Source organism: Rhineura floridana, chromosome 2 (genome assembly GCF_030035675.1).
Source record: "Rhineura floridana isolate rRhiFlo1 chromosome 2, rRhiFlo1.hap2, whole genome shotgun sequence".
Lineage (NCBI taxonomy): Eukaryota > Metazoa > Chordata > Lepidosauria > Squamata > Rhineuridae > Rhineura > Rhineura floridana.
In genome coordinates, this window is record NC_084481.1 from 203081849 (window position 1) to 203203744 (window position 121896).

The 121896-nt window shown below is 43.0% G+C and overlaps 1 protein-coding gene across 1 annotated transcript; it reads right to left on the minus strand.

Moving 5' to 3' along the window:
* Positions 1-16919: 16919 nt before the first annotated feature.
* KCNK10 (potassium two pore domain channel subfamily K member 10) lies at positions 16920-121247 on the minus strand. Its single transcript, XM_061613240.1, has 7 exons — positions 121196-121247; positions 75809-76146; positions 59197-59314; positions 47619-47779; positions 27499-27685; positions 19493-19635; positions 16920-18080 (listed from the first exon to the last, which is right to left on the minus strand). Exons 1-7 carry the CDS (start codon positions 121245-121247, stop codon positions 17460-17462), a joined length of 1620 nt encoding a protein of 539 aa, XP_061469224.1. The 3' UTR covers positions 16920-17459.
* Positions 121248-121896: the final 649 nt, after the last annotated feature.

Genomic DNA, 121896 nt, shown 5'->3' on the forward strand with positions numbered 1-121896 from the left:
CCTGCTCATTAACCAGCTATTCAGTTTCAGTGCAAAGAAATGGACAAACATGATAACAAATGCACAAAGAAGGCAAGCTCTTTCCACACACGTGGGTATCAGGGCATCCATCAAGCCAGAGCTTGTTAGAACTGAAGTCCCTTTCTAAAATAAGCTTTGTGGCTACAGCAGTAAACTCTTCCTACACAGCCCTGGATGATGCAGCAGCTCCAAGGCCCTGTATGTAACATGAGTTGGATCCCGAAGAACTGGTATGATGGAGTAGATAAAATGTTGGCTTTGGATTGTGGAGTCTTGGACTCAAATCCCTACTCCACCATGCTGCTCACTAGGTGGCCATGGACAAGTTGCTACCTGTGAGCTTCATGTTCCCTCGTGGGTCTATGAAATGAAGGCTGGCCTGAGTTCCCTCAGAGGAGGACTGGATGCAAAAGCGCTGTAACATGAATAAAATAGCCCCCGAACCTGCCATGTAATGTGTGAGTTGGGGTTCTGCGGAGTGCAGGACCCAGGAAATTAGGTTTCAGGGTCTGGGCAGCTGCCATCCCTAAGGGGCCATGGGTGAAGAACATGATCCAAGATAGTCAAGTATCAAGCTCCATAAACAGAGACTTCAGATAAAATTGAGAAGCAGCAAGTAGAGCAGGGATAAGGAGCCTGAGGCCCTCCAGATTCTGCTGGATGCCAACTCCCAACAACCCTATCAACCATGCTAGCTGGGCCCTCATCAGGGGGAGGAGCTATAGATTTCCCAGGCCTCAATGGGTGGGAATGAATGGAATAATCCAGCGGTCAGGAAGTTGAGTTCCAAAGGTAGCAGTTGTAGGGGAAGGGATAATATGGTTAAGATAGATGAATCGTCTCCAGTGAGGCAGATTGCGGAGACTAAGGAACAAGCTCTGATTCTGGGACTTTAAAGGGACTGGTAGACATGGATTGGTCCTTGAGGTCAGCTGACTTGAGCCATGTGGCAGGGCTGGTACTGTAGTCTGAGTGGTGTGTTCGAAGAACAGATCTCAGACTGCAAAACATAGTGGAAACTATTAGCACTGGAGCATACTGGCAGAAGCTGAACTGTGTAACAGGATCCCTGTTGAAGGAGCACACTTTACTCTGGATATAATCACACTGAGTCTGGTTTTAAGAAAACAATAAAGCTGGCATTTATTAAAGGAAATGCATACTGGATAGGAAAAATCCTTGTTCTAGCTAACTAAAGTTGGAGATGCAAAGAGTCATACTTGCTCTTTCATCTCTGTAAGAGAGAGAAACAAAAGGAAAAACTTCTCCTTTCCCAAGCTGGCACAACGAAGAGGGTAGGAGCAGGAAATGAGGTCAGCAGCCCTAAAAGTATCAGTTTAGCACCAGAAGGAAGTTCAGCACAGGTTAGGTCAGAAGAACAGTCTAGGAAGCATGGAGGTTCCCTTCGCTATCTACCCATCCCCATGCAAACCCACCAGCCTCTCAATACAAGCTGTGGTGATTCATCCCAACATGTCCAACAGAAAATGCAGCAGCAGGAGGAGACACCAGACCTGTTAGGAGCAGAGGAGAGGCAGCAGCAAACAAAAACTATCCCCTTTGCTCCCGATAAGCAACTGTTGCAGCCTAAAGAGAAACAGCTGGATTGGAGGAGTGAAGGTGAGTATGGCGTGACTGAGTGGAAACACCTGGCCTCAGTTCCCAGCAATTGTCAGCTACCTGAGTTAGGGAAGCAAGGCATGGGTCACCCCTTTGGGGAGTGCAAATGGTGGCATGGGCATGAACCGCTGGCATGTGCATGTGGCAGACAGCCTTAATGAGAGAGAACAGAGGTGGACTAGCGTGGGAGACAGGAATTGCATTTGGGTTCTGAGTGAGAGGTGGAAAGGTTCCCCAGGTGAGAGATGGGGAGGTGGTTTGGAGTGAAGGCTGGTGCTGTGTACAGGTGGCTGAATCCCTTTATGTATGTATTACATTTATTTCCCACCTTTCCTCCCAGAAGGAGCCCAGGATGGCAATAATTTACACCTTACACAGGTAGTTGCACTCCTTGCAGTCTGAGCACAGTGTGCTCCTGCTTATTGGGATAACTACCATTTTCTCTCACACTGAGAGGGATGGGAAGAACTTGCATTCTCCTGTGGTGGGATTGAGGAGCTGCCTTACCGGTGGAGGAAACCACCAATAACAAAAGCATCACGTGCCTGGGTCAGAAGAGACAAATGGAGGAAGTTCAGGAGACTTGTCCTATTGCCAGGGTCTTGGGGAGGGAGAAGTACGGGGGCTGACTCTTGATTCTGCTACCCCTGATCAGCCAACCCTCTATTTAGGGTCTGGGTAGCCGTGCTGACCTGGCTTATTTATTTGTTTATTGCATTTTGTTTTAATGTATTTTAAGGTCTTTTTATGATGTTTTAGAGTGTTTTTAGCGTTTCTGTTTGGCGCCCTGGGCTCCTGCTGGGAGGAAGGGCAGGATATAAATCGAATAATAAATAAATAAATAATTTGTATACTACCCCATAGCCGAAGCTCTCTGGGTGGTTCACAACAATTTGCCTTTCTATCTAGTGGTACTGTTACTTAATGCTAGCTCAGTCTGCAATAAAAACAACTCTCATTTGATCATGGATCCCCAACAGGGCAAGGACAGGGCCCCGCAGCTCACCCATCTAGGTTTTGGTCATGCACACTAGCTCAGCCACTGACCTAGTGCATATTACCAAGAGCTGGGTAGGCAAACCAGAGACCCCTGCCCTTACCTAGGTTTGCCCACCTGAGTATTTGGTGCAGAGCCAATTGACGTTGGAGGGGTGTCATCCATAAAGTTCCATCATTCTCACCAGAAAACCGATCCACCTGGGACCTTGATGCAAGGGTTTGCTACTTGGTGTTGGGCTGCAGAGACAGGGCAGGGATCTTCTTCGTGTACCTCCAGCTACCCAACCACATAGTTTCTCGTGTGGTGTTGAAGAACCCCAGGGCACTTCACTATCCATGTCAATTCCACCTTGTGTGGGTCAACTTAGGATATCATAGCTGCCGTGACAACCATGGGGCTGTCTCAATGCATTGTACATCTGACATACTGCAGGTCATACCCAAGATCTGGTATTTGCTGCAGAGGGGATTGTGAAAGATCTGGTGGGAGTGGGGTGATTTACCCCATTGTTATGGGTGGATCACTCCCTGGTGTGGCTGTGATTGACTCAGCAGGGATGGGGGAGTCAGTTAGGTCGGTCCACCCCCAGAGACCAGTACAATCTGATGGATTTCTGAATGCTCTGGGAGATTTTCCAGATAGCATGGCTGATGCTCTTGTGGAGGCCCTAGTTTCACTGTGGAATGGTGAAATTTATTTTATTCATTTATTTATCAAAATTTATATACTGCTTCAATGTAAAATCCTCTAAACAGTTCCCCAAAATGGAGAGGGCCATCAATACTGTCACTCCTAAGCGATATGATCAATATGATTGCCGTCTCCAGCCACAGGGCTGGAGCCTGGGAGGCTCCTTGTTTTTGCAAAGATCTCTGGGTGATGATGTGGGCTGGATGATACCTAATGCACAGGTGGTGCACATCACAGCATGAAACTAACCAAATAAAGGCACCAGCACACATCCACATCCACCATACGGTAGTGATCAGAGCTTGGAAAAGTTACTTTTTCAAGCTCTGGTAGTGATGGCGGCAAGGCCTCTATTGCATTCTCAGCAGAGCTCCTTAGAGTGGTAAATTGGCTGGTTCAGACCAGGGTCATATCATGATAAATGGTCCACTCAATAGCCTTTGGGAGAAAACTAAATAGATAGATAAACCAGGTTTTTTTGAAGAGGGTCCTTGGGCAAGATGTCTCAGTAGGTTGACCCCCCTGCCCTCATGCTGTTGCTGCTGCCCATTCACTTCCCTCTGGATGCAAAAGACATCATGTCCTAATGGGAGCAGGTGGGGGAGAGAGAGCGCATACACATGATGTATAGAGATTCTGCTTTCTGCTCTCACTGCTTCCTTGCTTGGAGAAGGCAGGTGGACAAGAGGCAACAGCATGAAGGAAGTGAGCTGCAGAGCCACCAAGCTCCAAGAGCTGGAAGTGGGCACCCCAGTAGTCATAGGCCTCAGCAGATGCCCAAAAATGCCCATCTCTGGTGCCAGCCCTAGTAGAAACACAGCCCTGATGGCAAAAGAGGCAAGGCAATGACTGGCACCCGCCTACTGAGAGCCTTGGCTTGAGGTACACACATATGGTGCTATACAATGTGAAAGAATATGAGTCACCACTGAGTAACTACAAGCAGATCCAAATCATTTCAGAGGGTTGTGACTTCAAAGAGAGCTCCTACAGCACTCTTTTTAGAAATTTTCTGTAATGTGTGTACTTAAGTGATGTGTGCACCCCTTTCATTGCAAGATTACAGTTGTATTTACATCCCACCCTTCCTACAAGATCTGGGCAACATCAATTAGTTTTCCCCAATATCTTGTGATGTAGATTAGGCTGAGGGTCAAACTACACGTGATGGACCATGGTGCACAGGAAGGGCTTAACCCTTTCTTCCCATGCTACAATCCTGACAAAGACAAAAAAAACCCTCCTTCCTATGCCAAATAGCATCTTGGTGTCAAAACCCAGGATCTGACTTCCCATCGTCAAGAGATGAGGCTGTGGATTTGGGGGAAGTATCAGACTGAAGTGTTACTGTAAACAGAACTGAGCTAGATGGACCAATAGTCCGACTCAGTATAAAGCAACTTCCTATGTTCTTTCCTATATTTCTTTAAGAGGAAATTTCCCTTGGAGCCAGCTGTAAATGTCCTCCTTTCCGGCCTGAGTAGATTCCTCTGATTCCAAAGACTTCAGCCCAGAATCCCCAGCAAAACCATATCTCCCTTGCACTCAATGACTGTTGAAGGCCACTTTAACTGGAGATGGAACTACCCATTCAGATGGAGCTGCAGTTCTGTTTAAGGTTCATTCTAGGGATTACCCATTCTGAAACAACATTTGAGTCTTGCTCCATTAGATCTCTGACTTGAGTGCTGCAGAATGCTGTCCAGGGTCCTTTCTGCATACCTGAACATGCTAAAGAAAGGACCCTGCTCTTCTTAGCCTCTCCTGACTTTGCATAACTTGATCCTGAACTCTTGCTGAAAACCCCCCTCCCCCTTGAATCTGAATGCTCACATTGCTGTGGCCATTGCTTGGAATGGGACTCTTGGTGGTGGGAGGTGATTTTAATTGAGACTGAAGACCAGGAGCAAAGGGGTTAAATCCTCCCTCCCTACATGCACCAGTCCTGATAATGGGCCCCTGCAGCTATAATCCATAGATTTTAAAAGATTCATTCAGCTACAGCGGGATGCATCTAACATGACGTACAGTTTGGCCCCGAGAGATGGTGACTGATCAGAGACTTGAACTGGAATCTCTCTGGTTTGGCATTCTCTCCACAACACTAGATCTCAAAACACATGAGGATACAGGAAAATAAATATTTAGCGACAACATGCTAAAGATGTTGATTGCACACCACATGCAAAAGATAAAAGCTCAGCTGCAAAAGATTTAAAAGAAGAAACAGGAAAAATGGTTGTAATCCTCCAGAAGGTCTTTGTTGCAGTTTTACCCATCTTCAAAAAACATTACATTATTTAAAACAAAAGAAACAGTAGCAGCATAACTTATGGTAACAAGTATATTTGGCTTGGTACCCAGCTAATCATATTGAGTAGAGAATCCTTGTGTTCTAAAAACACCATACTAAAGCACCATGAAATCATATGGAAACCAGCAAGACAAAATAGGGAGAGGAGGAATATAAAGCTTTTCTGCAAGAGGACTGAGCTGTTATAATTAACAGTTTTTAGGGGGATCTAGATTGGAAATATTCCCCACACATACACACTGCTGTGCTTTGAGGAAGCCTCACCCAACCACAGTCCTCATTTCAAATCCTGTTTCATTCAGCAAAAACAGACTTTCCATTCACAGCCTTTTGGTTTTTGAGAAATTCCAACACCTATCCAAGTCACAAACATCACACTAGCAAAATCCTTTGTTTTCAAATAAGTCCAAACCAGCTCTGAGAAAGTTTCAGCCTTGAAGCTGTTCCTCTCCACTTTTCACACTGAAATGAATGGCCCCAACCCAAGTGGAATAAGTCATGCATAATACATGGTGGCATCCAAATGTGGATGCGCATTCCCATTTGTATCAGCAGATGCATTTAGTCAATGCTGTAGGGCTTAGGTGGGCATTATGATGTCAAAGACCACTTTTCTGTCCAGATCTCTCTTGGTAGAGTGGGACAGGAATATTTTCTCTATGATCTTGGAAGTTGTTGGACATTAACCTAGAAGTTTTTAAGGCAGGGGTAGAGAACCAATGGCCCACAGGTTGTATGTGGCCCTGGGACCTCCCCATCTGGCCTGCAGCTTCCTGTCCCGTCCTCATTGCATTTAGACTTGGGGGAAAAAAAACTTCTATAGGAGAAAGGATACCCTGAAGGCTGGTAGTATGAATTGCATATCTTCTTAGGCACCATTTACTTTCTCTTAAGGTCAGAGAGAGACGGGAGCACCAGAGTTATGCTCTGGATGCAAAAATCCTATCCTATGCACACAAGGAAGTCAATGAAGGCCTGCCTGTGCTTTCCCCACAGTGTGTGTTGCCCAAATATCTTGTAAGCAACATCATTATTTCATGCCAAGAATGCTCAGATGAGACGAAGTTGCAAGCCAACATGTGGCAGCACAGAGATATAAGCAATGGGGTACAGGACTTTACAATTAGCATTACCTGCTATAGGTTCAAGCAGGGAAGGGAGGGAGGATGAAAAAAAGACTTCCACCATATTTTTAAAAAACTGCATGCAGTTCTGAGAACTTTACAAGTACAGTTCACCATCATACCATATGGTTATTGTGACTTGTTCATCACAGTGTGATCATGCAACCTCTCTCTGTTGCACTGATGACCAAATAATTGTTCATGATCTGCTGTGAATAAAAATAGTAGTTTTCACTAACATGTTTTAATGTCTACTCACAGTAACAACAGTTAGGAGAGAGAAAAAGACAAATGACTTCAACATAAACTGAACAGAGAGACACAGAGTGCTTGACCTTAACCTTGTTTATGCAAAAAAGTAAGCCCCATTAAATTCAATAGGAATTGCTCCCAAGAAAAGCTTTCAGTCTAACAGAGGAATCCAATGCATGACCACCCAGAAGTCCCACTGTGTTCAAATGAAACTTACTCCCAGGTAGGTGTGTATAGGATTAACGTCCGAGGCTGCAACCTGAAACACACTTACTAAGAAGTCATGCCTACTGGACACACATAAGAGTTACTTCCGTCTAAACATGCACTAATAGCTTACTCTTGATTTGTTTCCACATTTATTTGCATTTGTGATTATGCCATCTAATGTGAATAGCTTATGTTGTGGAATCCATCTGAAAGACTGTGGTTATTTTTGTCATTTATACAGTGGCATATCTGCAAATATCAATTAGCAATTTACTCAAAGATCCACAAAGAAATCAGATGTTGTTTGCACTGGAGAAAAGGAAATGGTAATACCTTTTTAACTACTGACAATAAATATAGATAAATGAACAGGAAATAACAAGTGAAAGAGAATTGGTGGGAAAGCATAATACAAATATTTGTAGTCCCATTGATTCAAATTCATTTTTCCCCAAACCTATGTGCACATAGCCTTTTATGTAAACGCCACCCTTCAGAGATGTTTTCAAAATAAATCTCTGTTGCTCTATCCTATGAGGCTAGCTGACCCTTAAAGCAGGGGCAGGGAACCTGTGGCCGTCCAGATATTGTTGGACTTCAACTCCCATCAGCCTCAGTCAGCATGGCCAATAACTAGGAATTATGGGAGTTGTAGTCCATCATCAGCTGGAGAGCCACAGTTTCCCCAGCACATTTGGTATACTATTACACAAAGCCTGTGGTTTATTGAAACATGGTCCAATCCTATACTTCACCATCATGCCTTTGGTTTCAGAAAAGACCGTGCGAATGATTTATTTTATAATCATGAAAGAAATTCCCAAATTCTTCTTGCCAATTTTGAGAGAATGGTTTGTGGAGGCCAAATTAGATGTGGCTCTAAAGACAGGACTGTCGCCAAAAATGGCAGACATGTATATCCCCCACCCCCACCCCTCATAATGTCTAGTAGAACTTAACTTTGTTCTGATATCACAATGTTCTGCATTACTCTGGCCTCTCCTATCAGCAACCAAATATGTGGAGAGAGAGCAGGAAGGAAAACGCAGGACATTGTGACATTACAACATAAAGAAGTTCTACTAGACATTATGGTGGAGTAGGGAAGTGCTATGTGCAGCTGCCACTTTCTGCAGCAGCTGCATGCCATTTTGAGTTTGGCTCTGAGATGGCATACATGAAGCACTTTGAAAACCTGGAATGCAGGATATAAAATGGCTAAATAGCGATTTATAACATGGGGGAAAAAGGCCAGTTCCTTCAACTAAGGCAGGGTGGGGAACCTTTTTCAGCCTGAGGGCCACATTCCTTTCTGGGCAAACGTCTGAGGGCCACAAGCCAGTGGTAAGCAGAGCCATAGACAAAAGTGGGCAGAGCAATGAATGTAAATTCTACCTTTGCACAGTTGGGTAGTTTCTAAACACACCCACCCATCCCTGAAGCAAGAGGCATTAGCAGAGTTCAAGGACACATTCCAGTCAGACAAAAACACTCAGGGTGCAAAATGGGGCCAGTGAGGCCTGGGAAAGGATTCTGAGGGCCAGATGGAGAGGGCTGCATATGGCCCTTGGTCTGAGGTTCCCTGCCCCTGAACCAAGTGCTAATATTGTGTGTATATCCTATCTCATCATCCATTGATCCCTTGGAGCTGAAACTGTAAACTGCTTCCATTGAAAAAGTTAAATAGGTATTTTGGTCAGTCGTTACGTTCAGCCACTTCCTTCATTCATGTGAGACATCAAACTGCACCGTCAGCACCATTTATAAGTGTGAAGTTGATGAATCTCATGTTCAGTGTATTTCTAAGATGTACCTTCCAGATTCTCAAACTGATTACTCCTTTTAGTGTAGAAAGGGGCCAATTGTAACGTGCAGACTGCCATGAAGAGAAGCCAGCTTGCTAGCCTCCCTAAACAAATGCTGTCTTCACCAGAGTTTCCCCTAAACAGATCTTAAAAGTTGAAATCCTATGTACCTTACTTGCCATTTGAATTCAGGAGGAGTTGCTTCTAACGAAGCATGTTGTAGACTCAGGCTTCATAGCACCTGTAAGTTCAACAGCTGTTTGCATTTCAGACAGCTTTGGGTGGGGGGTTACTTTTCATGTCAGGCCCTGGACCAAAGTAGGGTCTGAAGACACATGAGACAGCCATCTTGCTCAGGCTAAGCAGATTTAGGTCCGGTCAGTGCCTGGATGGGAGATCCCAAGAGAACCCGATGCATACTGTCTGAATTCCATCATGCAGCAAGGTGGAATATATATAGGGCTGAGCTGTAATTATTCCTATTTGTTGGCAGTGATAGGAGTGGGCATTTTTACCAATTTTCAGGAGGACCAAAATTCAGGGTGGATTGGAAACTCTGCCTGCCTCTGGCACTTCTTTGATGCCAACCATTTTTTCTCCCCCAAACCTGCAGGAGCAATGCTACATAATCATCTCGGGTCAATCCTTGGGGGCTTTGGGGAATTAAAAAATGGCAACCACCAGCTGGCAGCCACCAGTAGGATTCCCCGGGGCAAATGATGAGTTCCCCAACTCCAATATTGTCACCTTGATGCTAAATTTGACAGGGGTTCTCTTTCCCTGCCTTCCCCCCCCAAAAAAAAAACAATCTGAGGCAGAAGTTTTCATATGAGAACATTCAGCTCATCAGCACTAATGGAAATGCAATCAATAAATTTGACTCAGTGGGCCATTTTAATTTGGATTCTCATCCACAAACAAATACATGTAAACAGGTAATGGCTGTTCATTCCCTCTCCCCCTCAGAAAGAAGTGGCAGTTTCCTCTGGGAGCAGATCCATTTTATTGCCTCTCTGCTTCTAGAATGATTGGATTATCCAGTTATACCCAATGCAGAGAAGAAAAAGTATCCACCTCCCAGTGGAGGCTAAAAGATAGCAAGGCTAGAGCTAGACACATTGGACATCTCTGAAGATGGGCATTTTGGCTCACCAATTCATTCATTCATTCATTCATTCATTTCCTGCCACTTGCTAGCAGATCTCTCCCAGCAGCACTAGCACGCCCCAGTACACACTGGGAAATTCTGCCTTCAAAGAAAAAGCCAGTAGCGAAGTAACATTTAATGGTTGGCATTTACAAGTAGGGGGTTTTTTTTGTAAAACATTTTGCATATATGATATTCAAAGAATGAAAGTTTGAAGGATCAGGCCTTTAAAACATCAGATTTGTGCGAATAGAGCTCTCTCATGTCTAGCCACTATTCCCCTCACAAGGTTATCACAGAGAATGTAATTCCCAGTATCTGAACATGAAGTGAAGGGCAACTGTGTGAATTTTCACGGCTGTCTTGGTTCAACAAATCCATAGATTGCAAGGTTGGGAGTGTTGTTTTTCTGGCTCTCCCCCCCCAGTTTTTGAATTGGATCTTTATGATAAAGGTCACTCAAAGCTTTTAATCTATGCATTTATCCAGCATCAATTTTTGTCACCGAATCAATCGCATCCCAGACCAGAAGTAAATGCAGACCTGCTGATTCCAGGGCATAATTTAAGAAAATGTCAACATAAGACATAGGTAAGGAACTGGCAGCCCCTGCTCTAGCTCTGGATCCTCAAGGACTTTGCATTTCCCAAGCAACTCCTTTTGTTGCACATTTCAATCACTTTCTCCTGAAGCACAAGACCAAAGTACACATTAAATGTGTGATCACATTTAATGTATCTCTATTTTTTTATTTAAAAAATAGCCACAAGGGGAATCAGGATTGGTACTGTGGGATGCAAAAGGCTCCCCATGGTCATAGGAACATAAGAAGATCCTGCTGGATCTGGCCAGTGGCCCATCTAATCTAGTATCCTGTTCTCATAGTAGCCAACCAGATGCCAATGATTTCAATGATCCCCCCTCCCCAATCTGCTTTTTGCTGTAGGAAGGGAATCCCAATGACACCTTTTCTCCCATGGCAAATAACTTGGGGGGGGGGGTTATCAGGACCATGGCATGGTCAGGGGAGGGCTGAAAAAAAGAAGCCTTCCTATATTCCATGGTCTCAGTCTGGATTCCACCCACTTCCCAGCCGTACAGAAAAATGTTCAGCAGCAATTGAGATATTCTCAGACTTTTCTGAGATGCAGGCGGACACTACAAACATGAATCACTGAGGTTCCTATGGAGAAATGTAGGCAGAGCAGCTGTAACCATTTTAGTTACTGGCAAGTTGAGCCACTGTTGCCATTTCAGTTATCTGCTGCACCTCCAAGGAGATCAGGATGCTACACACGTGGTCATCTCATTTTATCCTCAAAAGAACCCTGCAAATTGAGGGAGAATGGCATTCCTGGGGCCATCATGGCAGAGGATGGATTTGAACCCAGAGCAACACCACCCTGGTGCTGTGGGCCAAACTGGAGAAGAGGGGGGAAAGACTTTGCTACCTGTACCATGCTGATAAGCATAAGCTGGTGGCATTGCCGGCACTTTGTGCTGCCATTCGCACTGGGAGGGCGAAGTTAAAGGGTCCACTTCTGCATCTTGAGCAAAAAGAAATCAGTGAACAGAGCCAACGAGGCTGGCTTTTAAAAACTGCTTGCTGGCTACAACAGAGACAGGGAAAGCTTTTCAGACTGAGGGCTGCATTTCATTGTGAGCAACCTTCCTGGCAGCTCCATGTCAGTGGTGGGCGGGACCAGAGGCAAAATTGGACAGAGCAACCCTTACCACTTTACAGTAGCTTATATTCTAACCACACAAAATCAAACATTTCCACACACGCACACCATCTCTCCATCCTGCATTCAGGCAAGAGGCATTAGCACAAGAACACATTGCAGCAGGCAAAAGCACTCAAGGAGGGTGCAGATCAAGGCCTGTGATGGGTGTGACGTGACCATTGGAGAGGGGTGTGTGGCCTGGGAATAGGCATGGGCTGAGGAGAGTCCTGAGGGCCAAAAAGAGAGCCCTGGGGGGCACATTTGGCCCCTCGGCCTGAGTTCCCCACCCCTGTACCAAAGGCTTGGGAGAACAGGTATCTAAATTGGTGAAGTAACAGCTATAAGGAAGGGATGGGACATCTTTGCTTCATTTTGAAGCAGCTGACTGCCACAGTGAATGAAAATGATCAGCTATACTTAAAAAGATTTTGTTCAGGCAACCCTATCCGGACACAAAGATACTGATGTCTGTTGCTGTTTAATTGCTTTTAAAATGTTAATTACTGTTTTTTAACTGTTTTATTGATTTTAATTTTTTTTGTAAACTGCTTAGAGGTTTGTTGTTTTGTTTACAATCAAGCAGTATATAACTTTTGTTAAATAAAAAAATATGAGTCTATTTCTCAACTACCTTTCTACCATCCAAGAAACATCACCACTGTTAAATTCATGTTGGGGCTAATCTGTTTTCCAGTATATTTCCCTAAAAAGAAAAGATGCCCAACTTGTTCTGACCCAAGAACCACATCTATGATATCCAGCCCTGCAAAGTGTATGGCTGTTAGGGAAGGGCCATAGCTCAGTGGCAGAGCAGAAAGTCCCAGAGTCAACACCCAGCATCTCTGGGTAGGGCTGGGAAGGAACCCTGTCTGAAACCCTGGACAACTGCTGCCAAACAGCATAGACACTGCTGAGCTAAAGGGACCAATGGTCTGGCTCTATATAAGGAAGCTTCTTACATTTCAGCCTGTTGTATACAGCCTAGCGCTAATTTTTATGGAGGGCCACACTTCCCCACCCCGAGCCAGTATTACACATTCTACCACACCTATGCATCTTAGTCTGGTGTCTCAGCTCTGACCATGCCGCCTTGGAAGAAACAAATCACCAGGAATAGACGGCATACCAATAGAGTTTTTACTAGCTACTGAGACTGAATCTGTCCAAATTTTGACAAGAATTTGTCAAGAAATATGGAAAACTAAACAATGGCCCACAGACTGGAAGCGTTCAATATATATCCCACTTCCAAAGAAAGGGGATCCCAGGGAATGCAGTAATTACCGAACTATTGCCTTAATATCCCATGCAAGTAAAGTAATGCTCAAGATTCTACAACAAAAGCTCTTACCATACATGGAACGAGAAATGCCAGACGTCCAAGCTGGATTTAGAAAGGGAAGAGGCACCAGAGATCATATCGCAAACACACGTTGGATAATGGAACAGAGCAAGGAATTTCAGAAGAAAATCACCCTGTGCTTTATAGACTACAGCAAAGCCTTTGACTGTGCAGATCATGAAAAACTATGGAATGCTTTAAAAGAAATGGGGGTGCCACAGCATCTGATTGTCCTGATGCTCAACCTATACTCTGCACAAGAGGCTACTGTAAGGACAGAATATGGAGAAACCGATTGGTTCCCCATCGGAAAGGGTGTGAGACAGGGGTGTATTTTATCACCCTATTTGTTTAATCTGTACGCAGAACATATACGGAAAGCGGGATTGGACCAAGATGAAGGAGGTGTGAAAATTGGAGGGAGAAACATCAATAATTTAAGATATGCAGACGATACCATACTACTAGCAGAAACCAGTAATGATTTGAAACGAATGCTGATGAAAGTTAAAGAGGAAAGCACAAAAGCAGGACTACAGCTGAACGTCAAGAAGACTAAAGCAATGACAACAGAAGATTTATGTAACTTTACAGTTAATGAGGACATTGAACTTGTCAAGGATTATCAATACCTCGGCACAGTCATTAACCAAAATGGAGACAATAGTCAGGAAATCAGAAGAAGGCTAGAACTGGGTAGGGCAGCTGTGAGAGAACTAGAAAAGATCCTCAAATGCAAAGATGTATCACTGAACACCAAAGTCAGGATCATTCAGACCATGGTATTCCCGATCTCTATGTATGGATAAAGTTGGATAGTGAAAAAGGCGGATAAGAGAAAAATCAACTCATTTGAAATGTGGTGCTGGAGGAGAGCTTTGCGCATACCATGGACTGCGAAAAAGACAAATAATTGGGTGTTAGATCAAATTAAACCAGAACTATCACTTGAAGCTAAAATGATGAAACTAAGGTTATCATACTTTGGACACATAATGAGAAGACATGATTCACTAGAAAAGACAATAATGCTGGGAAAAACAGAAGGGAGTGGAAAAAGAGGAAGGCCAAACAAAAGATGGATTGATTCCATAAAGGAAGCCACAGATCTGAACTTACAAGATCTGAGCAGGGTGGTTCATGACAGATGCTCTTGGAGGTCGCTGATTCATAGGGTCGCCATAAGTCGTGATCGACTTGGAGGCACATAACAACAACAAACCACACCTATATAACTAATATGTGTCGAAACCATCCTTACCACTGGGTAAGATGATACACAGATAATCAAGCAACCAGGGGGTAAGAGTTCACCCTGGGATAGTGTGGCCATCTGAATGGGTTCAGCATTTACAACTAATTTTGTGAGACACCTGTCTTACTGCCAAATGTATTTTTACGAGGAACAAGAAGCTGGAGAACCAACAAATATTGCTACATGGTGGCAGATGGCAAGAGATATTTTCATAAGCTGCCTAAAAATAGGGTGACCAGCTGATAAAAGGGGCCTCATGCTTTTATAGCTGATTACTGCATTATTATGATCACCCCTACATAATAATGCAAGAAGAGCTCTGCTGTTCTCACAGTGGCTAATCAGATGCCAATGGGAAGCCTACAAGTAGGACAGGAGCACAGCAGCACTCTCCCCACTACACCATAAGTAACCAATTTCTTACTTGCATTCTCTCTCTCAGTAAGCCAATTCCCAACGTTCTGTCACAATCCAGTGTGAAAGAAGGGGAGGGGGTTGCAGACAGGGCCGGGCTTAGTCCCTAGTGGCTACCACTGAGTTCTGCAGAACAAAGTAAACAAGCTGCAATCATGGGATATAGCTGAGAAGAGGCAAACCCTACTTTCCACTCAACACTGAAAATACTAGGAGTGGGGAACAGGTTAGCAGAAAACCCTAATGCCTTATAATTGCACATATACACATATCTTGTCCATCATAACAACAGGGATTTCCTAGTATATTACTGAATCCAGCCCCCCCCCGCCGCCGCCACTCTATGTATTTGCATGGGAATAACGATGAAAAACTACCTGGTGGCAGTAGGCAAGGGCATAGAAAGAGAAAACTGTTTGGGATACCCTTTTCTGCATCTTCCTCAGCCCCTCTCCTGTGACTCTTCCACAAGCAGAACTTTATCCAACTGTTATTTTTTGGTTACCAATCACAGGGTTTTTACTTCAGCAGCATCAGCCCTGTGGTTGGGAGGGTGCTAAAATATCTAACATGGGTTCCAACCACCAAAAACTACCTAACTACACCAGCCTTGGCTCCTCTTCCTTTTGGAGTGCTCCAGAACCCAGTTTATGGTTGGGGGTGTCCAAAAGCCCAAATCGATCACATTGCAGACTTGGGGGGGGGGGAAATGGTGTTTTCTCCAGAATTTCAAGGTGTGATTATAGAAACTATTCCTGGGTGCATTGTCTCCATAAATTATGTTCGGGTGGATTGTATGGAAGAAGGGAAATGTATAGTGTTGCAATATAGAGTTTTAAAACCATCCATAAATGGGCTACAGTCTTTAGGGACTTTAGTCTTTGAACAAGATCCAAAGGATTCTTACATGACATGTGAGCTTACACTTATAATTCCAACCAAACTTTCCTTTCGATGCATCTCCCTCTTTCTCTCATGCATGCAAACACACACAAGATCCCAGCCTTGGTTATAATCCCCATTAATTAATTTCCTCACATTCACTTCCTTTAACATTCATTTTGAAGTCTGAAGCTATTTGTGCTTTCCATATCTGCTCATCAAAGATAGGACAATAAATAGAAAACGTGTGTGGGGGGGTCTTGTCGTTTGTTGTGAAACAAAAAGATTTTGCTTAGGTTCAGAGGACAGTAGGAAGGAAAACTAAAGTGAGTGGGAAGAAACAGGAACAGTCAGCAAAGTATGTGATTAACAGTTGCACAATATGATGTTATTAATGGCACTTAAAGCTATAAGCACTTAAAAGGTTTGATCACATTTTTGATGATCTCCTTCTTCATTGTCCTCATGGAATTTTGGAAAGTTGTCTGTCTCTCTCACCTAAACCCAAACCACCAATAGGGACACAGAGCCCTGAGATTTGAAAGTTGCCCCGCCCCTTGCCCTCACATTGTATGACTCATGTCTACTTTGTTTTTGTTGTTAAATCAAATTCTGCTACAGAGAATAGCAAAATGGTTGACATCATGCAAAGGCTTTGCCTTCTGTCTTCATAGTATTACAGCATTACAACTGAAGCTCCTTCAGTGATACAAAGTGTGGATGTGAGCATTTTAAAACAAGTGGCTCACTGCTTACTGAACCAAGCACAAGGTTATGACATTTTGCCTCCCTTAAACAATGCAAATTCTGAAATGGTGATGTTTCTCCAGCATACGATTAGTTTGTAACAGGAATTTCTTCCAAGGGCAAGGAGAACCACCACCACCACCACTTTCCCCCTCTTCTAAATTTTTAATTTGTTACGAACACATTCACAGTGTGTTGCTTTTGTGCGTTTTCTGTTTGTTTCTGGAACAAAAAATATCCTGGTGTATTTTCATCAATGTTTCAGCAGTGTCCAGATGACTTCCTTGTGCATGGGCATTTATTTATTAATTTTGGATTACTGAAAGCTAATTCATCCATTTGTGTGTGTGTGTGTGTGTGTATATATATAAAATACAAAATGGGAGAACAATTGTATTTGCATCCGATGCCAAATCATAAGCACTGCCTTATTTTAAACTTGAGTGTTCACCCCATTATTTTGCCTTTTGATAAAATAAAACAAATTCAGCAGTGAGAGAAGCAATGAACTTGTGATCCACTGAAAAGATAAACAGAGGCCTTCTTTCCTCACTTCCCAAAATGGTCTGTCTTTGCTCCCACACACTCCCACCGTGGTGTTCACCTTTCCAGCTGTATCACCAAAGCACTTTGAAGTTCCCCCATGGTTAGCATATGTAGGCTGACATTGTCAATATTCCACCTTCAGATGCCATTTTCCAGTGTCATATTCACGATTTCTTTTGGCAGAGCAAACTTCCATCATTATGGCACAGTGAAATATTCTAGGATGTTATGGAATTCAGACTGAATTAGGAGTCTGTATAAGGCACATGTCTTGATACATATATCTATCTTTCTATATATATCTTGTACATATATAAAAGACAAACATTGGTTCATTAGAGTCAGTGTTTTGTTTTGTTACATTTAATTTCTGTCTTCAAGTAATGATTTGTTTTCATGTTCCCTTTCTTTGGTTTCACTGGGGATCATACCATTCTCTAGGTCCAAGTGCTGCTCAATACAATTGGTGAGGGCGGCAGTACTGGAATGCTCTGAGTGACACACTTTCTCTGAATCTTCCTCTTTCTTCTCCTCATCCAAGGAGTAGCTCCGGAAGGTCTCATATATTTTGCGTACATCTTCCGGGATGCTCTTTTTCAGGTCTTTGTTTTTCCTCTTGGTCAGCTTGGATGAAGAGCCAAACTTGTTGATGATGTTGTCCTCGGACGCCCCCTGCCCATGCTTGCTCAGCTGCTCGGACCCTTTAAGGCGCAGGTTGTTAGGCCTGTTGTTGATGCTTTCCTGAGATGAAGCCTTGAAGTGGCCACTGTCCAAGGCAGCAAAGACACAACGTTTCTCTGGAGAGAGCATATCCAGTGAGTGAGCTCTCTGGTCCAGCCCCAGGCGCCTGCGCTCCATGCTCCGAATGGTGGCTGCCCTCTGGAGCTTGTCATGGATCTCCACACTCAGCCGCCGCCGTGTTTCCCTGAACTCTGCAGTCACGTTGGCTTTCCATTCAGCTGCATGGGCTTTTATTTCACCAACCTATGGAATTGCAAAAATAAAAAAAAAGAGATGAGGAAATCAAGAGACACCCACAAATTTAGATCAAATGGGACACCCACAAATTTAGATCAAATGGGGGGGGGAGCTACACTGGATAGATTATTCACTTGATTTCCAAATGGCTCTTGCCCACTTCCTATTATATTGCATTCATACCATTTAAAGTAATGCATTTAGAGCCACATGGGAAACAACACTGGCCAAATGTCTCTTTCAAACAAGCTATTACAATTGTAAGAGCTCCCTTTGAGACCAGTTGTTGCAAAGCTATGACATGCAATTACAGCTTAATACTAAACATGCTATTTTGATGTACAGTGCCAACCTTAAATTACAAATTGAGATTCATCACAAAGAGCTGGGTTGTTTTTTGTTTTGTTTCGTTTTTTGCACGGGGTAGATTTCTTTGAAACCAGGAGATCACTGCATAGTATTAATAAATGTGCACACACCCTTCTGTTTTCCCCATGATGTTAGCTTTGATCATCAAAGTGCTTTCAGATTCAATCAGTTTATGGTTCCTTTTCTTTCATCCTATATGATCAATACAGCAGCTCTATGAAGTGCCACCAGAACGAATACTAAAAGAAAGTTAAATAGAAGTGATGGGGCAGTTCTTTTCTGTCCCCCATCTATGGCTGAGGGAAGGCTGGTTGAGACACATATGAGAGACTTCTCTGAGACCACACTGAAATTCTCTTCCCAGGGAGGCCCAGTTGGCTCCCTCTCTACTTGTCCTCCACTGTCTTGCTATTATTAAATAGACTTGCAATTTCCCTGCTGAGAAATTTGTAGTGCAGATAATCTGGTTGTTTTAATGGATTCTATCTGCTGTGATTGTTTTATTGATGCTTCTGTTAAGATATTGTGTGAGAGCCAGTGTGGTGTAGTTGATAAGGTGTTGGACTACGACCTGGGAAACCAGGGTTTGAATCCCCACACAGCCATGAAGATAACTGGATGACCTTGGGCCAGTCACTGCCTCTCAGCCTCAGAGGAAAGCAATGGTAAACCTCCTCTGAATACCTCTTCCCATGAAAACCATATTCATAGGGTTGCCATAAGTCAGAATCGACTTGAAGGCAGTCCATTTCCATTTCCATTATTGTATATATCATCACAGGGTATGGCCTGAAGGCACACAAGGCTATCACTGAGCTGATGCTAAGAAGGTCTGGATCTGGTCATTGCGTGGATGGATGACCACCCGGGAACCACAATAAAAAAATCCAGTATTTTGTTTTTAAATTTGATATGAGCTGTTCTGAGCACATTTTTGAAGAATGAAAGGCAGGATATAAATCTTCTAAAACAGATTTAACAAACAAATAAAGGCAAATCAAAGCCAATGCTAACTGAAAAAGTACCCCCTGAGGTTTGCCTGTAGTTACCTCCTCTTTAGTCTTCTTTGAAAGAACTCGTAACCAGTCTCCGATCATACTGAGGACAGCAGCAAAATATGCAAGACCCACAAGGATCCAGAACCATACTAAGGGCTTGTACCACTCCCGGTAAGGAATTTCAGCATTTCCTCCTGTGGTGAAAAAGCCAGACAAAAACAAATAGTGTTTGGCTTGCACTCAGGAATTACTTAGATGCAGAAATATCAAAGAGTACAATCATGTTTCATCACTGTTAAGTCTTCAGCCCACTTTTTTTTCAAACATTGCAGATGGCCATTTACAAAATGATAGCTCATCATAGTGTGCAGCTCACTGCTTGATAAACTTATATTCTCCTGTCAAGGTTAAAGGAGATCTTTGCCATTCTGTAGGATTGCAGACTTACAATAAGATCCGAAATACTCTTATTCAGAAATAAGCCCAATTAAGTTCTGAATCTTTTGCTTAGGATCAAAGCCTTCCATTGGCATAATCTCTCCATTTGTTATGGCAGTGGTTCCTTTTCTCAATCAATAGTATTTCTGAAAATGAGGCTTCATTTTCTTACTCATTTCCTGAAATAATTTCCTCCATGCCAATGGCATTAAAATAGCAGCACTAAATCTGTCCTTTAAAATCAGCCGATAAGAACTTCAGCCTCAGCAGCCAGCAGGAATTGAAACAGCAAATAAAGCAGGTGCAAGTTGGTAACTGAAACTGGCCCTTTAATTACTTATTTCCTCTTTTTAATTTTGTTTTTCATTAGAGCATTGTGCTGTAGCAGAAAAACAAAGTGAAAATTTGTTTTTAAAAAGAAACAAAAAGCAGAACTCCAACGAATTACAGAAGCAACCATCTTGCAGAACATATAGGAGATGATCGTGCAGGGTCCTTTTTCTTCATACCTTAACGTTCTGGAATGTAAATGTTGAATCCAAGTTCTGAGATTGAAATGTTTTTGCTATTTCCCAGAATAGATTTTAAGTGCGATTAATTCACAATGCTTACCTGAAATTTTATACATGTCCTTTCAGAAGTTCCAACTGAGGTAAATGTATATAGGACTGAACTCTAAATTTCCCTCTTTTCCATGTAGCCAAATGATTGATTGAGAAAGACCCACTCTATATTAGTGGTGCATTTAGATAATGTTAAACTCTGGACTAAATGGTCTTATGGAGCCCTCCCCACCCAAACTGGCTTAATAAGGAAATATGTATTACCTTACTTTCTTCAAAATCCTGCATTTGAGGGCCATCTTGCTCATTCTGCTGAGCAGGAGCCTGGGCTTCTGCGCTGGCTGCACCACTGTTCAAGAGCATTTATTTAGATGTGGGTGCAGAAGGAACTCAGGATCTATCTGTCTATCATCTATCGTCTGTCTGTCTGTCTGTCTTTTCCCCACACCATGCTTTAGTTCAGTCTTCCCTCTCCTACCCCCTGAGCATTTGCACTTTTACAGGCTGTTAGCAATCTGATACATTCCAATGAAGCCGTTAAAGTGCATTCTACCCAGCCTGTTCACGAGCGTGCTTACAATGATTGAAGACTCATATAAAAACCAAAGCGTACAGTTGTTGGCAGGGACCCAAATATTGTTTCTCTCTCAACATACACTACACGTTGCTCTCACTTTATGGCTTTCAGAGTAAGAAAGAAAGGACAAGTGGTTGTGCTCTCATTGCTACGATGCAGTGAGGTTATTCTGATCACACCTGTCCCAGTGGGAAAATACCATAAAGCTGATAAAGGCGATCCGAGGAACGGAGTAAGCAGGAAGCATAATGAAAGTGCTGCTACTTGCCCCCAGCCTGTGCTGTTTCCTTTGTCCATCAGCCAGTGCCACCTCAATGTATCAGCAGTACAATTATTTCCCCAGATTAATGCACAAAAAGGACTCAGTTTTGGTGTAAATCAATAAATGTTCACTGATTTATGCACCTCTGTGGTGGTGTGTCATTTGTATTTTACAAACATGTTTTTGCAAGATCAAAGGGAAACTATCATGGCAGGCTGTCAGTATCAAGCAATAGGAAGGTTCAAACAACTGACGTGTTCATGGATGGCAATTGCCATTAGCGCACAATAACTTCACCCTTTAAGGATCTTCTAAAGAAAGCTGCCAGCAGGAAGAACGTTTCGATGTGATGGCATTTATCAACATGTTATTGATTGTTAATGGCTGCTCTGGATGCATCCAATGTCCTAAGAGTCATGACTGATTCCATCCCTATTAATCCCACAATCTATTCCATTCATAAATCTCAGAGGAAGATTAAACCATAGAGACTGGCTATGTCAACCTTCTGGGAAAACACAGATAAACTCAATTCTATACAAATTTACTGGGCAGGAAGCTTCACTTGAGTTAGTGGAACCTTGCCATTTTGAGAAGTATGCTCAGGATTGCAGATTCACTTTCCCTGGTTTTCTAAACATTGTCAAGTTAATTCGAATGGCATTGAATCCAAAGAGGCATTGAATCCACTACCACTACTGTTACTACTCTTCTCCTTCCTTTAGCGTTATATAGTAACACAAGCAAAAGGCAGACCCTGACTGTAAGGACCATACAATCTAAGGATGCAATCCAGATGTATAGTAGGGGTCACCAACCTTTTTAGCTCTGTGGGCATATTTGGATTTTTGTGTGAGTGCCACAGGCACCACACCCTCTTGTCACTTTGTCCTTCCTCCCGAGAGACAGAAAGAGAAAAACTGCATGCACATACATTTAATTTTTCCGAGGGATCTGGGTAAAATAGAGCTGAAAGAGGAAGTGGGAAAGGGCATCACTATTCCAGCTTTCTCCTCCAGCTCTTCGGTTTCCAAGGGAGAAAAAACTAACCTTCTTCACCACCTCATGACCAAGGGGGCTGTGAGAAGGAGAGCTCATAAGCTTTGTGGGTACCAAGGAAAAATCGGAAGGGTGCCATTGTACCCACGGTCACCATGTTGCCAACACCTGGAATATAGGATTGCACCCTAATCTACCCAGAATTTATTGGAATTTCATAGAAAGTGAAAGTAGGGCTCTCCAACACTGGAGGCATTCAAGAGGCAGCTGGATAGCCAGCTGTAGGGTGTGCTTTAACTTGATTCCTGCATTGAGCAGGAGGTTGGACTCAATAGTCTTCCAACTCCTGTGATTCTATGAAAGGATAAATTGCCTGCATCTTTTCCCCTTCATGCAGGGCTTTATCCTCATTTGAAGACATTTGTTAACCCCTGATAATATTCATACAAGTGAGGCCTGCAATGTTGGAAGAAAACCAGATAAAAAGAGCCATTTCCCATTTATTGTTGCTGTACATCCTCTATTCATGACCATTTTGAGCACTGCTGTTTGTATACTAGCAATGACTGACAATGACTGGCGATTGTAACCAAAGACAGTAAGATCTCAAGAGGAGCTCGTCTGGAGCAGATCAAATGTTCATTTTGTCCAGTATTCTGTTGCAAATAGTGGCCAACAAAATGCCTGCAGGAAGGCCACAAATAAGGCCACAAATAAGGACAGGTAGCTGTCCTATTGTAGCCTCCCCATACCAACTGATATAAAGCACATTGTGCTTAAGACATTCTATAGTAAACCTGGATTCAAAGCATCTTTCCCTTCATCATAGCCACAGAGGAATAAAATGACCTCTATCCCAAAAGAGTACATTTGCTTATTGGTAATTGACAGGAACAGATATTTATGACTCAGTATTGTAGTGTTCTCATCCCAGCAAGGACATAACATCTGCACTACACACCTCATTAGTCTTTCACTTCTAATGTCAGGTTTCTATAATGGGATGGATTCGGCGCCAAAAATCATATTAAGGATAGAAAACCTAATTCTGCAAGCTGGCTCTTAAAAAGCTGTTGCCAATTGCTTGGAAATATATAATATATATACTATATATATATATATATATATATATATATATAGTTCTTTTGCTAATACCATAGAATGGCTTCTTGGACAGATTAATTTTTTATACTTATGGTCTTCCACTTTTGAATTCGGGTATTTCTAAAATATATCTCTTGTTTTTATTAGAAAAAATGTGTGAAATAGAAAAGCTGCATTCATTGTTAAGCATGATTTAACTGCTGTAGATTTCCAGTAGGAAATCAGATCTCTCTCTCTGTCTCTCTCTCTCTCTCTCACACAGAGCTATTTAGTAAAATAACTTGGTGAAATTGTGGTTGTTCACTCATTTCTTCAGCAGAATGTCTATTTTTTGCAAAGTTCCCTTTTCTCTCCAGATTTATTCCTCCCTTCCCCCACTAACATCTGCACCTCTTTCCCTACTCCAGGATAAAATAAACTAACCAATTAAGAAATTATTCCCTTTCCCCTCTAGGGTCCAATCAAACAGAAGGCTCACAGAGCATGCACAATCCTTTTAAAATGCTAAAATCCTACCAATCAGCTGTTTTGTAGGATAGAATGAGCATGGGGAGACTTAATCCAGTCCCTCTCCCTCCTCCTGAACAGCTAAGTGGTGGGATTTAGGCTTTCTGAAACTGGCTCTGTTTCTACAGCCCTAGCTATTGGATCAGGAAAGAGGGTTGCTGTAAGGGGCTTTGGGAGATTTGAATCAGTGGCTGGGGTAGCCACCTTGTTTTTGGTTAATGAGGTAGCTTGCAGACTAAGGAGGTTGTCCTGATGCTTTCTGTTCCCCACCACCACCTTTATAATGGCCAGAAAGGGAACTGCAGCTGATCAACTTGGCCAGACCAGGTAGCTGAGAAACCAATGGGGCCCCCTCTACATAACTATTGTTCCAGGATCGATTCCTCTGATTTTTGCACTGAGTAACAGTGCAGATGCTCTGCCTTGCAGTGTAGTTATGGTTGCCAGTTCATGACTACATTGGTCACCCAATTCAAGGTGCTCACACAAGCCCTAAATGACTTAGGTCCCAAAGATCTGAAAGAGCGCCTCCTTCACTACTGACTCTCTCGGATATGGAGATCAGCAGAGGGGGCCTTTTTGGTAGTTCCGCCACCCTTGGAAATTTGGGGAGGGGGGCTGGGGCAGGGAATCCTCTTTGGTAGTTCCTAAGGCTTTTAGAATCATAGAATCATAGAGTGGGAAGGGGCCTTGTAGGCCATCGAGTCCAACCCCCTGCTCACAGCAGGAAATCCACAGCTAGAGCATCTCCCGCAGATAGCTGTCCAGCCTCTGCTTGAAGACATCCAGTGAAGGGGATCCCACCACCTCCCTAGGCAGTCGGTTCCATTGCCGAACTGCCCTTACTGTCAAGAAGTTCCTTCTAATATCCAATCTGAATCTACGCTCCTGCAACTTAAAACCATTAGACCTAGTCCTACCCTCTGGGGCAGCAGAGAACAAATCTGTACCCTCCTCTATGTGACAGCCCTTCAGGTACTTAAAGAGTGCAATCATGTCACCCCTCAGCCTTCTCTTCACCAGACTGAACATGCCAAGTTCCTTCAACCTTTCCTCATAAGACTTAAATAAATAAATAATAAAATTTTATTTCTGAGTCGCCTATCTGGCCAAAAAACGGCCACTCTAGGTGATGTACAATCCATTAATAAAACACAATATAACAATAATTAAACACAATAATTAATAGGTTAAAACCAAGAACTATAATTAACAGCAGCAGCAAAACTAACTCGCCACAGAAATCCCATAGGCCTGCCTGAAGAGCCAGGTCTTTAAGGCCCGGCAGAAAACATTCAGGGAAGGGGCATGACGAAGATCGAACGGGAGGGAGTTCCAGAGAGTGGGGTCCGCCACCGAAAATGCCCTCTCTCTAGTCCTCACCAGCCGAGCTGATTTAGCTGATGGAACTGAGAGAAGGCCCTGTGTGGCTGATCTTGTTTGGCGGCATAATTGGTGATACTGGAGGCGGTCCTTCAGATAAGCTGGGCCGAGACCGTATAGGGATTTAAAGGTCATCACCAACACCTTGAATTGGGCCCGGTAAGCAACTGGCAGCCAGTGTAGATCTACCAACACTGGGGTGATGTGATCATAGCGATGGCTGTTCTTAATTAAACGTGCCGCCGCATTCTGTATTAGTTGCAGTTTCCGGACCGTTTTCAAGGGTAACCCCACGTAGAGCGCATTACAGTAATCCAAGCGAGAGGAGACCAAGGCATGTACCACCGATGGGAGCAGATGAACAGGAAGGTAAGGTCGCAGCCTTCGTATAAGATGTAATTGATACCAAGCTGCCCGGCTCACTGCAGAAATTTGAGCCTCCCTGGACAGCTGGGAGTCAAGAATGACCCCAAGGCTGCGAACCTGGTCTTTTAGGGGCAATCTTACCCCATTGAATACCAGGTCTATATCACCTAACCTTGCCTTGTCTCCCACCAGTAGCACCTCAGTCTTGTCAGGGTTTAGCCTCAGTCTGTTTCTTCATACCGTTGTTCTCCATACCGGCTATCATCCTCGTCGCCCTCTTCTGAACCCACTCCAACTTGTCTATATCTTTCTTAAAATGAGGTGCCCAGAACTGAACGCAGTATTCCAGATGAGGCCTGACCAATGCAGAATATAGTGGGACTATTACTTCCCTCGACCTGGAAACTATAGCTCTGTTTATGCAGCCCAAAACCGCGTTTGCCTTTTTTGCCGCAGCATCACACTGCTGGGTCATGTTCAGCTTGCGATCCACTACAATTCCAAGGTCCTTCTCACACGCACTACTGCTAAGCCGGGTATTTCCCATCCTGTACCCGTGCATTTTGTTTTTGTGGCCTAAATGCAGAATCCTGCATTTGTCTTTATTGAATGTCATTTTATTAATTTCAGCCCAATTTTCTAGTCTATCCAGGTCCCTTTGGATTTTATTCCTGTCTTCCATTGTGTTAGCTATCCCTCCCAGTTTCGTATCATCCACAAACTTCATAAGGCTTCCCTCCACCCCATCATCTAAGTCATTGATAAAAATGTTGAAGAGTATTGGCCCCAGGACAGAACCCTGTGGCACTCCACTCGAGACCTCCTTCCAGTCCGAAGCAGAGCCACCGACGACCACTCTTTGAGTACGGTTTTCCAACCAGTTGTGAATCCACCTGACAGTATTTCCATGTAGTCCACATTTGACTAGTTTGCTAATCAAAAGGTCATCTTGACATCATTTTGACATCTAAGGCATGTATTTTTAAGACGCACCCTATTTTGAAATTTTAGGTTGTTTTTATATTGTTTTTAATGTCATATTTTAAAATTGTTGTAACCTGCCCTGGGACCTTTGAGTGAAGGGAAGGAAATAAATGGTAATAATAAATACATCATTTGCCTCTGGCCCTGGATTCTTGTTTGCTTGATCCATTATCTGAACTCCCAACTCCAGCCCATGAGTACCAGAATTGGACTCCATCTGCAGCCTGTCTTGGGACTTGGCGAAGGCCTGACACCCATGTACAGCAACCATTTGCAAACACAGCTCCTCAGTCAGTTGAGGTTATGACAGTGGAAGTCTGCATTCAAGCACTTATTGCCCTTAGGTGGATGATGTTACAGTCACATTTGCAGAAATCCCCCACCCACAAATTCTGCAAAGTAGTTCTATTTCCCAGTATCATTAGTGTAGCATTTAACAGGGTAAGTCTCTCCACTTCCCCCAGGTATTATTATTATTATTTATTATATTTGTATACCGCCCCATAGCTGAAGCTCTCTGGGCGGTTTACAACAATTAAAAACATTAAAAACAAATACACAAATTTAAAAACACATTTTTTAAAAAACAGTTTTAAAACACATGCTAAAATGCCTGGGAGAAGAGGAAAGTCTTGACCTGTGCCGAAAAGATAACAGTGTTGGCGTCAGGCGCACCTCGTGAGAGAGATCATTCCATAATTTGGGGACCACCACTGAGAAGGCCCTCTCTCTTGTTGCCAGCCTCCCAGCTTCCCTCACAGTAGGCACCCGGAGGAGCGCCTTGGATGTTGAGCATAGTGTATGGGTGGGTTCGTGTTGGGAGAGGTGTTCCATCACGTATTGTGGTCCCAATTTACTTAATCAAATGTCTTACCTGCCACAAAATCGCCAAAGCCAACTGTGGTCAGAGTGACAACCACAAAGTAAAAGGAGTCCAAGGCTGACCACTCTTCAATATATTTGAAACAGACGGCAGGAATAGTGACAAAGACGACACAACCGGCCAGGATGAAGAGGATTGTGGAGATCACCCGGATCTTTGTTTGACTCACTTGCTTCTTCTGCAAAGGAAAATGATATGGAATAAACTTAATTGTGATTGATAACACACTGTTTCCTGAAACCGAAAGAAAATGAATTGTTGCTTGGAAACATCAAATGCTCAACCACCAGTCTATTTAATGGAAATGCAATCCAGGTTTGGGTCTCTTGCTGATGTATTCAAGGTGGGCAGACCATAGGGTTGCATTTAGCTAAGTCCTACTCAGGGTAAGCCCATTGAATAAACATTAGTCGGATCTATTAACTTCAATGGGTCCACCCTGAGTAGGACTAGCACCGAATACTATCCATAGATTTTGTTTGATCTTTTTGAAGCCAGAAAAACTCATTCTGGAAGAAGACTGACTGTTTTCTATTGCAGGCCAGCTTATGGTGTTGTAGATTCTGCAACCCAGTGGAATGTGGTTGTGTGTGTGTGTGTTTCAGAAAAGTGTTTTGTGAGCCTCTTAAACCCTTTATTGGCTAGACAGCAGGGTAACATCTTTCAAAATAAATGCAAATAAACTATTTTTAACTGTGTGTTACAAGCACAGAGCCAACCTGTTAAGATAGAAGAGTGGAAAGCTCTGGCCAGAGAAGTTATAGTGTAAGATGCCCTTAGTCTGGGCCAAAGTTCTCTTTCTTTCAGGACTGCTTACTATAACTGGGATTATGACACTATTTGACAATACTATAACTAGGATTTCTGGGACAAAATTTTCACTAATGTGTCCCCTACTCCTACTGCTATGATACTCCTATCTGTGGAATGCTTTCCCCATGAAGGCTTGCTTGGCACCAACCTTGAAGTCATTATGGCACCACACAAAGGCCTTTTTATTTCCCCTGGCATTTTAGTACCCACTGTACGTTGGTTGATTAGGATTATCTGTTCTGCTGAATTCTATGGTTTGTTTTTAGTCCTTGTTTCTGCTGTTTTAGTTTATCTTGTAGAAGTTTGTATATTTATTGTTTGCTTGATTTCTGTATGCTGCACTAGGAGTTTTTACTGAAGGATGACACAGAAAAATCCTAAATAAATAAATTACAGGATGGCCAGGCCGGAGTCAATGCACTGATGGTGTGTGTATGTACACACACACACACACACACACACACACACACACACACACACACACACACACTTCTACATTAGCTCTAGGCAGGTTATACTGAACTACTATAGAGTGGAAGGAAATATTACATTATACCCAATGTTAATGGAGAGATTTAGCATATATTCTCAATTTTCTCATTGAAATCAGTGGGACATCAAGATGCCTAACATTGGCTGGACTGCGGCCTGGCTCTCACTGAGGTGATAAAACAGTGCCTTGGAAATACCACTTGACTCCACAGGTGATGGATCACATAATGCATCATGATGCTCCAAAGAAATATCCTACACACAGAAAATTATCGTGTGAGGTAGAGCACTCAGCTAGACTCCTTTTCACTGATATTTTATTTTCTATGTAAAGGTATTGGGGGAGGGGGGTTGAAGGAACATTCAGCCAGGTGAGCTGATTTTCTAATGATTTGCCACAGGTTATGGTCTGAAGGCATGTGAGGCCATCGCCTTGCTGAACCTAAGCAGGTCTCAGTCTGGTCAGTGCCTGGATGGGAACTCCATGCACTGCCTTGAATTCCACAGAAGAAAGGCAGGGTATAAATGAAATGTGAAACAAAAAAACATACCACCTCAATGAGAATTATGCCAGTCCCCCTCACGTTTTCAGATTAATTTTTCAAACCAGGAATATGCTTCTATGCTGAGCCGTGATCTCATTTCAGATTAGAGGACCAAGAAAGGAAATAAGGTTGCAGAAAACTCTCTCTACCACATTCTCTATGGAAATGCCAGCTGTGAGTTGGACAGTTATCAATCCTACCAGCCAACAGACATCCCCATTGCTCCGGACTGAATAAGCTGAAACTGCATTTCCTTGGTTCTGAAAAAGGTCACCTGAATGTGAAACGTCACAGTAAATAGCCTGGCAGCAGGAGGGGAAAAATAATAATCCCATAGGTCTCAGCAACACAATTTTGCTTCTAACACTTCAAGTTATTATTCCCTCTGTAATTTTCCTGATCATACATCTACTCTGTCTCTAGCTTCAAAGAAATCATAGCAAATGAACAGGAGAAATACAACACAACAAAAAAAAAGCTGCCCATCAAATCCATGGCACAAGATACATCAGTATCTACAGTCCTCTTCAGGCTTTCCTTTAAAGTGTTAATTAACAAATGGGGGGCAGCGGGGACAAGTGCAATAATTCCACAAAATCCCCTGTCACCATTTCAGTTGTCTTTCCATTTGTGAAAGGAGGCTGCAAATCAGGCAAATCCCCAAACAAGAACCACAGCAGGCCGCTTTGGGGCTTCTCCAAGCCAAGTGGGATATTTCCAAAGCACCCCAAACCAAAGTGGTGGCCTCTGAAGTGATTTGGGGAAATTCACATTTTTTAAAAATGTGCCGACTGCAAAAATTGAAACATTCCTCCCCAAGCTTGCCATATAAGAAAAATGTCAGGGTGGGGAGAGGGAGATAGCTTCTAATCAGAGGGAATTGTTTTACCAGGGCCCTCCAATCTAACGCTTTCGGGAAGGGATTCTGAGGTAATGTATTCACTAGTTCTGTGCTACGCCCCAGGACTGCTAGTGCTGCTTGGTTGGAAAATGCTGGTCATTCCTGTCCTTCTATCTCTGTGCCACATGCCCACATATCCACTTCTGTTGAATCAGTTTCGCATTCAGTTTTAGTGCTAACTGAGCAGAAACCTGAAGCTGTTTTTGCATTCATCATAACACCCTAGTCCCTGTGCTTCAACTTAATTTCCTTGGGGCAGCTCTACAATGTATACAATTTCCATAATGTATGCCATTTGTTTCCCACAAAACCACTGGGTGAGGAGAGGGAAGGAGTGGATCCTTTTTAATTCTCCACCACCCCCAGTCAACTTTAAAGGCTCCAAGCACAAACTCCCCAGACCTATTTATCTGTAATTTGGCAGGTATATTATCTAAATGCACCTCTCTCATGTATGCTATTTTCATATAAATTGCCCATAAAACAATAGGAGAGATGACGTGAAATGTTTTTAACGATCCCAAAACTGTAAAGACTTCCCTTGTGGGAAACTCACTGTAGCTATCCTTCTGAAATTTGGTAGTAATATTCCCCTCAGGAAAAAAAAACTAAAATGGTTACAAATCCACTTCACCCACTACTGCCTAAAAAAGCAATAGATGGTTCTTTTAAAAATACATATCAACTTTTAAAGGTGTCCATTAAAAAACTCCTGGGCTTAATTGTCTGCAATTTGGCAGATGTTATTCATGCAGGAGGGGGTACTATCCCTGAAACTTTCATCTACTTCTGTTAAAAGGAAAACAAATTACAGCCTTTTAAAAAATCCCTATAATAGTAAAATGGAGAAAGCATCCTTTCCAAATTGGGATTCAGACCTGAACTGGACAGCTTCCACAGCACTTCAGGCCAAACTGCACTGAAGCACCAAGTCAGGGTCCAAATCTTATGGTTGAGGCACATCCCTAGTTTCATGCGCATTTTAGGACCTTAATTATGTGGGCTCCGAAAATGTCCAGGGAGCCTCAATGGACAGAAAAGTCTCCCTGCTTCAACTGTCACCTTGCATGAGATGGAAGGTGACTGAAATGGCAAAGGGGAGAGGCAGTGGTAGCATGATCATTCCCATTGCCCTTCCTCAAGTGTAACACTTTAAAATAACACCTGAAGAGCACTTATAGCTGCATATAAAACATCTGAGCATCTGGTCCTGGTCCTCATTTTTTCAAGTGAAATGTTACATTGCATTTTATATAACAACTCTGGACACAAAAAACTGAACATGGTTTGTTCTGAACCTCTGTTCATTTCAATGTCTTGTGCAGGGATCTTGTGTGATTAATGGAGTTTGATGTGAATCTGATAGGTGGTAGATGCCCATTTGACCTCCAATCACCAGTGAATGCTATGTAGATCCCACTCTGGGTGTTAATGCTAAAACAGCCCAGTACTGAATGATACTCTAACGCAATACAATTGCCATCCATCATCTGGCAAGCCTCTTACAATCAGGCCACACAGCCCAGCAGCTGAGAACAACAGGATTTGAGGACACTGCAGCTGCTGTTGCTTTTACTGCTATCAGCAGCAGAGCTATATAGCAGAGCCTCATCCCACGCGGCGAGTCCAGGACGCCAAGAGTTTGCAGTGTGTGCAGTAAAGGTGAACAGGATGGAAAGAGAGAGAGGAGAGGCCTTAAACACCTCCAGGCAACTACATCTGCCCCCATATCCTCCTGCTAGCCTTTTACCTGCCTGCAGTTTTATTTATTTATTTATTTATTATTTAATTTGTATCCCGCCCTTCTTCCCAGCAGGAGCCCAGGGCGGCAAACAATGCGATAAAAAGACATTAAAACACCATAAAAACAGATCTTAAAATACATTAAAACTAAACAGCGTTAAAAACATTTTTAAAAAAGCAACTTGAAAAACATATTAAGCAATTCTAACACAGGCGCAGACTGGGATAGGTCTCAACTTAAAAGGCTTGTTAAAAGAGGAAAGTCTTCAAAAGGCGCCGAAAAGATAGCAGAGATGGCGCCTGCCTAATATTCAAAGGGAGGGAATTCCACAGGGTAGGTGCTGCCACACTAAAGGTCCGTTTCCTATATTGTGCACAACGAACCTCCTGATAAGATGGTATCTGCAGGAGCCCCTCACCTGCAGAGCGCAGTGATTGACTGGGCATATAAGGGGTAAGATGGTCTTTCGGGTATCCTGGTCCCAAACCTTGAACTTGGCCTGGTAGCAAATGGGCAGCCAGTGCAGTTCTTTCAGTAGTGGACTGACATGTTGGCAATACCCTGCCCCAGTGAGCAGTCTCGCCACCACATTTTGCACCAGCTGCAGCTTCCGGACCAACCTCAAGGGCAGTCCCACATAGAGCATATTACAGTAATCCAGCCTGGAGGTTACCAGTTGCTTTCCATCATCTGGCAAGACTCTTGGCATCAGGCCACACAGCCCAGCAGCTGAGAACAGGATTTGAAGACTGTTATCAGCAGCAGAGCTATATAGCAGAGCCTTGTCCCATGCAGTGGGCCTCTAGGATCATCCCTTTGGGGTTGGAATGAGAGTGAGGGTACCACCCCATTTTTGTTTCCTGTTTTGTTTTGCTTTTTCTCCCACCTGTGGATATTTTATTCTTTTTATTGTATGTAACATGCAACTGGGGTGTGTGAGAGACTGAACTGCATGATACATAATTGGTCTTTTGCTTTTTGGGGTGCCCAATGTGAGAGACTGGCACATCCCAGAGAGTTCATAACCCCTGGGTGGGAGACAGGGGTAGAGAAATCATTCTGTTTGCCCCATGTGAGGGATGGGGTGGAATGCCTGCTTATTTGTTTTGTTCCTTTTGTTGGAGGGTGGGTATATTTAGGGTGGACCGTATTGTGGTCTAATCATGTAGTGATGTCTGCATAGCCTCGTATATTTATTTATTTTTTAAAAAAAATTCTAGCAGAGTGTTTCTAAATATATGATGTGTCTTGGAGGGAGGGGACTGTTGTGCAATCTATCTCAGTGATTGAGGGCAGGGGTAAGCATAGTAGTAGGAGACGTCGGAGGGGTGATGCTAGGTGCTTGTGCCTGATATCCCTCTCTGGGGTCTCCCCTACACTTGATACTAATGGATGCTCTACCACTGACCCCAGCAGTCTGGTTTTTCTACTGTTGAACTCCAGGTCGGTCCGTAATAAAACCATGCTGATCCACGATCTGATCATGGATGAATGGGCCAACCTGGCATGTAACATTGAGACCTGGATGGGGGACTGGGCGGCCCAGATCTGACTCAGATCTGCCCACCTGGGTACACGTTCCGACATCAGCCCAGACTTGAGGGGCAGGGGGAAGGTATTGCTGTAGTCCATAGGGGTTCACTGTCTATCATTGGGAAACTTCTCTCTCTTGGAGCAGGGCTGGAGGGCCTGCATCTGATGTTGGGGCAAAGAAACAGATTAGGGATGTTGTTGGTGTACTGCCCACCCTGCTGCTTAACAGCCTCCCTGACTGATCAGGAGTAGTGTTGGAAGAACCCAGAACAGTGGTCTACGGTGACTTCAACATCCATGCTGAGGCTGCCTCAGGTCCAGCTTGGGAGTTTATGGCCTCCATGGCAACTATGCGCCTGTCTCAAATGGTCATTGGTCGAACACATAGAGCAGGGCATATGCTCAATCTAGTCTTTGCTCCATTTGGGGAGCGTGGTGGTCTGGAAATTGGTGGGATGTCTATCACTCCATTGTCATGATCAAACCACTTCCTGGTTTTGATCTTGCAAAAGCAATTCTCCCCTGCAGGGGTGGGGGACCAGGTGGGATGGTCCACCTCCAGAGACTGATGGAATCTGATAGATTCCTGAAAACTCTGGGGGATATTCCAGTGAACAGAGCAGGCGATCCTGTTGAGGCCCTAGTCTCAGTGTGGAATGGTGAGACTCGTAGGGCCATTGACACAATCACTCCTGAGGGCCCTCTCTGATGCCATGGAGCCTGCTTTGCTCCTTGGTATACTGAGGAGCTGCAGTCGATGCAGAACAGACTTCCTGATAAGAAGGTATCTGCAGGAGGCCCTTACCTGCAGAGCGCAGTGACTGACTGGACGTATAAGGGATAAGTCTTTCAGGTATCCTGGTCCCAAGCTGTATAGGTCTTTGTACACCAAAACTAGAACCTTGAACTTGGCCTGGTAGCAAATGGGCAGCCAGTGCAATTCTTTCAGCAGTGGGGTGACGTGTTGGTGATACCCTGGCCCAGTGAGTAGTCTCACTGCCGCATTTGGCACCAGCTGCAACTTCCGGACCAACCTCAAGGGCAGCCCTACATAGAGTGCATTACAGTAATCCAACCTGGAGGTTACCAATGCGTCAACAACAGTGGTCAGGCTATCCTGGTCCAGAAACGGCTGCAGCTGTCTTACCAGCCAAATCTGGTAAAATAGGCACTCCTAGCCACAGAGATCACCTGGACCTCTACCGACAAAGATGGATCCAGGAGCACGCCCAGACTACGGACCTGCTCTTTCAGAGGGAACTCGGGAACCACCAACCTGCAGTGCCTCCGTCTTGCTAGGATTCAGACTCAGTTTATCGGCCCTCATCCAGCCCACAACTGAGTCCAGGCAGTGGTCAAGGGCTTGCACGGACTCTCCCGATTCAGATGTTATGGAGAAATAGAGCTGGGAATCATCAGCATACTTCTGACACCTCACCCCAAATCTCCTGATGACCGCTCCCAAGGGCTTCATATAGATGTTAAACAGCATAAGGGACAATATGGTACCCTGTGGCACCCCACAGCACAACTGCCAGGGGGCCAAAAGACCCAATGCTATTCTCTGAGAGCGATTTTGGAGATAGGATTGGAACGACTGTAAAAGAGTGCCTCCAATACCCATCTCACCAAGTCGGCCCAGAAGGATTCCATGGTCAATGGTATTAAAAACTGCTGAGAGATCAAATAAGAATAACAGGGTCGCATTCCCCCTGTCCTTCTCCCGATAAAGGTCATCCATCAGGGTGACCAAGGCTGATTCAGTGCCCTAACCAGGCCTGAACCCAGACTGGGATGGGTCAAGATTATCTGTTTCATCCAAGAGTACTTGCAATTGCTGTGCCTCAACCCTCTCAATCACCTTCCCTAAAAAGGGAGTATTTGCAACCGGTCAGTAGTTGTCACAAGCCAATGGTTCCAGGGTGGGCTTTTTCAGGAGTGGTCAGATCACCGCCTCTTTCAAGGCAGCTGGAACCACTCCCTCCCGCAATGATGTGTTGACCACACCCTGGATCCACTCGGTCAAACCCCCTTGGCAAGCTTTAATAGGCCAAGAAGGGGAAGGGTTGAGAGGACACATTGCTGGCTGCATCAATGCAAGCACCCTGTCTACGTCATCAGGCCACAACAACTGAAACCGTTCCCAAGGAGTTGCAGCAGACGTTGCACTGGACACCTCATTGGGGACTACAGTAGATGTGGAGGGGGCATCAAGACTGCTATGGAGGCGAGCAACTTTACCCTCAAAGTGCCTTGCAAACAATTCAGAGTGGGCCTCCAAAGGGTCTAAAATTCCATTTCCTGGAGCTGATGTCAACAGAACCCTGACAATACGGAAAAGCTCCATTGGATGACTACCTGAGGATGCAATGGAGGCATAGAAGTGGGCCTTCTTCACTGCCCTCACCGCCACACAGTAGGCACGGTTATAATGTTTTACTCGTGCCTGATCAGCCTCACAGCATGTCTTTCGCCACTTGTGCTCTAGCCGTCGTCCAGCCTGTTTCATTGCCCTTAGCTCACTGGTGTACCAAGGGCAAACAGGGCTCCACAATGCCAGAGAGGGCGCTCAGGGGCAACCATATCAAGAGCCTGACGCGCCTCGCTGTTCCATAGCATGACAAGGGCTTCAACAGGGTACCTGCTCTATCCTCTGAGAACTCCCCAGAGGCATTCAGGAATCCAGTGGATTCCATTAGTCTCTGGGGGCGGACCATCTTAATCTGTCCACCCCCCTTGCAAGGAAGGATCGGAGCCATAAGTCTAAACTTCACCAGGAAGTGGTCTGAATATGACAATCGGGTGACATCCCCCATCTCCAGACCACCCCATCCTCCATCTGGAGCAAAAACCAAGTCAAGGGTGTGCCGTGCCCTATGTGTCGAGCCAGTGACAACTTGAGACAGCCCCATGGTCATCATGGAGGCCATGAAGTCCCGAGCCGGAACACTAGAGGCAGTCTCAGCATGAACATTGAAATCACCCAGGACTATCATTCTGGGCTCCTCCAACACCACAGCCAAGATGGCCTCCGCTGGTTCGGTCAGAGAAGCTGCAGGGCAACAGGGTGGACAGTACACCAGCAGCAATCCTAGTTTACTGTCTCCTTGGCCCGACACCAGGCACAGGCCCTCACAGCCAGCTCCAAGACAGAGTGGTTTCCTGGTGACAGAGATGGAAGTTCTGTAGACCACAGCAACTCCTCTCCCCCCCCCCCAATCCCTGCAGTCTGTGCTGGTGTTGCACCAAAGCTGTGTCGGATCAACTCCTCCCAGCTCACCCACCCAGGTCTCGGTAATGCACACCAAATCGGCACCTTCATCCACAATCAAATCATGGATGAGAGTGGTCTTATTATGTACCGATCTGGTGTTAAGCAACAACACACACAGGCCAGTGGGCACAGCAGATGAGCAATGAGGAACCCATCCATGAGAGGAGTGGCAGCAAGGAGCAAGGTGCAGATAGCCTTGCCCTCATCTTCTATGGTAAGACATTCCTGGATGAGACTGATTATCTAGATCCATCACAATCTGGATTCAGACCTGGTTTTGGAAAAGAATCAGCCTTGGTCACCCTGTGGATGACTTTTATCATGAGACACATGGGGCAGTGCAACCCTGTTACTTCTTCTCGATCTCTCAGTGGCATTTGATACCATTGACCATGGTATCCTCCTGGACCAACTCAGTGGGATAGGTACTGGAGGCACTGTATTACAGCAGTGTATTACTGTATTATAGCAAAGTCGGTTCCGCTCTTACCTTCAGGGTTCCATCCAGAGAGTAACACTGGGTGAGTGATCCTCGGCCCCCTGGCAATTGTGCTATGAGGTTCCACAGGGTACTATTCTCTCCCCAGTGCTATTCAACATCTATATGACGCCATTGGGAGAAGTCATTAGGAGTTTTGGGGCAAGGTGTCATCAATATGCTGATGACAAGCAGCTCTATTTCTCCATAACATCTGAATCAGGAGAGGCTGTGAATGCTCTGGATCGATGTCTGAATGCTGTAGTGGACTGGATGAGAGCCACTAAACTGTGCTTGAATCCTGGGAAGATGCAGGCTCTTTGGGGAGGTGGTTCTTATATCCAGGAGATAGGCAGGTTACTTGTTCTGGATGGGGTTGTGCTCCCTCTGAAGGACCAGGTCCATAGCCTTGGGGTACTCCTGGATTCATCTTTGTCACTAGAGGCCCAACTATCCTCTGTGACTAGGAGTGCCTTTTATCAGCTTTGCCTGTTTCATCACCTACGTCCATTCCTGGACTGGGATAGCCTGACCTCTGTAGTCCATGTGTTGGTAACCTTGAGGCTGGTTTACTGCAGTGTGCTCTATGTGGGGTTGCTCTTGGCCCTGGTTTGGAAGCTCCAGCTGGTGCACAATGCGGTGGCCAGATTGCTGATGGGAGGATATGGCTGACAACATGTGACAACACTTTTAAGACATCTGCACTGGCTGCCCATTTACAAAGCCCTAAACAACTTAGGTCCATGGTATCTTAGGGACTGCCTGAACCCTTATATCCCAGCTCGATCACTGAGATCCTTTGCAGGAGGGGCTCTGGTTGTCCCCCAAGTTGGCAAGGATCATTTAACATCAACACGAAATCGAGGCTTCAGTGTCATCGGCCCAGGTCTCTGAAATGCTCATAATATATATATGTATGTATTATGATTGTTGTTTTAATCATGTTGTAAACTGCTTTGATATTTTTAAGAAAATAGCGGTATACAAATATTTTTATAAATAAATAAATACTTTATGTGCAAGGATAGTGTTAGAGATAGACACTGACCCCCAAAACTATGACATCTGCTTCCCATTGACTTTACCAAATTTTAATCGAGGACCAGTAAAAGCATATGTTCACTCATTCTCTATGTGCATGCTACATTGCAGGCTCATGGGTATTCTTAAAAGGCAAAAGATCATGGCCAGTCTGCTTCTTGAGGGGACATTATTCTGGAGCCCACTCAATCAAAGGTTTAATTTTCCAAGTCTATGAGATCCACACCTATGCAGCTCTTACAACTATGAGGTGCCATCTTTATTATTCAGCCTGAATTGTGTGAGAAATTTGGACACCAGATTAAATGTCTGAAGGAACATAGTGCCCCCCTTCACGTTAAAAATACAGACGTTGGTCATAAGTGCATTTGCTCAAAAAATAAACCAAACTTTCTTTTCTCAATGTATGATTTCTTAACCAGGGGTTGGCACACTTTGGGTATGTGGAATCTAGTTTGCTTCTCACTGGCACCTTGAAATGCATGAAATGCAGCCAGATGCAAAATAGCGGCTCAGGAAGGCAGATGAGGAATTGCAAAATAAGGTGCCTCAGAGCACATGCTCAACCCAGGAAATTCATTCAGTACCAGAACTGAAGCTTGCACACAAATCTCTTTACATGCAAATCTACCCGTTTCCTACTAAGTTTTCTTGAGTTCAGCAGCCTAACTCAGGAGGGGAAGCTTTTTGTTAAAACCTTGTGAGTGGGAAGCCCTGGCTAATCTACTGCAAATCACTTACCAATAGAACAACCTTCTGCCTGCCCCTCTTCTAAACAGTCCCCAAAAATCAGTTCTACATTTTGGAGGCAAGTCACTGTCTGCACAACCAACCTGATAAAAACATGAATAATAAAAAATGCAAAAAGGAGTCTCAGCTTGACAAGGAGCTTATTTCTGACAGGTATGCAACTGCTCAAGATTTATTTTGCCCCCTGCTGAGTGCTGTTGTTTCTGCTCACCTAAAGAAATGCATAATGCAGCATATGCATTAAAATATGAAGTAAATGTTATTCCATAAAATTGATCATGCTTTCAAAGTACTATGGAATACAGTTGCCAAATCCAAATATTTATGATTGATGGTTTGCATTCTCTACAAAAGTAACCTCTCAGCCCCTTTTTGTTTTTCTCCTAGAGACTCCAACACAGTATGGGATGCAAAAATCTTCTAGGGTAATGGACTGCAGCTTTTCATTTCGGTTTCTGGCACAAACAACATCAAGTGAGTCATAGACTAAATGAAACAATTACAGCATTCCAATTATTGCGCACATATATACATGCTAAAAATGGGCAGTCTCCTGCAGTTCTATATTTAGAAAAGAATAGAATACTGTAACTGCAAGACTGTATCTGTCTTGTGTTTTATAACTCTTTTTTTCACATCAAGTGAAAATCACTCAGTGCCAAACCAATAATACACACAAATACATGTTTTAAATTCCTGATGGCTGCTTCATTTAAGGAAAAGCAGCTTTGGAAAGTGGTGATTTAGAGTAGAGAACCAGCAGTGAAATGTGTGTATTGATCTTGATAAAAAACAAGCATGGTGCAAAATATAAATGAAGTCTTTCTCACTTCACATGCAATAATGTTAGCCATTTTTTTTAAAAAAAAAAATCTGGTTCTACTAGTATGCTTTTTCAGCATTCTATTGTTTCTACTCACCATTGTGATTTGTGCAAAATACAGGCAATGAAAAGGGGAATAATGATCATTGGTCCAGCTTAGACTATGATTTTGATAGCAAGTTCCTCTGTAGTCTGGAAAACATGAATTGGTCTTTACTTCTAACCTGAGAGGTAGCTTCCATTTCAAGCTGTTATTTTCACACAGAGCAGCCCAGATAACACAAGCAGTGCAGTAAACTCATAGGCATGCTTTCAGCACTTGGTTGTTTCTCAGCTCTGTGCGATGGGAATAATTGGTTTGGACTCATAGGGCCACTGCAGTGAGTGCACTGGGACTTAAAGTGGCGCGTGTAAACATCAAAGATAGTAGGGAGCCATGCAGTTAAATCCCCACGTCACACTGATTTTTTTTTTAAAAAAGCCACCTGTATGTCTTTGAAACAGCACCTCCCTACCTTTTTAAAGCTATGGTAGTCAATTCTTAAGAGCTGGAAACACAACAGCTTGCAACTTGTTCCGGCTATAGTTAATATTTTAGAAGAGCAAGCACAAAAAACTGCAGTCAAAGACATGTCCATGTTGCTAAAAATTAGTTAACCCTCAATCAGCAGGTTGTGGTTCTGACTGGCCACACTCCATACCATCACTGATTGCCAGCAGCCCGAATTCCTGACTGAAAACTGTATGTGTAATTTTACAGTTCCCAGATTTCCTGCCTCTTTTTTTGTCCTTATGTGCACTCCGTGATGTACATTAGCACTGTTTCCTTTTTTACAGAATATTAATCCACAATTTGAAATTGATTTGAAATTGGTTTAATATCCTGCCTTGTTCCAAAGCTGGTAACCATAGTTTCCCAGTTTGGATGAAACAGGAAACCATGGTTAATTAGATGCTTAATGACTTAACTGCAGTTCATGCACAGGGCTGCATGTGTGGGCAAAAGGCTTAAGGGTATCTTGGTTCAACAAGTGTGATTCATTCCTGTTTGGATGAAACAGGAAACCTATGGTTAATTAGAGGGTCACACAAAGGAAGTAGTGAAGGGTTTCCATGTTTGTTTGTGCAAACGTTTTGTGTACATCTTAGCTTAATAAACCGAAATATGATCATCAGAACCATCTTTCTGTCTCCGACCTGTACCTATCCTTTGAAATCTGAACTGATCATTTTGGTAAACAAAACTCAGGCAATTAAGAGGGAATTAACACACTCATACAGGGCAGTCAAACAAAGCACTGCTTTGAGGGCTATTTATACTCACCACATAGTAATGTCAAAATTAGCTTTACTTTGATTTTGGCCTGTAGCCAGGTTTTCTGTCAACAACAACAGTAACAAACAAAAAACCTCTGAACATTTTAACACATGAGGATTAAAGCAGCATTTGTTTCAGTTAGTTTGTAATAACACATAAAGCCTATGTCAGACAGAATTCTCATTTAAAAATACAAATACCTCTCTTCCACTTTATATTCCAGATTAACATTCCCATAAATGGAACAAAAGAGACTCAAAGATCATTTAAACTTCGTACATCAAAATGCTTGCAGTCAACAACATGAGAGCAGAATATGGCTGCATTTGCACCATACATTTATTCCACTATTATACCATTTTAAACAGTCATGGCTTCACCCAAAGAATCCTGAGAAGTGTACTTTGGAAGGATGCTGAGAGTTGTTAGGAGACTTGTTCTCCTCACACAGCTATAACTGTCAGATTGGTTCAACCATCAACCTCTCTTCGCAGGAAGCTCTTAAGAACTGTAGCTCTATGAGGGGAATAAGGGTCTCCTAACAACTCTCAGTAGGCTGGTGGTATAGCACAGTGGGGAGGACAGCCTGGCTGGGAGTCCAGAGTCTGTGAGTTCAAATCCCCGCTCAAGTCTCCTGGGTGTCAAGGGCCAGCTAAAGATCACCCCACAGTGAGTGGCTCAGGGGTTACGTGCCCTGCCACCTGTGCAGCCATGGGCAAGCTGCATAGTCCCAAGGAGCCCAGTTGCCCCCCAACTGGCAGCTGCAGACAAGGAAAGGGCTGGCTTGTTCAGCAGTGGCAAGCTGAGCAGGCCCTAGCCAGCTGGAGAGGACTAGCCTCAGAGGGAGGCAATGGTAAACCCCCTCTGAATACAGCTTACCATGAAAACCCTATTTGTAGGGTCGTCATAAGTCGGGATCGAATTGAAGGCAGTCCATTTCCATTTTCAACAACTCTCAGCACCCTCCACAGACTACACTTCACAGGATTCTTTGGGTGAAGTCATTACTGTTTAAAGTGGAATAACAGTGGAAAAAATATATGCTGTGAATGTGGTCTAAATCTGAACATCACCTGGTCATCAGAGGTTAAATTATTCTTTAAATTGTACTGAAAACTGCAAGCAAGAACTTTCTAAGGTGTTCACAAAATGTAGTGTAACCAAATTTAGCCATTTTAGGCATGCACAGGTCATGTCAGGCAGCTAAACTGGACTTGTAGTCTTATTCCTTGTGGGTGAAATTACCCTTCTTTTTCAGATATGCTCCAGAGTATCACACAGAAGACGGTAAGAGAAGAACAGTTAACAGCAGTGTTACTGCAGTGAGCAACCAACTGGCTCAAAAAAGAAATTGGTTGGGAAAAGTTCCAAATTGTGGCGCACATCCCATAGGCTTTCCAGACACACAAACACAGAGAAAGAACATCTCTTCCCACACGCACGCATCACCTCCTAGCACAGTTAGAACAAGGTTTGTGTCACTGCATAGTAATGGAAAAAGTTATAGTACATGTAAACTAGAATGCATTTTTATATTGTTGCGGGGTGTGTGTGTGTGTGAGAGAGAGAGAGAGAGAGAGACAGACAGACAGACTTTGTGCATGAGATGTGTAGCTGAGGATACTAGAATGAATGGAAGAAAAACTCTTTAGCACACAAATTTCCCTTTGGGTCAACAGAAAACATTGGAAAGAAAAGACTATAAGCCACCAGTAGCATGAAAGCAATTTCTACATACTCAGAGCTTTTAGTTAGGGGAGAATCTTCAAGTCTCAGTCAAGATCAGCTTCATGGAACCTACAGCTTTGCTCGCCTCATGGGTCCTCTATCACAAACCAGTGTTCGGTATAGTACATCCCAGTATCTGACCTGGAGAATCACTTCAGGCATAATGAACTAGTGTCCTTGGGCCAAGGGTAGGGAACAGGGCCGTGTTACCCTGGTGGAAAACTGTTAAGGGAGCGCATTCCAGCAATGGGTGGGGACAGATCCACACACAGTCATACACCCTTAATATAGATAGAGACACACACAATCACAAATACACACAAAGCTATTTCCCACAGAAACAGACATATATTTAATCCTTGCCTTCCATTTCAACTTCTATACCCTTTTTAAACAAAGTTTGTAATTTAAAAAACTCTCCAGCACTTTTTATCTGTCCTGACTGTGCAAAAGGCAAAAAGGATCCACTTGTCCGAGCAGAAGAATGTAAATAAGGCCAATTCACAGCTGAACTGCAAGACCTGCCATACAACTATTTAAAGTCCTAAAATTCAGAATGTAGTTCCATGACCCAAACTGCACATATGCAGTTCCAAAATACATAGAGTCCTTTTCGTATATTTCAACGAACACAAGTCATCTTCTGGGACAGTTCCCCCTCTGTGTTGATATTTTCACAGCAGATCTTGCAGAGGAAAGAGATGCAATGACACACTTTATAGAACACTGAAGGCCATTTCCCTCTCAGCTGCTCCAGCTGAACCAGTGATGGTCAGAAGGAAACCCAGAGGGCCAGATGATATCTGGCTGCCACATTAAGTCTGGGGGTTCCTGCCCTGCCCTTATGCCCTTGCAGTCTCAGGGAGTGTCATGTAGAGAATAGGCAGTAACAAGAGAGAGAGAGAGAGAGAGAGAGAGAAAATCCTGCCTCAACTTCACTTGACTTTCCGATTCATACAAACTCAAAAAGGTGAAGTGCTTAAACTATTCCCTGTTCCTGCTTCAGACAGTATGTTAATGGGTTGCATGACTAAATACTCCTCCAAATAAAAATCTCCCTGAACACAGAAACCAGGACTCAGAAAGAATTCTAGCCTAGCCTTTGCCCCTTACAATGCTGTTGCTATTTTGCATGTACAGGGAATATTTTTTCATGGTGAAGCACCTGCTGTCCAAATGGGTACAGGCAAGGAATATTTTTACAACCTCATCTGCTGTTTATGTGAACTAGGTCTATATCAATACATTAAAACACACATACACATACAGAGTTTAGGAAAACAACGTAACAAAGCTATTTTCCTTTTCTTTTTCTTCTTTTTTCTTTCTATATGTAAATTTCTTAGAAAAATGTCCTAACAGAAAATATGATTAATATTAATTTGCAGATGGTTCCGGAGACAGCCCTATGGCATTTGCGAGATATTCCAAAGGAAGAAGTAGGAAGTGAACTCATCTGTAGATCTCAAAGTATTGTTGTTTTTAAAAGCATTTATAAATTATCTATAGAGATAGCTGGGCAGACTGAAAAGCAGACTGCCTTGGATTTTGGCAGAGATATCTGGAAGAGGTGGACCCTGGCAGCATACTGAGGTGCTGATATCCTGTGGTCACAGATATTTTGTGAACCCTGAAAGTCAAACTTGGGTTGCATAAGAAAGATCATGCAAACTAAAGTAGTGATCACTCCTCACTAGGGATGAGCTAGAATTCTGCCCTATTTGGATTTAGTACCAAATTTCCCATTAATTTGCTTATTCTCAGTTGCTGAGAATTGGATTTTAATATAGTGAATTTCTGCTGCTATTTTTGAAAACAGACTTTTTTTAAAAAAAAAATCTGCCTCGAAAACCACGAATTATATCCTAGACAATTGAACAAACCATGGCTTGTTTCTCCAAAGTTTTGTTTCTTTCCCACTTGCTCTTGCCTCATGCCTTTGTAGCTTGGTGAGCTTCTGGGGTGGGGTGGCCAAACAACCCATCAGGGAAGGGTGCTGGGTTTTCATGTAAAGCCAAGCCATAGTTAAAGTAAACCATGGTTTGTAAGCCAACAACAATTAATTTTTTAATAAGGGGAATGATAGTATGTCATTGTTTGGGTCTTATATTTCTATCAAGAATGAATCTGTGCATGATTTTCCCTCCTTGCTTAGATTCACTATATTCAGTGCTCTACTTATATACTCACATATATGCATACATACATACCACAAGTATTAGACCTTTATATAGCTTTTACACCAAGGGATCTATTTTATAAGGGTTTTCTATCCAGTAATTTTCACAAGGCCACCAGCTCTCAGATATGACCACAATAGCTATATTCTTCCTAGTTTCAAGCACACCATAGAATAGTAGAGTTGGAAGGGGCCTACAAGGTTATCGAGTCCAACCCCCTGCTCAATGCAGGAATCCAAATCAAAGCATTCCCGACAGATGGCTGTCCAGCTGCCTCTTGAATGCCTCCAGTGTCGGAGAGCCCACTACCTCTCTAGGTAATTGGTTCCATTGTCTAACCATTGTATGGCTCTAACACAGAGCCATTCTATGGCTCTAACAGTTAGGAAGTTTTTCCTGATGTCCAGTTGAAATCTGGCTTCCTGCAACTTGAGCCCATTATTCTGTGTCCTGCACTCTGGGACAATCAAGAAGAGATCCCGGCCCTCCTCTATGTGACAACCTTTCATGTACTTGAAGAGTGCTATCATATCTCCCCTCAGTCTTCTCTTCTCCAGGCGAAACATGCCCAGTTCTTTCAGTCTCTCCTCATAGGGCTTTGTTTCCAGTCCCCTGATCATCTTTGTTGCCCTCCTCTGAACCCATTCCAGTTTGTCTGCATCTTTCTTGAAGTGCGGAGACCAGAACTGGATGTAGTATTCAAGATGAGGCCTAACCAGTGCTGAATAGAGGAGAACTAGTACTTCACGCGATTTGGAAACTATACTTCTGTTAATGCAGCCTAATATAGCATTTGCCTTTTTTGCAGCCACATCACACTGTTGGCTCATATTCACCTTGTGATCAACGACAATTCCAAGATCCTTCTCACATGTCGTACTACTGAGCCAAGTATCCCCCATCTTATAACTGTGCATTTGGTTTCTTTTTCCTAAGTGTAGAACTTTGCATTTATCCCTGTTGAATTTCATTCTGTTGTTTTCAGCCCAATGCTCCAGCCTATCAAGGTCCCTTTGAATTTTGTTTCTGTCTTCCATGGTATTACCTATGCCCCCCAATTTTGTATCATCTTCAAATTTGAGAAGCATGCTTTGTACCTCCTCATCCAAGTCGTTAATAAAAATGTTAAAGAGCACTGGGCCCAGGACTGAGCCCTGTGGTAACACACTCGTTACTTTCGCCCAGTTTGAGAAGGAACCATTGATAAGCACTCTTTGAGTATGATTCTGGAGCCAACTGTGGATCCATCTAATAGTTGTTCCATTCAGCCCACATTTAGCTTGCTAATCAGAATATCATGGGGCACTTTGTCAAAAGCTTTGCTGAAGTTGAGATATATTATGACCACAGCATTCCCACAGTCTACAAGGGAGTTTACCTGATCAAAAAATGAGATGAGATTAATTTGGCAGGATTTGTTCTTCATAAATCCATGTTGGCTCCTAGTAATCACTGCATTGCTTTCAAGGTGCTTACAGATTGACTGCTTTATAATCTGCTCCAGAATTTTTCCAGGGATTGATGTTAGGCTGACTGGTCTGTAGTTCCCCGGTTCCTCCTTCTTGCCCTTTTTGAAGATAGGGACAACACTAGCTCTCCTCCAGTCATCCAGCACTTCACCAGTCCTCCATGATTTCGCAAAGACAATAGAGAGCAGTTCTGAGAGTTCTTCAGCCAGTTCCTTCAATACTCTAGGATGCAGTTTATCGGGCCCTGCCCATTTCAACTCATTCAAAGTGATTAGGCATCCCCTGACCATTTGTCTATCAATCTCAAGGTCCAATCCTGACCCTCCTACTTCATGTTTCCTGGGAGGGTCATAGACCCTTTTTTGGGAGAAGACTGAGCCAAAGTAGGAATTGAACACTTCTGCCTTTTCTTTGTCATCTGTTATCATTTTGCCATCCTCATTGAGTAGCTGTGCCACCATTTCTTTTCTCTGTCTTTTACTATGGACATACCTGAAGAAAGCTTTTTTGTTGCTTTCAGCATCCCTCGCTAGCCTCAGCTCATTCTCAGCTTTAGCCTTCCTGACCCCATCCCTGCAATTCTGTGATACCTGCCTGTACTCTTCCTTTGTGGCCTGGCCTTCTTTCCACTTCCTGTATGTGTCCTTTTTTGTTTTCAGGTCATGTCTAAGCTTTTTGTGAAGCCACATTGGCTGCTTCTGCTGTTTCCCCCCTTTTTTCCTTGTTGGAATTGCTTGCCATTGCACTTTTAGAATTTCCTTTTTTAGAAACTCCCACCCATCTTCGACTTCTTTTCTCATTAGGGTGGCTTGCCATGGACCAATTCATCCATCTCCATTATCACTCCTATGTACACCCACAGAGGTATAAATAACACATTTTCCCACACTTTGAAGGCATATTTATGAAGTAAGAGATAATTCTAATATCACAGTGCCTTACCATGCAAAATCTTCCAGGAGTGTCTATGCCCTGCCATTAGGGTTCAAGACTAAAAACAGATTAAGCCATTTCAATCTTACTCGAAAAACCTTTTCCACTCGTGCGATGCCCTTCCCAAAGATGGTTCCGAGCTGGTCGCCAATGCCGGCAAGCAGAAAGCCAAAGAGTGGAATCCCAAAGATAGCATACAAAATACAGAAAATCTTTCCACCTTCTGTGCTTGGAGCAATGTTTCCATACCCTGTAGAGAGAGCAAAAACAAAACAAAACATCATGATCATTATCTGAAGATTTATTGAGGAAAGGAAGGAAGGACAGATGCTGAACAACAAGGAAGGTATACACAGAAAGAGGAAGAACTGCCTTCTTTTTTCTAATGCCCCAAACATCCTCAGGTCCACATAGAACATCTAGGGCTGCATCCAACCACATCACTGTATGCTTGGAACAACTTCTACATATGCAATGGAACTTCCTCTCCCTCTCTTCCACCCTCCTTTGCACCCCCAAATATGCTCTAGGGGATCACATTTGGGGGTGGTGTATGAAGTATATAGGAGGAAGAAACAAAGGCTGCATTCAGATGTGGGGCTGATTGTGCTATATTTCCTGATTACAGCGCTAGCGCTTCAGTCCTGGTTTCTAATGTTTCTCACACTACAGCATCTGTTGCATTATGGAACTGTGGTTGGTTGGTTTTTTCCATCAATATACCACTGTATCACGCTAAATTTCATTCACACCTGTGGTGCGGAGCAACACAATAGCGGATGTCATCAGACATGTCACCTCCACACATACACACACTCTCTTTATGTACATGCACACTTCTGTATGTTGGAATGCTGCCCCAAATTTCATTACATGAGCAGCAGTGGAGTGATCCCAAGAAAACTGTGAGAATAATAAAATGTCAAACTCCTGTGATTTTCCAGGTTAATGAGGTTACAAACTGATTTTTTCTGGAAGCAGTTACCACAGAAATGAGCACTAAATTTCCACTTGATTCCACTAGATTTCCAGAAGTGGCTTTTATGTCATGTGAAAGATCATATAAAACACAAACATTAACAGGTAAGGAAGCATTAGGAAAACAAGAAACAGAATAAAGTACTATCTGAATGCAGCCAAGCAGGAAGCTCTGTTGTGCTCGCAGAAGTAGTTCTGCATGTGCAGTGTTTCAATTGGATACATCCCATTGAGTTTTTAGCATCTCACTTGCTTTGTGGTCCTAGAAACAGAGAATAAGCATTACTATTACTACTGCATCATTGCTATTGTTTTGTATTCACCTTGCCTTAATTTATACAGCCTGGAAGGTCCAACTTCCATTATTACGTATATCAGATGACGTGTTCAACTTTATGTGAATCCCAATTTTTGTTGTGGTGGTGGTGGTTGAAACTTGATTGAGAAGCTTTTTCAAACATGTGAAACATGTACAATGTATGAAAATCAGATCAAAGGCTGAACAAATACAAAAGGAGTGGTGGATGAGTCCTGACTGACAAAGTAACACTGAGAAATGGAGATGAGTTCTTGGCAGACAAATACTGGCATCTGAGGTTGATGAGTCATGTGGAGATTATTCTAGCACATTAGCAACTCCCCACAATGGTTAATGCTATGGAAACACCACAGGGTGGACACAGTGCTGTTAACCCATAAGGTAAAAGTGAAATGATATTACACAGAAACAACCCCAGTAGTCCCCAAGTGCACACTCAACAGGGAGTTGCAGCTAACCTGGTTCTCAAACACAGGTTTATCATATTCACACTACACATTTTTAGTTGTACCCTTAAAAAAACCTCAGGTCTGCACCAAGATATTTAATGTGTGGAAAGTCCCTGAGACACGTTTGAGCAATGCTCACCTGCCTACTCCTCACCATGATGGCAGCTGATTGAAGAATATACAGAGTTCAACACAATTTTTTTACATGGACCAGTTGTGGGCAAATCTAGTGGCAATACCCAGAAATGATTTTCTGCAAACAGATATATGCAGCAGAACATTTGCACAGATAGAAGGAACCTTATTATGGTTCCTTTCCCTTCCTCATTGCACTGCACTTCCACTGAAGCCCTTTTAACAGACATTAGCACTTTGTCCAAAGTGCATTATCCCTACCTCAATGACACTGAAGTGTGTGGTAATCCAGCATTTTGTGATTGGTTTAACTGTCAACATCCTGAGATGCCCCTTTACTTAACCCACATCTAAAGAACGCTCTGGTTAAATGAACAGGAAAAGAACAATTACCCTAGAAGAGACTCCCAGGGTTTTTTCAGATGGCTGCTCCTCCACTCTATCAAAGAAGAAGTGGGACAACAGATACCTTTTGGAAGAGGTGACTTCTACCACAGGAGGGTGGTGCAACTAAGACCCCATCTGCACTATACATTTAAAGCAGCATCATACCACTTTATGCAGTCATGGTTTTTCCTAAAGCATCCTGGCAACTAGAGTTTGTGAAGGGTGCTGAGAGTTGTTAGGAGACCCCTTTTCTCCTCAGTGAGCTACAATTACCAGAGTTCTCTGGGGAAAGGGATTGATTGTTAAACCTATCTGGGAACTATAGCTCTGTGAAGGGAATAGGGGTCTCTCAACAACTCTCAGCACCCCTAACAAACTACAGAGCAGAGGGGGCCTAAGGCTGGCTTTGCATGATGGTTGCTTAGATCTTTCCAGTTCATTTGGACAGCAAAAAGCAGCATGGTAACTGGTAGGCCTTGTACATACTGCAGGTGTTGGGCATGTGACCCTGCAGTTCTAACACTTGCAAACCGCTTTGATCTGGAAACAACCCAAGGTAATGGAGCAATACAGAGTAGGGTTGCCAGGCTCAGGGCCTGAGACTGATCCTGTATCTTTAGGAGAAGAGAAAGTCAGCCAAGTGCAGGTGTTCTTGTAACACTGTGACGGGAAAAACCACAAGGTGGAATTCTCCCTTCCCCCTGCACAACTTTTAAAGCTACAGAAGACCTCTTGGTTGCCAGGCCCGGCCTCTAGGAGGTCTTCTGTATCTTTAAAAGTTGTGCAGGGGGGGAAGGGAGAATTCCACCTTGTGGTTTTTCCCATTACAGTGTTACAAGAATACCTGCACTTGGCTGACTTTCTCTTCTCCTAAAGATACAGGATCAGCCTCAGGCCCTGAACCTGGCAAACCTAATACAGAACCCTGGGCTCTATAGCTAATCCAGCCTTCGCCATATTTTTGCCCTGCATGTCACAACTTTTACATAGCAGCTGTAATCCAGGTCCATCTCAATCAACAGGAGCTTTACCACACTGATTTCAGTGGTATATGGATTGCACCTGCTGTGAAATTGGCTGAAAGTGTCTTACCCCTTATATGCCTAGTCGATCACTGTGCTCTGTAGGTGAAGGCCTTCTGGAGATACCATCTTATCAGGAGGTCCATTCTGCACAACATAGGAAGTGGACCTTTAGTGTTGTGGCATCTACCCTTTGGAATTCCCTCCCCTTAAATATTAGACAGACACCATCTCTGTTATCTTTTCCTCTCTCAACAAGCCTTTTAAGTGGAGACCTTATCCCAGTCTGCATCTGTGTTGGAATTGCTTTTTTAAAATGTTTTGTTTTTAAGATGTTTTAAGAAGTTTTTAGTGTTTTGTCTCTTGTTTGACACCCTGGGCTCCTTTTGGAAGGAAATCATCTTGGGCCTCTTTTGGGCCCATCTTTTGGCAGATAAAGCAAGTAGTGTAAAGACTTTCTGAGAGTTAGAAGGGCAAGGTTATCTCAGAGCTTGGAAGTAACTTGTTACAAATCATGAGTTACTTGTAATTTATTAATTTTTTGATTAACAAATGGGTAACTTTGTTACATTTTGCTTGTAACAGAACAAGTGGTAATTTCATTACTTTTCAGCTGCAACTGTAACATTTCCAGAGTTACTTTTATATGTTATTTGGGGGGGAATGCAGGGGAAGTCTTCTGCTGTTGTGACTGGTGGATGAAAGATATGTGCCTCATACTGGGCTTCTGCGCAGCATTGCTCTTCCCTTGTGCTCTGTGTTAGGAAGCCACGAGGGAGGAAGTGGAGAGCCAGATGGTGTGGAGTGGAGAGAGAGAGAAAAAATTGTTTCAAGAATGGACGGTGGTGGAGAAAGAAGGAGTGGAGGGCGAAAGCCTGAGGGCAAGGATGAAGGAGGAGGTGGCAGCAGCAGAATGGAGGTGAGCAGCTCTGTGTGTGTGTGTGTTAGGGTTACCAGACCTTTCTGGCTTTCAGGGGTGATCTCTGGACTCACTCCGGATGTCACTCACCCTCTCCCCACTGCCTGCCTGCGAGCACACTGGCCCTACCCCCTGCTCGCTCACTCCCTCACTCGTCCTACCACCCCACCCCTACTCTCTTGTCCCTCCTTGCTCGGCCACCCCCTCTCGCACACTCCCTCACTCGTCCTACCGCCCCCACCCTTGCTCTCTTGCCCCCTCTCACACACTCCCTCACTTGTCCTACCACCCCACCCCTGCTCTCTTGTCCTTGCTCGCTCAGCCACCCCCTCTCACACACTCCCTCACTCGTTCTACCACCCCCACTCTCTTGCCCCTGCTTGCTTGGCCACCCCTGCTTGCACACTCCCTTGCTCGTCCTCAGGCACACCCACCCCCCGCTCTCTTGCTCCTGCTCGCTCAGCCCCCCTGCTCGCTCACTCCCTCACTCATCCTAATGCCCCCACCCCCTGCTCACTTGCTCACTCCCTCACTCGTCCTAACACCCCACCCCCACAATCTTGCCCCTGCTCGCACACTCCCTCACGTCCTACCACCCCCGCCCCTGCTCTCTTGCCCCCACTTGCTTTGAAGCCATGAGAGACTATAGCTTACCACCTCATGGCTCACTCTGTATTTCAAAAGTATTCTGCAAATGTTGTAGCCTTTGAACTACAACTCCCATCAGCCCCAGCCAGCATGTTGATGGGGGTTATAATCCAGGCAGAACATCCAGAGGTCGCCAAATTGGTGAAGGATGATCTAACAATATCTGTGAGGTCACTGGTAAGAAGCATGATCATTCTCCTCTTCCAATGCCACTTGTGAACTTGTCAAAGTTTTTTTTTTAATGAGAAGCTGAGCTCTCCTCCATTGGTAAAACTCAAGCAGGGGAACACTGTTGCTGGTTTTTATTCCTTCTTTCACAAACTCATTCATTCAAATATTTACAACATGCCCTTCTGGTGCATTTGTGTTCATCAGAACAACCTACTATAATTAAAAAAAAAATAGTAAAACAAAATAAAAACCAAGTAATATATGGAAAGGCTTATTATAAACAGGTTTTTAAGGTTGTTTTTTTAATTTACTGTGAAAGAAATCGGTTCCTGTCATATTATGAAACCTCCACCTCACGGCATTGGAAATCTCTGCCATTATTTGACATTTTTTTCATCTTTCTTTAACCTGATTATCTGCCTGCATCTTACACACTCCCCTGTCTCTAGCAGCAGGTTATCCTTCTGAAAGAATACTAGCTTACTTTACATTGTCCGGGAGCAAGATAACAGGCCACCAGGGATGACCTATGCTACCAACAGTACAGCAAAAACACACAAAGTCAAGATTAATTTGGGCAGGAGGTTTTTACTTGTGAAAGTGCAATCCTATGCATGCTTACTCAGAAGTAGGGATGGGAGAGAAATTTGATTCAGTTCACATTTAAAGGTGAACCAAATTTGCAGTTTCTGAAACAATACGCACACCAAAAGCAGGACATCCTTTGAAATACACACTTCTCCAAATTTTGCAGTGCAGCTCTTCATCTACATATTATGTATAAAAACGCATGTATTTGGGGAAAGTGTGTGTACAAATACATAAATTAGCAAAAATAACATTGAAATATACATTGTGTTGGGAACAATAAAAATATTAGGGAAATATGTTTTGCAAAAATGCATATGTTCGTCTATTAGGAGAAATTTGAACTAAAATGCTTATGAATTTTTACAGTTTTTTTAAAGAAGAAGAATGGCAAATTGATGTGGAAATAAAGAGAACTGAACTCACATTGGAAAAATGAGATGCTGAGAGAAACAAAAATGGACACATTAGCCCAGCCCTACTAAAAAAAAGTAATTCCTGCTGTGCTCAGTGGGACTTATGTTCTAATAAGCAGAGCTTGGAAGGAATTAATTACAAGGAACAAATTATTTCTAATTCATTACTTTTTTGAGGAATGAGTGGGTAATTCCTTTACACTTTGATTGTAATAGAACTAGGAATAATTTTATTACTTTTGTGGAGTAATTATAATGTTTTCAGCATTACGTTTGGGCATTACTTGGCAGGGAGGAAGCAGGGGAAGTCTTCTGCTCTTCTAATTTGTGGACGAAAATCATGTGCCTCAAACTGGGCTTCTGTGTGTGTGTGTGTGTGTGTGTGTGTGTGTGTGTGTGTGTGTGTGTGTGTGTGTGTGTGTGTGTGTGTGTGTGTGTGTGTGTGTGGTGTGTGTGTGTGGTGTGTGTGTGTGGTGTGTGTGTGTGGTGTGTGTGTGTGGTGTGTGTGTGTGGTGTGTGTGTGTGGTGTGTGTGTGTGGTGTGTGTGTGTGTGTGTGTGTGTGTGTGTGTGTGTGTGTGTGTCAGTCACACAAAGTGGCCTCTGACACCCTCTCTGGCTACTGTGCTGCATTTGCAGTATTTTCACTTTTTTGCATCTCAGGGGAAAATGTTTGCTTGGGTGAGTGTCCCTTAGTTGGGGGCAGGGCAGGGTCCAGGAGGTGGTTAAGTGAGAGAGATTATGCTTGTTGGCGGGGGGGGGAGGCGTTGCACTTGGTTTGATGTACAAAGATCTGAGTAGTGGCCTCTACCTCCCTCCCCACCTCTCTTACCAGCGGAGAGACCACCACTGCTATCTTATGGATAAAAAGAATTATTCTACTACCTCTGTATGTGTGTGTTTATTTTTAATGTTGTTTTAGGCTACTTAGATGTGCAGCAGCCAAGGCCAGCACCTTGTAAGCATTTTTTTAAAAAAAGTAACTGAAATGTAATTGCATTGATTACTTTTGAGAAAAAGTCAAGTAATCAGTTACTTTCAGAGCAATTGTAATTGTAATGGTAATTACTACGTTTTTGGGCCATGTAATTGTAACTGTAACTTATTACTTTTTAAAAGGAATCTTCCGAGCTCTGGGTTATCTCTCCTTGCCACAGAATCTTCTACTGCTCTTCTGGGATATGTTGCATCTGTGTCCACAAAAGCAGCCGCAGAGCACCCAGAAGAAAACATCCTGTCCCAAACACATTCATCCTGCCCTTCTTTCCAAAGGAACCCAGACAGCAAACAACAAAACTATATGAAGATTTAAAAAACATTTGAAAGCAGCTGAGTATCTTCATGACTAAATAGCTTCAAGGTTGCCAGGAATTAGGAACATAGGAAGCTGCCTTAGACTGAGTCAGACCGCTGGTTCATCTAGCTGAGCGCCGTCGACAATGACTGGCAGCAGCTCTCTAGGGTTTCAAAGAGGATATATTCCCAGCCACAAGCAGTTTGCCAGCTGGAGCAGAGCCACTATGCTAGCTTCCTAGCAGGGGGGTTGCTGTCGCTTCCCTGCAAGGAAAGGGGGACAAAGCAACAGGAAGGTTTGCATGGTGCAAATGCACCAGCAGAGGTAAGCCAGCACTCTTCCCGGTATACCTGCACCAAGCTGACCTCCTCTCTTCCGTGCCCCTCTTCCTCTCAGTATGTAACAGCAACATACCTGTCAGGAAACTAGTGTAGTGGCTCCGCCCCACCCGATAAGCCGCTTCTGTTCCCAGCCTTAACAGAAGATGCCAGGGACTGAACAAGGGACCTTCTGCATGCAAAGCAGATGCACTGCCGCCGAGCTATGGTCCTTCTCCCATTGCTGACTAGGATGACTCCAGCCTCTAACCTCAGTGCACGGTCCTGGCACTGGCAGATCTGCTTCAGTTCCTGCCTGCCTGGGGTGGGTGGGTGTGCTCTGTTTTAAGAGGCAGGGTCCCTTTCTGCTGCTTCAAGCACAGTCATCCAGAGCTGGCAAACGTGCAAGGGTAGCATCTATCTGCCAGTGAATGTGGGTTCTGTTTCAAGCAAGAGCCTGGAGCCCTTCCAGCCAGCAATTCTGACTGGTACACAGAACAAACTTTTCCTCAATTGAGCCAAAGGTGGAGTTCTGATTGGTGGCTCCACTCAGGATCTGGTGCAATCAGATGGAACGACTGCCAGAATAGAGCCACAGGAGCAAGGTTGTGTGAACACACCTATAAATTGCACTCTTCACTATAAAAAGTACTCTTGGATAGTAGGCCACTGCCTGGTCCTCAATTTTAATGGGATTCACAGCAGCTCAGAATTTAATTACCCTTAAAACCTACATACCCCACAGTTTCCACCATTTTTTCACAGAGCTGAGTTCCTAATAAAACTTGGCATTTGATTAATCTGAAACCCTTTTTTGTCAGCATGGCAGGATACATCAGCTCTCTAAAGGAAAGCCAGAGAAAAGTCCTGCTTTTTCATGCATCTGCTGCTACTGCATGCTGACTCTGAAAATTGGTTCCTGATAGGAGGATGACTCAACAGGCTAATCTCATTTTCAGGGTGGAGTTCAGTTCTTTATCATATGTTACACCTAATGACATTTCTATGTCTTATCATTTTTCCCCACTGCCCTGTTTATGTGAATACGTAGAAAAGATTCAACTTTTTTAGCCTATCTTACAGCTCAATTTTTTAAAAAGGAGGCTTACTTTCATGCCTTATTCATGGACTTTAGCAAGTTTTTTTCCAGAAAACATCCCCTCTCTTTCAGATTAAAGCAACACCCGCATAGCTATGACAGAGACAACTGCAAGTTTTAATATCATGTACTGAACAGTTGTCTCACAGATAACTTATGGAGTTTTGCACTGATGACATAGAGAAGCATTTTATTTCTAAACTCTTGTTTAGAGTTAAGGCCAAACTATACATAATGCCATTAACACCATCAATAATTTCATGAATTGCATAAATGACTTTGTGAGCATTTTGATCGGCGGCTGGGCCTTTAATCCTCTGCATCCCACTGTAGTCCTCCTCTGGATCAGCCCACACACACACACACACACACTATTTGCAGTGAGGAGGGAACTGCATTAGATGGGTGGTGTTTTCTAATGCAAATAGCTCTCAATACTTGTAATTTACTTTTTAAAAGCCCAGGGCCTTTTCCATTGCTTCCTTTATTAGAGAGCATTATTTGACAACTAAAAGGACTTTCTTAGCAATAGTTCTCCAGCTATGGAATGCCCTCCCTAAAGAGGTTCACTTGGTGCCTATGTAACCCATGCTTCAGTTGTTGTTTCCAGTATTGTTAAAAGAGTGATAAATACAGCATGCCTGTGCTTGCTGAAATTGTAATTTCTTTACTGCTATGAAGCAATAGCAGCCATATTGTTATAGTATTAAGAGTATTATTATTTATCTGTTCTGATAATATATGAGAACTATTTTTTTCTTCAATATATATTTAATTTTGATCCTTGCTGTTGTTGTTTTTACTGCAACTATGGATGGGAATCACACTGTCAGAAAAGACTGAACCCACCCACTTCTCCCATTTAATGTAGGGATGTTTTGTGGGTTACACCTACATTGCAATCCAGAAAAATTTATTCATTGGGGAATTTTAGTTTGTTGTAAATGTTCCTTCTTAAGGATTTTAAACAACATTAAAACTTGATTGCGAGCACTTTGCAAGGGGCTTCACAAGACCTATCTTGTGTAATGCTTTACCAAGGGCTTCCCAAAACCTGAAAATCAGCTGATTGTTGCGTACTGCAAAGTGCTATATTGTGTAGCATTTTGCAAGGGCTCTGCAAGACCCGATGATCAGCTGATCATCAGGACTTGCAAAGGTCTATGCACAGCATTTTACATAGGGCTTGGAAGATGATGCTGATCAATTGATGGGTGGTGCCTGCAAACCCCCTTTCAGCTGAGCCAGGCCTTTACCCACCCCACATCTGACATCATATATGACATCAAGTGTAGGTAGGCATCAAAATGGCCTCTCTAGCCAAATGGAAAGCCTAATTAGGCTTGCGGGCCTAAGGTTTCCTGCCACGTAATACATTATAATGTTTTCTAGTTTTTTTAAACATTCTAGCTATCCATAGCTGCAGACAATTTAATCCAATGGAGAATCACTGAAATCAGTGTATTGCCACTTAGATAGACCTTATTGCTTCATTATCTGCTGTGTTGGGCTTTCCCCCCCCTTTTCACTAAACAAGTGAAAAATGAGAAGTATAGTTATCATACTGGCACCACAAAAGTTCAAATAATTTTACTGCCTACTCCATTAAAACCCATTTCATTTCAGTGGTTTGTAGCCTGGCAATAAAACTGCACTTTCACAATGGAAACATGCACCCATGCACAAAGATCAGACCAAGAGTGAATTATTCATACTGAGAAACAAAATATGTGCTCTTCAGGTTAGATCTGTCATACACACAGTATAAGTCAGATCTCTCTCTCTTACACACACACACACACACTCACACACACACTCACACACCTAAAATGGATTAGTTCTAACATTTTTCCTCAACCCTGCACATGCAAGAGTACTAGATCATGGCATAGCATCCTTCAAGAGAGGCACAGTAGGACAAAATGCCACTGGATAGACTCAGAGTGAGGAGCACTGCTGTTGCTTTCAAATGTCAGGGGAAAAAATTATTTAAAGAGAGAGAGAGAGAGTCCTCTACTACTGACTTAATATATTTAAGAATTCCATCAGCCCACTCCTGAAAATGCAGAAAGTAAATGAGGCTGCATGGGTGGGGAGGCACTTCTGGCTCTGCAGTAAAGTGCACCATTTTAAGAAGAACGGAAGGATATAAATGAAATATATAAACAGAATTGGCACTACTAGTTATGACTTAGGGCTTTGCTGAAACCACATACTGGTTTTCGTAAATATTTTCAGCAGTGCCAGAAAGTGTCCCCCACTCCAACTATTGCTCTGATTTCTTCTAAGGTGTTCTATCCAGGAAGCATGACCCTCACTCTAAACTGAATGATGTCAGCAGCCATCATGACATTATCAAATTCCCTACCTTGTTCCTGATGTTCCAAGTCTCCCCACACTTTCCTTTTAACTCTCCATGATCAGGGACTTAAAGGAACGGGGGAAACCTGAAAAAGAGTTTTCCAAGTCTCCTGTTCCCCCTTTAAGTCCCCAATATCAGAGCACGAAAAGGGAAATGCAGGGAGACTTAGAAAAGGTTTTAAGACAGGAGTGCAGGAGCTGTCTTAAAGCCTTTGCAAAAGCATCTTTAAAATAGCTTGTGTGTAAGAGCTGCTTCAAAAGTGCTTTTGCACAGGGCTTTAATCCCTGCTCAACTGATAGAGGAATTAAATCCTGCTACTTTGGCGTGCGATCTTGTTCCCTACTGGGAACAGGATTGCACAGCCAAGGCAGGATTAAACCCTGTCCTCCTGCCCATGGTGGGTGGGCGGGCATGGTTTGGAGAAAATGGCCTCACAGGCCAAAGTGGACCCTCTGGGGGGCCCTGGCCTATGCCAACACCCCAAGTCAATTTATTACAACATCCATACACTGAAACTGATATTTTCCATCTGTGCATCCACCTTAAATACTATGTAAATATATACCTATCGTCGTGATGACGGTTCCAGCAAAGAAAAAGGCACTTCCGAGGTCCCAGTGGCTGCTGCTGTTAGAAGGATCTCCAACAGGATTGACTCCTGCATTGGTAGCATTAATGAGCCGCTGTAAAGAAATTTATAGTAAAATTAGCCAGAAGAATACTTTATGGTTAAAGATAGCACAGCTGGAGACAGGCCTCAATAGAAATTTAGGAACTAGGAAGCTGTTTGTATCAGGTCAGATTTATTGTCCACCTACCGCAACACAAACTGCTTTGACTGGCAGCAGGTCTCCAGGCAGAGGTATTTCCCATTCACCTGCTACCTGATCTTTTTAACTGGGGATGCCAAGGATTCAACCTGAGACCCTCTGCATGCAAAACATGTATTCAGCCACTGAGCCACAGCCCCTCTTAACTTGCTATCCAAACAGCACTGAGAAATTGGGCAGCACAGAAATATGAACAGACACACTCGGAAAGTGCAATAATGTCTTCATCTCATTTATATGTAATCATCACCATCACCACAAACCATTTATATCACCACAAAACAGTTATATAGCATTCTGAACACTTCATACACATTATCTCAATAGCCCTTAGAAATCCCAATATAGTAAATGCATATTATTATTGCAGATGGGGAAGAAAGGGTCAAACCAAACATGGTGAAGGCCATGGGTAAAGCACCTGCCTGTGTAAGCATTCAGTGTGTGTCCTACCATGTTTTAATGTGCTTACTGTGTTGAACTTCCCATTTGCATATAGAAGGGGTAGCCCAAGTAGCTCCCTCCAGAGACTGTGGAATACAATTCCCACCATCTCTGACCGTTGACCATGCCATGAATGCAACCCAGGATCAGAGTGGGAAAGGACAGAAACCAAGGCATTTTCATCAGTTTCCAAAATGATTTAGGAATTCATTTATTCAAAAGATCTCAGTCATACAACACATTCACGCATGCTGTGCAGGGATACAGTTAGCAAAGACAGTTGCTGTGTCTAACTAGATGGCCAGTCTGGTAGCACACACAGACATATAAAGGGGGTGCTGATGGAGTCTTCATAGTGAACACAAGAGCTGCAGAGGTCTTTGCTCCAAAATTAGTCTGTCCCCAGTATTTTTATACTATCTTTTGTGCAACATTGCAATGATGTTTGTGCAATGATTGCAGACATTCTCTGGACTGCAAAACTGATGTGCTCCTCACATGCCTTCCTCAGATTGCAAGGCCTTTGCATGATCTTCAGGACCCTGTCAGGTGCCTCTAGGCTAACAGCTGCCTCTAGATAATGGGCACAACAGTCCTAAAATGGGACATTCTTTTCCCAGTGGATGTTGTTTCACCATCTCATAGTGATATTTTAAGCCCGGTTTATTTAAGATAGCCATCAGCAAACGTTCCTGTTTGGTAATCTTGTACAGAGCTTACATTCATTCAAAAAACAAAACAAAAAATCACTCATCCATCTTCATTCATACAAAATAGTAATATTACACAAATACACTCACAAAATCTTCAGATTCATTTTGCAAAATAATATCTGACTTATTATGGTATGTTACAACCATGTTAGCTGATGCTGATGGGAACTGTGGCCCACAACATCTGGAGGGTATCACATTGTCTACCCTTGCCATTAGTATGCTAGGATATTGTGGCCTGGTTAGGCACACAGCTGGCTCACCCCCCAAAAAATGGCAAGTAATTTGAATGTGAGAGATTGAGTGGAATAGTTATGTAGAAAAGCCCTTTGCCAGTTTTGATACTGAGGCTGAGAGAATGATGGCTTCCCACGAGTGAGGTGGGATGTGAATGAGGAACACAGGTCTGACCTGCTAACCCTAGTATTTATTTCTTAAAAGTACAAATACCATAAATGCTCAAGGTGGCTTGCAATCTAAGCAGCCCACTAAAGACAACAACAATAAAACACCCACATCAGTGATAAAAGTAAGAACAGGCAGCAGCTCATGCACTCCAGTTCAAGCTTCAGGAAGATGAAAGGCAACAGTCTGGCAATTGTCCCAGCACAATTGTCAGAAGATCATCAGAGAGAGAACAAGATGGGTATCCCTTGGCAGGGCCTCCCAAAGTCTAGGTACAGTGACAGAGAAGGACTTCCCCTCCATCCCACCCAAGCACAACTCTAATAGGATGAGGAGAGCCTCAAAAAAAAAGGTCTCAGTGGTCAGGGTGGCTTATATCGGGGAAGTCCAGTATCAGGGAAGGGGCGTAGCTCAGTGGTAGAGCATCTGCTTTGCATGCAGATGGTCCCAGGTTCAATCCCCCGCATCTTTGGGCAGGGCTAGGAGAAACCCTGGACATTCACTGCCAGTCAGTGTAGATGCCACTCAGTTAGGGGGACCAATGGTCTGACTCAATATAAGGCAGCTTCCTATGTTCCTAAGTATCCTGTTCCCAAATGCTAATCCTTTGGATCCTTTAATTATCTCTGAATAGTTAATTACCCTAAAATCTAAGTAATTAAACAAGAGAAAGGAAAAGATGGGAGGGAAAGAAATTAACAGGGAAGGAGAAGGTTAGATGTATATCTCCTATGTTCCCACCTGTATCGGGGGGGGGGGAATTCGTTTGTTATACAGCAAAATCTAGGAGTGCAGAGAGCATTCTATTTATTTACCCAGAAGAGCATCAATTAGCCCAATTGACAGCTAGGGGTGACAGATGGGTCATGACACGCTGTGACCTAAACTGGTGTCACTTATGCCAGAGGATCAGTTGTCCTCTCCTTTCCAGAGGCAGCATGGTGTGCTAGAACCACATCTGTGGCCACACAGCCTAACATGTTTGCCCAGCCAAAGGTGCAAAGCATCTGTAGGAATTACAGACATGCACTACAGGCAGCTTGCGGCTTCTCCCTTATGACAAATGTACCACAGTTTCTGACTGCATTTTTTCCCTTCACAAATTCAGAGCAGTTTTATTTCTGTCTCTAAGGATTAACTCAATTAAAGCATTTTTTCTTCCTCAAAAACAATGCAGATGGAAAAAGCGTGAGAGCCAGGTGGACTAAAGTGTGCTTGCTGTTAAATATGGAACCTTTCTCAACCCAAGGGCTACATTCTCTCAGATTCATCCTACTCAGATTAGTTATAAATTAATTTATTTTAATGGGGAGGTGATAAAAGGCATGATCCATATCCTTCAGCCAACCACTGCCAGAGGCTTCATCAGCACCACAAAATCCTTCAGTGTATTACAGTACAGGTACTTTGAAAAGCAGAATCTATTTGGGTTCTTTTGTAGTGGAATTCACTGGTATCATAATTTCTACGTTTTCATCCACAATCAAGAGATGAGGAGAAAGCTTCTTGATTAAATAGAAGGGAAGGGTGCTTCTGTACACAACATATGGGCCATGAATTGGGCATTATTATCCACTGCAATCTGTCCATTATGTCTTCTTCAGCAGTAGCTCTTCCGTGATTGCTAGTAAAGAGCAGTTGTCTTGAAGTTGAAGATTACCTACTTTTGTGATCTTATCCTGTTGACTATCAGCCCTTGAAAATATATGCCACTTCCCATGGATTGTAAGTAGCAAGTGACCCACAAGCCTGGGAAGTTCCTTAGTATTTGAAAATCACACCATCCCAGCTACCTTTCTTAACAAACTTTGCACTCATGGTAACGTAGGCTTACAGAGCTTGTGACCCAAGCAACCAGACATAGCCTATAAACTTCAGATACTGGCAACTTCTAGGCAGGCAGCCAAAACAAGCAGTTGATAGAGCTCTAGGAAATCATGGACTCTTTTCACTATTTCAGCTTTCTTAGTTTTCCCTGACTTTGATTCCTAGCCTTCATTCCAGTTCCTAAATGCTCCCTTACCCAATATGTGTTAGGCTCAACCTCAGCATGTTCTCTAAGATGCATTTTCTTAGGCTCGGATGTGCCTATTCTTCTGCCCAATGCAATGCCAGTTCTGCGTTTTGGAGGTCCCTGGGGCAGGAAACTCCATAAGCCCCCTTCCATCAGTGAGTCTATCTCCTCTCTGCAGCTAGTTGAGGGGGCTTTTGGAAGATGCTCAACTATGCTGACCTGTGACAATGTTCCCAGCCAGCCTAGCTACTGAATCTTAAGAGCTGATCTCACTGCCTCAGGTCTCTATCTTGGACTCTGCCTATTGTTTTGCTTCACTATGTAACTATACATTATGTGCTGTTCCAATATTCTTTTTACAAGCTTTCCTTATTTTTTTTGGTAGCCAATGAGGCTACAATCTGAAGGAGATACCAGTATGGGGGAAAGGATTTACTGGACCTTTGTGCTGCTGGTGGGGATGCTATACAGAGCCTTTTCAGTGGTAGTGTCTTGACTGTGGAACTCCCTCCTAAGGGATCTTAGCATGGACCCTTCTCTGAAGTCTTATGTGGGCAGTTAAGACTTTTTTTATATTTTGCCAGGTTTTAAGTTATTTTTAATCGTGCATTTATGCATCTATTTATATTTGTTATTATTCTGGCTTTTTAATGTCTGCATCTGTGTTGGAATTGCTTTTTCATATGTTCTTAAACTTTCTTTTTAAAATGTTTTTAATCTTAGAAGATGTTTTCATAGCTTTTTTAAAGTAACATTTTGAAGATGTTTTGTTTTAATGTGTTGTAGAGTTTGTTTTTATGATGTTTTAATGTTTTTAGTGCTTTTATTTGCCACCCTGGGCTCCTGCTGGGAGGAAGGGAGCAATATAAATCAAATAATAATATTTTTTAAAATATATTTATATCCCATCTCACCCTCCCATCATGGGACCCAATATGTGGTTCCCAAGCAGTCATCCTCCCAGGCACTGACCATACCCAGACCTGCTGAACTTCAGCAAGGTGGTGGCCTTGTGTACCTTCAGACCATGCCTTGAGACACACAATGAGGTTAGCATCATTGTAATCTGCCATGGAGACTCCTTTCAAGACTGAGTGGCAGTATATAAATATTTCCATTCTATAATAAATAGAAGGGGTGAAGTGCAGCAGCACAGATGGCTGTGGTTGGCTTTGTCTTATTGTGATGTCTGTCGCTCCATCCCTAGAAAATGATTTGTGTTGGAAGTACAACAGAAGGGATCATTCAGTTAGTAACCTAAGGGTTAATTCTGTTTACAGTTAGCTAGTTAACCAAGAGGGGGTGTTGAAGGTGTTGCCTAGCTACCAGTCAGAATGGCATGGTCTTTGCAGAGCTAACATGTGCTCTGACTGGGTGTAAAGTTCTGAGGGAAATTTCCCCTGTATGTTTAGTTTTTAAATATCTTCCTGCTAAGTAGCAGGCCTGACTTAAGAAAGACACAACTCTCTGTTTGTTTCTCCTCTAGTTATACCTATTCCTGTTCAATTTACTCAGTAATATTATCAGGGTTTTTTCTCTCTGAACTCCATATGCTTTATTCAAGTAACTCTCATAACAATTAGTTCTATTACTAGGGAGTGTTTTCTCACTATCTTGTTCTTTGCCACCCTGAAGGAGGGGCAGGATATAAACTGTAACAACAACAACAATATTACGGAAGTAGATGGTTTACTATGTTCTCACTATGGTGGGCCAGATGTAAAAGAGGACAGGATAGCTGCAGCTGTAATAGTAGAATAGAAAAGGGGGTTACTGTAGGCGTAGCACAGCCTTCACCAACTTAGTGCCCTCCAGATGCTTTGGACTATCACTTCCATCAGGGCTGATATGAGAGATCCAAAACACCTGGAGGGCACTAGCTTGGTAAATCCTGGTGTACATGTTTAGAGCCAGCAGGGGGCCAGACTGGGCACTGGCTAAGGGCCCCTGCTGCTGAGAGGGCCCCCTGCTGCTGGGGCTGGGCAGGTGTAGCTCCTGCTTTGCGATCTGCACTAGCAGCAGGTTGTGGAGCTTGCACCCTATGACCCAATGCTCCCAAGCAACAGGCCCCACAGTCAGCAGTGCAGGCTAGCCACATAACTTCCTGTGGCATTGTGTCAGCACATGCACGTGCATGCTCGCCATCATTCAGTATGGCAGGCATGTGCATGCAATGTGCTAATCTGCTGACACTTACCACTTCCTAAGACCCTACCCATTACCACACATTAGAATCTGTAGCAGGAAAAAAAACCTGACCATGCTTTTGTCAATACAGATGACCAAGCAAATCTGTGGTGGCAAAATCTTATCACTTGGTGAGATGCTTGTCAGCAATGGGCCAAAATGACCTGTACTAAAATCAGTGGTGGCTGGTGCCCATTGAGACGAGTAGTACGGAAGGCAGGGAGGCCAACAGTAGGGGGAGCTAGAAGCAGTGACTGGCAGAACAAACTAATTCTAGTTTTGTCCCAATTCTCCTTCCTGCTAAGTTCTACATGAGCAACTCAGGGCACTTCCAGACTGTCATTAGTTTTGGGTGGGACTCAATCACAACCAGCAAATTCAGGTTGCACAATTAAAGCTGATTTAGAGCCCCTGTGCAATAAACCTGCTCCCACAACATCAGATTTCTTGCAATAAGGAACATGATGGAAAGTGTGGGATAATGCTTGATACAACATCATGTAACCTCCCCACAAACAAATCAGAATGAATGCTCAACGAACAGGGCGTCTGGAAGTGACCAATGGAACTAAGGACGAGGAAGCTGCCAGCCAGTGCCAGACCCTAAACTGGTTGTAAGAAAGAAGGCAGGCAAGTGAGGGCTGGCTGAGAGCAGACTGGGTGGTGGTGGGGCAGTGCCCCATTCACCCTCCACTGACTAAATCTTTCCTGCCACACATTGGGTCTGTTCCACTGAAGCATTCATTTGTTGATTAAAAGTTATCAGATACTGCTATTGTGAGGATCATGAGCCAAGTAACCAAAAGAACACTATAAGTAAGTTTCAGCTTGATAAGCACTGTTCTTGCCTAGGTGTAGCTTTGAATGCATCTAGGGCAGCTTTGCTCAAGGCAAATGCTCTACTGGTTCCCTATTATTCTAAACACACTCCCCCCCCCCCGGCAGGTCAGCACTTGGTGCAATGCAGTAAGATGATGTGCCAGCTGTAGGGAAGCATCCTTTTTAAAAATGCACATGGAAGTATGATAGCAAGGTGCTTTTACACTTTTTGCAATACCACTCCCAAAAATGCCATTCCATCTTTTCACCCGCCACCTGCTTTTACTTACAATCAAAGCTTTGGGGGCACTTACGTTTAAGATAGGTGTATCTGTGAGATATATTTACCCATTTTTCAGCACCTACACAAAAATCAAACAGAAAATTTCCTTTACTGACAAAAATCCATTCCAATACTGTGTGCTTGCTTGGCCGTAAGCCATTTGATACGATAAGCAGCTAAACCTATTTAATTTACTTTTCAGAAACGATTCCCGTTTCAGCCAACAAAATGCCTAAGGACAAGAGTGAATTCCCCTGAGCCAAAGCTCGCTGAGAATACCTGGCTCATACAGTGAGAAAGCCTACCCATTCATTAGCTCAGTGATCATTCATTATCTCACTGAGGTTAACGGTAGGACACAAAAAGGACAAAATGCTCCATGCCAGGCAAAAGCAGAGTAACTACATCCAGCGCAGGCTGCAAAAATGTATGACAAACAGAGGAGAAAAAACAAGTTACACTCAGAAGAAAAGAGCCTTTGACATTCGTGTGAAGGGTCAGGACAATAATCTTTGGCCTTTTCAGTCTGGAACTTACCTTTCCCCCAATCTTCTTTCTATACCTGTATCTAACTTTCTCTTCCTCACTACCTTCCCTTCCTCTCTCTCTTTTTCTCTCATTTCCTCTCTTTCTCAAAAATAGTGGTGGTGCAACTGGTGTGACTCACCTTACGTTAAGGTGTCACACAGTTTTGGGTCACAACCCACCAGGTGAACATCAAGGATGAAGTGCTTGTTCACACTCTCCACTTTTGCCCTGGCTGCATTCATACATCATGGTAAACCATAGCTAACGCTTCACCACGAACCTGCAGGTGGCTATTGCTTTATTCCTCCCATAGCATAAGTGGGCCGGGGGAGGAACCCATTGATTTATTTTTATCAGATAATATACTTAGGGATGGCTGAGAAATTTGATTCAGTTTGCATTTAAAGCTGAATTTATCAAATCTGCACTTTCTGAAACAATATGAGAACCAAAACACAGCCATTCACACATCCAAATTTTGCAATGCAGTCCTCCAACCAGACAATGTTTACAAACATGCATATATTGGGGGGAGTGCAGAAAAACCAATATATTAGTGAAAATAACATACAAGAGTGAATTATATTAGGAGAAATTAATCACAGTCAAAGCTGCATATGAAAATGTGTCTATTCACAGAAATTGCCCTAAAACGCTGAAGAATTTTCATGAGGATTTTTTAAAAAAGAAATAAGTTACCGCAGAAATGTGGAGAACTGAATTTAAGTTGGAAAGATAAGAAACAGAGAATCAAAAATGACAGATCCTTCAATCCTTAAATATACTGCTCCTTTCAATTGTTCTGAAGCTGCACAGAAAGAGGGGGAAGCATAAATGGGGCAGCTTCAAGAGGCATCAGGGAGCACAGAAAAAGAGGTTGTGGCCACAGGGTGGAAAGTTGTGCACTTATGTTTTAGTCCTTTAGGAATTTGGATAAAACTTGATGGAACTGGCTTTGCTTTTATATTTTAACTAGCTATTTTGTAGTGCTAGTGGTAAGGGTAATCTGTTTTGCTTCGCCCCACACCCAGAATGAAGACTTGACAAATCAAGCATTTGCTAAAAGGTTATATTTATTAATATAACAAAGAAAAGCTTGCACAACTTGCATCAATCAAACCAAATAAGTGCAGGCAGGTATAATCTGTACAGGCAGGCAGGAAATCTCCTGTCTGCATCTGAGAGCCAAACCACCCCAGAGGAACTCTATCTCTCATGCAGGCTTGATGATAGGCAAATAGCATCGTCCCCTAAAGGGAGGTTGTGGGTGTGTGACCTGATCTATGCCAGCCATCCCAACTGTTCAGCATGCAGCAGGTGGCATACACTAGCTCCTAAGAGCACAAAACCAAGCTGCCCCAAGGCTGGTCAACAAAAGGAGGAGGTTGATGATGTACCTTTACCCACCATGCCTCGGGGGATTGACCGTGATAAAATCCACTTATGGGCCCACACTACATGCCAACAGGCAACAGCCAGATTAAACCCAACCCACCAGAAGCCAAATGAATGGAGAGCAGTGTAGAGTAGGGGGAAAAAGGATGCCCCAAAGACCAATCAGAAAGCACCCAAAGAAAATCCTACTCAGCCCCACATGGTGACTAGCAAAGGCCAAAGGTGGAAGGGTGGGATGCTGAAAAGAGATGAACAGGAAGTGCTTGGGGGGTGGGGCCTCATTTTATAGGAGATCAGCTCGCCCAAGTCTACTGGCCACAAGAGGCCACATGGGGAATACTCATCCCCTCTCTTCAAGAGGGAGACTTTTGCAAGGCTTCCTCCTCTAAGGGGAGGGGCATAAATTCACCCCCAACAAAAGGCTGGGAAAGGCATTGTTGCTGCTATGGAATGGTATTTCATATGTGCTTTTTTTAAAAGCGGGATATAAAGTATTAATTATTAATACTGTAAACCGCCCAGAGAGCTTCAGCTATGGGGCGGTATATAAATAAATAAATAAATAAATAAATAAAATATTGGTCCAGAAGCATCAGATGGTGCAAAGTGCCACCCTGGGCTATATAACAACAACAACAATAACAACAATAATAATAATGCGGCGGCAAGACTGCACACTGGGGCAGGGTATCGTCAACATGTCACTCCGCTACTGAAAGAATTGCACTGGCTGCCCATTTGCTACCAGGCCAAGATCAAGGTTCTAGTCTAGGTGTACAAAGCCCTATACAGCTTGGACCAGGATACCTGAAAGACCGTCTTATGCCTTATATACCCAGTCGATCACTGCAGTCTGCAGGTGAGGGCCTCCTGCAGATACAGTCTTATCAGGAGGTCTGTTCTGCACAACACAGGAAATGAACCTTTAGTGTGGCGGCACCTACCCCGTGGAATTCCCTACCCTTAAATATTAGATAAGTGCCATCTCTGTTATCTTTTTGGCGCCTATTGAAGACTTTCCTCTTTCAACAAGCCTTTTAAGTTGAGACCTTATCCCAGTCTGCGTCTGTGATGGAATGGTTTTTTAATATGTTTTTAAACCTTTTTTTAAAAACAACAACCATTTTTAACCTTTTTTAAAAAAGATTCTTGAAAGCTTTTTTAAAATGTTTTTAAAGTTGTTTTGTTTTAATGTATTTTAAACTCTGTTTTTATGAAGTTTTAAAACTTCATAAAACTGTTTTCAGTGCTTTTGTTTGCCGCCCTGGGCTCCTGCTAGGAGGAAGGGCAGGATGTAAATCAAATAAATAAATTAATTAAAATTAATAAATGCTATGTGGGACATGAAATTGGGGTTTCTCATGCCTACCAAAACAATGCTGAGAGAGAACCACAAGAAATATGCAACGAGATTGGAATTTGTGAATGCAGGGGGGGGGGAAGACATGTAATATAGTCCTTGGGGAAAATTCCGTTGCTTGGAAAAATAAGTATCTGACTTACCTATCACTGGAGGAATTAACCCTTGCATTGTGCACATTTCTTGCCTTGTAATACTCAGAGATCACAAAGCCACCTAACACATTTTCATGATGCATTGCACCTCATCAGGAAACCTGCACTAATGGCATGAGCTACAAATGGAAACATTTGCATTCTGAATATATCCAAGAAAACATATCAGTGAGGGAAGACTTCTAGCAGCCCAACCACCCCACATCAGCACCAGTCAACATAAGCTATGATGCAAAATCTTTGTTTCTTCACCAACGTTTGCGTAGGAGGTCAAAATCCACATATTTAAGAAAGTCTCTTGCACCATCCCAGCTGATTGTACCTACTCCTCTACTGCCATTCAATGCTCCCTTCTCAATCGCATCACTATCAGCCACTGATCTGTTCCTTCCTTTAATTATAATAGCAAAGAGCCTTGTGGCATGAGCTGCCATGCAAAAATGCCTATAATGACAAATCAATAGTACCACAAGCCTTTGTTGTTCTAGTTCCAACAAGCTATAATGTAATGGCTTCTGTACAGACTGTTACACTTGGACCAGAGCGATCTGTGTTTATGTCTCTGCTCAGCCATGAAGCTCAGAAGAACACCAGAAGAGCCTCCTGTATCAGGCCAGTTGCGCATTAGTCCAGTGTCCTATTCTCACAGCGACCAACCAGATGCCTATAGAAAGCCCGCAAGCAGGACCTGGGCACAACAGCACTCTCTCCTCCTGTGGTTTCCACAAACTGGGATTCAGAATACCACTCACTCATTGGATGACCTCACAATAATAACAATCTATCAATGTAACCTGATTCTAGTAAACAGAGTATCTCAGCTTGAGCTGCAATGACAAAGTATAGTGCAACTCAGGCACACATACAGAGGTTTCCAGAGTGATGATGCCTTGTTAACCTTCCATTCCATTCCAATCCATTCCAGAGTTTGGTAAGGGTGGGGGGGGAAATTATTCTGCTCTTTGCCAGAAGCCAGTGCTGCAAACTGCAGCAGTTCTGTCCATTCTTACTGAAAAGAGCCCATCCACTGAACGTTCATTTCTGCTTTTACTTTTGCAAAGGAGACCATTAGACTATGATGTCATTGCAAAATTGCCAACTGGCCACTTTTGTCCAGGCTTTGGAGTATTTTGGTGTGTTCATTCAGTTTAGCACTGAAGTGAACACTGACAAATATTCAAAATCCCCCCCTCCCAATTTCCTATTTCACCATTCAAAATCTGAACGTGGAATTTTACCTCTGTCTTTGAAATGTAAGCACTTTAGACACTGGAATGTCTTGATTAATATTAATCATGTACTAAACACCATCGTATGTCATATACCAAATGCTATCAGATACTAAATGCCATTATATGTAAACTGTGACATACTATTACATGCCAACTACAAGCCTCAGTTGCAATTCATTTTCTTCAAATCTATTGCACTCACAGGATATTTGATCCAGTGGCCATATCAGCATATACCTGTACGCCATAAACCATGGCTCACTGTGCATGGGTGAAGTGTGCCCTCTTCACTAATCCCAATTCTTCCCTACTAGTGCTAGGAAGAAACAAATTACAATCTGTGGGTCAGCATTAAGTCCTAACCAGAGATTATGTTTTGCTCCAAACAAACCATGATAATAAACCAGGGTTTGTTCTTTGCTTACCAAACATGGCTTGTTTCAGTAAAACAAACCATGATTTCTGGTTTGGATGAAATGCTAAGCTAGGGATCATGGTTCATGAGCTCGCAGGGAAGAGTGAACTGGACACAATTTGCTAATGCATAGTAAACCATGATTTATGGCTTTCAGTAATATGGGAATGTGGCCAGTGAATACGTGAATAGGCTTTCTTCTTTGAAATTCAACTAAAAATTCAACACTGCTTTTTAATTAACAAGCCCTTGTTTTCATCAAGCACACTATCAAGAACTGCTCTTTCATACAACTGGACTAGCCTAATGAGCGGTTGCTGCAGCCAATTCCTTGATGTTTTTGAAGCAATCTTAGAATGAATGAAAGTGCCAGATTAAAAACACCACTACCAAGTCTTTTGTTTACCCACAGAACACAAACAGCACGAACAACTACAGGGCAGCTTTCTGTACCCCCTCTTCCCCATGCACCATTGAGGCACTAACAGGAAAGAAAATCCATTAAAAGGCACAGAAGAGAATCAGGTCTGTGTATACTCTGGACCCCTGCTTAGTCTGACAAAGAAAGGCTCTGGAAATAAAGTCATCTATCAACTGGGAACTGCGGCAAGATGAAATACATTTCACGCAGGCCAGCACACAGCTGTCAAATGATAACAGTTTGTGATCACTACCCCATGTGTTGAATTCAGATTGAGATATTGAGCTGGGAACCTCCACATATTATCATCAGTTGGTCTGTGTGGACTTCTTAATCCCTATTTGAAGTCACCTTAAAGGCTGACTTCAGAGCCAAGAAACGCTTGCATTTCTGAAACTTCACGAATAAAGTTACATACAAGGTTGATGGAAAGTTCAGCTCGCTCTGAAGCTTATGTGGTAGAATTTCACTTTTGCATAGGATTTATATTAGTATTTGGCCATCCTATTAACCCATTTCCTATTCATTTTGGCTTCAAACCTGTTTGCTTGCAAGAAAGCCAGCACATACTGCCAACGGGTTTATTGGTTTTAAGTATGACTTCACAATTCATGAGTGCTACGCTTCAATCTGTATGCTTCCCATGTCTGCTATACTCTTCCTCAGCCAGGTGAATCTGGCCATTGATGCTAAGCTAATCAGCTGCTTGGCTGCTGTCTCCAACAACTTGCTCCAGCTTTCCTACCATACTGGCTTTTATGGTTAGCGCTTTTTCATTAACTGCGGGTAGTTAATTGTAATGCTGCTTTGAAAGGCGGTGATCCTGAAAAAGCCCACCCTGGAACCATTGGTTTGTGACAACAACCGACCGGTTGCAAATACCCCCTTTTTAGGGAAGGTGATTAAGAGGGTTGTGGCGCAGCAATTGCATGTACTCTTAGATGAAACAGATTATCTTGACCCATCCCAGTCTGGGTTCAGGCCTGGTTATGGGACTGAATCGGCCTTGGTCACACTGATGGATGACCTTTATCAGGAGAAGGACAGGGGGAGTGCGACCCTGTTATTCTTACTTGATCCCTCAGCAGCTTTTGATACCATTGACCATGGTATCCTTCTGGGCCGACTTGGTGAGATGGGTATTGGAGGCACTGTTTTACAGTGGTTCCGATCCTATCTCCAAGGTCGCTCTCAGAGAATAGCATTGGGTGATTGTCTTTCGGCCCCCTGGCGGTTGTGCTGCAGGATGCCGCAGGGTACCATCTTGCCCCCCGTGCTTTTTAACATCTATATGAAGCCCTTGGGAGTGGTCATCACGAGATCAGGGGTGAGGTGTCAGCAGTATCCTGATGATTTCCAGCTCTATTTCTCTGTAACATATCAATTGGGAGAGGCCGTGCAAGCCATCGACCGCTGCCTGAACTTGGTGGTGGGCTGGATGAGGGCCAATAAACTGAGCCTGAATCCTAGCAAGATGGAGGCACTGAGGGTTGGTGGTTCCCAAGTTTGTATAATTGGTAAGTTGCCTGCTTTGAATGCAGTCCATAGCTAGAGGCCCAGGTGACCTTCGTGGCTAGGAGTGCCTTTTACCAGATTCGGCAGGTAAGACAGCTGCGGCCGTTTCTGGACCAGAATAGCCTGACCACTGTTGTGCATGCGCTGGTAACCTCCAGGTTGGATTACTGTAATGTGCTCTATGTGGGGCTGCCCTTGAGGTTGGTCTGGAAGCTGCAGCTGGTGCAAAATGCGGTGGTGAGACTGCACACTGGGGCAGGGTATGGCCAACATGTCACCCGCTACTGAAAAATTGTACTGGCTGCCTATTTGCTACCAGGCCTCGTTCAAGGTTCTAGTTTTGGTGTACAAAGCCCTATACAGGACCGTCTTACCCCTTATATACCCAGTCGATCACTGCACTCTGCAGGTGAGGGCCTCCTGCAGATACCATCTTATCAAGAGGTCCGTTCCGCACAATATAAGAAATGGACCTTTAGTGTGGTGGCGCCTACCCTGTGGAATTCCCTCCCCTTAAATATTAGGCAGGAGTCATCTCTATTATCTTTTCAGCACCTTTTGAAGACTTTCCTTTTTCAACAAGCCTTTTAAGTTGAGACCTATCCCAGTCTGCGTCTGTGTTGGAATTGCTTTTTAATATTTTTTTTTAAAAAACAATGTTTTTTAACCCTTTTAAAAAGAATTTTTTAAGCTTTTTTTAGAAATGTTTTTAAAGTTGTTTTGTTTTGGTGTATTTTAGGGTCTGTTTTTGTGATGTTTTGATGTGTTTTTAGCGCTTCTGTTTACCACCCTGGGCTCTTGCTGGGAGGAAGGGCGGGATACTGTATAAATCAAATAAATAAATAAATAAATAGGCTAAGACTGTATCAATAAAAACAGAGTCAAAATTGGATGTTCTTGCGTTTCTCCTTTCCATCCCATGTGATCCTTAAACAAGATCAGGGAGCCACCGCTCTGTGCCCCAGATACAGCCCATGGGGGCCTTCCCCTCCTTGCCCCCATGTGACCTTTAGGCTTGAACATAGCCTTCTACTGATAGCACTAGAAGAGGGTTTTGAAGCTGGAGATGGAAAGGCAGAGGAGGCTGGTTCATTAAGGGGAAACTGCCCACCAACCTCATTCTGCCCTGAGCCAGCCCCCACATGCCTGCCTTCCAACTTACAACCAGTCCAGGGAGTGGCACTGCCTGTCAGCTTCTTCCTCGTCCTTCATCTCAGCGTTCCCTTTGCCAAACTCAGCCGGGAGGAGGATGGGGAGAAACCTAGTATTAGCTGGCTGGCTGTGATTGGTTCCACCTACGGTGGTTCTCCATGCCTTCCACCCCACCATTCCGCATGGCCATCCTCCACCACTGGGGAAAGGGTAATTCTGCCTCCTTGTGTGGTAGACCACCCCACCGAAAACAGCCCCCTGAGCCACAATTAGGCTTCAAACAAAGCCTTCTATGGGCATCAACACAAGGCTGTGTAAACCATAATCACTGTGTGGTGGAGGGGTGATCTTTGTGGAGGTTGCGCCTGCAAAGGGAAGGTTAAGCTGGGGGGGGAGGAGGGAGAATCTGCATTCATGTGTGTGCAAGGGAATGCATGAGTCTGCCTATGTATGTATTTACATACATGTGTACCAAAGTTAGTCACATCTCAACTTCAATAGGTCTACTCTGAGAAGGACTAGCACTAAATACCACCCAGGTGTATGTGTATTTGTATCTATGCATGTGTGCACATACGTATATGAATGTGTGCGTGTAGGCTCTGTGGGGGGGTGGCCCTGGCCACTGCCAGCTCTGGCCACACCCACTTTTGTTTTTGGCTCCACCCACCAATGGCATGCAGCTCCCAGAAAGCTGGCCACAAGGAACTGGCGCTCTCGGGCTGAAAAATAAGTTCTCTACCCCTGTCCTAAAATCTCAAGAAGCCATATATCTCTGTTGCATTACAATAGTGCAACCAGGGTTTGTGGATGGTTCATGCCAGAACTACTTTTGCCTGAACTTAGAAACATTCTGAATGGAAGCATATCTTCAGATCTTTTCTCTCCCCCCCCCCAACTTACATCTTAAGGAATGGTAGATCGGATCCAAGGGGTCCCCTTGCCACTGTAGCCCCTCAGGTCACCAAAAAAACTGCTCCCAAAGTTGAGTGAAAAGACGCTTTCAGATCATGTTGGCATGCAAAATCACACTTTGACTCATGGTTTATTGCAATTAGCCATAATTTAAACAAGCCACGGTTTTCAGACATCATACAAAACTGCACTTTGTTTAAAATCAAACGCAGTTGCTTTGCATCGCCTTCCCATGGCCAAAAAAGATAAGATGAGGGGAAGAGGAAGAACCCAAGCCTGAGGCTTGCCATGGTTTGTTCACATAGTGGGGAATCATTATTCCCCATAACCTCCGATCAGGGCTGCAGTGTCATTAGAAGCAGTTTCCTCAACGCATCCCTCATAGTTTTCTCACCTTAATCAATTCCTCCAACTCCTGTTGGGATACACATTTGTTCTCCAGAAGGAAATCTGCCTTATCATTGGCTGTTCTGTTCTTCTGCCTGCTTTCTTCGGGCTGCTCCAGGGCACGGAACACAAGTCCCCCCGTGACCAGGTAGGCCACAACCACAAAGAAGATGGCCACCACTGTTTTCCACTTCATGACCGTCTGCAAACCCTGCGATGGGGCTTCCATGCTGGCGATCACAGTTGTCCGGGGGGAGGAAATAGAGAGCCGTGGCCCTGGCTGGTGCGCCTTGTTCTTGTTGGCCTCAGGCTCACAAGGCGAGGGGACAGCTGCCGGAACAGTCACTAAAACAAAAAAACCAAATTGGCATGTTAAACCTCTGCTCTTGATTTTCTTTTACAGTTATAGTCCTTACCTTTAATAAACATGACAGATGAAAAACAGCATTTACAGACCTTGCACAGAAATGCAGGGGGCGTCCTGACCATACCACAGACTACCGAAGTTCAGCTGGCCGCGATTCAGAGGAGGGCCTTTTCTGGTGTGGTACCCATTTTGTGGAATGAGCTCCTTATGGAGATCAGGCAAGCACCAACAACTGGATCCTTGCACAGACAGTGAAAGACCTTTCTGCTTACCCAGGTGTTTCCCAACTGCTGATATTTGGCAGCATCCAGTGAAGGACTTCCACTAGCACAAGGACTTTTGGCTACGCAGTGGAATTGTCCCTCCCTCTCCTCCCCGAGTGCCTTCCATATCTGTTCTAGGTGTTCCCCCAACCCTCTGGAGCAGATTTTGGGAGAGGAGAGGGAGGGGAACTTCCATAGTGCAAGCAGAAATCCTTGCGCTAGTGGACATGCTGGATACCACCCAGTGAGATCTTGTTTTTGTTCCAGCGAATATAATTGCTGAAATTCTTTATTGATTTTAATAGCTTTTATGCAAATTGTGAACCACTTTTGTGATTTGTAAATGAAAAGCAGCGTATAAGATTTTTTTAGAATGAATGAATGAATACATAAATAAATAAATATTATAACCGGGACTGGCCCAAAATATTTAGCTGCCTGAAGTGGAGGAGCAAATGGCACCTCCCTCCCCCACAAAGTTAATATCCAAAACTATTTTGGCACCTGAGACAGAAAATCCCACAAGCACCTCTCTCCACCCCGGGAAGAAAAATATATAGTAATAATACATTATAGAACTAATAACTTGCTAAACTTTCACAACAACCAAAATCAGGTGCCTGAGGTAGCCACTTCACTTTGCCTAATGGTAGGGTCAGTCCTGGTGCCACTTCTCCATTGATTGAATGGCTGAAAGAGTCCATTTTAGTTATCTAATGTGACCGTCTCTAGTACAATGTTCCTACAGTTTTGCCCTCTAATTGCTTTGTTACAAATACAGCTTGGCAAGAATCGCATAACTTCATTAATTTAAGAAGGCTTGGCTTTTTATTTTCTTACAACACCAGATCTTGTCATCAAGCACTCCCAGACCTTTCTGTTCACCTGACACACATGCAGAGGCATACACAATCTCAGCTTTTATGGAAAAACCAAAGAACTAGCAAGTCTTGTGCATTTCCACAATAGCTCCATTTGACTCTCAGTATACACTGATAAGCATATCTTGCAAAGAAGGAATACAGGTTATGTTTTCACTGATTGTCCTTGAAAATCAAGAGCAGAGGGCACTGATGGGCAGGAAAATAGCAGCCATATCAAGAAAATGGATCTAGTTTCATGTGACAAGAATTTAACAGCCATGCTCAGTGAGACTAATGGTTTATCTAAGCCACCCTTCGCTGGATCGTCACCTTGTAGTGGTGAGTGGGCTTGCGTGTTCCAATGAACCATGTGAGCGATGCCGTCGGGAGTCATGTACTCCCAGCAGGGTCACCCATGGCAGTAAGGTCAAGGGAGAGGAACCAGACAAAGAATGATCCAAGAAAGTCCTCAATGACAGAACAGGCGGATGATAACAATGTGTACGTTACAACGGCTGTGAAGGCGGATGAAGGCTGCAGCAGATAAAAGACTTCCAATTGTCGTGGTATCCTTTGCCATTGGATCAAAGCCTTTTTCTGTCAAGATTGTGTGTTGATCACAAACAAACATAAAACAAATTCACGCACAGGCGTCTTTCAAGCAAATCCATCTGGAAACCTATGTCCTCACTGTGGGAGGCTGTGTGGATCCAGAATTGGCCTCCACAGTCACTGACGGACCCACTGTTAAAGACCTTATCTTGGAAAACAATCGTACTCGGCCATGAGTGATCGCCTCTACTTATCTAAGCCAGGCATAGGGAAGTCCAGGTGTTGCTGGACTACAACTCCCATCATCCCTCGCCACTGGTCATTGCGGTTGGAACTGATAGCAGCTGGAGTCCAACAACATGTGGAGCGTTGCAGGCCTGATCTAGTCCAGCATTCTTCTTTGAACACTGGTCAGGCAGATGCTTCTTTGAAGCCCACAAGCATGGCATCTTCTGTATCTTTAAAAGTTGTGCAGGGGGAAGGGAGAATTCCACCTTGTGGTTTTTCCCATTACAGAGTTGCAAGAACACCTGCACTTGGCTGACTTTCTCTTCTCCTAAAGATACAGGATCAGTCTCAGGCCCTGAACCTGGCAAGCCTAAACAAAACTGATGTACATCATATTATAGTAGTGTCTAGCATGGTAGCCATGTTACTCTGCTGCAGCAAAAAGAAAAAGAAAAAAAGCAACCCAAAGATTCTTGTGGCAACTTAAACACTAACACATGGATACTGTATCATGACACTGAAGTCGAACTGTCCATCTTCAGGTGATAAGGCTGAGGATTCAGAATGAGAGAGGGAATTGCCCTCAAGGCCTGCCCCAGATGTGACTACTAACCCATGAGCACTTGAACAAGGGGAGCCCATTGTGCCAGTACTTTTCTGGCCTGAGGAGGTTACATTGCCCTCCTCTGACTCCAAGGAATCCAGCTTAGAAGCACTAGTAGAACCACAGTCTCCCCCACTCTCAGGGCTGACAACTGCTAAAGCAGGCATGACCCCTTTAAACGAAGAGGCTCCTTTCACAAAAGGTGGAACTAGGTGCATAGATAGACCTGCAGCTCCTATGCAAGGCTCAGTCTGGGACTGACTGCTTCTGAAGCAACATTCTTGCTCTGCTCTCATGAGGTCTCTGCCCTTGGCTCTACATGGAGCTGCCTAGTCCTGTGCTAGAATCTAGACCCACTGTTCTTCAACCTTGGGTCCCCAGATGTTGTTCGACTACAACTCCCATCAACCCCAACCAGTTTAACCAATAGCCAAGGATGATGGGAGCTGTAGTCCAACAACATCTGGGGACCCAAGGTTGAAGAACAGTAATCTAGACTTTGCCCTACTTTACCTCACTTTGCTCTGTTTGCCCAAACCTGAACTCTTAGCTTGGGTCAGAACTGCTGAAGCTACCACTCAGAACTGAACACAATGGCATATGTTTTTGTGGACTAGGGTCCACTTCATCAGATGTTCAAAGTGTTATTCCAAGTTGGCAGATAAAGATATGCCTGTGGGGATGGGGAAAGAATAAAAGGAGCAAGCTCAGAGCATAACGAAATGGGGGGGAAATGCAGACTGTGACCATGCTGATAAAGCATAAGGCTTTGCACACCTTCTATGCACACTTACCCCATTGAACTAAATGGGACTTACTTCTGAGTAGACAAGTATAAGATTGTGTGTACAACTAGTGCAGGGATCATTTACAAAGGTGTGTTGATGATAACATAAACAGCTAAGCATTAGCAAGCTACATAGCACCTATAGAGGGATGAAATAAGGACCATTCTACAGGCAACCTTTTAAAACCAGAGAAGTGACATTCTGTGGGGGAAATGTAACCCTTTCTCCTCACACAGTTTCCACATCAAAATCCCACCCTCTAGGAAACTGCAGTCAGCCTGGCTGAGGAGGGACTGGAGGGGTAGATACCATGATTTACATTGTCTTTCACACAGATTATGAGATAATTCACTCATTAATATTTAGCAGGACAATGATGCAAAGTGTCAGCAGGATCAAATTGTTAATATCAGGGAGGAAGAGTCTGTGATCTGAGGCCAAAACTTCCTAAGCTTCTTCTGTTCCACCCCTGCAGTTTACTAGTTGAAAGAGAAAGCTGTGGACTAGCTAAGTATCTGTCATAAACTCACTTTGTGGCCTTAGACAAGTAACTAGTCTCTCAGCCCCAATCCTTGCAAACTAAAACAGAGACTATACTACTGGCCTACCTTGCAGGGTGTTATAAGAATTGCTGAGATGACTTATACAAAAGGCTTCTGCATAAATTACAATTGCTCTCGCCATCATCTCCTCTCAGTCTGTCAGTGGAGGAGCTAAACAATAGCTCATTTTAGGTGTATAAAGCTTAGTACTCTGGTAGTATCACCTATGCCTGTTGTCCTGTTTCTCAAAAAGAAAAGAGACAGCATACACAGGTGTATGTAGGGTCATGCAACAGGGATTAAGGGTGCAATACAGTTCTCCCAATGAACAGGAGTTCTGCCACTCACTTCAATGGAAGATGGACTGCATCAAGAAAGCCCACTGGTGTAATCATTCACATCAGTACGTAGGGACTGAGGAGTTATTAGTAACTGTGTGTGATAATTCACAAATGTTACAATCTCCAAATTGATCCTATCAGTTCAAGATTATGAGAGAAGTAGTGTCAGAAGTAGAAGTTTGATGTGTACATGTTGGATGATAAAAATGAACAGCATATTAGAATTCCCTGAAGTGTGACATCCCCTTTCAGAGAACCTGCCTTAGTTCCTCCCAGTAAGTGAAGGGATTATTTTTGTATTTTTGCTTCCCATCTTAAAAAAGAAGCAGTGGAGTCTGCTACTCTATTTATTTATATACAGTTCTGTCTTCTTTACAGAGCGACTCCTATTTATGTGTTTCCGTGAACTGTAGTAACAAACAATGTATGATAGATGCCCTAGCCCAGCAATAGCCAATGTGGTCCCCTCCAGATGCTGTTGGACTACAACTTCCATCAACCTCAGTCTGTTTGGTCAGGGATGATGGGAGATAGTCTAACAACATCTGGAGGGCACCACATTGGCTCCCCTGCCCAAACCTGTAACATGTCTTTCCAACCAATCACATTTTATTAATGAAACCATAAATATATCACCAACTTTCTAACCAGGAAGAGAGGTGGATCATAAATACTTTTCAATAAACAATAAACAATACAAAATACAGTCAATTCAAAATGGTCACTAAACTCTGAAATATGACTGAAAATATCAATACATTTAATAATCCATCATATAACTTGATCATGACAGCAATCTACCACATTAGCATTTAAGAATTTTAGACACAATTTAGCTACCAGCACCAGCAAATATATAAACTGAATGAATATTGGGGGAGATCATCATCAACTTTACTCCCACATACAACAGCCTTAGTCAGGTGACATGGTACATAAAATGAATGCTTGGGGAAGGGGTGTTCAGGATCACACTCACTGACCCAACCCCTGATCTCTACACGTTACCATGCAAGCACTTTCCACATGATGCATACCTTGCATTTTTGCAGGGCACAAATCATGTGCAGAGACTATAAATGTACAGCTTGCACACACAAGGATTCTTTTCAGAAGTTCTGGTGATATCTGGGGAGTTCAGGACAGAGCCAGGCAGAGCAATCCTGACCTTACTGCCACACATGTACATGCAGTGTGATGTGAGCAGGGCTAATGCCTTAGTGTATACATGTGGGTTTTCCCCCACAAATCTAGTGTCCAAGGGAAGGTCGGAGAAACCTATGGCCTTCCAGAAGTTGTTGGATTCCAACTCCCATCAGCCCCAGCCAGCAAGGCCATTGCCCATGGTAGCAGGGATGGAGAGAACCATTAAAGTCTGGCCCATGCCAGCTCTGCATGGGGAAGGGAGTATGTCTATTCTGTCCTGTTTCCATGCAGATTTTAAATATCCACACGGAAACAGAAAGGGTTTTTTAAAAGTATTTATGAGGTGGTCCTAGGGCTACAGCACTGCCTCCATTCCTCTAAAAGAGAGGTTCCCAAACATGGACCACCAGTGGTCCACGAGCTTCATTCGGGTAGTCCATGGCACTCATACTGATTTTTAATAGGATTTAATTGTATTTTATTCGATGGAATGCAAATTGAAATACAATAAAACACCACATAAGAAATAAAAGAAGCCATAAAAATCCAATTAAAAAATCAGACAGCACCTAGCACAGCACAGCACAGCTGCTAAAGCAGACAGAAAATCATTAAGTGGTCTGCCAAGACCATCAGCAATTTTCAATCAATCTGTGGGAGAAAAGGTTTGGGAACCACTATGCTAAAAGATATTTATTTTAGACTTTTAAAAATAGGCAATTCAGCCTGAAGCGACAACCGCATGAGACTCCTTCCTGCCACACAGTGTCCTGAAGGCCCACACAGCAAGTCCCCCTGGGAGTGACGAGACTCGATGAGGTCCCATCATTCTCAGGAGGAATTGTACAGGGGAAAAAAAACATGACTGCCCCCAGTGTTTACATAGGAAGCATAGGAAGTTGCCGTATACCGAGTCAGACCATTAGTCCATCTAGCAGTGTATTGTCCACACTGACTGGCAGCAGCTCTCTGGGATTTCTGGCAGGGTTCTCTCCCAGCCCTACCTGGAGATGCCAAGGATTGAACCTGGGACTTTTTGCAGGCAAAGCAGATGAGCTACGGCCTTTCCCACATCCACCGGCTGGATCCACTTCCCCACCCCTGCATTAGGCCTTCTGAAAAGGGCTCCCACAAGTAGTGCTCCTGCTTTCAAAGCATCCCAACTCTGAAAGAAACATCATCTGTCTAGACTGCGTGACTTCTTCAAAAGGCCTCTTCAGAGTCTGCTTTTCCCAGTATGACATATTTTCTTGTATCTGTTTGTTAACTTATCACAAAAGAGGTTTTCATCTCTCTCATTAAAGGCAATGACAAATCTGAGTTTATGCAACACACACATTAAATTGGCACATGCCTCATAGGGGACATGCCAGTGTTGTGACATAGTCCTTTTCCCAATGAGGCAATGCCATTGGGGAAAGGTAAGATCCTGTTTGTTTGCAGAAGGCACAGCATGGAAACACTCAGAAGGCATTAACAAGCTGCCTTAAATGTCAGCATTTGCTCCACCATAAGTTTAGCTCATTTGAGTTTGAATATTTACGAATCTGCTGTCAGCACAAAGCCATCCAAGGTGATAGATAATAAAGTATGTAAAATAATGCAGTAAAAAAAAAAATCATATTTTAAAATAAATATCACACACAGAGCCACTCAGTGGTACTAAAAGCATTGCCATTGAAACTGCAAAGCCAGCACCACTAAATTCTGGACTCAGTGAATGGTCTGAGAGCATCTTAAGTTACACCAATTTCTTTCATCTGTGTAAACTTGGAGCTTCCACAGCACAGGAGTTGAATACTTATGCAAGCAACATGTTTCAGTTTTTTATGTTTCTCACAAACATTTCCTAACATAAAACCAATGTCACCTTACAATAATTGATTTTGAGTTTCAGTGTTTCAAAATAAAGTATCATACAGAATGTACTTTTTGTAATTCAGTAATAAGACAGCATTGGTCAGGGGTCTGATTACTTTTGCAAGGCACTGTAAATGTAAAGCCATTTAATTAAGCAGGGGATGCATGGAAGGTGAACCACACCCTACATCCAAAAGGAAGGGATGTTCACATACCGAATACCAGACACTGCATTTCATATTTTCTTTTTGTATTCTCTAATACAGTACTACACCAGAACCAAAATAACTCAAAAAATAAAAAAAGAAATAAGTGTGCCCTTAACTTTCAGTTCTACCCATTGCTCCCACTAATCAATCAACTGAAACTTTAGATGATGAATCTCATGGTTTAACCAATGAAGGCTTTGTACACATGCCTGGTCCCACTGAATACTATGGAACTTACCTCTAAGCAGCAGATATGAAGAAGATTGAACAGTAAATCTCACAACCTTCCTTTCCAATATTTGTGAGTCATTTATTACTGGACAATGGGCTAAGATGATTACATAGGAATATAAAAGTTTATATTTAAATACCATGTACCTTGGACAAGTCAACAGCTATATTATTAATATTGGGTACTAAAACATAACTGGCAATGTATCATCGAGGAAAAATGCATGAGAAGTGTCATACAGTGATCCTTCTGGAACGAGACCAGATGGTCTAAATGCTCGAATTGCTCTAATTCAATTTCTGTTATCCTTTTATACAGCTAATTTAATTTGAAGGAGAAGTGAACTCCAAATCAAACCTTCTATAAGAACAGCTTCTAATCTAACACTGAATTCTTTTCCAAACGTCCTTTGTTACAAGTTTACAAGTATGCGTCAGTGCAGAACTGTTATAGTAACCCACACTCTGCCTGCTGCTTTTGTCCAACTCAGCAGATGAGACATACAAAATTTATCCATGAATACTGTTCTTTGAAATGCTCAAGTGTTGATTGAGAAGAAAAAGGTGCCTGGCTATCATAATAAACACCAAAACATACTAATCTATTGAAACCTTTACTTTCAGTCAAGGAGGACTAATTACTGACTCCTGAATGAACTGGGAGCAAGATGACAACATGCATGGCAATGCACTATTCTTGCTCAGTATGTATTATGTTGCACATTATAAAAAAAACCCTGCCTCACACTACTTGAGCAGCAGCTTCCATAAGTGTGATCTGTAGTTGCAGTATACCATTCAGCAAGTATGTTCATCATCAGCAGAACAGCCATGCAAACTGGCCATCTCCATGCCCAGAGGTAGCCAACAAGGTGCTCTCCAGATGTTGCTGGATAACAACTGTCATCAGCCTCAGCCAGTATGATCAATGGTCGGGGGGATGGCAGCTGTAGTCCAATAACACCTGGAGGGCACCACATTGGGTATCCCTGCCCTTACTCAACAGCTAGAACTACCAAGAGCCCCTGATTCTCTGCATAACTGCCCTGTGGAGTGAGCTATGAGAGGTACAGTTGGAGGAGCATCTCTCTAGACAAGGGGTGGCTAACCTGTGGCCCTGCAGATATTGTTGGACTCTAACTTCCATCAGCCCCAGCCAGCATGGCCAATGTCCACAGATTATAGGAATTGTAATCCAGCAACATCTGCAGGGTTACCCACTATGGTCTAGACCGTAAGGAGCTTCCAGGTACTGGAATGACTCTGTCCATTCAGGCTGGCCACAACTTCTAATTAAGAAGGGCTATAGAGACATCTTGTGCAAGCTGGTACTTTACCTGCAGAATCACAGGAGTTCCTGGCTGTGGCTTGGTGTGACTCTTGGCTTGCTTTCTGGCTCTGCCCCGCTAACTTGACTCTCAGCTTCTGACTCTAGCTTCACAGCTGTCTATGGCTCAGTTCTGACAGTCCAAAAATGAAAGCAGTTAACTATAAACTATAAATTTACTGTTGGCTTCTCTAGAGCCAAGAACTTCTCACAAGGAACCTAAACTTAGGGGTTGCAAAGATCAGATTAATCAATTTATCTTATTAATTCTGGAACAAGCTGGTGTGAGTTCTGTGAATGCCCACTGAAAACCCACTGGAGGACACTGCTTGCTTGAATATAGCCTATTACTTTGCAGATTTCTGGCCCAGTTTATGCTCTATGTCAGCCTTTGCTGCACCAGACATGCTGGCTGGGATCAATGGGAATTATAGTCCAAAACATCTAGAGGACCCCAAGTTGGCCAAGGCTATGCAGAGTATCCTTTATAGACCCAGGCGCAAAGAGGAAGTTAATGCTGCAACAGCCATGACCATGCTGACAGATGCTACTTTCCTGTGGAAATTCACGTGAGCCCAGCAGCACATTTATTGCCCACTGTGTACTCCTACATTTATTTTATTTATTTATTTATTAAATTTCTATACTGCCCCATAGCCGAAGCTCTCTGGGCGGTTCACAACAAGCAAGACATCAAAATACAATTAAAACCACTTATAGAACAATTTAAACACACTAAAATACAAATATACTAGCATACTAAAATGCTAAAAATAAATTGAGATGTTAAAATATTGTTAAAAATTAAAATTATTAAAATGCCTGGGAGAAAAGGAATGTTTTTACCTGGCGTCAAAAAGATAATAATGTTGGCACCAGGCGTACCTCCACAGGGAGATTGTTCCATAATTCGGGGGCCACCACTGAGAAAGCCCTTTTTTCTTGTTACCATCCTCCGGGCTTCCCTCTGAGTAGGCACCCGGAGGAGGGCCTTCGATATTGAGCGAAGTGTACGGGTAGGTTCGTATTGGGAGAGACGTTCCATCAGGTATCGTGGTCCCAGGCCGTGTAAGGCTTTATAGGTTAAAACCAGCACCTTGAATCAGGCCCGGAGACATATAGGTAGCCAGTGCAAGCGGGCCAGAATCGGTGTTATATGTTCGGACCGCCTGGTCCCAGATAACAATCTGGCCGCTGCATTTTGCACGAGCTGCAGTTTCCGAACCGTCTTCAAAGGCAGCCCCACGTAGAGCGCATTACAGTAATCTAATTTAGAGGTTACCAGAGCATGAACAACTGAAGCGAGATTGTCTCTATCCAGACAGGGACGTAGCTGGGCCACCAACCGAAGTTGGTAGAAAGCGTTCCGTGCCACCGAGGCTACCTGAGCCTCAAGTGACAAGGACGGTTCTAAAAGAACACCTAAACTACGAACCTGCTCCTTCAGGGGGAGTGCAACCCCATCCAGAACAGGATGAACATCCACCATCTGGTCGGAAGAACTACCCACTAACAGCATTTCAGTCTTGTCTGGATTGAGCCTCAGTTTGTTAGCTCTCATCCAGTCCATTGTCGCGATCAGGCACCGGTTCAGCACATTGACAGCCTCACCTGAAAAGGACGAAAAGGAGAAGTAGAGCTGCGTGTCATCAGCATACTGATGACAGCGCACTCCAAAACTCCTGATGACCACACCCAGTGGCTTCATGTAGATGTTAAAAAGCATGGGGGATAGAACTGACCCCTGCGGAACTCCATACTGGAGAGCCCAGGGTGCCGAGCAATACTCCCCATGCACTACCTTCTGGAGCCGACCCACCAAGTTGGAGCAGAACCACTGCCAAGCAGTACCTCCAACTCCCAGATCAGCGAGTCTCCCCAGAAGGATACCATGGTCGATGGTATCAAAGGCCGCAGATAAATCAAGAAGAATCAACAGAGTTACACTCCCCCTGTCTTTCTCCCGACAAAGGTCATCGTACAGGGCGACCAAGGCTGTCTCTGTGCCGAAACCGGGCCTGAAACACGATTGAAATGGATCCAGATAATCGGTCTCATCCAAGAGTGTCTGGAGCTGGTCCACAACCACTCGTTCCAGGACCTTGCCCAAGAATGGAACATTGATGTTGGAACAATAGTGCCTGCTAGAATGGAGAATCCAATAAGGTTTTAGAACATCTGAACTGGACCTTACTGTTATAAGAAGAAAAAGTAGAATGGCTCACCAAACCAGGAGAGTGGTCCACCAAAGAATTCTAGAAGTCAAAGAACTGTCATTTATTCAATTGGGAGATTAAGCTAGTGAGCCAACAGAAAATTAAAAGACTGACTAAATCAACATTTTTCCGGCCTGGGCTCCTACTGGGAAGGGTGGGATATAAATTAAATAATAAATAAATAACATTCAATCCTAGCCATCTTCACTCAAAAGTAAAATGTAAATGTACTGCCTTCAAGTTGATCCCGACTTATGGCGACTCTATGAATAGGGTTTTCATGAGGCTGAGAGGCAGTGACTGGCCCAAGGTCACCCAGTGAGCTTTATGGTAATGTGGGGATTCAAACCCTGGTCTCCCAGGTCATAGTCCAACACCTTGACCACTTGTCCTATTAAATTCAATGGGCCTTCCTCCAAGGTAAGTGGGGTTAGTTTTGCAGCCTTAGTCACTAAATCAGATGTGGGAAACCTTTGGCCCTCCAGATGTTGTTGAATTACAGCTCCCATCACAACTGTTAATAATCGTTGTGTTACAACTCTTCATAACACTAGAAAACATGGACATCTAATGAAGCTGAATGCTGGAAGATTCAGGACAGATAAAAGAAAGTACTTCTTTATGCAGCGCATAGTTAAGCTATGGAACTCACGCCCAGAGGAGATAGTGACGGCCACCAACTTGGATGGCTTTAAAATAGGATTAGACAAATTCATGGAGGATAACTGTCAAAGGCTACTAGCCACAATGGTTAGCTATCAAATGCTACTAGCGACAATACTCTGCCTCCACAAATAGAGGCAGTAAGCTTCTGAATACCAATTACTGGAAACCACAGGGGGGGAGTGCTCTTGTGTTCAGGTCCTGCTTGCAAGTTTCCTACAGTCATCTAGTTAGCCACTGTGAGAACAGGATGCTGGACTAGATGGGCCACTGGCCTGATCCAGCAAGCTCTTCTTATGTTCATCATTCTTGGCCATTGGCCATGCTTGCTGGGGCTGAGAGTAGTTCAACAACATCTGGAGAGCCAAACGTTCCCCACACCTACACCCAAAATCAATTCAGCTCTTAAATGTTTTGGCAAGTGCATAACGGCCCTGTGCCAAAGATGTTCTAATTACAGCCTCTTTCCTGTAAATTATCCCCCCTCATTCTGGATATTTAGGAGTTTTATTGGTTATTTATTGATGAGATAAAAGTACTTGATAAAGAATCAAAGACATAATTTTTATGATTACTTCACACTTATCAGGCTGAACCTTGACTACTGGAGACAGAACAAGTCCCCAGAAAAAAACTCCCGGCTTTGCATAACTACGTTGCAGACTGAGCAACAGCAAGGTGGGAGGAAGGCTTTATCTTTCACAGTGGCAAGATTGCCATTATAGTAAGTTGCACAACACTGAAGAGACTTTATAGGAGAAAATATAACAGAACAGCTGCATCTGTTTCCCTAAAGTGAGCTGCCTTAAATGCAGTGTTAGAGCTGCTGACTTCAGCAATATTTTAGCAAGCTGCAGCAAATGCTGCTGTTGGCATCAATGAATTTGGGGAGGGGGGAGGAATGGAAGCAGAGGTGAGCAGTCCAGAATAAAGGCAGCATCTACAATTAATGTCAAATGTTGCTGATCATTAATAGGGAGAAATCGTGCATTTTTGAGAGGCAACAGTGGAATTGTGTTCACTTTGAAGCAACTTCAAAAACAATCCCACCCACGCTCTAGCCTTCAGCTTTCTGGGTGCCTGCCCTACTCACACAGAGTTCCTCTTAGCTTCTGTACAACTCAAAGTGCTGATATTAACCTGTAAGGTCTTAAATCAAGGCTGGGGAGCCTTCCTGAGCTCAAGGGCCACATTTGCTCATGATCAACCTTCCGAGGGCCAAATGCCACTGGTGGACAGGGCCACAGACCAGTGTTGCATGTGACTGTTACCTCTGTTCAGTAGGATATATTCCACCCATACAAAGCCAAAGCTTTCTACATATATACCCCACATACACACATCTCTCCAACTACTATCCAAGCAAGCAGGAAGCATGATCGCAGTTCAAGGATGCATTCCTGGCATGCAAAAGCACTTGAGGTGGGCACAGAGCAGGACTGGTAAGGCATGAGACCTGGGCAGAGTCATGGGGGCCAAATAAATGTTGAGCTGCATTTGGCCCACAGACCTGACATTTCCCAGCCCTGTCTTATATAGCTTGGGACCACATAACCTGAATGGTTGCTTCCTCCCACATGTACCTATCAAGGCATTAAGGGTTAAATTCTACTCAGAGTAGACTCATGGATATTAATAAATCTGTTAGTCGTGTATAGTAATGTCAGTGGGTCTACTCTGAGTAGGGTTACCAGTTAAAAACTACATTAAGATCTTCGTATGTCCTTCTCCAGCTATCCCTGCCAAAGAAAGTGTGGTGGGTACCAAGGAGAGGACCTTTCCAGTGGTGGCATCCTATGGAAAACCCTTCCCAGAGAGATTTGATTGGGGCCTACTTTATACTCTTTTTGGTGTTAGGTGAAGATCTTTTTATTTTCTCCTATTAGAAATTGAGATGTTAAAATCAGGCTTTATGAGTGACATCCAGTTCTGTCTGTCTGCCAGCAGAACTGGCTTCTCTTTGTGCAGTGGGGCTTCCTCTTCACCGCCTCACCCTAGCAGCCCCCCTAATGTGCTGGGAGGGGGGTTTCAAGGTCCTCAGAGCAGACTGGGGGGGGGCTGCAGGCAGCAGCAAGGAAGGGGAAGTCCCGCTGGATGAGTAGAAGTCCACTTGCATAACAATGGATAGCACCCCTGGTTTTATACTTTTATTTCATACAATCATAGAATTGTAGAGTTGGAAGGGGCCTATAAGGCCATCGTGTCCAACCCATTTGTATATGTGATGGTTTTAACATTTATTTTAAGTCTCCCAGAGAGCTTTTTATCATGCAGAAAATAAATAAATAACCCAGATCCAGAATTACTGGGTGGTAGTCCATGCTAGCCCCACTCAGAGTAGACCCACTGAAGTTAGTATACATTACTAACTTAGGTTCATTAATTTCCAGTGGGTTTATTCTGAATAGGACTTAGTTGAATACAACCCATTAGATTTTCAGAAATCACAAACCAGCTCCCAGAGAGTTATGGGACTACAGCTCCCACCATCCCTTGCCATGGGCGATGATGGCTGGGGCTGATGGGAGCTGGAGTCAAACATCACCTGGCAGTCCACAGATTCATCATCCATGCTGTAGACTGAATACCAGGAACCCAAGGTGTTACGGGCTGCACCCATGTTCAATGTATGTACATTTCCCATTTAAGAGTCTTTATAATGTATGTTTTACTCATGTATAGAATATTATACATCCAGGAATGTAGACCTCCACATAGCTTTCAGTCAAGCCTTGTAAAGTTTATTTTATTTATTAATTTATTTATTATTTTATTTATATCCCGCCCTTCCTCCCAGTAGCAGCCCAGTTCAAAAGGGGAAACAATATTTTGCTCCCACCTCCTTTGTCTAGTTCTGGGCAGTCAGCCAGTGTACTGATAATGACACAGTTACCAGCTGCAGCCACCTTACATGGTTTGGACAACACCTGAATCTAGTTGAACTGACTAATTAGAAGGTTAGTACGTCCCATTTGCGGCCTCTGGCAGGCGGCATGGAGAGGCAGCAGCCGATAAGGAGATAACATCCTTATAAAAGGGAGAGGAGTTCCTGCATTCGTGAGCAGCTCTTCTGACTGGTCCAACAATTGCTGCCTAGCTCGCTGCTAGAGACTGAACTGAAGACACACTACTGCTATGCCATGCTGCTGATGCTAACGGAGGATGAATTCCTTTATGGATAAGAGATATAAATGTATTGAAATGTATTAACAGGGAAATGTAACTTGCATGATGCTGATGCCTTGCAATATAGTTTCATAAATATTGCAATGTAATTTGTATACTGTATAAATTAATAGAACCTTATACTTTAAGGTATAAACTGTATAAATTAATAGAACCTTATACTTTAAGGCATATTAACTGTATACTGCAATGTATACTGAGGTACAAGCCTAATATATAATACTGAGGTATAATATATAAGAGCTGAGAGCTCCATTATGAGCTTATAACTAGTCAGGACTTTGACTCTGACCTATGTGATTCTGGTTTACTGGCTGAAGCCAGATACATGTGTATTTGTATGTATGAAATGAATGTATAAATAATAAATATTATATGATTTATAAAGATAATCCACTGTTAAACTCCCATTATTTCTCCTGAATTATCCCTAAACCTTAGTATGGTCTTTGGTGGGACCTCCAACCATAGTTCACCTAGACAGACCTAACTGCTGGCAAAAACCATGGAAGCTCAGGTGACCACAACGTTTGTCCTATAAATTGTCTGTGTAGATATAGGGGAATATACAAGAACCCTCAACCCAGCGCATTCACGAGAAAGAGGTTGCTCAGGTGATTTCAAAGGAAACAAGGTAAGGAAGCCGCTGGTCATCATGTACTCTGTGGCTGCCTGGTCATTCCCCAAGAACCTGTAAGGCCCTACAGCTTTCGTCTCTCCCACATGGGAGATATCACCCCAGAATTACACACAGAGAGAGAATGCAGAAAAGGGCAACCAAAATGATGAGGTGGCTAGAGCAATTCTCCTTTGGGGAAAGGTTACAATGTCTGGGGCTTTTTAGTTGAGGAAGGAAAAGGCGAGTAGGAGAGGACATGACAGAAGTACAGAAAATGATGCATGGTGTGCAGAATATCAACAATAGGAGTTTTTTCCCTCTCTTTGATAATACTAGAACCAAGAATCATCCAATGAAGCTGAATGGTAGGAGATTCGGGACAAAAGAGGGTTAGACAAATCCATGGAAGATAAGGCTATCAATAACTACCGGTCATGATGACTATATGCTACTACCAGGATCAGAGACAGCATGCCTCTGAAGATTAGTTCTTGGGGAACAACAGTAGGAGAATGCTATTGCACTGGTGTCCTGCTTGTGGACTTCCCAGACTTCTCTGGGAGACTTCTTGTTGGGCTCAGGAGATGTCATGATGCCACATTCCACGTGGGAATTAAGCTTGTCATCCTAGCAGTTTTGGGGTTTTATTTACTAAAGCTATTGCATTACAATAATTCTGAAGTGGCAATTGTCATATATTACCAGCCAGTGTCTAATAACATGATTCCTGTTAGTTTTGGGGAAACTGACATTGTTCTATTTAATCAGCTATAATTGAAACCCAAGCAATTAATAGCTCTTGGACCAAAGCAACTCCTAATTAATTTGGAATTCAGTATAAAGAGTACATTTTTAAAGCCCCTAATTTTGTAGCTGCTTTGTTCATTGCTTTTGGAGAAAACAGTAGTCCAAGCAATGAAAGAAAGCAGGGAGGTCACACAACACAGTCAAACATAGGGTTGGATCACAAGTAGAAATGATTCATGATTTAGGGGCCACCTGAGCATCAAACAGCATGTTTGACATAAGAGGGTAACAGCCACTGATGTGCTTAACCTGCATCAATTTGTTTATAGTCCTTTTAGAGGGCTACCTATTGATTATCACCATATCCAATTACATCATCGTCCATGAAAGATTTATCACTGATTGATGGGCTGATCAACTCATTGGACTTGTATGCTCTACATAAAATATATAGTCACAACGTGTCATCACAACTCACTTAATAACACAGTGCTAACAATAAAATTTATTTTAAAAAATCTAGCAAGTCTTCTTATAGTCCAAAAAAAACTAGAGCATTACAGATTCCTGCAAACTCAGTTCTAGGAATACTATCAAATACCTGTCTAAAGAGAAAGTCCCTACATTTCTTTTGGAAAGATTACAGACTTAGTATTCAATAGCCAGATGGATGCATGATAGGGGGCAGCATGACTGAGAACCACAACAGAGAGCACTCATGATGCAGTCAAGCCACTTTACTGATCAGTGGCAGGATGGGAAGCCATCTGGGAACCCATGTACACCACCTTGTGTCCCATGATATATAAATGGGATATAAATGAAAGAAAATAAATAAATAGTTTTCCAAGCTGTGTGGACTTTCAGCAGGGCCTTTACTGTTGATGGCTCCCGTGCCACTGGGATAAGGGGCCTATAAAATCACCATCTAATAGTTAGTCAGTTATTTTAGATGCAAGAGAACAGTCCATATCTTACCCACTCTATGGTCTCATCTGTACTATGCACTGAAAATAGTATTATACCACTTTAAACAGCCATGACTTCCCCCAAAGAATCCTGGGAACTAATTTACTAAAGGTGTGGAGAGTTGTTATGAGACCTCTATTCCCCTCACAGAGCTATAGTTCTCAGTGGTTTACTAGCCAACTCCTTTTTTCCAAGGAAATCTGGGAATTGTAGGTCTGAGAGGGTTATCGTAACAACTCTCAGCACCCTTAACAAACTACAGTTCCCAGGAGTCTTTGGGGAAAGCCAAGACCATTTAAAGTGCCATGATAGTGCTTTAAATGTACAGTAGAGATGGGGTCTTTTTTTATAACCCTTTCCCTACCCAGATCAGTTTTCACAATGATTACAAACTGTCTCTACTGGAGTGTGTCATTAGTCAACACTGTAGTCTTTATTTTATTTATTTATTAAATTTATACAATGCCCTTCCTCCTAGAAGGAGCCCAGGGCGGCAAACAAATGCTCTTTAAAACATCTTAAAAACAAAAGCCTTTAAAACACATTAAAACCAAACATGTTTAAAAACACCTCAGGGGAGAAAGATTGATGGACTCTACACTTTCTTTAACTATGGCCGAGATAAGCCCTAACAATTGGCCATGCTGGTTGGGGCTGATGGGAGTTATAATCCAACAACATCTGAAGGCCACTAGGTTAAGGAAGGCTGGCCTAGTTGACAAGTGCCAATTTCGATGCTACGGCCTTCAGACAGCATCTGTGGTGAATAAACTGGCCCTAATATAACTCACATTAAAGTTCTTCCATGAATCAGACACAGGCACAAGTGTAAGGTTGAGCTACAAAAGACAGTCCCAGCTTTCCTTTATCCCTACTGCAGCCAAGGTCAGAGAGCTCTAGGGTGGCAATGTTACAAGTACCACCAGAATGCTCTTCAGTAATGAGAGCAGTGAAGTAGCCCCAAGGCTAACTTTACAGCACCGCACAAATTGCTGTCCAATGTCTCCAAGCTGAGATAAAATCACAGGCATGAAATGCTACTCTTTCTCCCTTCCCTTACACTGCAGCTCCTTCCTCAGCTGGCAAGTTCTCCTAGTCTGAAAAAGAAATGCAGTACCCTGGAGAGCACTCAGTGAAGGCCTAAAATGTGGTATGTGTGTTTTTTGAGAGGGGTCATTTCAACCTTGGGGAAGTGATGCTCATTAGCCTTACAAGAGGTTCTTATGCCTCTGACTTCTCTTTGCAGCACACCTCCTTCCACAAATGGCTAAGGGCCAATGATAGGTTATGTTTTATGCACTGTAACATTTAACATTGAGAGCCAGTGTGGCGTAGTAGTTAGAGTGTTGGTCTATGACCTGGGAGACCAGGGTTCAAATCCCCACACAGCCATGAAGTCACTGCCTCTCAGCCTCAGAGGAAGGCAATGGTAAGCCACCTCTGAATACTGTTTACCATGAAAAGCCATAAGTTGGGATCAACTTGAAGGCAGTCCATTTCCATTTCCCCAAGATTTAACATTAGTTTTAAATAGCAGTTGCTGCTGAGGGGGGTGAGGTCTGATCTAGATCAGGACTGCAGATCCCGATCAAGACTCCCAGCTCTGCCCTGATTTGGGGGGGGGATCTTTCTGTTCCCCCCTCTTTCTTACTCATACACACATGCCCCATATCTGCAGTCTGTTCATTTAATGCTAGTTGTAGTTTGGACCCTAATCCCGTCTGTGGTCCACTCAGCATCTATAAGCTGCTGAACAGAGTCTGGGCAAGATTGATGGGCAATTTGGATTTTTGTTTGCTTGCCTTCATACTTTGCTCCTTCCAAATCTTATTTGTTGTCATCTTTCATTATATTATTCTTAACACCATAAGGACAGCCCTGCTGGATCAAATCAAAGGTCCATCTATTCTAGCATCTTGTTTCCAGCACTAGCCAATTAGAAGCCTAGTATGGGAAACCCAAGAACAGGACATGATATCTTTAAACCATCTAAACTGTCAAAGCCAAGTCTTTCTTTGCTACTTTGAAAATAAGTTTTTCAATATTTCTGCCAGCTTCTGGAGAAACATTGGGAGTTTCCAGCTGAAACAGCCTCTATTGAAGAGGGTGGGTGGAGATCATTTTGCAGATTTATGTACAGTGTGAATAATCATCATGTGAACTGTTTATGGCAACAGACATGAACTAGCTTTGGTAGCATCTGACATTGGTTGGAAATAAGTGAAAACACCAAGTGGTCCATTACTTGCTTAATGGAATAATGCCAGTTTAACTACCAACTAGCATCTTTCGACCTGGCTCCTTTATATCTGCTTAATCTAGTTACAAACCTTTAGTATTTGTACTCACCTGAGCACTTTGATCTGCAGAACAGGCACTGTTACAAATGCCACTTAATTCCTGTTCCACACTTGTAAGAAATTGTTTGTGGCAGCACAAACTCTTTGGAACTCCCTGCCTGTTGACATCAGGCAGGCGCCTTCATTGTATTCTTTTCTGTGCCTGCTTAAAAACTTTTTGTTTGGGCAAGCCTATTGAGATGCATAGATGCTGATGTGTTATAATTTGTTTTACCTGTTACTGTTTCTAATTTGTTTAAAAGATGTTTTAATTACTTGTTTTAAACTGTTTTATCGATAATTTTAATGTCCTTTGTAAACCGCTTAGAGGGTTTTTTTACAGTCAAGTGGAATATAAATTTTAATAAACAAAAAAATAAAATAGTATTGGTGACTTTGAGGGTTACTACCGTTCACATAACTATTTCCTCTTCCATGCAAGTGATCCATATACAGTGCCTTGCAAAAGTAATCAGACCCCTGACCAGATGCAGCTTCCCCTTCCTGATTGTTGATCCAACAGTGGTCACTGGGATATCCAAACACTTGGATATTATTTTGTACCCTTTCCCTAATCTATGCATTTGTATTACATTGTCTCTCACTTCTCTTTGGTCTTCATTTTCCTTCAGCTCCACAGCCTGACCAATGATCCTTCAACAGTGGGGTTTTTATCCTGACAATGTGACAGCAACTTTAATGGTTCACAGGTGGAGGCCAATGGTAAGGTAACTGTGTCCTCGACAGGGCAATTTCTTTTATCTGTATAAACTGGGAACTTCCACAGCACAGGAACTAAATACTTATGCAAGCAACGTGTTTCAGTTTTTTATGTCTCTTACAAACATTTCCCAACATAAAACCAGTATCATCTTACAATAATTGTTTTTGAGTTTCAGTGTTTCAAAATAAAATATCATACAGATTGAAATTACAATGTACCATTTGTAATTCAGTAATATGAGAGCATTGGTCAGGGGTCTGATTACTTTTGCAAGGCACTGTATTGTTCTCTACATGGTGATCAGATTCTGAAATGCTTTGTCATGTTCAGATAGAATGACAAAAATAAGGCCCAAAGAAAGAGATTAATTTTGCACACACAAAAAGAACAAGTGGCTGTGCCAACAGGTACACAGCAACATGAGGAATAAAAGTCTGCACATCCATTACAAAGAATATGCTTCTGCACATCCATTACAAAGAATAATTAAACAAGCTTCTTGAGACCAATTCCATGTGCCCATCTACTCTATAACTAGTAAAGCACAACATTCAATATCCAAGCAGCCTTGTTTAAGTACTTCCATGTACTTTGCACCCTTCCTTCCTCTCCCTCCCAACTTTAAAATGTGTACAGGATGTGTTGTTGTTGTTTGTTTATAAGCAGTTCTAAACTGCTTAATATTTAAAAGTATCTATGCAATACACAACATAAAAGCATTAAAATAGCATAATAAAAACAGAAATACAACATGACAACTAGTAAAACAGAATTATAAAAACAGACAAACACCTGGAATTCAGGGGCCAATCTTGCGGGTCAGGGAAGCCTGGACAAAAAGATATGTCTTTACAAGACACCTGAAGCAACTGATGCTTCACTTAAGTCAGGGGTGTAGTGATGGAGGTGGGGGGAAAGAGGGCATTGCCCCCCCAATGAAATTTTCCTCCAGTCCCCAAGTTTCTAACATTGCAGGAACTTAAAATGACAGGTAAGCTTTTAGAAATATAGTTTAGGCATCCAAAGAGAGGGCAGGGTAAAGTTACCAAAGGAATGCAAACATGGCAAATATGAATGTGAATGAAGTAAACACAAATCTTGACAGATGGATGGGAGAGGGAGTTGGCAAACCTAAGGGTTTGCAACTGGAGGAAGGAAAGGCGGAGAAGAGCATCTCTCCCTCCCCTGTAATGTTAAACTCAGCGCAGGACCTGAGAAAAGGCAGAGAGGTGAGTGAGCTGGCTCTTCAAGGCCCAGGAAGCCTAATGAGACCTCACTACCTTAGCTCAAGTAATAGGGAGCTGGAATATTGTGTGTGCATATGAGTCGGGGGGAGGCATTTCCTCCCTAGTTTGTTAAAGAAGTTGAAAAATACATCCTTTCAATCCTCTCAAGCTGGTTCCATTTCAAAATGGTTTTGAAGAGTGTAATGTGGATAGAGTCTTACTTGCAACACTTTTAGACCTCCATCCAACTGTGCAAGTGATCATTATAAATAATTCACCTTATTTCTCATGCATTACTAAAATAGGGTATGTAAGATTTGTTAGTAGAGTCATCGGAAGCAGTTATTAGCTGACTGGCCCAGGGCCTTTCTGCAGAACAGAGACTGTGTTCTTGTACAGTTAACTTTAGCACCTGTATTTCAGAGAGACATATAGTTTCTATGAGACATGCTGTCAAGTATTTCTGTATGAAAAATGATGTTTACAGGTATTAATTTAATTTTAAAAGTGAAAGTTCTATTAATTGCTTTCCTAGTATGGCAGAGGAGACCAGTCTGTAAGGCAGCTGCCTCAGGGGAACTGAATTCACAGTTGTGACGCAGTTGAGGCTTAACACAGCCTCAAATTCCACCTTACAGAGTCTTTCCACAGAAGAAGATTGTTGTATGTGTTGCACTTGCACTGGTGGCATACTGGAGAATATGGAATGATCCTGTGGTTTGTTCCTTTTTTTCTGAAAAGTAGTAAAACAGAATTAATAGAATAGAGTATAAACTACATATATTGGTTCTGCACAGTCATGGGAATTAACTAGTTTAAAAGGTAAAGAAATAGCTAACTTTTAACTGGAACTAGTTAAACTTTATTTATTAAATTTATATCCCACCCTTCCTCCCAGAAGGAACCCAAGGCAGAAAACTTCCCATAATTGGTTCTGCATATAATATGTGGCTGTTCCGTGTGTGGATCTCTCTCCTTATCAATGCATTAGTTTTGCAGTTCAAGTTCATGTGAACAATCCAATAGGTGATGATATAAAGCACCTTTCACACTGTGAAAGCATTACACAATTATTATCATATTATCAGCATCAGCAGCATCATGCTGTAAGACTCACTTTTGGTGCATTTACAGCTGTGTGTGAAAATGCATTCTCTACTTTGACACGTGTGCTGACACCATGCAGGCATTCAATGATTCATCAGAGAAAAGCAAACCTATTTTATATTTTATTTATTTATTAAATTTATATCCCACCCTTCCTCCCAGAAGGAGCCCAGGGCAGCAAACAAAAATGCTAAAAACAGGGGGAGAGAGACTCTGTTGCCATCAGGGGAGGCTGCTTCCACCTGCCTTGCCCCACCCTCCAGCCTTCAAACGCAGCTTCTTTAGGAGGACTTTCTGATCTTTGGGTTGGGCTGTGTGGGTTGGGGGATAGCTTCTACTTTGTTGATTAGTTTTATTGCTTGTTTTTTGATGTTTATATACTTTTATGTTTGACGTTTATATGCCTTTATTTTGTATGTCGCTCAGAGTGGCTGGGTTTCCAGCCAGATGGGCGACTAATAAATCGAATAAAATAAATAATAATAATAATAATAAATAAATAAAACATATTTAAATAAAACATTTATTTTTTTAAAAAAAACCAGCTTTTAGAACATCTTAAAAAGCAATTCCAACACAGACACAGACTTGGATAAAGTCTCTACTTAAAAGGCTTGTTGAAAGAAGAAAGTCTTCAGTAGGCACCAAAAAAATAACAGAGATAGCGCCTGTCTAATATTTAAGGGAAGGAAATTCCATGGGGTAGGTGCTGCCACACTAAAGGTCTGCTTCCTATGTTGTGGGGAACAAACCTCCTGATAAGATGGTATCTGCAGGATGCCCTTACCTGCAGAGTGCAGTGATCGACTGGATATATAAGGGGTAAGACAATCTTTCAGGTATCCTGGTCCCAAGCCCTACCCTTAGAGCAGCCTTTCCCAACCAGTGTGCCTCCAGATCTTGTTGCACCACAACTCCCATCTTCCTGACCATTGGCAATGCTGGCTGAGGCTGATGGGAGTTGTGGTGCAACAACATCTGGAGGCACACTGGTTGGGAAAGGCTGCCTTAGAGCTTGCCCAAAGTACTTTATGATCCCTCCACTTCGCCTCGCTCCAATGCTGGAGCTGCAAAGGAACACCATCTTGACCACCCCTCACCAACCCCCCTACTGCCCCAGCCCTTGCTAAACTCCCCCTCCCCTTAGACCTGGCCAAACGTTCTTTCTCTCTTCCCCCCTACATGTCACCAAGCCTCCTTTCTCTCCCCTCCCTCCAGGTTGCCCAGATTCCTTTCTCCTATCCCCAATTCGGTCGCCAAGGCTCCTTTCACCCCCCCCCAGGTCACCAAGGCTCTTTTCTCCCCACCCCACCCCAGGTTGCCAAGACTCCTTTCTCCCCTGTTAGCTCAGCAGGTCTTAGAACTCTGTCATCATGCTGTAGTTTGCCATGCCACCTGTTGGCAGTCATATGTTAAAGTGCTTTTAAGCACATGACTTCCCTCCAAGAATCCTGGGAGCTGTAGTTTGTTAAGGGTGCTGAGAACTGTAGCTGTAAGAGGTAAACTACAGTTCCCAGGATTCTTGGAGGGAGACTTTAAATGTATTGTCTGTACACAGCCTCCTCCTTTGTACCTTTCCTTTGAGGTAGATCTTCAACCACACTATTCCCATGAAACTGGACTAGTACTAGTAAACTAGCTTTTGTTCTTCATTATAAATTGGGTGCACTAGAATAATGATTAAGATTGGTCATTCTACCTTTTTCTGTGGACCTATCACCACACCATTTCCCACTCCTTTCCCCCCACTATATCAGTTCTGCCAGTTCACAACCATTTCAATCACACTAACCTTCAATATCTTGAATTCTAAACAAAGGAGGCACTATTCCACATACTGAGCATACCTACAAAGAACACGGTTTGCCATGGCACAATGAATCTGGCACATCTGCAGCGCGCTTGAGTACACATGAACATCTCACCACACAGAGCAGCCTCCATGTGGCTTAGATTTCATGGACACCACCTTTTGTGCAGCTGCCTGTTTATGCCGTTCCCGCCCTTCCTAGATGGGGGATGCCAGTCACTGCAATTGGAATGAAATCATTCACAAACATTGATTTGTTGACTCTGCTGACCTAAACATCAAGCACATGAATGTCAAACCTTTTTTAAAAATAATAATTTTTATACTTTCATCTATACTGTATTTATAGTGTAACTGAATCCTTCTTGTATGCTCTGTTTGAAACACAGATTTAAACCCCCTCCCAATGGGGAATATAATTAAATTAAATTTCCTCACTTACATGAGTCTTCAAGAAGTACATAGGAAAATAAAGCATACCCACTTTTTTTAAGGTCTTGTTCCAGAGATCTCTTTATAACAAACTGCATAGTTTTCTATTTATCTTCCTAGGAAGGAGAACGGCTGAGTCAGTTGTTCAGAGATATAAACTCTGCGGCTCCAGCAACTCAGTGTTTTATACCTGTTGCATTAAACAGCAAGCAGGTCCTATGGGACTGTGTTGCTATAGTAGTACTAATTGTTGCTTCACCACAACAAAGCATTTTTATCAGATTCACCCACCCCCCACCCCCATTTCTTAGGGACACTTCTGTACGTTCGGCAGGAAATGAACAGAAGGGGAGGGGGGCCATGTCTGGTCCAGTGACTATGAAGTCGGCAAACTCATGGGGTCAGTTCACTATCCTTTTTGCACCAAGACAGATTTCAGTTACTTTGCTTAAAATGGAAATGACTGCCTCCAAGTCGATCCGGACTTATGGTGACCCTATTCATGGTAAGCAGTATTCAGAGGTGGTTTACCATTTTCTTCCTCTGAGGCCAAGAGGCAGTGACTGGCCCAAGGTCACCCAGTGAGCTTCATTTGCTTACTGCTCCCCTAAAGGACAGTGAATAACACATGAACCTTGGCAAGAAGCTTCACCCAAAGCCCAGCTGTCTGTTATTATTTATTAATACTTATTTCATTTATGAAATGTTGCCTATGAAGCATCTCAAAGCGATTTCACAATACAATGAAAACATATAAAACCATTTATTATTTTATCATTGTTTTTAATTATGTTTTTATTGGTTTTTAAATTTTATTGTGTCTTTCTATGTTGTAGGCCACCTTGATGTACTTCTATGAAAAGTGTGGCTTATAAAAAATTTAATTAATAAATCAATAGCATACATAAAAACAATTAAAAGCCGTTACCTAGATAAAAGCAGTTAAAGCAATTACATATATTAAAACAATTTCAAATCTAACACAGATACCAGCTGGGAAAAATATCTCCACTTAGAAGGCTTGTTGAAAGAGGAAAGTCTTCAACAGGCGCCAAAAAGACAATAGAGACAGCACTGGTTTGATATGTAACAGGACAGAGTTCCAAACGGTAGTTGCTACCACTCTAAAGGCCCGATTCTGACATCATGTGGAATGGACCCCCTGATAAGATGGTATCTGCAGGATGCCCTCTCATGCTGACTGCAGTGATTGATTAGGTAAATAAGGGATTTTTTAAGGTATCCTGGTCCCAAGCTGTACAGAGCTTTGTACACCAGCACCTTGAATTTAGTCTGGTAGCTAACTGGCACAATTCTTTCAACAGTGGCATAACATGATGGTGATATTTTGCCCCAAGTGAGCAGTCGAGCCTCGGTATTCTGCACAAGCTACACCTTCTGGGCCACACACAGAGCACTCTGCAGTTACATGTAAAATTCTGACAATGAAATGACATACTGCAAAAGGCAAATTAGATTAATTAGAAAGCTCTTTTACATCTCATCTTTCAGGGCTAAAGATTTGTAAGTATCTTCACAGACATATGGAAGGCAAATCCTGTGTCAAAACACCACACCCACCTGCGCAAGCATATGCACATATGCTTTGACATTTAAACATAATAGACAATTGTACATTCCAGCTCACACCCCAAAGATTAATTCCTTACCCCAATTATGAATATAGGAAGCTATTTTAAATGGAGTTAGGCCATTGGTCCATCTAGCTCAGTACTATAATCACTCACTGGCAATGGCTCTCCAGGGTTTCAGAGAAGGGGGTCCCTCTCAGCTAGGGTTGCCATATTCCAGTTCCACAAATCCGGGCAGGCTAATTTGCATATTATGTAAATTATTTGCATATTATTTGCATACTATGCAAATTATTTGCATATTAATATTTGGATTGTCCAGTTGTTTTGTTTTTGTGCCTAGGAATTACCACCAAAAACTGGGGAAAGATGTGAGAAATCTTTTTTTTAAAGCAACATTAAATGCCTAGACTCTAGTTTCCAACACTATGGAATATTGATTGATTGATTAAGAGGATTTATATCCTGCCCTTCTGCTGTTAAAAACAGAGCTCAGCACAGCTTACAAATATAATAAAAACAATAAAAATACACAATCAATATAAAAACATAATAAAAACACAAAATAGCAACAAACATAAAGTAAGTCTGGGCAGCAGTATGGTTAACCTTTGCTGGTCATTGACCGAAATAAACTTATTTACATTTTTTAGTATGGTTAACCATTACATATACGATATATTTCAGAGATGTGGTGGGTGGAGAAAAACAAGAAGCCAAAATGTTAGGAAAAGGAGTCTTTCACACCACATGCTCAGTTCTAAATACTGTTGCAGCAAGTTTTACAAGTTCCTCCAGTATTCCACTGGTGCAGGCGCTCAGACATTCAAAGTATCTGTATGTTTCTTAGGTTTCATAAAAGCAGAGCTTTGCTTAACTCAAAATTTCTTCTGCCTTTATCAACCACATCTACACAGTTTCCACCTCCATACTCAAAATGGAACTGGGCCTGGAAGTGTGCAACAACCCCACACATACCTTCCTAATTAGATTACCAATGCCAGGATGTCTGTCTTATCGACTACTCTCCTGCCCCCCCCCCACCGGGCATCATGAAAGACCCAGTCCTGGGTTCAGAAAGAAAATGAATATCTGGTCCTCTTCAAAGTACTCATAAGCCTCTTGTTTTAATTAAAATAATAATTATAAATTCTTGCTCTTATCACTAATGGGAGTTAATTACCTTGCATATGCTGCTGTTGCTTCTATGGCTGTAATGGAGTGAGGTTAAAGATAAGTGAAATGCAAATAGGAAAAAAACAACACAAAAAGCAGTAACACTTTCCTAAATGTAATACCATACCAACCACAACAAGATTCCTATGAGTAAGGCAGAAAACTCAGCATCCCACAACCAGTCAGGATTCATAACCAAAAACCAAAACTAAAAAAATCCTAGCAGCCAGTCAGCCAAGGTCACAGAAATCCCCATGCAGCACAACCGGACTTGGGGACTGCAGTTAATGCAGAATGCTGCAGCACAATTGCTGACATGAGTGAGATCCTATCAGCACATAATACCTCTGCTCTGAAATCTGCATTGGTTGCTGATTTGCTACCAGGCCAAGTTCAAGCTGTGCTTTCCATGTTATGGGTGCCACATAGTACAGTACTTGTTCTGCTCTTGTAAGAAATTAGTCCTGTAAAGTGGCAGCACTTACGCTTTGGAACTCCTTGCCTATTGACATTAGGCAGATGCCTCTTTTCAGCACCTGCTAAAATCAGTTTTCTTGAGGCAAGCCTCTCCAGGCATGTGGAAGCTATTGTGTTTTTAAATCTGTTTTTAACTCATTGTTGGTTTTATTATTTTGAATGTTTTTAAGTATCTGTCCTTAACGCTTTTGCCAATAATTTTATTGTTTTAATTCTTTCTGTAAACCACTTTGAGATTTTTTACAATAAAGCGGTATATAAACGTTGCAAATAAAAATACATAAATAAATGTTGGATTCACTGTGGCCCTTGAGTCTCTTCCCACTTTTAGGAACCAAGGAATCTGCCTTATACTGATTCAGGCCATTTTGTACCATGATTTCTTCAATGCAACACCATACCAACCACAACAAGATTCCTATGAGTAAGGCAGAAAACTAAGCATCTCACAACCAGTCAGGATTCCTAACCAAAAACCAAAAATAGGATAAATGAAGAAATATTTATATAAGCATGACTATCAAATATATTTATTATTTACACAAACTGTAAAGATATTTATAGTGCAATCCTAGGTTTATTTATTCAGAAGCAAGTCTCAGTGTATTCAGTGGGGCTTACTCAAACAGGGACAGAAATGCAACCTCAAGTGATAAGCAACTTCATGCACACAATCCAAAATTCCAAATCATGCCACTTTAAGAACATAAGAACATAAGAAGAGCCTGCTGGATCAGGCCAGTGGCCTATCTAGTCCAGCATCCTGTTCTCACAGTGGCCAACCAGGTGCCTGGGGGAAGCCCGCAAGCAGGACCCGAGTGCAAGAACACTTTCCCCTCCTGAGGTTTCTGGCAACTGGTTTTCAGAAGCATGCTGCCTCTGACTAGGGTGGCAGAGCACAGCCATCATGGCTAGTAGCCACTGATAGCCCTGTCCTCCATGAATTTGTCTAATCTTCTTTTAAAGCCATCCAAGCTGGTGGCCATTACTGCATCTTGTGGGAGCAAATTCCATAGTTTAACTATGCGCTGAGTAAAGAAGTACTTCCTTTTGTCTGTCCTGAATCTTCCAACATTCAGCTTATCCTTATCCTTATCCACAAGAGGACCTCTCCTCTTATTCCATGACTGCTAAGCTTCCTCAGAAGTCTTTGGTGAGGTACCTTGTCAAACACTTTTTGAAAGTCTAAGTACACTATGTCCACTGGATCACCTCTATCTATATGCTTGTTGACACTCTCAAAGAATTCTAATAGGTTACTGAGACAGGACTTTCCCTTGCAGAAGCCATGCTGGCTCTGCTTCAGCAAGGCTTGTTCTTCTATGTGCTTAGTTAATCTAGCTTTAATAATACTTTCTACCAGTTTTCCAGGGACAGAAGTTAAGCTAACTGGCCTGTAATTTCCGGGATCCCCTCTGGATCCCTTTTTGAAGATTGGCGTTACATTTGCCACTTTCCAGTCCTCAGGCACGGAGGAGGACCCGAGGGACAAGTTACATATTTTAGTTAGCAGATCAGCAATTTCACCTTTGAGTTCTTTGAGAACTCTCGGGTGGATGCCATCCGGGCCCGGTGATTTGTCAGTTTTTATATTGTCCATTAAGCCTAGAACTTCCTCTCTCGTTACCACTATTTGTCTCAGTTCCTCAGAATCCCTTCCTGCAAATGTTAGTTCAGGTTCAGGCATCTGCCCTATATCTTCCACTGTGAAGACAGATGCAAAGAATTCATTTAGCTTCTCTGCAATCTCCTTATCGTTCTTTAGTACACCTTTGACTCCCTTATCATCCAAGGGTCCAATTGTCTCCCTAGATGGTCTCCTGCTTTGAATGTATTTATAGAACTTTTTGTTGTTGGTTTTTATGTTCTTAGCAATGTGCTCCTCAAATTCTTTTTTAGCATCCCTTATTGTCTTCTTGCATTTCTTTTGCCAGAGTTTGTGTTCTTGTTTATTTTCTTCATTCGGACAAGACTTCCATTTTCTGAAGGAAGACTTTTTGCCTCTAAGAGCTTCCTTGACTTTGCTCGTTAACCATGCTGGCATCTTCTTGGCCCTGGCGGTACCTTTTCTGATCTGCGGTATGCACTCCAGTTGAGCTTCTAATATAGTGTTTTTAAACAACTTCCAAGCATTTTCGAGTGATGTGACCCTCTGGACTTTGTTTTTCAGCTTTCTTTTTACCAATCCCCTCATTTTTGTGAAGTTTCCTCTTTTGAAGTCAAATGTGACCGTGTTGGATTTTCTTGGCAATTGGCCAGTTACATGTATGTTTAATTTAATAGCACTGTGGTCACTGCTCCCAATCGGTTCAACAACACTTACATCTCGCACCAGGTCCCGGTCCCCACTGAGGATTAAGTCCAGGGTTGCCATCCCTCTGGTCGGTTCCATGACCAACTGGTCTAGGGAACAGTCATTTAGAATATCTAGAAACTTTGCTTCTTTGTCATGACTGGAACACATATGCGGCCAGTCTATGTCCGGGTAGTTGAAATCACCCATTACTACCACATTTCCTAGTTTGGATGCTTCCTCAATTTCATATCCCATCTCAAGGTCTCCCTGAGCATTTTGATCAGGGGGACGATAGATTGTTCCCAGTATTAAGTCCCTCCTGGGGCATGGTATCACCACCCACAACGATTCTGTGGAGGAGTCCACCTCTTTTGGGGTTTCGAGCTTGCTGGATTCAATGCCTTCTTTCATGTATAGAGCAACTCCGCCACCAATACGTCCTTCCCTGTCCTTCCGATATAGTTTATATCCAGGGATAACCGTATCCCACTGGTTTTCTCCATTCCACCAGGTCTCCGTTATGCTCACTATATCAATGCTCTCCTCTAAGACCAAGCACTCCAGTTCTCCCATCTTGGTTCGGAGGCTCCTAGCATTAGCGTACAGGCACTTGTAAGCAGTGTCTCTCTTCAAGTGTCTTTGGCACTTGTGGTTTGGCCTGTGGTAATTTTGCTCTTCTGAATTGATATCCTGTGCCCCTGCTCTCACAATGCCTACTTCTAGGCCTACCCCTTTTAAAATTTCATCATTTCTTTGGTTTTTATCCCAGGGGGGAGGTTTATTCCGAACCGGATCTTTCTCAGCTCCTGTCGGGTTTCCCCCCTCAGTCAGTTTAAAAGCTGCTCTGCCACCTTTTTAATTTTAAGTGCCAGCAGTCTGGTTCCATTCTGGTTCAAGTGGAACCCGTCCCTTTTGTACAGGCCCGGCTTGTCCCAAAATGTTCCCCAGTGCCTAACAAATCCAAACCCTTCCACCCGACACCATCGTCTCATCCACACATTGAGACTGCGAAGCTGGGCCTGTCTGTCTGGTCCTGCGCGTGGAACCGGTAGCATTTCAGAGAAAGCCACCTTGGAGGTCCTGGCTTTCAGCATCCTACCTAGCAACCTAAATTTTGCTTCCAGGACCTCACGGCTGCATTTCCCCATGTCGTTGGTGCCAACGTGCACCACGACCACTGACTCCTCCCCAGCACTGTCTACCAAACTATCTAAACGACATTGTTCACATTGTTTTGCAACTGTTTATACTTGTTTTTATGGTTATTGGATATTAAATGGCTTAATTTCTTGTTGTGAGCTGCCTTGGTTTCCAACCCTACCTCACAGGGTTGTTGGAAACACTCCATACACGCACACGCACACACTGCAGATGTATAAATACATACAGCCCATATAATAGTTTATTGTCAAACCAGTTGGTCATTGCAGAAAAATCAGTATTAGTTTTTTAAAAATTCAGTATTAGTTTCCTACAGAATAAAAACTGTAATACCTAAGTAAGCCCTGCCTACTTGCTTTAAAATAGGACTGAAGGGGGGAACAGAAAGAGTTAGAACACAAACACAATTCTTTTTTACATTCACTCCAAAGTCCCATTGATTTTCAGCACATTCATAACCATGTCTACTCAAAAGTAAGTCCTATTGAATTCAATGGGATTTACTCTGGGCATATGGGATTAGCATTGCTTTTACAAAAGCAAGTATTGGGAAGGTTTTCAAAACACTGCCCAGGATCTGACTCCTGCACACAAGAGGAAAAAAACCTGAAATGTATACACTTACCCAATTTATGAGATTTTCAGATAAACGGGGGGAAACCACCATTTTCTGGCATTGCAATGAGGTTTTCTAGACACTGCCTCAGGTCAACCAAATGCAACCCTGTCTTCACTGATTGGCTGCAATCCTGAACGGGCGGGGTTAAAGCTACAAAGTGCTATACAGTACTGTTTAAAGAAAGATTTAACAGTCGGGGGCGGCTGACATTTTTATGTATATCTCGAGAACCGGACCACCTAGAAACTTAATGTTTTTTTTTTAATTAAAGCTGAGAATCTGGGCCACCTAAGGGGCTAAACGGGCACCAGGTGGCATGCAAAGAATCTGGGTAAAATCCGGCTAACCGGGCAATATGGCAACCCTACTCTCAGCCCTAACTGGGGATACCAGGATTGAACCCTGGACCTTCTGCATGCAAAGCTGATGCCCTACCACTGAGCTACAGCCCTTCCCCAAGCAAGAGGTGGGGTCACAGTCCCCTTTGAGAATCTGATTAAAACCAAGGACCTCCATAAATAAATACAATTTATTTTATTGCATTGGAAATTGTTTTGTTTTGTTGCATGCAGTTAATGGACCTCCTGAAGCCCATTCATGGACACACACCCAGGGGTCCATGGACCACAGGTTAAGAACCCCAGTGGCAGAATAAAATTCTCTTGAATACAGAAGGAAGGGAGGAAGGAAGATTGATTGTTTGAAGGGAAGTGTTCCATAGCAGCTGTGGCAACATATGGGGCACTTGAAGCCTTCCAAGCGTAGTTGGGCTACAACTTGATCAATCCTGATCCCACCAGTTGGAAGTGATGGGCTTTGTAGTCCAACAGCATCTGGTTCCTCGTCCCTGGCTTAGATGGCAGCTCACTTTGGAATGTGGGGTTGTAAAAAGGCCTGGTTGTGCACCTTTCATACTTTCCTCAGTGTGACCTTCCATAAACAAATTCCTAACAAAAGGTGTAGATTTTTGCTTGATCTAGCCAGTGTGGTGTAGTGGTTAAGGTGGTGGACTACGACCTGGGAGACCAGGGTTCAAATCCCCACACAGCCATGAAGCTCACTGGGTGACCTTGGGCCAGTCACTGCCTCTCAGCCTGAGAGGGAGGCAATGGTAAACCCCCTCCGAATACCACTTACCATGAAAACCCTATTAATAGGGTTGCCATAAGTCGGAATCAACTTGAAGGCAGTCCCTTTCATTTCAGTATGAATTCTTTGGTAGCCATTTGGCCAATTTGCAAAGTGTATATATTCTGTCATGTGATTAACGTTTTATTCCCCTAAGTTATTTATGAAGTGTTAGGGTGTAATTTGGAGAAGAATTAATATCTTCTACTGCCACAGCAACAAATGCTCATGACTTGGTATTTGACTTTGTTGTAATATAAGCTCCTTGAACTACAGAGTAGGTACTATGAATATTGGAGGAAGTTAAAGTGGAAGCATCTAACCTTCCAGGTGGCCCTGACATTGTCTGGGAAAAACTGCCCATATAGTGGCCCAATTGTGACAAGCTGAAATGGTAGTGGTAATACTGAAGACCTACCAGATGGAGTACTGTTGTTCACAATGAGGCCCATGTCATTTGAATAGGGGCTTGGCTAAGGTTTAGTCATAGCTGTTGTAAAAATAAATTAAGAACAACAACATTATACTGTACAAGAACGACGACTGTTACCATTGTGCAGCAGTGCAGTTTGTCACTGCAGCACTTTCTGAACATTGGTAAATAGAAATAAGTATGCACGGGAGTATCTTCTAATTCATAGTAAAACAAGGCCTATCCAACAGCATGTGATTTCTCACTTTTTCCCTCTTCTACAGCAGAGATACAAAAGTGCTTAGAGGTGGCACTGTGTGGATCCGAGACACTGTTCAGGGACTATTCATAAATCAATGAATAGATCTCTCTCATCCTCATGTGGCAGCAGTATAAAGTGTGATATTTATCATTTAAACAGCAGCCCAAGATTAACTCAGTTTAACCACCAACAGTTCCCTAGAGTCTTTCCCTGTCACCTAACCTCAATATCACCTATGATTCCTCCCCCACCCCAACTTTGTATCTCTTTTGTTATAATCAAGCTGTGGCTCAGTCAAATTTCTAACTCTTTGTTTTAACCAACACTTATGTTTTTAAAAAAACTATGCATGATGGCAAACCCTTGTCCAGACCTTAGTAATCTTTCCTGATGTGCTTTCAGACAGGAAGCATGGAATTGTAGGGATAGCATAAGGAAAGCTAAAGCTGAGAATGAGCTGAGGTTAGTGAGGGATGCCAAAAGCAACAAAAAACCTTTCTTCAGGTACATCCATAGTAAAAGACAGAGAAAAGAAATGGTGGTTCAGCTACTCAATGAGAATGGCAAAATAATAACAGATGACAAAGAAAAGGCACAAGTGCTCAGTTCCTACTTTGGCTCAGTCTTCTTCCAAAAGAGGGTCTATGACCCTCCTGGCAAATATGAAGTACAAGTTGAAGGAACAGGATTGCAGCTTGAGATTGATAGACAAGTGGTCAAGGAATACCTAATTACTTTGATCTAGTTCAAATCTCCAGGACCCAATGAACTGCATCCTAGAGCATTGAAGGAACTGGCTAAAGAACTCTCGGAACAACTGTTGATTATCTTTGTGAAATTGTGGAGGATAGGTGAAGTGTCAGATGACTGGAGGAGGGCTAATGTTGTCCCCATCTTCATAAGGGGCAAAAAGGAGGAACCTGGGAATTACAGGTCAGCCTAACATGAATAACTGGGAAAATTCTGGAGCAGATTATAAAAATTTCAGTCTGCAAGCACCTTGAAAACAAGGCAGTGATTACTAGACGCCAACATGGATTTGTCAAGAACAAATCCTGCCAGGCTAAACTTATCTCATTTTTTAATCAGGTAGCCCCCCTGGTAGACTGTGGGAATGCTGCAGACATCATATATCTCGACTTCAGCAAAGCTTTTCACAAAGTGTCCCATGATATTCTGAACAGCAAGCTAGCTAAATGTGGGCTGGATGGAAAAACTATCAGGTGGAGCTTAGGGATGGGATCAGTTGCCAGTTTGAAAGCATTCCATCAACCTAACAGGTTGGCAGTGATTCGAATAAATTCTGTACCTGCTAGCCGCTGCTTTTACTGATACCTTTTTTTCACTTAGAAAAAATATTGATATTAATATCAATATTGAAGGAAATATCACTGTTTTAAAAGGAACTATTGATAAATTATCATTCCTACAATCTATATTTTAAAGAAGAAAATTTTTTAAAGTCAGTTTTCAAAAATAGCCACAGAAATTTGCTATGTTAAAATTAGATCCTCAGAGATTGGGAATAAGTGAATTAACATAAAATATGGTACCAAATCTAAATTGAGTGGAATTCTAGCACATCCCTAGTGGATCCACAGTTAGCTACAGAATCATACTCAAAAAGTGTTTATCTATAATTCCTTCTCAAACTGGGGGCAGGTAACAAGCGGGATACCACAGGGCTCAGTCCTGGACCCAGTGCTCTTCAACATTTTTATTAATGACTTGGATGAGGAGGTGCAGGGAATGGTTATCAGAGGTGCAGATGATACAAAATTGGGAGGGACAGCTAATAACCCGGGAGACACAAACAAAATTCAAAGTGATCTTGATAGGCTGGAGCATTGGGCTGAAAACAACAGAATGAAATATAACAGGGATAAGTGCAAAGGTCTACACCTAGGAAAAAGAAAGCAAATGCATTATAAGATGGGAGATAATTGGCTCAGCAATACTACATGCAAAAACTTGTTGATCACAAGTTGAATATGAACCAATAGAGTGATGTGGCTGCAAAAAAGGCAAATGCTTTCTTGTTGTTGTTGTTATGTGCCTTCAGGTCGATTACGACTTATGGTGACCCTATGAATCAGTGACCTCCAAAAGCATCTGTCATGGACCACCCTGTTCAGATCTTGTAAGTTCAGGTCTATGGCTTCCTTTATGGAATCAATCCATCTCTTGTTTGGCCTTACTCTTTCTACTCCCTTCTGTTTTTCCTAGCATTATGGTCTTCTCTGGACACATCATGAGAAGACATGATTCACTAAAGTATGATAATAACGTGTTTCATCATTTTAGCTTCTAGTGACAGTTCTGGTTTAATTTGTTCTAACACCCAATTATTGGTCTTTTTCGCAGTCCATGGTATGTGCAAAGCTCTCCTCCAACACCACATTTCAAATGAGTTGATTTTTATCCGCTTTTTTCACTGTCCAACTTTCACATCCATACATAGAGATCGGGAATACCATGGCCTGAATGATCCTGACTTTGGTGTTCAGTGATACATCTTTGCATTTGAGGACCTTTTCTAGTTCTCTCACAGCTGCCCTCCCCAGTCCTAGCCTTCTTCTGATTTCTTGACTATTGTCTCCATTTTGGTTAATGAATGTGCCGAGGTATTGATAATCCTTGACAAGTTCAATGTCCTCATTGTCAACTTTAAAGTTACATAAATCTTCTGTTGTCATTACTTTAGTCTTTTTTTTTTTTTTCAATAATTTTTATTCAAATTTTCGTAAAACATACAAGACAAAATCATAAAACATTCAAAGACAAAAAACAAAATCAAAAATAGTTAAACAAAAAGAAAAAAAGAAGAAAAAAAAAAAAAACAAAAATAAAAAATAAAGAGTAAAATATTGACTTCCCATTTGTCAAAGATCAAATCAGTTATAAGTCTATAATATATAGCAATCCTGTCTCTTAAGTCATATTATAAAATCACTTTCCTCCAGTAGTTATCTTACTTAATCATCAAATCTCATAAACATTACTTTATTCTTTCCACAAAAAGTCAAAGAGAGATTTCAATTCTTTAAGAAATATATCTATCAATTTTTTTTTTCCAGATAAGCATATCGATTAATCCATCTCATTACTAATTATGATAATCTTATTGTCATTACCATAGTCAAAATAAACATTTCAATTAATCCATCACATCAGAATCTGTTAGGTTCAGTAATTTCAGTAGCCATTGTTCTATTATCTCTATTAGTTCCATTTTCCATCTTCCATCTTCAGTAGTCTTGTTAAGTCCAGTAATTTCAATATCCAATCTTCCATTATCAGTATTCCATAATAATCTTGCTGTCAAAGCCATAGTCATATAGTAAGAGTCTGATGGGAATTACCTCTATCCCAAATATTTTCTTGCCATCCATTCTGAATAGGTTGCTGAAATACTGCTGTAAAATCATATCTCTGTTCTTTTTTTCAAAATACACTGGGTCATCTCTTAAAAGTTTTTCCATTGTCACATGGCTGCAGTTAATTCCATAGATTTTCTCTATATTGGGCTCCATCACATCATTCCAGTCCAGAAGATAATCCATGCCATTGATAACTTTATCTCTAGAATCTTCATTAATTTCTTCAGAGATAACATTGAGTTCCAAACAATAGATTTTATTTCTAAAGTCCATAGACTCCAAATCTTGTTCCTGTTCCACGTTTGTTCCAATCTCCGGGATCTCCTCTCTCACAGGGACCCCTATTCCAGTCTCCAGGGTCTCCTCTCTCACAGGGACCCCTGTTCCAATCTCCGGGGTCTCCTCTCTCACAGGGACCCCTTCCAGGGTCACCTCTCTCACAGGGACCCTTATATCTTTAATCTCCTGCTTCATTTTACTCAATTCAATTTTCGTTATCTCAATCTCATCCATTATTTTCTGAAACATAGTTATTTCCAGATTCTCAGCCACTTTCTTAATTGCCATTTTAAAAGAAAAATATAGGAAAACCACTTCTTATTTCAGCAACAATTGGGTTAATATTCCAGACTTGATGACATCACAGTATAAACAGAGCAGACAGCCTTATCTCTCCAATAGTTAAGTAAACAAAATGCAGTTCCCAGGATCGAAACAATTAATGGCAATCGTCAAGAAACAGATTCGTCAAAATAAAATAGACCAAAAAGAGAGTAGTCTCAAAACAGTATAATATTTTTCAAAATAAAAATCTGGAATAGAAATCCCTCTTCTGTGTGTATCTTTAGAATGCAAATCCAGGACAGCTTTTTGCAACAAAAACAGAGATAAGCTATTAATTAGTGCGTAGCAGAGAGAAGTTACGGCTCCCCAGTGAGATGTCAAAAACCGATCAATCTGGCAAATCTCTTTTAAACAGCAACAATTTAAGTCAAGTAAAAGAAAAATATAGAAAGAAGGGTGCTTGCCTGTTAATGCGTTCTCTCTTAGAAGATAAGATGAACGTTCGCTTTAACAGATAGAGCTTGCTGTTGAAAATCCGTCCCACCTTCGTCGGCTGGACCTCGTCCCATAAATTAATGAGATCTGGTCGTCCCAACAAAAATAGGCTTTGAGGTTAATCTCTTCGTTTCTCCCTACCCGGGAGAAGTTTAATCAGTCAAAAAAAAAGAAAAAACTGACTGATATATCTGAATAAGCTTCTTTTGAGGCAGGAGCCCGTCTCAAAAGCAGGCACAGGCTAAGTCACCCTTCCCGGAAGTCCGTCATTACTTTAGTCTTTTTGACGTTCAGCTGTAGTCCTGCTTTTGTGTTTTCCTCTTTAACTTTCATCAGCATTCGTTTCAAATCATTACTGGTTTCTGCTAAGAGTATGGTATCATCTGCATATCTTAAATTATTGATGTTTCTCCCTCCAATTTTCCCTCCAAAATTCTCTTTTAAGGCTGAGGAGCGTGCACACATTCTCCCAAACAGACAGGCCCAAATTAGTAGTGTTACCTTGGCAACTGTGGAGAGCTTGCGCTCTCAGGCTATACAACCATAACACTACAAAAGTTCAAAATGATGAGCCACCGATAAGCACCTTAAGATTAGTCCCATCAAGTTTGCTAATGATTCTGCAGCATCTCTGCCAGTCTATCTAGTTTCCCCCCATTACCTTGTCATCTTATACTCCAACTGATTCCAATCATGTAAACTGGACACATCTGCAATTACTACTACTACTACTACTACTACTACCACCACCACTACCACCCTTCACCCAGAGGTCCCAGGGCCAGTTACAACAATTTTAAAACACATAGTTAAAACAGTTAAAAACAACATCACAGAAAATTGGGTGAGTCCTAAAAAGATACATCTCAGGTATTGAAGGCCAGAGTAAAGAGGTGCATTTTCAGCATTCACCGAAAGTTGTACAATGAAGTTGCCAGACGCAACTTGGTGGGGAGGGAATTCCACAGCTTAGAGGCTGCCACAGAGAATGCCTTCTCCTGGGCCACCCCTCCCCGAACCTTTGAGGGTGACATAGCTACCAAAAGGGTCCCCTCTGCTGATCTCAACGTGGTGCTCTTGAGGGTCATATTATACAGAGGCAAACATGGGTTTGCCACAGAGTGTACTTTCAACAGGGAACTAAGCAGAAGTTGCCTTAGCTAAGTTTTATAAGTGCCCTAATTGACATATTACATTGTTCACACTTGAGTGAAGAAAGCAGGAAAAAACTTTGAACTTGTCTTTAATCCTTCCATGGGCACTGTTGAATCTGGGCACCATTCAACTAAACAATTTTGTTGGCACAATAGCCGCACTAGCGCAATGGCACTTTCCCCCTTCTCTTCCCCCCATGGGCACCCTGTGTGATCCCCAGATCTGCTTTGGAGGGTTTGGGGAACCAGATTTAGGGAGTGTGCCAAGGGAGAAGATGGAGATAACATTCCATTGCACAAGGAGAAATCCTTGTGTTGATGGAACTGTTTGCTTAGCGCTATGTTGAATATGACCCTTAGTGTCTCGGTACAGTCTGTTAACAACTAATTTAAAAGTGATAATTCCATCATGTGGGAGCTTTTGGTGAACTGACAGCTACCAAACATAAGAGATCAAAATATCTGTTAGGAAATCTTTGTGGAAGAAAAACTTCGATCAAGCATCCATTCATCTCATTAATAACTATGATCATCAGAATCCATCCTGGGAGTCAGACACACATCTGGCTATTTGCAAGTCACAAGGACATGTCCCTTAGAGACATTTAACAACACATACATTCAGAAAAGTAATGTACTGTAGTGGCAGTCCAGGGAACCAGCAACATTTGAAGTTGTTCATCCCATTTAATTGTTTTAGCACTGGATCATAAACACACTGCAATTAACTTTCAGAGTTCCATCCATTTGGGGACATCAAATCACTTAGCAGATGGTAATTATGTTTAACATTGCCCCCATACTTCAGATAATGATTAGTACCCCTCAGTTTATAACCATAAACACCAAAATGCACATAAACAAACAAACAAGAAACCTGCCAAACCTCTTACTCTGCGATCAGTGTCAGTCTTGGTATTCTTGCTTTCAAATACTCATCCAATCTCCCACATTTAAGTGATTTGTGAAGTTTGAGATTCTAAGTACATATGTTGGTAATTGTGCAGTTATGGTACCAAGTGAAACCATCAGCTACCTTTTACTATATAATTTATTTATTCACCATATTTCTATACCACTTTTCAGCCATAATGATTCTCATAGTGGTTCACAATTTAATAAAATCAGATTAACAGGTAGATGATATTTATTGTGTGCCCTGCTGGATGGAAGTGGACTGACAAGAATGATGCAGGGGAGGACTGAGAGTTGGATGTTAGAGCCATTGAAGGGTCAAGCAGGGAGTTGAACTCAGAAGGAGCCCCAGCCCTGGACTTTGACAGTTCAACCCCAGCAGCTCCAGGTACCCCTGTGGGGAGTCAGCCTGACCAGCCAGTTGTTTCCCAGCCTGACACTTCCCCTCTCCCTGAGCCCGCATCACCTGCAGGCAGCCCTCCCCCCTTGGAGGGGGAAGACGGGATGGAAATGGGAGCTCCGCCTTCGCCTTGCACCAGGAGTCGGAGGCAGTGGGAAATTAAACACAGTTAAGGCGGAGTCTTCGCCTGTACGCAGGCTCCCAATAGTGACAGTTGGCACACGCAAGCAGGGTGCCCACCCCACCTTACTTAAGCTGAGTCAAAGGGGGGAGCAGTTGCTGAGTCAACATCTTAGTGCCGTAAAGTTGAGCCTAGTTAGTCCTAGCGAGATGCCGAGTTCTGAGTAAGCCATAGGTAGATTCATGAAGCACACTGAACTGAAGCTGTCTCTTACTACAGTAGAAGAAAAAAAACACAGCCATGTCTCAGTCTGAGTTCTTTGAGTTTAGGCAGGACAATATTGCCCTTATAATAACAGATCCACAACACCAGGTTCTTTGAATGGTATTAAGCAAATGACATCATGTGGCTCCTGGCTCTGCTATATGACCAATACATGGCATTCAAATATATTGTGAAAAAGTCACCGGGCAATTTAGTAATTCAGGCATTCCTCCCTTTATTTATTTAGCTAACCAGCTAGCTCTATGAGTTGAATCCAGGCAATCACTTCTGTTGAGAGAAGGGACCGAGATCCAGCAAAGTCTTCCACTTCTGGAGGAAGAAGGGAGTGGAAATTTCATCCAGTTCCCCCTTCCCCTGCAGTTTCCTGTGACACCTCCCACACTGCTCCAGAGGGTCACCCAACCTTCCATAGCAGCTTTTCAGTAGGCATAGATGGCTGCAAGAGAAAGGAAGAACTGGTGGAAACTGCTTCTCCTCCCCCTCCCCGCTTTCCTTTGAGAGTATCTCATGAGCAGAGTTCCACTCACAGGAACTCTGGAATCAAGTCTTTGTACATTGCCTTGGGTCCGTCAAAGGTAATTCAAATATGTAATAGCTAGATAAATCGGTCTTCTGCATTGCTTTAATTCAAGTTAGGACCAACGTGTTTGTTAGAAGAGGGAATTAAGCATGTTGAAATCAAGCCACCCAGAAAATTTTGACAGCAGCTCCTCCAATAATGAATTCAAGCCAAACTCATGTGTTTAAGAGATCGCATGGCCCCAGAATCTGCCAGGCCCACAGTATGGGGAGGAGGGGTGCTCCCTGGAGAATTCTCATAGGAGGGGGAGAATAGGATACCAGTGGCAGCTTGGAACTTTCAAACTGAATTGGTGCATGTTTGCAATCATAGCGATCCCCATTAGAGAAGGCAGAGGATGTAATTCAAGGCCATTTTATTTTATTTTATTTTATTTTATTTATTATATGTATACCCTCTGTTTCCTCCAAGGAGCTTAAGGAAGCATAGGTTGGGCTCCTTTGGGAAGAAGAGAGGGATATTAATTTAATCAATCAATCAATCAATCATTAATAAATGGTGCCCCCCATTTTATCCTTGCAACAACCATGTGAGGTAGGTAAAGTTGAGAGAGAGTGACTGGCCCCAGGTCACCCATTAAAGTCCAAGTGGGGAGTTAAACCTGGATCTCCTTAGCCTTAATTTGACACTCTAATCTCTATGCCACATTAGCTCTCAAGAGTAATGGTATATGTGAATAAAATACTGTATTATAATAATATTTATTCTTCACTACTACTATTTACTAATTATAAAAATAAAAACTCTAATATTTTATGTCCCACCATTCTTCTGCCATGGAATTCCAGAGGGCAGACAAAGGGCTCCCGTGTAGTCTCCCATACAGGCACTAACCGTACCCAGACCTGGTTAGCTTCAGAAAGGTGCTGTTATCTTCTGCCCTCACACCATGCATGGTTCCAAGTTAGAGAACCACCCCTTTAAACTCCCTGCAACTTCATTGCAGGTGCACTCTAGCAGACACGGCTGGGATTAAGGGTGACTGTCAGGTGATGTGGGCCTGTGCACTGGCTCTGCCCGGGGGGCACCCGACCTTTCAATCTTACAGCAGCACTTTTGGCTAAACCTACAGAAAAATGACTCCTGTGCCACTGAAATGGAAATGGATTGCCTTCAAGTCGATTCTGACTTATAGCGACCCTATGAATAGGGTTTTCATGCTAAGCGCTTTTCAGAGGTAGTTTACCATTGCCTTCCTCTGAGGCTGAGAGGTAGTGACTGGCCCAAGGTCACCCAGCGAGCTTCATGGCTGTGTGGGGATTCAAACCGTGGTCTCCCAGGTCGTAGTCCAACACTTTAACCACTAAGCCACACTGGCCTGCTGTAGTGTTTAAAATGCACCTAAGGAAGTTACAGTTCTAGTGTTTGCCACACAGCTAACTTAATATGTGATATCAGCACAAATGTGGGAATGTGCAAGGTAACACACCACCCTTGAGAAACGACTTGCATCATTTGAACTGGCTGGTCATCAGCCACTTGAAGATTTGAACATCTCAGTGCAGTTGGTGAACTGGAGCCAACCACCTGTTGGGACTGAAGAACCATGCCCTTCACCGCTGATTACATATCTGGCTTCAGCCACACATAGAAACATCACTGCCCAATATCACCACGGTAATCATGAATGTTTAGGGATGCAGCACCCAATTTATTTATTCTAACACTGGAAGAAACAACATTTTTTTAAAAAAAGGAATCGCATGATAGCCATTCTCCTAGTTGTTACACGATAAAGATTTCAGAATCAACATAGTTTTCATACATGGCAATAAATCACTATGAAAGGCAGAGGTAAGTGCACTTCCTTTACACATATCCTTGATAAAATTTGGGATATTTTCACAATTCAGTTTTCATGCTATTAACTGTATTGTCATGCATGAAGTCACCAGTGATTTGGACCTTTTTGCCAGTACATGCCCATTTTAGAGCACTAACAGGGTAAACAAAGAGTGAGGTGAGTGGGGGACAAAAGGAGCCAAACCAAGTCATTTAGAAAACATATAAATCTGACATGCATCATCAGCACAATGCTGTTAGTATTTTACTATTTAAGCCTAGGGACACATGCTTTCAACCTGCACCAAACCCTATTCTGATCCTTGCTCATCTGCCAAGACAAATCTCTGCCACACTCGCAAGAAGAATGCTAAACCAAAATGATGCTATTTGGCATTTATTTCACAATGCACACAGGCTACAGCTTGCTGGAAGTGTTTGTGTGCACGCATGTCTGCATGCGCATGTTTTAAACAACTCGGACTGTTGTACAGAACACCACAGCAGTGACACGTAGAACAGCCTTGTGTCCCATGCACTCATCCACAACAGTCTTCTCACAACACAGCCTCCGCTTAAGCACAGAGTGATTCTACCCAACCACTAAGGCTGGAGGGCTAACTCAGTTGTTATTAGGGTGAAGACCCAACAGCAGAAGGTATCCTTAACCTTTGTTATTCACCATGCCTTTGTGACTGCCATCCCAATAGGAGTCTTACCGCAGTAGCTTGTCATCCCACCCGCCTAGCTGCCAAGAGGCATTGGACACTGAGGGCACCAGAGTGGACAGTGGATACTTACTATCTGTATCCACCGCCCTGGTTACTGCAGACAATGATCATCAGAAGCAACAAAGGAATCTTACAACAAAGTAACAGAATCCCCAGGACATATCCTCCCAAGACAAGTTAACATCCAGGAGCCTAAAACAGTGTAGAGGGGAATGAAAATTGAAAAGGGGGCAGGAGAGAGAGAAGGAGAGAGAAGCAACATCATATTTAGTTGTTCTAGTTGTTTTCAGTTGGACAAGTTTGTCCACCACCCACCACCCACCTTGCACTCCCCAAAGATCTTAGTAAGGTTGACCATCTTCCAAGACAGGAGTCAGCAGGGAGCGAGGATGGTCAAAAACAAAGCCCCCAGTCCAAATCGGAGCCAAAGCCTCTTCTTTCTCCCAATCCTTAGGCTGGAGGAATAATTTTTAAAAAGATTAAAAAGTGAAGAACGAACACCCACCTTGAGGATCCCAGTTCACCTGTTTCCTTGGAGTCTCGATTGGAAATTTCATCGCTTCCTTTGCACAAGGAGGGGGGAAAGCTTAAATGAATTCCTAACCTTTTTCTGCCTGGGTGCTACAGCCAAACAAATTAATTTCAGCTGGGGGGGGAATCTGCGCCCTCGGAGCGAGTGAGCGTGTGTGTGGATGGGAAAGAACTGGTGGTTGCCAGGCAAAGACTGATACACCAGAAAACACGGAAGGGGGCTTAGTAGTGGAGCTCAAGTGGCAAAGGGAGCAGCCCTGGATGGAAGCCACTCAAGTGAGCTTTGGCACAATTTGCGAAGCGGGGGCAAATAGCCTGCTGGAGAAAGGAGGACGTCAGTTCCAAGGCGCTGCCTAGCTTTATAGGAGCAGTAGGCTGGTCCTCTCCTGTCCTTGGCTTTCTTTCTTTCTTTTTGCAGACGCTCCTTGAGTGCTGCTGAGTTGCCCACTGCAGCATTACACACTGGGTTGGCGCACACGTGAACGCATCGTCCAGCCAGATGCAGTTCGAAAGCTGCCAGGGAATCTAGCCAGCCAGTCACTCAGTCAGTCAAGTCTCGCTTGCCTGCCAGCAGCCAGGCTGCTGCTGCTCCCGCACTGCTAATGCATCTGGAGAAGGCTTTCAACCAACCCATCTCGATTCCACCAACCACCACCAGCAGCCCACTCAGCAGTC

Bases quoted from the DNA above. Each gene is read 5' to 3' on its own strand.
- KCNK10 (XM_061613240.1), bottom strand. From the start codon at position 121,247: ATGAAATTTCCAATCGAGACTCCAAGGAAACAGGTGAACTGGGATCCT. The intron at 19,636-27,498 runs GTAAGACATTTG...TTTTCACCACAG, and splicing joins CTTTGGCGATTTTGTGGCAG to GAGGAAATGCTGAAATTCCT. The intron at 18,081-19,492 runs GTAACTACAGGC...GCAATTCCATAG, and splicing joins CAAAGAAGACTAAAGAGGAG to GTTGGTGAAATAAAAGCCCA.